Source organism: Salvelinus sp. IW2-2015, linkage group LG9 (assembly GCF_002910315.2).
Source record: "Salvelinus sp. IW2-2015 linkage group LG9, ASM291031v2, whole genome shotgun sequence".
Classification (NCBI taxonomy): Eukaryota; Metazoa; Chordata; class Actinopteri; order Salmoniformes; family Salmonidae; genus Salvelinus; species Salvelinus sp. IW2-2015.
The window spans coordinates 26891586-27035764 of record NC_036849.1 but is presented as its reverse complement, the minus strand read 5'-3'; the positions used below and the strand labels follow the sequence as shown (position 1 = coordinate 27035764).

Genomic DNA, 144179 nt, shown 5'->3' with positions numbered 1-144179 from the left:
AGAGAGAGAGAGAGAGAGAGAGAGAGGGGGGGGGCAGCAGTGGAGTGGTCATATAGCACGACGTGTACGTAGCCACACAGTGGATTTAATAGTGTTATTAGTACAGACAGGCTGGCACCAAACACTGCCATGACTGATGTCACCTTAGAATAGAACAAGTCCACTAAATAAAAGATCTGAAATGAAAACAGCACATCTCAGAAGGTAAAATGTATCTTAAGTGAGAAAGCTTTGGTCATGACGACACTCATAATGAACAAACAGGCATAAGCCTTTACTCCATTACCCCCCCACCCCCCAATGGTACTTAAATATCACTCTCTGAATGCTTTCATTTGCAGAGGAAAACCAAAAGGCTCATCTCTCTCATTGGCATACTGCAAAAACAAGGCATTTAGAATAGCCTTGACTATGAACTATACTATGAAATGTGAATGAACACAGAACTGTGGAAAGATACTGTAGGATATGAAGAGGTTCTTTTACAGTTATTAACCAGGTTAATGTACTCTAGACATCCAGAGCTCACGAAATGCAATTATTACAAAACGGAGGAGATCATACTGAAGCTAATGGAATCGTGTCCGAAGCTAATGGATGAATCACTACAAAGCAGGGCGTCATTGTAAATAAGAATTTGTTCTTAACTGACTCGCCTACATAAATAAAGGTTAAATACATTTTTAAAAAGCAGCCTGGAATGGATTGCAGTGACACATAAAAAAATAGAGGAAGAATGTGAAGAAACGAGTTCTACCATGTATGTCAGGTCTGGTAGTGTGACAGCAAAAAATAAAGAATATCCATGCAAATGGACCAATAAAGCAAGTATTGTACTGTATTGTTTTGTATTCTGCGGTTGTAACCAATCAGCATTAGACCCATCCATCATATAAATTGTATTGTATTCTAGCTCTCATACGGAATATCCTAAGGACACTATTAATGACAGATACACCGCTGTGCCAGAGTTGTAAGCTACATTCTTCACCCCAGAATGTTTTAGACATGAAAGCTTTTCAAAATACATTATTATCCAGAAAAAAAGGCCAGATCAAGCATAATCATCCTTTCATCTTTTTCTAAAGATGTTTTTCCTAGCTGTTTCAATCAAACTAGTTTTTCAAGAGAAATGTTACTGACAGGTTCAAAAGCTTTACTGTTTTCTTCAGAGTGCCCACTCTGCCAATGTCTCTTCCCAATACCCAGTACCCAGTGCCCTCCCCTCTCCTACCATGTCCCGGTGCTCCAGGCTGGCATTGTTGGCCAGCAGCTCCTTCACCACCTCCACATGGCCCTCCTTAGCCGCCGAGATCAGCGCCGTCCAGCAGTCCTGTTGACGGGCAGAACATACAGGGGTTATACTGGGTCGCCACGGAAACCCCAATCACGTCGTGGCTCCACAATGCTGTACCTACCAGCTGGTCGTACCAGGTGCTCATGGATGCAGGGTGGAGACAGTTAGTGTCAGACAGAGAAAAGAGATAGAAAGCGAGAGAAAGAGAGAAAAAGAGAGAGGGAGACGGTGCCCAGGTCTGGTCAGTCTCACTCAGTCTAGTGTAGTGAGAGTCTGAGTGTGTGGTTTAGTAAGAGGTTGATGTGTGTGTGTGTGTGTGTGTGTGTGTGTGTGTGCTGTTGTGTGTGTGTGTGTGTGTGGTGTGATGTGTTGTGTGTTTGTGTGTGTGGTGTGTGTGTGGTGTGTGTGTGTGTGGTGTGTGTGTGTGTGGTGTGTTGATGGAGACAGCAGCTCTAACACCCTGTCATTACCTAACTGAGGCCTGAGGCATTCTACAGGTGTTCATATGAGAGCTCTGTATGTAAAACCCAACCACAGTGTGGTGAGTTCTGCGCAGCCTGGACACTAAGAACCCCTGTGCCAGTCTGAATAATGTGGCACTAAAACTACACCAAACTCAAAGCCATGTCTAACTGACCATTTGGTTGTGTGGTTGCGTGTGGTTATGCGCGTTTGTGTGTTGTGTAATGCGTGGTCTGTTACCACGTCAATCCAGCGTTGACACTGGCTCCCCTCCTGATGGAGCGCTCGTGGGACCATCTGCTAGGGCTGCCCTGCGTCTGATGCCACCATCAGGAGTCTGACCATTCTGAGGAGACAGTCATACTATATATATATTGAGAGAGAGAGAGAGCAGATAGAGAAAGAGAGATAGAGCGAAAGAGAGAGAGGAGAGAGATAGAGAGAAGGAGAGATATGAGAGAAGAGAAGAGGAGATAGAGAAGAGAGATAGAGAGAAGAGAAGAGATAGAGAGAAGAGAGGATATAGAGAGAGAGAGAGAGAGAGAGAGAGAGAGAGAGAGAGAGAGAGAGAGAGAGAGAGAGAGAGAGAGAGACAGAGACAGAGACAGAGACAGAGAGAGACAAACAGTTATCAATCACACCAAAGTAGCCTAACAACTATTATAAACTGGTTAGCAATGTAATTAGAGCAGTTAAAATAAATGTTTTGTCATACCAGTGGTATACGGCTGTCAGCCAATCAGCATTCAGGGCTGGAACCACACAGTTTATAATGTGGTATGAAAGATTCAAAAATGGGTTTACACAGAATACTAATGGCTGTTTTAGTTGCTTATTCACCTGGTAAAGAGTTAAATATGTGGAGGTTGGATTATTTGGTAGATTTAAGCTGCGATCACACCAGGCAGCCCAATTCTGATATTTGTTCCACTAATCACATTGACTAATCACATCAGACCTTCTCACATCAATTCATTTTCAGAAAAGAATATCAGAATTGGGCTGCCTGTCTAAAAAACAATCAGCATACAGGATTTAAAATACCTGTTTTAAAATCTTAAATAAAATGTGTTCCCAACAACGGAGGGGTATCCTACGAAGCAAGCTAGATCTACTCAGGGTTTTCTAAAGCTAACCAGCTTCAGTTAGCTTCACATTCCATCTCAGGCATCATCCGTACTACAATGGCGGATATTGCTCTAGCATGCTTGTAACTGCGTGTGCATGTCACATATGGCTAGTGGCTGAACTCTTCATTGAGACAATGTTAAAGGGGAAGTTCACCCATTTTTACATATGGCCTTATTTTCATTCTTTCTGTGCTAGTAATTGATCCCCGAAAATGTTTTTTTTAAATATTTTGTTTCATTTCAGAGAATAAAAAAAATCTCACATTCTGCTGAGTCATCGCTTGCCATTGACTACAATGCATTATGTAAATGTGTCTAAAGCATGTTATGAAACACTCCAAACCAACTCCTATTACATCACAATCTCACTCTGGATAATATCTCTGCACTAAATGTTGTTGTTTTTCCCCACTGTGCCATAAATCCATGTTTGAATGATGCTGTTTACAATAACAAGAAAAAAGACGCAGACATGGATTTATGGGACAGTGGGGAAAAAAACTAAATTAAGTAGAGACATTATCCAGAATGAGATTGTGATGTAATATGAGGTGGTTGGAGCGTTTTATTAAGATGCTTAGAAACATTTTCATAATTCATTGTCGTCAACGGCTCAAAAATATTTAAAAAACAGTTTGGGTGATCAACTACAAGCACAGAAAGAATGAAAATAAGGCCACATGTAAAAATGGGTGAACTTCCCCTTTAATGTATACTTAGCAGTGCCTTCCACTCACCTCGCTCCTGCTGTCCACCTCCTTGAACTTGTCCAGGTGGGCTTTGATGGCCGGCACGTTGTCCTCCTCCACGTAGCTGAACAGGCTCTGGATGGCCAGAGAGGTGCTGGTGTCCATGGCTACGCCTCACCGCCACGACTGAAACACACAAAGAGAGAGGTTATTATGACACATAAGCCTGGCTGGCACAGTAGCTGGCTGGACATATTTGAAGCTCATGTTCATAAGAACATCATAACAAAACACATTCATAAGCCAGAAGGTAGTGCGTATGGCCCAGTACATCACTGGGTCCAAGTTTCCTGCCATCCAGGACCTCTATACCAGACGGTGTCAGAGGAAGGCCCTAAAAATTGTCAAAGACTCCAGCCACCCTAGTCATAGACTGTTCTCTCTGCTACCGCACGGCTTGCGGTACCGGAGCTCCAAGTCAACGTCCAAAAGGCTTCGTAACAGCTTCTACCCCCAAGCCATAAGAATCCTGAACAGCTAATCAAGGGCTACCCAGACCCCTCTTTTATGCTGCTGCTACTCTCTGTTTATAATCTATGACTAGTCACTTTAACTCTACCTACATGTACATATTACCTCAATTACCTCAACTAACCAGTGCCCCCGCACATTGACTCTGTACCGTTACCCCCTGAATATAGCCTCACTTGTTATTTTACTGCTGCTGTTTAATTATTTGTTACTTTTATTACTTATCTATTTTTTTTTACTTGACACTTATTTTTTTTATTTTTTTATTTACTTCTTAAGGCATCATTGGTTAAGGGCTTGTAAGTAAGCATTTCACTGTAAGGTCTACCTACACCTGTTGTATTCGGCGCTTGTGACAAATAACATTTGATTGTTGATCGCTTCTCACGTCATTTCCGGCCAAAACTTGCAGACTAGTTTACGTGCTGTACGCTGTGCGTTTTGTTGCCAACCTTACTTTGCTACCTGACTGTTTTTACTTTTAATTACCGTTTATATTTTTAGTTTTTCCCCTCGCTCAACTTTTTCACTCCGGACACTTTATCTGGACGTGGTTCGTCAGGACCTCCACCAGCCGAAGCTAAGTAATAACATTAACATGATGCCTTCTAATTGCAGTCGCTGTACTCATAATATACAGGAGAACGATCGCCTTACGGCGAGGATAGCTGTGCTGCAAGCCCAGCTTCAGACACAATCTTTAGGCAAGGGTAATTTCAGTGTAGAAAAGGATGAAACAGCGTCTGTGCCACCAGTAAGTACAGATAGTAGTATAAATGCTCTCATCTTATCTACGAACATAGACAGGGCTCTAACTCCCCTAGCTCCACAATGAAATAGGGTGCAGGCCAGGAAGCAGGCTGTTAGCCAGCCTGCCAGCTTAGTGGAGTCTGCCACTAGCACAGTCAGTGTAGTCAGCTCAGCTATCACCATTAAGACTGTGTCTGTGCCTCGACCTAGGTTGGGCAAAACTAAACATGGCGGTGTTCGCCTTGCTAATCTCACTGGAATAAAGACCTCCTCCATTCCTGAAATTATTGAAAGTAATTGTGATAAGGCACATCTCAAAATAGGGCTACTTAATGTTAGATCCCTCACTTCCAAGGCAGTTATAGTGAATGAACTAATCACTGATCATAATCTTGATTTGGCCTGACTGAAACATGGCTTAAGCCTGATGAATTTACTGCGTTAAATGAGGCCTCACCTCCTGGTTACACTAGTGACCATATCCCCAGCGCATCCCGCAAAGGCGGAGGTGTTGCTAATATTTATGATAGCAAATTTCAATTTACCAAAAAAAAAACGATGTTTCGTCTTTTGAGCTTCTAGTCATAATCTATGCAGCCTACTCAATCACTTTTTAGAGCTACTGTTTACAGGCCTCCTGGGCCATATACAGCGTTCCTCACTGAGTTCCCTGAATTTCTATCGGACCTTGTAGTCATGGCAGATAATATTCAAATTTTTGGTGACTTTAATATTCACATGGAAAAGTCCACAGACCCACTCCAAAAGGCTTTCGGAGCCATCATCAACTCAGTGAGTTTTGTCCAACATGTCTTCGGACCTACTCACTGCGTCAGTCATACTCTGGACCTAGTTTTGTCCCGTGGAATAAATGTTGTGGATCTTAATGTTTTTCCTCAAAATCCTGGACTATCGGACCATCATGTTATTACGTTTGCATTCGCAACAAATAATCTGCTCAGACCCCAACCAAGGATCATCAAAAGTCGTGCTATAAATTCTCGGACAACCCAAAGATTCCTAGATGCCCTTCCAGACTCCCTCCGCCTACCCAAGGACATCAGAGTACAAAAATCAGTTAACCACCTAACTGAGGAACTCAATTTAACCTTGCACAATACCCTAGATGCAGTCGCACCACTAAAAACAAAAAACATTTGTCATAAGAAACTAGCTCCCTGGTATACAGAAAATACCCGAGCTCTGAAGCAAGCTTCCAGAAAATTGGAATGGAAATGGCGCCACACCAAACTGGAAGTCTTCCGACTTGCTTGGAAAGACAGTACCGTGCAGTATCGAAGAGCCCTCACTGCTGCTCGATCATCCTATTTTTCAAACTTAATTTAGTGTTTTAGTACTATATCTCTTGACACAATGATGAAAATAATCATGGCTTCAAGCTCACATGGACCCTATTCCAACTAAACTACTGAAAGAGCTGCTTCCTGTGCTTGGCCCTCCTATGTTGAACATAATAAACGGCTCTCTATCGACCGGATGTGTACCAAACTCACTAAAAGTGGCAGTAATAAAGCCTCTCTTGAAAAAGCCAAACCTTGACCAAGAAAATATAAAAAACTATCGGTTGATATCGAATCTCCCATTCCTTTAAAAAAAAATTGAGAAAGCTGTTGCCAACTCACTGCCTTGCTGAAGACAAACAATGTATACGAAACACTTCAGTCTGGTTTTAGACCCCATCATAGCACTGAGACTGCACCTGTGAAGGTGGTAAATTACCTTTTAATGGCGTCAGACCGAGGCTCTGCATCTGTCCTCGTGCTCCTAGACCTTAGTGCTGCTTTTGATACCATCGATCACCACATTATTTTGGAGAGATTGGAAACCCAAATTGGTCTACACGGACAAGTTCTGGCCTGGTTTAGATCTTATCTGTCGGAAAGATATCAGTTTGTCTCTGTGGATGGTTTGTCCTCTGACAAATCAACTGTAAATGTTGGTGTTCCTCAAGGTTCCGTTTTAGGACCACTATTGTTTTCAGTATATATTTTACCTCTTGGTGATGTCATTCGGAAACATAATGTTAACTTTCACTGCTATGCGGATGACACACAGCTGTACATTTCGATGAAACATGGTGAAGCCTCAAAATTACCCTCCCTGGAAGCCTGTGTTTCAGACATAAGGAAGTGGACGGCTGCAAATCTTCTACTTTTAAACTCGGACAAAACAGAGATGCTTGTTCTAGGTCCCAAGAAACGAAGAGATCTTCTGTTGAATCTGACAATTAATCTTGATGGTTGTACAGTCGTCTCAACTAAAACTGTGAAGGACCTCGGCGTTACTCTGGACCCTGATCTCTCTTTTGACGAACATATCAAGACTGTTTCAAAGACAGCTTTTTCCATCTATGTAACATTGCAAAAATCAGAAACTTTCTGTCCAAAAATGATGCAGAAAAATTAATCCATGCTTTTGTCACTTCTAGGTTAGACTACTGCAATGCTCTACTTTCCGGCTACCCGGATAAAGCACTAAATAAACTAAAGTTAGTGCTAAACACGTCTGCTAGAATCTTGACTAGAACCAAAAAAATTGATCAAATTACTCCAGTGCTAGCCTCTCTGCACTGGCTTCCTGTTAAGGTAAGGGCTGATTTCAAGGTTTTACTGCTAACCTACAAWGCATTACATGGGCTTGCTCCTACCTATCTTTCCGATTTGGTCCTGCCGTACATACCTACACGTACGCTATGGTCACAAGAAGCAGGCCTCCTAACTGTCCCTAGAATTTCAAAGCAAACAGCTGGAGGCAGGGCTTTCTCCTATAGAGCTCAATTTTTATGGAATGGTCTGCCTACCCATGTGAGAGACGCAGACTCGGTCTCAACATTTGTCTTTATTAAAGACTCATCTCTTCAGTAGGTCCTATGATTGAGTGTAGTCTGGCCCAGGGGTGTGAAGGTGAATGGAAAGGCACTGGAGCAACGAACCGCCCTTGCTGTCTCTGCCTGGCCGGTTCCCCTCTCTCCACTGGGATTCTCTGCCTCTAACCCTATTACAGGGGCTGAGTCACTGGCTTACTGGTGCTCTTCCATGCCTTCCCTAGGAGGGGTGCGTCACTTGAGTGGGTTGAGTCACTGACGCGATCGTCCTGTCTGGGTTGGCGCCCCCCCTCGGGTTGTGCCGTGGCGGAGATCTTTGTCGGCTATACTCGGCCTCGTCTCAGGATGAGTTGGTGGTTGAAGAACTCCCTCTAGTGGTATGGGGGTTGTGCTTTGGCAAAGTGGGTGGGGTTATATCCTGCCTGTTTGGCCCTGTCCAGGGGTATTGTCGGATGTGTCCACAATGTCTCCCGACCCCTCCTGTCTCAGCCTCCAGTATTTATGCTGCAGTAGTTTGTGTCAGGGGGCTAGGGTCAGTCTGTTATATCTGGAGTATTTCTCCTGTGTGAATTTAAGTATGCTCTCTCTAATTCTCTCTCTCTCAGAGGACCTGAGCCCTAGGACCATGACTCAGGACTACCTGGCCTGATGACTCCTTGCTGTCCCCAGTCCACTTGGCTGTGCTGCTGCTCCAGTTTCAACTGTTCTGCCTGCGGCTATGGAACCCTGACCTGTTCACCGGACCTGCTACCTGTCCCAGACCTGCTGTTTTCAACTCTCTAGAGACAGCAGGAGCGGTAGAGATACTCTGAATGATCAGCTATGAAAAGCCAACTGACATTTACTCCTGAGGTGCTGACCTGTTGCACCCTCGACAACCACTGTGATTATTATTATTTGACCCTGCTGGTCATCTATGAACATTTGAACATCTTGGCCATGTTCTGTTATAATCTCCACCCGGCACAGCCAGAAGAGGACTATCCACCCCTCACAGCCTGGTTCCTCTCTAGGTTTCTTCCTAGGTTTTGGCCTTTCTAGGGAGTTTTTTTCTAGCCACCGTGCTTCTACACCTGCATGGCTTGCTGTTTGGGGTTTTAGGCTGGGTTTCTGTGCAGCACTTTGAAATATCAGCTGATGTAAGAAGGGCTTTAAAAATACATTTTATTTGATTTAGGTTTTAAAGCACATTCATACATGAGTCAACAATGGCAAGTTGATGTTTTGGTTAAATGTCAGTCAATATGCTTATGAATGTGTTATGGCTTGTACATACATAGGCTCTAAGCCAAGCAATGAAAAAAAGGGATGTCTGTTGTCCAATCGCTGCTTTTGGTTTTAAAGGATGGTATTTCTTTGAGTTTTGAGCTCAGAAATGTTATCAGTTGAAACAAAGATCTCACTTGGTGGCAGCAAACAGTAAGAAGTGCAGACTTTCACTTGCATTTCACACTGACCTAATAAGGAAGGCAAAGTTCATGAGACTGGGCAGCAGCTCATTATAACAGCAGGCTATGGAGGACATGAGACTGGGCAGCAACTCATAACAGCAGGCTATGGAGGACATGAGACTAGGCCGCAATTCATTATAACAGTAGGTTATGGAGGACATGAGACTGGGCAGCAACTCATTATAACAGCAGGCTATCGAGGACATGAGACTGGGCAGCAACTCATTATAACAGTAGGCTATGGAGGACATGAGACTGGGCAGCAACTCATTATAACACGTGTTATGGAGGACATGAGACTAGGCAGCAACTCATTATAACAGTAGGCTATGGAGGACATGAGACTGGGCAGCAACTCATAAACAGTAGGGTAGGAGGACATGAGACTAGGCAGCAACTCATTATAACAGTAGGTTATGGAGGACATGAGACTAGGCAGGAGCTCATTATAACAGTAGGCTATGGAGGACATGAGACTGGGCAGCAACTCATTATAACAGTAGGTTATGGAGGACATGAGACAGGCCGCAATTCATTATAACAGCAGGCTATGGAGGACAGAGACTGGCAGCAACTCATTATAACAGTAGGTTATGGAGGACATGAGACTAGGCAGCAACTCATTATAACAGTAGGTTATGGAGGACATGAGACTGGGCAGCAACTCATATAACAGTAGGTATGGAGACATGAGACTAGCAGGAGCTCATTATAACAGTAGGCTATGGAGGATGAGAACTAGGCAGGAGCTCATTATAACAGTAGGCTATGGAGACATGAGACTAGGCAGGAGCTCATTATAACAGTAGGCTATGGAGGACATGAGACTAGGCAGCAACTCATTATAACAGTAGGTTATGGAGGACATGAGACTGGGCAGCAACTCATTATAACATAGGTTATGGAGGACATGAGACTGGGCAGCAACTCATTATAACAGTAGGTTATGGAGGACATGAGACTAGGCAACAACTCATTATAACAGTAGGTTATGCCCCATCCTTGACCTGAACCAAAAACGTTGAACCCATTCATGCTTTTGACAATCTGAACTAATGAGGAATTAGGCCGACAGTAAGTTTTCCAGACCTAACGGAGGAACAACGAGAGCTAGACAGTCACCAAGGCTGGGTTCGTCTATAAGACAAAAAATACAGCCCAATACAATACTGAGATAAGCTTCATTGTTGAAGGCAAAGAATAGGCCTGAAGCCTGTTAAAAGAAAGATTAGCTAGCTACTTAATTGGCAGTCATGGACCTACTAGCCTATACAGTGTTCCAATGTCTGCTGCTTAGGCTAGGCTATGTCAAAATGTGCTGTCCGTTCTTAACTTTGAATTGTAGGTCTACTTTTCGATTCACTCGTAACCTATATGTATTAGTCTATTACACAAGGGCAAGGTCTAGGCCTAATATGCCAATTTCCTTTCACTTTCAGCAATTCTTATGGTCTAATGCTTAAGTCCGAGGCAATGGGACGGTAGGCGGTCATTAGGCCTTAGCCTACATAGCATGATTGAGTTGAAATAATACTCCAACAAATGAGATAGGGAAAACTTTTAAGGATTGACTTGGCTAAGTGGAGACTGAGTGTTGCAACGACTTGCAGAACTATGCGGTACACGCTTAGAAAAAAAGGTGCTATGTAGAACCTAAAAGGATTATTTGGCTGTCCCCATAAGAGAACCCTTTGAAGAACCCTTTTTGGTTCTAGATAAAAAAACTTTTTAGTTCCAGGTAGAACTCTTTTGAGTTCCATGTAAAGCCCTCTGGAAAAAATTCTACATGGGAACCCAAAAGGGTTCTACCTAGAACCAAAAGTGTTCTACCTTGAACCAAAAAGGGTTATCCTATGGGGACAGCCAAAGAACCCTTTTGGAACCTTTTTTTCTAAGAGTGTATGCTCAATTAAATAAATTCCCTAATTAGCATAATTTTAAGCAAAATTATGAATTTCAACCCAAGACAAAAAAAGCGACGAAAAGGTCTTCATTTGGCAATGCAGCCTGACAATCTATGCCTAAACCAAAAAATATTAATTTAAGACTTATATAATTAATTAGGACTATTTAGCCTACCTACTCTCAATATGAATGTCCGTAATAAGCTATTTGATCCTCAGATAGACCTCATTTGTTTTTCAATATCATAAAACATTTTGTTTTTTAAATGTACAGCAAAAATGTAAATACTGGTTGTAATACGATTGTAGAAAATAAGCATGTTTTGAGAACCAGTGACTGGCTATGTTGGTCTGCCACGAAAGAGCAGATGAAGAAATTGAATCAGTCAACACGTCTCTATTCAACCTCAATTATCTGCCCATACATAACTCTAAATAAAGTATGGCTAGGTTAACAGGCTTTGTTAAAAAAAAAGTCTATAATACATTTTCTCTCCAATCAGATCATTCTGTCATACACACAACTGAGTAGAGCCTTTGTTTACAGTTCAGTTGTTGAGGCAACAGGAACCTGCTGAGCTGACACACCCTCATGTGTCTCAGAGGCAGCACAGCTGCTATAAGCAGCGCCAAAGATTAGACAGAGTAACACCAGGCAACAATCAATGAACCTCAAGGATTCTCTGCACGTAGTATTGAGTGAGGAGGCTCACCACTTCACCTCATCCACTACCATTGCAAAACAGAAACCAACAAAAGACCAACAAAGAAACACCAAGAGGTAGCCTAAGACAAGTATACTAATAATCGTAGTAGTACACAGGCCTCAAACATAGCAATGAGCAAAGTCCAATAATTAACAAATAACTAAGTGGCTTACCTTTATGGAAAATGTCAGTTTGACTGCACTGAATGACAATGGTTGTTCTTCAATTACTGTCCCTCAGCCAAACTGACTGAGTATCAACAAGCGTTGCCTAGGCTCCACATCCCTCCCTGGCCCTGACTACCATGAATAATTGATGAGCAGGCAGAGCAACGCCCCAACCCCTCTCCAACACAATAGACACACGCCACCATTACCATACGTGACATGCTCTACTGTTCCAACAATAGAGTTGTATGGGTACAGGCTTTAGATGTGAATGTAGGTATATTTAACTGTTTAGGCTATGCATTCATGTAAAAAAAAACTAAACAGATTAACGTAGGAATCAACAAGAAAGTATAATGAGCATTCATTGTCACTGAATGCATATTTTCTCAGCTTAAAAAAAGTGATGTTTCAATAATGCAATGATCAAATACTAATTCATCAATACATATTACTTTCTCATGCACATTTAAAACCAAAAAAGTAAGCAAAAAAGTGTTAAAAATATATTTTCAGTTGTTTTAACACTTTTTTGGTTACTACATGATTCCATGTGTGTTATTTCATAGTTTTGACGTTTTCACTTTTATTCTACAATGTATAAAATAGTAAAAATAAAAGAAAACCCTGGAATGAGTAGGTGTGTCTAAACTTTTGACTGGTACTGTAGGTCTAGGTCCAAATTCCACAAGAAGGACAAGGTTAAAGGGATACTTTTGGATTTCTGTCAGACAAACTTGTGGATACCATTTTTATGTCTCTGTGTCCAGTATGAAGGAAGTTTGAAGTATACTAAACAAAAATAAACGCAACATGCAACAATTTCAAAGATTTTACTGAGTTACAGTTCATATAAGGAAATCAGTCAATTGAAATAAATAAATTAGGCCCTAATCTATGGATTTCACATGACTGGGAATACAGATATCTGTTGATCACAGATACCTTATAAGAAAGGTAGGGGTGTGGATCCGAAAACCACCACCATTTGACTCATGCAGCGCGACACATCAGCAGTTTTGCTTTGTAGAGGGACTATTGGTAAAGAAAGGCTGGTGGCCGATAGACTACAAAAAGCCAATTATCAACCCGATATATCGGCTCGGCCGATTATCCATCGTTCTCTACTAGCAATTTCCTTCAAACTGCACACAGAGACCTAGAAATGGTATCCACCAGTTCATCTGACCCTGGGGAAGTAGATAAGAGGCCTCATTGCCAACATCCTGAAGTATCCCTTTAGGACTATCTCCCGACATCAACCTCATACCTCTGTTATGTGTGCACTGCTCGCGGGAGAGATTAAGTTCCAAGATCTCTAAATGTAACCAGTAAGCTCGTTATAGCCTGTCTGTGGAGGGGAAACTGCTGAGGATACGTTTCCATGGGATGTGTTGCTCACAACAAGGTCTTATTTTTGGAACAGCAGAGGGACAAGGGTCAAACAGCTTAGAATAAAATGTATCTGAATGCAGCCTGTGTACAGAGAAATATAGCCTGAATACAGCCTTTGTACAGATAAATATTTCTTCATTGGGTCAAGGCGTAACATATAAATTAAGAATCATAGTAGACTAGGCTATATAATGGCAGGGCTCTACACTGAAATGTTTTACAAGGAGTACACGTGCTCCTAAGCTGAAAAATGTAGGAGCTAGAGGTCGACCGATTAATTAGGGACGATTTCAAGTTTTCATAACAATCGGTAATATGCATTTTTGGATGCCGATTATGGCCGATTATATTGCATCCACGAGGAGACTGCGTGGCAGGCTGAACACCTGTTACGCGAGTGCAGCAAGGAGCCATGGTAAGTTGCTAGCTAGCATTTAACTTATCGTATAAAAAACAATCAATCTTAACATAATCACTAGTTAACTACACATGGTTGATGATATTACTAGTTTAACTAGCTTGTCCTGCGTTGCATATAATCAATGCGGCGTCTGAAATTGTGTTACTTCTCTTGCGTTCAGTGTAAGCAGAGTCAGGAAATATGCAGCAGTTTGGGTCGCCTGGCTCGTTGCGAACTGTGTGAAGACCATTTCTTCCTAACAAAGACCGTAATTAATTTTCAAGAATTATGACATAACATTGAAGGTTGTGCAATGTAACAGGAATATTTAGACTTAGGGTTGCCACCCGTTCTAATGGTTCCCTATTTCACTGAAAGAATAAACGTTTTGTTTTCGAAATTATAGTTTCCAAATTTGACCCTATTAATGACCTAAGGCTCATATTTCTGTGTGTTTATTATATTATATTTAAGTCTATGATTTGATATTTGATAGAGCAGTCTGACTGAGCGGTGGTAGGCAGCAGCAGGCTCGTAAGCATTCATTCCAACTGCACTTTCCTCCATTTGCCAGCAGCTTTTCGCAATGCTTGAAGCACAGCGCTGTTTATGACTTCAAGCCTATCAATTCCCGAGATTAGGCTGGCAATACTATAGTGCCTATAAGAGCATCCAATAGTCAAAGGTCTATGAAATACAAATGGTATAGAGAGAAATAGTCCTATAATAACTACAACCTAAAACTTCCTAACTGGGAATATTGAAGACTCACGTTAAAAGGAACCACCAGCTTTCATATGTTCTCAAGTTCTGAGCAAGGAACTTAAACATGAGCTTTTTTACATGGCACATATTGCACTTTTACTTTATTCTCCAACACTGTGTTTTTGCATTATCAAATTTTTGGATTGTTTCATTATTTATTTGAAACTAAATTGATTTCATTCATGTATTATATTAAGTTAAAATAAAAGTGTTTATTGTTCATTCAATATTGTTGTAATTGTCATTATTACAAATATATATAAAAACCGTCCGATTAATCGGTATCGGCTTGTTTTTGGTCCTCCAATAATCGGTATCGGTGTTGAAAAATCATAATCCGTCGACCTCTAGTAGGAGCACATAAAGACATTTAAGAGCACAATGAAAAATATTTGAGGTATTAATGATGAGCATTGCCAGCAATTACAAAATACAGTTTTTTCCCCCTAGGGGCACTGGTGCACCCAAGTAAAAATTCCTGGTAGCACAGTAAAATATTTAGGAGCATATGCGGCCAAAATGGTAGCCCTGTATAGCCCTGAATTGCTGTTTTAATATGCCAATATACAGTAGCTCCTAGCTAGCAGATTGTAACAGGCTAATATAATGCTCCATTAGCCATTAGGGGAGAGTGGGGTAAGTTGAGCAATTTTTTACATTCAGCATCACTCAGTCAGGGGAAATATATTGTTCTTTCTAACGAAGATATCCACATATATTTCAGGATGTTATGTTTCCCTGGAAATAAATTTGTAAAAATTAAAGTTTTGATAACATAGCTTGTTTTGGCACAATTTACCACGGGTATAAGGTAATTTCAGCTGCTGGACAGGGTAAATTATGCCGTTTACACATTTCTGTACTGAATTAAATATTACCACAACCTTTTTAAAACCATAGCTCGGTTTCCATCCCAATTGGCAACAGATTTTCATGCAAATATTCTTACATCTGCATCAAAACAATATGCACATTTTCCCACCAGAGATGTGTCCATCAAATTGACTTTTTGCGGATAAAAAGCAGTGCGTGATTAAGTAGTGCACATAAAAATAACTTTTGCGGTTAAATTCCCATGTACCAAATAAAATATACTATTTAAAATGGGTTTCCATCGCATTTTCAACTCTACTGATGGTTTTGTCCCCCACAAAAATTGCACATTCACCACCCTGTGAAGTTCATCATTTATTTCATCTGTAGCCTAATAAATTGGATGGTTTCCCAAGTCTTAGTGGGAGAACCACAAAACAAGTCATCGCGTGACTCCAAGTTTACTTCGATATTGTCACGTTCCTGACCTGTTTTCCTTTGTTTTGTATTTGTTTTAGTTGGTCAGGGCGTGAGTTGGGTGGGTTGGTCTAGGTTTGATTTTCTATGTTGGGAKTTTGTGTTCGGCCTGGTATGATTCTCAATCAGAGACAGCTGTCAATCGTTGTCCCTGATTGAGAATCATACTWAGGCAGCCTGKGTTTCACTTGTGTTTTGTGGGTGTTTGTTCCTGTGTCAGCGTTTGGGCCACACAGGACTGTTTCGGGTTAGTCACGTTTGTTGGGTTTTGTATTTTGAAGTGTTTTGTTGTTTTTTCATTAAAATATGAACACTTACCACTCTGCTTCTTGGTCCGATCCTCGTCTGAGGAGGAGAACGACTACGACAGCCGTTACAGATATGATGGTTATTATATCTATATTTGCGCATAATGGCATTTCCACCGCCATTTCTAGCATAATTAATTATCAGACACAAAAACATGCCACCTTGTCTAGCGTATTTAGTTTTGTAGACATTTGGAAAGTTTACCGACAAATTTGCTGTTTCCATCTGGCCTGTCGAAACATTTTTTATCCAACATGTACTGTTACTTTACTAGCATAAAACGGTTGAATGGAAACCCGGTTAACTCTTAAATGTAACTAAATATAATCTCAAATGTAATCCATGTAATCCCCAAAACCAATTAAGGTTATTTATCATGAGAGGGCCATAAACAACTAGTAGCCATAAACAACTGCTTACTCCAAGAAAGGTTAAAATCTCACCATTCTGGTAAAACTTGCTAATGTGTAGTCACTTTTGAAGACACAAGCTCAAGAACACAGTACAAATATGATAAAAAATATGAAAATATGTCTGAATTATATTAGATTACTGGCTATAAATCAATCTCTAAACGTGCTACAGCGATGAAACCACTCTCTCCTTCTGCATTACAATGTTTTTTAAATTTACTTAACCTTTATTTAACTAGGCAAGTCAGTTAAGAACAAATTGTTATTTACCATGACGGCCTACCCAGGCAAAAGGCCTTCTGCGAGGACGGGGGCTGGGATTAAAAATAAATCAAATATAAATATAGGACAAAACACACATTACGATGACAAGAGAGACAACTCAACACTACATAAAGAGAGACCTAAGACAACAACACAGCATGGTAGCCACACAACATGACAACAACATGGTAGCAACACAACATCGTAGCAGCACAAAACATGTCACAAGGGCAGAAGGTAGAGACAACAATACATCACGCAAGCAGCCACAGCGGTCATTAAGAGTGTCCATGTCTTTGAATTCTTTGAATTAAGAGATTGAGATAAAACTGTCCAGTTTGAGTGTTTGTTGCAGCTCGTTCCAGTCGCTAGCTGCAGAGAACTGAAAGAGGAGCGACCCAGGGATGTGTGTGCTTTGGGGATCTTTAACAAAATGTGACTGGCAGAACAGGTGTTGTATGTGGAGGATGAGGGCTGCAGAAGATACAGCTGAAGTCAGAAGTTTACATACACCTTAGCCAAATACACTTAAACTCAGTTTTTCACAATTCCTGACATTAAATCCTAGTAAAAATTCCTTATCTTACGTCAGTTAGGATCACCACTTTATTTTAAGAATGTGAAATGTCAGAATAATAGTAGGGAGAATGATTTATTTCAGCTTTTATTTCTTTCATCACATTCCCAGTGGGCCAGAAGTTTACATACACTCAATTAGTATTTGGTAGCATTGCCTTTAAATTGTTTAACTTGGGTCAAATGTTTTGGGTAGCTTTCCACAAGCTTCACACAATAAGTTGGGTGAATTTTGGCCCATTCCTCCTGAGAGCTGGTGTAACTGAGTCGGGTTTGTAGGCCTCCTTGCTCACACACGCTTTTTCAGTTCTGCCCACAAAGTTTCTATAGGATTGAGGTCAGGGCTTTGTGATGGCCACTCCAATACCTTGACTTTGTTGTCCTTAAGCCATTTTGCAACAACTTTTGAAGTATGCTTGGGGTCATTGTCCATTTGGAAGACCCATTTGCGACCAAGCTTTTATTTTCCTGACTGATGTCTTGAGATGTTGCTTCAATATATCCACATAATTTTCCTGCCTCATGATGCCAGTCATCTCTAGGAGATAGAACGCATCTCCTTCTTGAGAGGTATGACGGCTGCGTGGTCCCATGGTGTTTATACTTGCGTACTATTGTTTATACAAATGAACGTGGTACCTTCAGGCATTTGGAAATTGCTCCCAAGGATGAACCAGACTTGTGGAGGTCTACAATTTGTTTCTGAGTTCTTGGCTGACTTCTTTTGATTTTCCCACGATGTCAAACAAAGAGGCACTGATGTAAATAAGGTATTTCTGTTTATTATTTGTAATAAATTTGCTACACAAAAAAAAACTGTTTTCACTTTGTTATTATGGGGTATTGTGTGTCGATTACGGAGGATTTTTTTTCCCATATAATCAATTTTAGAATACGGCAATAACGTCACAAAATGTGAAAAAGGTCAAGGGGTCTGAATACTTTCCGAAGGCACTGTATGCGTTGTCAGTGGCTGTGACGTAGGCTTCAGGAGTTGATGGACAGTCTGAAGAGTAGGTGGGACATCCCAGCTTCAGGTGGTGTCCGACTTCACATCCTGCTTCACACAGGCAGAATAAACATACTCCTGTGTCTGTATATATACAGTACCAGTCAAAGGTTTGGACACACCTACTCATTCAAGGGTGTTATCAAGGCAAAGGGTGGCTACTTTGAAGAATCTCAAAAACACATTCAAGTGTTTTTCTTTATTGTTACTATTTTCTATGTTGTAGAATAATAGTGAAGACATCAAAACTATGAAATAACACATATGGAATCATGTAGTAACCAAAAAAAGTGTTAAACAAATCAAATCAAATCAAAAGGCCACTCTTTGCAACGATGACAGCTTTGCAGTGTTGGCATTTTCTCAATCAGCTTCACCTGGAATGCTTTTCCAACAGTCTTGAAGGAGTTCCCACATATGCTGAGCACCTGTTGGATGCTTTTCCTTCACTCTCAATTGGGTTGAGGTCAGAAGATTGTGGAGGCCATGTCATCTGATGGAGCACTCCATCACTCTCCTTCTTGGTAAAATAGCCCTTACCCAGCCTGTAGGTGTGTTGGGTCATTGTCCTGTGGAAAAACAAATGACAGTCCCACTAAGCCCAAACCAGATGGGATGGCGTATCGATGCAGAATGCTGTGGTAGCCATGCTGGTTAAGTGTGCCTTGAATTCTAAATAAATCCCAGACAGTGTCATGAGCAAAGCACTCCCACACCATAACACCCCCTCCTCCATGCTTTACTGTGGGAACGACACATGCGGAGATCATCCGTTCACCCACACCGCGTCTCACAAAGACACAGCGGTTGGAACCAAAAATCTCAAATTTGGATTCCAGACCAAAGGACAAATTTCCACCGGTCTAATGTACATTGCTCATGTTTCTTGGTTCAAGCAAGTCTCTTCTTATTATTGGTGTCCTTTAGTAGTGGTTTCTTTGCAGCAATTTGGCCATGAAGGCCTGATTCACGCAGTCTCCTGTGAACAGTTGACGTTGAGATGTGTCTGTTACTTGAATTCTGTGAAGCATTTATTTGGGCTGCAATTTCTGAGGCTGGTAACTTTAATGAACTTATCCTCTGCAACAGAGGTAACTCTGGGTCTTCCTTTCCTGTGGCGGTCCACATGAGACAGTTTCATCACAGCGCTTGATGGTTTTTAAGACTGCACTTGAAGATACTTTCAAAGTTCTTGAACTGTTCCATATTGACGGACCTTCATGTATTCAAGGAATGATGGACTATCGTTTCTCTTTGCTTATTTGAGCTGTTCTTGCCATAATATGGACTTGGTCTTTTACCAAATAGGGGTATCTTCTGTATACCCCCCTACCTTGTCACAACACAACTGATTGGCTCAAACGCATTACGAAGGAAAGAAATTCCACAAATTAACAAGGCACACCTGTTAATTGAAATGCATTCTAGGTGACTTCCTCATGAAGCGGCTTGAGAGAATGCCAAGAGTGTGCAAAGCTGTCATCAAGGCAAAGGGCGGCTATTTGCAGAATCTCAAATATAAAATATATTTTGATTTGTTCAAAACTTTTTGGGTTACTACATGATTCTATGTGTTTTCAGTTTTGATGTCTTCACTATTGTTCTACAATGTAGAAAATAGTTAACATAAAGGGAAACCATGGGAATGAGTAGGTGAGTCCAAACGTTTGACTGGTTCTGTATATATATATATATACACTATATACTATTAATGTATGTGTGTGTGTGTATATATATATATATACACATGCTATATATATATATATATACACACACACACACATACATTAATAGTATGTCTTTACAGGGGACTCTTATTTTGAAGGGGAAAGAATCTGCGCTCGTGCTGCCAGCATCGCTAATATCATAGACAGAAGGTGTTCTAATATCCTGCTGAGGCTAACTAGCTACCATGCTTGCTAATCACAAAAACCCAGGTTGCTTCGAATCTTACCTTTTAGGAGTAATAAACAATACAGCGTCCTCTCGTCCAGGCTGTGTTACCCTGTGCTTCCTTTTTTATTTTCCAACGTTCAGTTTAACTGTTTTGACACCACAACCATCTTGTACTTTTCAGGCATGTTAAGCTAGCTATGAACATTTGACGATTTGAGTGGCTTGTCAAATCTCCGCCTACTATTACAGTGAAGGCGTGGCATGGAGAAAAGTTAGCAAAAAAAAAGTGTCAACAGCTGCACGGTGCACGCAGCCGCAGTAAGCGCTTACCTTACGGGTCAAAGTTTCACCGCCTCTATCATTGTTCAAGGCTAGAAGTGTGTTGTTCAACACTGGCCTGCCTTAACATGTAATCTAGTTAATTGATATGCCTACATTACATTGCATAACCACTAATAAAAATGACCACGAAACGTATATAATCAGCTGGTTTAATCAGTAGGCTACTGCCAAGAAACATACATCACCAACACAGTCAAGATATATAACTGAAACATTTAGACAAAACAAAAATACATAGGCCTATGTCCCAACAGCCACAGACGGTTACAAAAAAAGCATTATTACAAGAAAGTATAAAAGTGGTCAGTGCTTCACAGTGTTGACAAAAGTGACCAACTTGACACCACCCCACGTTTTTGTGAATAATAAATAAAAAAACTGCCATTTATTAAAAATGATACTCATTTAAACAAAGATAGCCTAAATAACAGCCAGGTGAATTCAGGAAAGGCAAATTTGGTATGACTGTTATTTTAATTTCACGCGTGGTATTGGAAGTGAACTAAAGCAAAACAATTTTTTTTTAAACAAATGGCAGAATACGAGACTGAATATTCCTCAACCTACTCAAAACCAGGTCAGTGTATAGTATATTAGAAAGATCCTCCAATAAACGTTTAATCCAAATGAACTAACTTCTAAGAATGCTAGCACAAACTGGAAAGCAAGCAGTGTAAACAGTAAAGGGTAGAAAGGTCACTCACAAATCTCCTCAGCTGCAGAAAGATGCACAGAAAGGCATTTTGGAAAAATACAATTGGTTATTCACTGTGCATTTATTTATTCCTTGTGTCACTATTTCTATTATTATATATATATATATTTTTTTTAATCTAATCTTTAACTCCGAATTGTTGGAAAAGGACCTGTAAGTAAACATTTCACTGTTAGTCTACACCTGTTGTCTATGAAGCGTGACAAATAAAATTTGATAAATACATCCCAATGTCTGGATTCTTGGAATAAGAGTCATTTGCATTATACAATCTACTGAATAATGATAGCTAATGCCGGAGAGAGGACTTGGTGGAAATATTCCAAATATGATCCAGAACTGATATAGCATTCAGAGCCATGTTTACTGACACTGATACGTAAGTATTATTAGCAGTCGTGTGGTCCTGTCCACTGATGGTGGCAGACGGTGGGATCAGACAAATGTGTTGAGTCTTACATGCATTTCCAATACTCCGCATTTTACCATAGACATGACTGTTCAAAACAAATGCTTCCAAGTTTAATAAAAGGGACAAATGTGACAAATACACACACAAATAAAGCAGAGGATTCTTCTTTGTTTTAGGTTGGGAAATGAGAGGGATCTCTTAGAACCAGATTTCAAGCTTTTTAATTTCCACTGTGCTTCTGATTAGGTGCAGGCCAGTGACTTTGTGCTCCTGAACCCGTCTCATTTTCCAAGCGCTCTTTCCAGAGACCTAGAGGGTCAGTCAGACACTTATGGTTTATCACAAATAGTCCAAAGTGGCGTAATCTTCTTTCCTCCATCTATACCAATTTAAAATAACTGGATTTGTGAAAGCTTGGCTGGTATCAATGGTCGAGATCTACCATAGTGCTTTCACCGGGCCTATACTATCAGACTAGTGAGGATGAAGGGAAGGAGACAAGGAATGGAAGCCATGTAGGACTATTGGGATGCACCCTAACACATCCCTATCAAATTATCCCATGAGGATAAAATATTTCTATCCACGCTGTGAATCCCCATCCCTTTTTTTTGCCTTCTTCCCCTTGCATTTCCCTGTGTAGCACTCCACACTCACATTCCTATCAAAAGTGCAAAAGAAGGAGAGCGAGAAGACTCTCTGGTTTTAAATCTCTGCATTAGTGTTAAAAAAAGTTTTTTTATTTTATTTGACGACATAAAATCAGTTGTTTTTTTTCCATAGGACTTATACAAATCTTTCATTAAGTTCTCTTTCTAGACACAAAAATAACAATATTTTCACATAGGTATATGGGCCGTTTATGACTTGGCACTTTGGACATATGGAGCAGTTTGGATTTATCTGCTGGTTTGGGGTAGCCTGGATAAACCACACGATGTTGCACAAACAATTGTGAGCATAGTGTTCAGTCTAGTTTAACCAGGCTAGATTTGGGTGGCCATGCAGTGCAATTTTCAACTAGTTGGTAAAGGTAGCATCCCTTTCCTTTCATCAGGCATTACGCCTTGGCTACAAATACACTCAGACCACATGAACATCTAAAAAAATCACATAAATACACTATTTATGGAAGGAGTATGCACATGTTAGAAAAACAAGATGAAGAAAGATTACATTGGAAAACCCAAATCTGCTGCATTGTTACTCATGATCACAAAAGAAAGCCCCCAAAACTGGTTCACTGGCTGCCATTTTGGTTGTACTACAGTACTAATCCAAGTATTACCATCTAATAAATGTTGTATGGTCAAAAAGATGTTAAATGGCTGCCTACACTGTATGAAATGGAATGTTCCATACCCAGGGGCCGACTGCCAGATGGGCTGGTCCATTTTAAGCCCAGTGGGCCTGTGTAACTTTTTTTTGTTGCACAAAATGGCAATTATCTGGCTAACAATGGGGACTTCAAGGAAAGAAATGGGCCGGAAAGAAATGGGCCTCGAGGAGTGTTAGAAATGCCATGGACGATTTCTCATCCCAGTACGCCCTTGTCCATACCTCTGCAGAAACAGGGCACTGTGGAACCTTAGCCTACACACGTTCTGGTTATGCTCATGGACTGTCCTCTGCACCACAATTAACACCCCCCTCGTAGAAGAGTTGGTTGGACCCACCAGATGTATCTCTTACCCCAGTGGTTCCCACATTACAGTAATGATGGAACCTCTTGGGTTGTGGCTTATGTCTGGGATATGGCTTGGAATATAATTTTGTTTACTAAGAGGGTCACAAAACAATTGAGCATACGAGTTATGCTTCATAATTGGAGCATAAGAATTAAGTAAGCAAGTAAGCATTTCATTGGATGGTGTATACCATGTGTATCCTGTACATATGATTAATAAAAACTTGAAACATAATAATAATGTTAATTTTTCCATTATTTCCAAATAATATTACATACAGTAGGTTTCCCAAACGTCAAACACATATTGCCCAACCTTTAGTGTTACTGAAAGGTAATTCAGACACATCCAAGTCAGCTTCATTTGGACTACAGTGTAGCTCTGTAGCTTTAGAAACATAAATTTACTTTACAGTTAAGCTTCAGTTAGTGTGATATTAATCATCACATCCTATATCTGATTACTCATACAGTATGGTCACAATACAGTTTGTTGCATTTCATTTAGAGGCTATGGATTCAAAAACAAAGAGAGATTTTTATTTAAGTAACTTTTCAGAAAGTAAATCTAACAGTCGTAGATTTCAAACCACTTTAACAGTACTGAACTTGTAACGGATGCTACAGAGCAAGACATCTGAACCTAGAGGAAACCTACAGTTTGTAATCAATTACAGTAGGAAATTAAACCCATGTCAAAAAAGCCCTTAAAAACAATTAATCTAAATCAACAGTCACCGTGAATACACTTATTTTGTAATGCACCCTCATTTCTATAGAAAGAGTATCATTCCAAAAAAGCAGCAGATATGAAAAAAAATAAAAGTGACAGTAATCAAACAATGCTTAGAAGATCCTAAGGCGGCCTGCTTGGAGTTGGCATCAGACAAAAGTTATATTTCTTTCATATATTTCTCTCACTTTTCTACAACGCCTCTTTTTCTAGTAGAGGTTACATCCTTTTCGGACACTGACAAAAACCCTCTAGATACATGTCTGACTAGCCTGTATAGCGCCCTCTACATGGCGGAGGTCCTACTACAACTGCTTCATTTCCCAACGTCACAAGATCTCCCCTCAACACAACCATTCTCACCCTGCAGAATATGCACCTAGCCTGGCCGCTAACCTGCTAGCAGTACATAGAGGGTTTAAGGCAACTTCAGAGTCTTCGGCATTCTGTCGATTAGCATTGCACCGTTAGCATCATCGCTAATGTCATTATTTTCGCTCATTAGATCCTAGCCATTTGGTGGCCCTCAGATACCACTCTCTCTATCCAGTCCTCACATTTCTTCTCATTTCTCCAAAGCATGATTTGCGGTCTTTCCTCGCTACTGGAAGGTTTGACAGGTTGTTGTTGTTGGTTGTTGTTATTTGTGTTTGTTATTGTCGGTTATGCCGGTGTTCTTGTCAATTTTTTGGGTTCTTTGTGGTCTCAAAGAATTGCCGCACTTTGTCTCAGTGTTCGAGCAGAGTTCTGTTCTCTCTGTGCCGGTTGTTTGAGCACTGAGGTGTGGGGGGGAGGGGCTTCCTCCTAGGTATCATGTGGCTTTGTGTTTCTGGTTGCAGTTGTTGTCTGTGATGGAGTGGCTGTTGTGGTCTTCGGTCAACCCCCCCTGTAGGCTGTTCTGCTGCTGTTGCTCCTCCTTGATGCGGAGGTGCCGGGGCTTCACTGGAAGGGCTAACACAAGCACCAGGCAGGCTATGTGTATGCAGTAGTACCATGACCTGGAAAGAGAGGATCAATCAATCAGTGAATCAATGAAGATATCATCCGCTCCGTATAGCACTGTTCACAAATGCATGTGTCACATTACCGAATCCAGGCCTAAGCCCCTGAAAGAACATGCCAAGGAGAGTTTTCTATGTAGCGTAAAGATTCCAGAAGAGTTCACAAAAAGTCACTGTGAATACAAATTACTTGTAATCATTATGGGTGAACTAGTCCTGACAAGTTATTCTAGCTAATCCTATTGGGAAAGAAAATCCTGCCCGCTATGTACCAACAGTCAGTGTATTTGTGACTGTTGGATTATTAAAGTCCACACCGGTCAGCAGCACAGTGAACCATTAAACCCTAAAACAGAAGACCATGTCCTCAAGGCACCTCATGGCTTCGGACTAGGTCTCACTCCCTCCCTCCATTCAAGCTGCCAGCCAGCCACTAAAACTCTCCTGTTTAATGACTGGGGTTTATATGCCTCTCAGCCTGGCAGATTTAACAACCTTCCGCAAAATGACACCGTAGATTTGCTTCTATTTCACTGGAGTGCCCTGATCACATATAGCGCCTGTTTATTTCTCCCCGTCAATCGTCCCGGTCTTCTAGTCGTTAAGCTGTCTCGTTAACAGTTTGACGCTGAGGGAGGCCACAAAGAAAGTGGAACGGAGGTTATTCTCTGTGCCGTGTCCCTGTCTGTGCCTTACTCATTTGCATATCATTGGCCTGCATTGTTAAACTGGCATTTGGAGAGAAGAAAAAAAATCACTAAGAATGACAGGGGTTTTGAACTTAGTGGTGCTTCCCACATTTCCTAGGACCTAGCCATGAACATTTGTACTCTACACAAGTATCAATAAAGTTACTGTTTTGAATATACATTGTTACATATAACATAACTTCTTACATATGTATTACATTTCAAAAGAGCTGGTAGAGCATGTGGAATATCAGTAATGCCACTCACCTGTAGAACTTGAGTGACGGCCCAACGGCCAATAGAACGAATGGCACCACCGTGTAGCAGATGGCGATCTGAGTCCCCGCCCAGGTGATGACATCGTAGATGCTCCTGTGTGTCGTTGAACCCAGGAAGTAGGGTCTGATGTTGTGTCTTAGCTGGAAGTGAGCCACAGGAAGAAATTGTGAATAAATCACAAAGTCAATGCAACATAATGTTTTAAGATACAGAAAGTAACAATAATTATTGCATAAATCAGAGAAGACGCAATGGAGGTTAGAGAAGATGGGCCCATTAGTGAAGGCACAGTTACATCTCCAGGAACAAGTCAACACAAATCAGCTTTCAGACTTAAATGGCCTCTTGTAGCCATTATAAACTAACTCCTAACAAGAAGTTGACTGACCCAGTTCTGTATACTACATGAACAGAAGCAATCAACTTGGACGGCCATCATTACTGCATAGCTCACCCATGACCAGTGTTTAGAATGCATTTTTAGTATCAATATGAATCTAGAGCTTTGTCTTTCTGAAATTCATTTTCAGGATATCGTGGCTGCGTTGCGATTCGCTACCGTTCTCACCAAGGTTTGCACTCACTTCACTACCGCCTTGTGGTTTGTAAAAAAAATGCACTGGTTTAACACACACGAAAACTCCCATAGGAGCCTGTGCTGACACCAATCCAATGCTTTCGTTAATCCATGAGGGAAAGTGAGCAAGTGAAAAGTGTATACTTCCGGATAGGGAATCGTAACATCTAGTTCCCTATCTAGTTGTTTATCATGACAGCTTATGACTGTGTTATTCCTAGATGTGATGGAGAGTGCAGCTGAGTGTCGAGGAGAAGGAGGTTATCTAGGGACACCATCCGTCTACCACGGGCCTCTCTGTCCTCTATGACTCTCCTACGGTCACAATGATGATCCCCTGTCCATCGCCCTGTCTCTATCATACTGCTACACACACCCTGTCCATCGCCCTGTCTCTATCATACTGCTACACACACCCTGTCCATCACCCTGTCTCTATCATACTGCCACACACACACACGTGTCCATTACCCTGTCTCTATCATACTGCTTACACACACTCTTGCTCACTATTGCCCATGTGTAACCAGACCCCACACACACACACAAACCCAGCCACCCACACGCACTCATTGACCCGTGCTAAGGGGTATGTGCTTTAAATCCTAGCGGCCAGTGCCCAAGATTCCTTTAAAAAAAAAATGAGAACAGGGTCACATCTAAGTTTCCCTGTGGTCTTCACATAAATATCCTCCCAGTCCACCACTTCACTTCTACTATATCAGAGGTCTACTCCAGGTCTAGTGGTGACTGACACATGCATTGACAAATGAGATGGGGCAACACCAGCTAAAGACATCAATGATGTGCTTTTGTAACCTTGCCTGAAACTTGAGGACTTGTGTTAGCTGCCAGAGTTAACACCTAGGCTTTAGCTCAGAGGGCTTATGCAGATTTTGAGTTGGTTTGATTCCTGGCTGGTAACACCAGCTGTGTTGACTGTGTACTCACTGCCCGTGCTGCCATGGTCATACTGATGCCGGTGAGGAAGGTGAGGTAGTACCCGGGGTACACTCCGTGCCACATGGCCGACAGTAGGAAGGTTGCCGCCGTGGGGTTGATGGGACAGCGCTCATAGCACACCCTGTAGAGAACAGACATGGTACAGGTAAAGTATTAGCATACCAGCTAATGCTAATCACAATACTAGCATCTCAGCCTGAGTGCACATGACACAGATTCGGTATTAGCACACTAGCTTATGCTAACTATAGCATTAGCATCCCAGTTTGTGTAGAGATGTGTTCTGTGCAGAGCTAATGGCAGCGCTAGCAGACCAGTGCACATTTGTTGTATACTATCAGCATGACTACTGATATATAGGCCTACTATCTGTGATAGTATATTGTAGATAAACTGTAGATAGTACAATCCACATGATAGTATATCTACATGACTACTGTATTAAGAAAGTACAGAGTAATCTGGTTTATGATGCATTTTACCTTTTGAGCCATAGTGCTGTCTGGATATTCCAGTTGTCGAGGAACATCTTGAAACTGGTGGCAAACTGAAAAGAGAGATGGTGCTGTTCTAGTAGTGAATGTAGCCAAACGAGGGAATACTAGCCTACACTACTACTACAGTACTAGTGAAAATGTGAATCATTTAAAAAAAGGCAGAGCCTAACCTCAATGTCCAGTATTCTCAAGTTGGATATCAAGTCCCATCTTGGGGTGCCATCTTTGTTGTAGCCATTGAAGCCAAAGCCTGCAGCGTTGTTGATGGCATCAGCTGTTCAATTGGAAAACACAAAAGGTTACCAGGCAGAATGTCAGTGGCCAAGACAGAATAACAACATCCCTTACCGTCAAGAAGACCATTCTGTTAGATGATAGTAGCCGTACTACTGAATGCACAGAGGCTCTGGAATATAGTGAGTTCTCCACCTTGACACTAGAGGGCAGTGTAACACCACAAGTAGCCCAACTTTTATGTGAGTTTAGAAGGGCCACTGTCAGAGCCAATATCACCCTGATTTGTTATAAGGTGTGGCTAGCACCCACATTATTCTCCCCCAGCAGCCTTCAAATCACAAATTCTTTACATATGCATTTTATTTAACTTCAGATTTAGTCACATGAATAATACTAAAGTGCACTCACACAGGGTCCAAATGAAGTAGTACTTGGGCCGGGTGGCCAACATGGAGAAGTACAGGTAGAGGATCTGGAGGATGAAGGGGGTAGAGGCGATGAACTTGTCGTCGATGGAGCGCTCCACCGGACAAAGCTTAGATACGGACAGGAAGATGGCCAGGGAGATGGCACAGGTACAAAGTTTGGAGATAATGTCATTCTGTGGGGGGAAAACAGATATGAGATGATTATAAGACATTATAAGGAGGTTATACATGTTTATGAGTCTTACGAAGCATTATAACCAGATAACGCATTACACCTGCAGGCTAGGGTTACCAAAAGGTAATTGCCTAATTCCGTTTGTAGTTTAGCAAATTTGTTCAATATGTGAAGATGTGAACTCGAAGTCGATAGAACAAAAAAAGTAAAGCGGTCTAAGGCACTGCATCACAGTGCTAGAGGCGTCACTACAGACCCTGGTTCGATTCCAGGCTTTATCACAACCGGCAGTGATTGGGAGTCCCATATGGTGGCGCACAAGTCGCCCAGCGTCATCCGGGTTAGGCCGTCATTGTAAATAAGAATTTGTTCTTAATTGACTTGTCTAGTTAAATAAAGGTTAACTAACGTCTGAAATATTAGCTTTGTGTTTTGCAAGAAACTTCAGAAACAGGTATAGGCCTATGCCATTGTGTACAACAGCAGGAGCTATTTGACAGCAGTAAATATTAGATGTGTTGTGTTGCAGCTTTTGAAGAGACAAAGAAGAAGCATGGATGCAGCTCTGTTCAGTAGCCTACAAGTTCCTTAAAACACTCTTTAGGCTGACAGACACTCCATATTTGACACGGCTTCACTGAATACCTTCGCCATAACAGTAGCTCACAGGATCAACTCAACACTCAAACTCCGGAATGGGATATCAATTATACAGTACACAAACATATACAGTGCCTTCGGAAAGTATTCAGACCGATTCACTTTTTCCATATTTTGTTACGTTACAGCCTTATTCTAAAAAAAATATTATTTTTTATAATAATAATCCTCAGCAATCTACACACACACACAATACCCCATAATGACAAAGGAAAAACGTTTTTTAGAATTTTTTGCAAATGTAGATTATTTTTACAGAAATACCTTATTTACATAAGTATTCAGACCCTTTGCTATGAGACTTGAAATTGAGCTCAGGTGCATCCTGTTTCCATTGATCATTCTTGAGATGTTTCTACAACTTTGAGTCCACCGGTGGTAAATTCAATTATTTGGACATGATTTGGAAAGGCACACACCTGTCTATATAAGGCCCCACATTTGACAGTGCATGTCAGAACAAAAACCAAGCCATGAGGTCAAAGGAATTGTCCAGAGAGTTCAGAAACAGGATTGTATCGAGGCACAGAACTGGGGAAGGGTACCAAAAAATGTCTGCAGGTCTCCAAGAAGACACTGGCCTCATTCTTAAACGGAAGAAGTTTAGAACCACCAAGACTCTTCCTAGAGTTGGCCGCCCGGCCAAACTGAGTAATTGGCGGAGAAGGGCCTTGGTCAGGGAGGTGACCAAGAACCCAATGGTCACTCTGACAGAGCTCCATAGTTCCTCTGTGGAGATGGTTGTCCTTCTGGAAGGTTCTCCCATCTCTGCAGCAGTCCACCAATCAGGCCTTTATGGTAGAATGGCCAGACAGAAGCCACCCCTCGGTAAAAGGCACATGACAGCTTGCTTGGAGTTTGCCAAAAGGTACCCAAATGACTCTAAGACCATGATAAACAAGAATCTCTGGTGAAAACCAAGATTGAACTCAATGGCCTGAATGCCAAGTGTCACGGATCGAGGGAAAGTTGAACAGCGCAAAGTACAGAGAGATCCTTGATGAAAACCTGCTCCAGAGCGCTCAGGACCTCAGACTGGGGCGAAGGTTCATCTTCCAACAGGACAACGACCCTAAGCACACAGCCAAGACAACGCAGGAGTGGCTTCGAGACAAGTCTCAGAATGTAGTTAAGCCCAGACATGAGCCTAATCGAACATCTCTGGAGAGACCTGAAAACAGCTGTGCAGCAACACTCCCCATCCAACCTGACAGAGCTTGAGAGGATCTGCAGAGAAGAATGGGAGAAACTCCCCAAATACAGGTATGCCAAGCTTGTATAGGCACACCCAAGAAGGACACGAGGCTGTAATCGTTTCAAGTTAACAGGTCTGAAAACTTGTGTAAATGTGATATTTCATTTATTTTTCGCAAACAAGTCTAAAAAAACGTTATTGTTTTGTCATTATGCGGCATTGTGTGTAGATTGATAGGTGAAAACAACAATTGAATCCATTTTATAATAAGGCTGTACAATACAATACAATACATACACACACGGTCATGACCCCGCCAGGCCCACCCCTAAGTACCATTTTCATCCAGAAAAAAAACTGTGGAATACTAAAATAAAAATTGCTGACACCATTCACACCAGTGAACTTTAAAGCCAATTATCTCCAAATCATCTTTTTGAAGGTAGAACCCTGTAGTTCCAAGCTCTCCACTCATGTTCACAGTCACTCTGTTGGTAAGGCTTATAAATTCTATCATAACACTAAAAGTAGCAGATACCCAAAATCATGGTCTTCTTTGTTCTAGTTTTGTGAGGAATCAGCCAATAATTCTATTCTACCAAGTTACTCCTGACCAGTCTAACAATGAGAGACAGGCAGTGTGGTACCTTGGGCGAGGGCTCTGTGTGCTTGTACTTCCCGTTCTCTTTTCCATTGGTCTCCAGGTGGCGAGGCTGGTAGGCCGTGCCCTCGATGAAGGCCATGTAGTCATTGTAGGAGCAGGTGGGCCCGGCCAGGATGCCCATGAAGTTACAGTTGTAGCTCAGGTACTCCAGCAGATTGGGCATCCTCCTGGGGGAAGAGGACAAGAACAGAAAGAGATGTGAGACAGAGATGCTGCTGTTAGCAACTAGAGGGTCAAGCCGAGGATCGTCTCTATTGAGTCACGCTAAAAAACATGGACGCACTGCATTCCGTTCTCTGAGCACAAAGGAGATTTAACTAAAAACGAACATACCTTACATATAACTTGACCCTTGTCTCATTCCTATCCATGAGCCTGTTAGCACAGTAAGTAGGGCTACATTACCCCTACACTGCCTTGACTAGGAACACGTAGCCCATGAGTCAGCACTTTTGTTGTAGCATTCTAGCATGGCCACACTAATTTTACAAGTAATTTTGGGCTTCCCGAGTGGCGCAGAGTCTGAGGCAGTGCATCGCAGCGCTAGAGGCATCACTACAGACCAGGGTTCGATCCTGGGCTGTTTCACAACCGGCCGTGATCGGGAGTCCCATAGAGCGGCGCACGATTGGCCCAGTGTCGTCCGGGTTAGGGGAGGGTTTGGCCGGGGGGGGCTTTACAATAATTTGTTCTTAACTGACTTGCCTAGTTAAATAAAAGGTTAAATAAAAATACTGAATGCCCACCCAAGTAGAGCAACAAGAGTCGAGACCTGTGTTCCAAAACGCATACTAACTGTGCTATTTGTGACGTAATTTGAGTATGTAGTATGCATATTGTTCATAGTATGGATATAGTTAGTATGCCAAAAATTCCTGGATGTCACTACTAGTAATTTGTATTGATGACAAGCTAGCAAGAAGTTGCATAGCAACAGCATCAACTTCCAGTAGACAAGCGAAGCGCTAGCACACTCAACTGATAGGATACCATTCGTTTACAGTATACCTAAATGAACTAATAGTATATACTCATTTTGTAGTATACAGGATGGGTATTCGAACTCAACTCTTCCCTCGGAGGACAAATTGTTGTGAATTCAGGCAGATTCAAAAAAAGTTAAGGAAAATGTCTGGAATGGGGGCTTGTGAGGAGCCGATTTGTAAAGAGGCTTTGTTACACTGGCAGCATTTACATCTGTGTTGCACTTTGGAGGGAGTGGGTGCAGCCTTTCCCTGCCAAGTGCAATCTGTTGAGTATGGTGGTGGAGGTACTGCAAGGTCAGGAGAACACACTGATTGCTAATTTCTCGCTTCCCTGGAGTTTCTCTCAAAGTGAGCAGCTAAGTCACAATGAGCAGCTAATGTCACATTTCTGTCCTTTGGCCAACGGGTTGGCTAGGTTAAATTGTAGTTGAGCTGTTATGGGTATATCAGCAGATTACAATATAACATATTTGTAACTGTGGCAATTTAACAACAAACAAAAAAAATCTCAAAGTAAAATGTAATTCCTTTCACAAGGTAGGTTGGCACGCCACTCGGTCACTGCCAGCTTCTTCCTGACTACCCTGGTCACATGACACGGGATATACGTGCGGTTGCCATGCAACCGCTGGGAACCCTTTGGAGCAGGATACAAACTCCTTCACAGCCTCTTTCACAGACTGTGAGAGGACTGGGGTGGTTAAGTCATAATAAATCTCTCTAACTGTTGTTGATACCAGGAACATTCTGTTCTCAGTAATTTAATGGGAAGAAAATGGAATAATATAAGATTCCTCCAGAGGCAATCATTTCCATCCTCTCGTCCTCTTTAGATGCAATTGTCCAGTTGGGGCCTACATTTTACAGGGTACCTACATGATCTTTCTTTGTGTTCATATCGTTATCAAATCGCAGTAGAAGTAGAAAAAAAGATATACATGTTTGACACAATGGGAAAGAAAGACAGGGAAGGAGATTGAGAGAGAACCAAAAAAAGAGGGGAACAGAAGAAATGTCACTGAACAACAGAAACTATACACGTGACATGAGTACTAGCTAGCAGCTACCATGGAGGCTTTCCCAGTGCCCACGTCACACAGTAATACCTTTAGTATGGCAGTAGAACTGTCTCTAGTCCAGCTGGGAGAATAAAAACATACCTGGGTCACATACCTTACAGCTAGGCATCTCTGACTGGGGGTCAGCTGCTCCTCCTTCCTCGCCAAACCTATGGGAACACAGAGTCTGGTCACATGACTATATACAACCCATCCCCACCCCCTCCCCTAAATACATTCAACTCCTAATACATTATGCAACGACCTGGGACTGGCATGAATGCATGCAGATATCCAGAGTAAGTATTAGAAGTGTGTGCATTTAAATTCTAAGAAAAATGTGCCAGGAAAAAACACCTTCCTAATATTGAGTTGACGCCATCTACCTCAGTCAGAGCTCCTTGCGGTAGTGAGAGGCAAAGGCAGGGGAAGAGATGGGAGTAATACTCTGTTTACCAGACTGTCATTCAGCTGATAACCAGATTCAACTCCTTATCAACCTCCAATGCACCGAACATACAGCCACAGTAAATCATGCCGACCACACAGCTGCACACACCAAAAACACACACGCAACCATTAAGGCCTGTACGAGCACACACTAAGACACTGTCACACAGGCCTACACCGCAGTTGACAACTAGGTCTAGTCTCAGCAGCTATCCTCTTCCATGTCAGTCGGCTCTAGAAGTGAGAGCCTACAGTTCAGTCAACATGTCATTGCATAATGAGGTTACACCATAATAGGCTATGCTTCCAGTACTTGTCCACTTCATAAGATACAGAAAAGCAGCCATAAACTCTTCCTTTTCATATGAATGCTGCAGACCGGAACAAACATACTATTCAACAGCAATAACTGACACTTTCCCAGTGGCCCCAAGGGCTGTGTGGCCTAATGGCCAGTCAAAACAGAGGTCAAAGGCCATCCCAGTGGTGATAGGCAGGGTCAGGGGTCGTGGGTGACCGACCCAGTGATAATGAAGCCCGGAGTCAGCGGAGGACAGGGGGAAGGAGGGGCTTATTACATAACCTCATTACCATGCTAATTAAACACTGTTTACCATCTGTGGGGCAGCATGGGAATTCCAGCAAACATTAAAGGGATATATTTCTCTCCAAAATATAACAGACGTTTCAAGACCTCAAAAGAGGTCAAATGTGGAGATGACTTCACACGACATATGTTGTGTAAGATCTGGCCAATCCCAAATGAATGGGAAAATGGGCACTGTCTAATTTCATCATTTTAAATGTTACTTATATCCTTCCATTTTACTTGGGTGTACACTTTTTCCAGTGGTTACACTTTGGTCACGTAATACATGACATATTTCCCTCTACAGAAGAACATGTAGCTCTTAATGTGACATCCCAACTAATCCCTTAATTAGTTACTGTGGCCTTTTGACTGCTTCTGGACATCTAACACTGGCGTTCTACTTTACAAGACTTCAAAAGGACAACAGCTATGTAATCCCAATTCACCGCGCACACCCAAACACACACACGTTGTACTGCACTGCTGAGGGAGCTTACAAGTAAGCATTTCGCTGCACCGTTTATACCTGCTATAAACTGTGTATGTGACGAATAAACAGGGATTTGATTTGACACACACAGTATCTGACATTATGGATGATTTGGTGTAGGGGAAAGGAAAAGGCTTACAGAGGAACTTGGGCGAGGGAGGGACAGAACATTTCTCGTTACATACACGTGTTTACAATGCCACCCCTGCCCCCTCATCTGACTTCACTGTCAAAATACCTCATCATACAAGCACTGAAGCATCAATTACTGTATTATGCAATCTGTCGACAGAGGTATTTATTGAGACCACTAGTTGAAATGGTATACGTTGCTTGTTTTTCAATTCAAAAGGAATAAAACCAGATGAACCGGATATAAAGGGGGACTATATGTTGTCTGCAAGGTGCCAAACGCATCAATCAAAAGTATGTATAAAGCCCTTTACATCAGCAGATGTCACAAAGTACTTATACAGAAACTCCGCCTAAAACACGTACGGAAACTTGCCTACGAAAAAGGCCTAGCAGCTGAAACCAATAATACAATTTGATGTCCATATCCCCTCTGATGTCGTGTTTCTGTTTTTGCTAAAAAGGGGACCGCAGATCTCTCACTATGCATAGAACATGGCAGAGTTCCTGACTTCCCATGCTAGTTGGAGCTTTAGCTGGCTGGAAAAGAGGAAATTGAGAGCAGTTCATAAAACCACTGTTATTGTCTCCCTCTCTGTTGCTGTTTTCAGGCAACTGTCATGACAGCCTTATTAATGATGTGTTCCATCACCATGATGACTGAGTTCCTTAGCTATAGAGACACACACAGGTGTCTCACCGTCATGTATCTCAAACGCAAGGCTGGTGATCTTCTGAGTGATGACCATCATTGGCCTATAGGAGAGAACACAGGAGAAGAGAGGAGAGTAACCAATCACATCAACTTATATCATCCCTGACTGCTTCTGCTCACCCACACTGTAGCTAACTTCTTCTCATTACATAATATATTAACATCCCATCAGGGATATATTATTAATTACTGGGTGGTTCGAGCCCTGAAAGCTGATTGGCTGACAGCCGTGTTATATCAGTATACCACTGGTATGACAAAACATTTATTTTTACTGCTCTAATTACATTGGTAACCAGTTTATAATAGCAATAAGGTACCACTGGGGTTTGGGGTATATGGCCAATATACCACAGCTAAGGGATGTGTCCAGCCACTCCATGTTGCGTTGTGCATAAGAACAGCCCTTAGCCGTGGTATTGGCCATAAACCACACCCCCTCGGGCCTTATTGACCATCATTCAGTGAAAGCACTGGGAGCACTACCTGACATACATAACCATATCCTGGTAATGGAAGACGTTCTTCCTGCTGCTATCAGCAACATCTGTTAAGTCGGTGTATGCTTTTCTATACGCACTGAAGACAACATGACAGTGTCAGGTACGTAATACCATATGACAGGAGAACTGTGGGTTGAAATCTTAAAGACTATCCTTATTAAATGGGAGTATTCATTAGCTGTAGGTTGAACAGAAATTCAGTTGTTCAAAATGATACAACACCCCAGGTTAAAGCTGGTAGCAGGTTAAAGCTGGTAGCAGGTTAAAGCTGGTAGCAGGTTAAAGCTGGTAGCAGGTTAAAGCTGGTAGCAGGTTAAAGNTGGTAGCAGGTTAAAGCTGGTAGCAGGTTAAAGCTGGTAGCAGGTTAAAGCTGGTAGCAGGTTAAAGCTGGTAGCAGGTTAAAGCAGGTAGCAGGTTAAAGCAGGTAGCAGGTTAAAGCTGGTAGCAGGTTAAAGCAGGTAACAGGTTAAAGCTGGTAGCAGGTTAAAGTAGGTAGCAGGTTAAAGCTGGTAGCAGGTTAAAGTAGGTAGGAGATTACTATATTGCATGGAATAGATTGTGCCCTGACCGTCTAACCAAGGGAGAAAGCACAAAAGAGCCTATTAGGTATGACTTGATGATAATCAAAGAGGCAAAGAGGGAGGTCTGCACTTGTGATGCTGTGGCTCTCCTAGTGGGGTTGCTTAGCAACTGGCCACCCCCTGCCCTAGCACACGTGTTTGGTTGTCTGGTTCACCAGCAACCCTGGAGGAGGTGGAACTGAAGTCTTGATCAATGCACCCCAATGTACATTACAGTTAAGTGCATTGTAGTTGCTGGACTTATGTATTTACTCCACAGCTGGTTAATGTGGTACTAACAATATTTGGATAGTCATAGTGCAGGGGCATTTGACTCCAATTCTTGACTGCCATGTCTGCTGGAATTCTCCGCTCCCTTCTCCCTGATTGATTCATACATGCAAATTAATGTCATTGATAGTCAACACAACACCCAGAAGTTACCCGGTGAAGTCTGCAGAGTACATGCCGTAGTCGAACACGTAAACCCGGGTGATCTGGCAGAAACTGAGGTAGCCCAGAGCCACTATGAAGCACAACCTGTAGAGAGAGAGAGAGAGAGGAGAGAGACAAGGTCAGTCACTTTCCAATGTCTATACTAGCATATATTCCCAATATATTATTTCATACTAGGTAGTGTGACGACCCTCCCACTCTGTCTGCCAAAGTCTTTCTCTTTGCTCTCGTTTTCCTTAATAGGATGTCGGTGGGCGGAGCCGGGAGGGTCGTCAGCGAAATGGGACACACCTGGGCTCGGTTGTGTCCCAGGATAAATGCACCTCTTCCCCATTCATTGAGGAGACTCTCTCCATGCAGACACAGATTTTGGTTGTGGAATTTTTGTGGCTGTTTTTAGTTGTTTGCATAGGCACCTTTCAACGCCCCTCATTATCACATTTATGCGCAACCACTCACTTACACTACTGATTACCGACTACACACACACCATTGTTAGTTATATTTAGTTTACTTTAGTTAAATAAATATATTTTGTTATTCCTCATTCAACGTTGTCTCATTTTTTGTTACGCACTTTGAGCCGGTTTGTGACAGTAGTATGTTAGTGCAGATTTACATCAGAACAGAGTCCGGTAGTCACTGGTCATTTTTTAAATTATCCACACTAGCCATCTATCACGTTGAACGCATCCAAGACATTGGGACACACAAAAAAGTATGCGAACCCTTTGGAATTACCTGGATTTCTGCATAGATGACGATTTGATGACCAGTTTAAGTCACAACAATAGACAGTGTGCTTAAACTAATAACACACAAATTATTGTATTTTTGTCTATCATTTAAACATTCACAGTAAAGGTTGGAAAAAGTATGTGAACCCCTAGGCTAAATTACTTTTCCAAAAGCTCATTTGAGTCAGCTAACCTGGAGTCCAATCAATGAGATGAGACTGAAGATGTTGGTTAGAGCTGCCTTGCCCTATTAAAAAAAAAACTCACAAAGTCTGAGTTTGCTATTCACAAGAAGCATTGCCTGATGTGAACCATGCCTCGAACAAAAGAGATCTCAGAAGACCTAAGATTAATTGCTGACTTGCATAAAGCTGGAAAGGGTTACAAAAGTATCTCTAAAAGCCTTGATGTTCATCAGTCCACGGTAAGACAAATTGTCTGTAAATGGAGAAAGTTCAGTACTGTTGCTACTCTACCTAAGAGTGGCCGCCCTGCAAAGATGACTGCAAGARCACCAGTGCAGAATGCTCAATGAGGTTAAGAAGAATCCTCGTGTCTCAGCTAAAGACTTACAGAAATCTCTGGAACATGCTAACATCTCTGACGAGTCTACAATACGTAAAACACTCAACAAGAATGGTGTTCATGGGAGGACACCACGGAAGATGCCACTGCGGTCCAAGAAAAACATTGCTGCACATCTGAAGTTTGCAAAAGTGAACCTGGATGTTCCAAAAAATTCTGTGGACAGATGAAACTACAGTTGAGTTGTTTGGAAGGAACACACAACACTGTGTGGAGAACAAAAAGGCACAGCACACCAATATCAAAACCTCATCCCAACTGTAAAGTATGGAGCATCATGGTTTGGGGCTGCTTTGCTGCCTCAGGGCCTGGACAGCTTGCTATCATCGACAGAAAAATGAATTCCCAAGTTTATCAAGACATTTTGCAAGATAATGCTTGGCTATCTGTCTGCCAATTGAAGCTCAGAAGTTGGGTGATGCAACAGGACAACGACCAAAGACAGAAGTAAAATCAACAACAGAATGGCTTCAACAGAAGAAAATACGCCGTCTGGAGTGGCCCAGTCAGAGTCCTGACCTCAACTTGATTGAGATGCTGTGGCATGACCTCGAGAGCGGTTCACACCAGACATCCTAAGAATATTGCTGAACTGAAACAGTTTTGTAAAGACGAATGTTCCAATATTCCTCCTAACCGCTGTGCAGGTCTGATCTGCAACTACAGAAAACGTTTGGTTGAGGTTATTGCTGCCAAAGGAGGGTCAACCAGTTATTAAATCCAAGGGTTCCCATTAATTTCCACCCTGCACTGTGAATGTTTACACAGTGTGTTCAATAGACATGAAAATGTATAACTGTGTGTGTGTTAGTTTAAGAAAACTGTGTCTATTGTTGTGACCTAGATGAAGATCAGATCAAATTTTATGCCCAATTGATGCAGAAATCAAGGTATTTCCAAAGGGTTCACATACTTTTTCTTGCCACTATGTGGAGTGAGTGAGTACTGAGAGCTGCTGGTACAAAGCAGACGCTGATTCAGCTAGCTGTAGCATCCATCTTGTTCTCCTCAACGGAAGGGATCATGGACATCATAAAGACTCAGCTAGCTGTAGCATCCATCTTGTTCTCCTAAGAAGGGATCATGGACATTATAAAGACTCAGCTAGCTGTAGCATCCATCTTGTTCTCCTCAACGGAAGGGATCATGGACATCATAAAGACTCAGCTAGCTGTAGCATCCATCTTGTTCTCCTCAACGGAAGGGATCATGGACATTATAAAGACTCAGCTAGCTGTAGCATCCATCTTGTTCTCCTCAACGGAAGGGATCTTGGACATCATAAAGACTCAGCTAGCTGTAGCATCCATCTTGTTCTCCTCAACGGAAGGGATCATGGACATCAGAAAGGCAGTCAGGCAAATCAACTAGTCTTTGTTGGAGATGAGGAAGAACGCTGGTGGTTTGTTTGCATCTTAGAATCAGTAAGATGGTCATCCATGGTTACATGGCCATGGTGCTATGGAATAGGATCAAGCCTAAGTGTCTATATGAATTGAATGCATTTCATGATGAAGGGCAATGGTGGCCGAAACGTCAAGCTTTTTTAACTTTGCTTAAATATTACAATGAGTTTTTAAATGTTGAGCGAGCATTACGCCTTTTGCTTCTCCCTTATGAAAACCAGACTGCCATTGTGCTTGAGATAAGCACTAAATCAGGACTAGTTTAAAATCAACCAGCTACGCCAAGTCAAATGCAGTGCTTCCATGCCAAGTATGTAATGTAGATAAGAAATCAGAATATGTGATCTATTAGAGGAACTTTTTATTTATCGCAATGTTTCAGATCGACCAAATGGAAACAATGAGCTGAAAGGAGTTACAAACATTTGCTGAGAAATAGAAACAAATGCCAGTGTTAATCCCACAGGACAGCAAACAGCTGAGTACACGTGTGTGTGTGTGTGTGTGTGTGTGTGTGTGTGTGTGCCTACAGTCTACCCCAAAGGTTAGCAATATATTGAGATTCCAAACAAGGCTCATGGTTATTGGTATTAGAAGAGGGGAGGGGCAAGAACAGGCAGTGGGCACAATGGGCATCTCAGTGCTGTGTGCCCACACTTGGCATGGCAGCCTGGTGAGAGGGTGGCAGGCAGCCTGGTCTGAACAGTGGACACTTATGCATTTCCTTGCATGGGAGAGTGAGAAGTTGAGGATACTACCATTGTCCTCACAGAAGTCTGAATCCTCCGAGCTCCCTTAATATCAAAGGCAGTCAGTCGGAAACACCCCCAGATGACGTTAAAGGCATTCTACCGTCACTCCCTAAATAAGCCCTCAGACAGGCAGACATGACTAACACCTGAAACTGATATCACCATTAAGCATCCTTTACGGTCCTATCCAACCATTTCCTGTTCTGACAAAACTATAAATCATATGTCAATTTCTATTTTCAGTAGCCCTACTTTTATAATTCATGGGATGTTATATTATTGACACAGTAGCAGCAGTATTACACTAACAGGAAATGAGCAACATGTAGCAGGGGTGGCAGGTAGCCTAGTTATTAGAGGTGGGCCAGTAACCGAAAGGTTGGTGGATCAAATCCCCGAGCTGACAAGCTAAAAATCAGTCGCTCTGTCCCTGAACAAGGCAGTTAAACCCACTGTTCCTAGACCGTCATTGTAAATAACAATGTGTTAACGGACTTGCCTAGTTAAATAAAAGGTAAAAAAATATGTAGCAGTGTATTTACAGTAGGCCCATACGGGACACTCTCTTCCTGATGTAATTTGCAGTAACTGAAGCGTGGGTCTAAAGTAGACTGCCTCCCCACTGAGGGACGGCCTCAGATGGGGCAACTTGACGACTTAACCCCCTGGGAGGCCCAGATAAGCGGCAAAAGACAAGCAGCAAGATAATGAAATGCACTAGAGGTGAATAAATACAGGAATTCTGACTACACTCACATAAGCACATAGTGGCATTAATGAGTTTGAGTGAGAATCACAAGCTCTCATCTGTCAGGCTGCCAACATCTGCCCACATATGTGACCACATGCTACTCTATGCCATATCTGTGACCACTATGCCATATCTGTGACCACATGCTACTCTATGCATTCAACTCTCTCTGCATGAGAGCGTAAACAATATTTGATGCTTGACACTCCTCACACACACACATAAAACTATACCAACTAAAATGACCCTGAATGACATGAACAAACACGCAGACCAGAGCACACGCGCAGTCACACACATGTAAATTCATACACGCATCCTGGATTAAAAAAAATAATCTGCTCAAAAAAGTGGTTCTTTAAACAAAACTCTGGTCTGAATCGTCCTACACGGTGACACATAGGACTGGGTACCGGAGACGGTGACTGATTGAATGTGTCAGCTGAGGACGGTGTGACCCCTCCTCCTCACGTCACAACTCAATCATACTGACAGCTAGCCTGGGTGGGACCTTTTAACCATCGACAGTGGAGTTAGAGTTTGTGTTGAGGTATATTGTTTGTTACATATTTGGTGTAAGATTGTATGGCCAGGCGGGGTATTAAGGATGGGTGTTTTGTGGTCAGATTTGGGATAGTGTTAAGGTTATGTCATGGGAACTGTCACTGCATTATCAGTGCTGTGCTCAGGTTTAGTCCGTTTATGGTTAGGCTAATGGAGGATACCATTGCGTGTTTAGGTTTGGTGTATTAAGGGTCAGCGTTATCATATTAGCATTCAGGTTTATTGTTAAGTTTCAGGTCCAAGGGCTTACTTCATTCCAGCAGCTCCAAGATGGGGGTTTCTAAAGACTATTGGGCTTATTTAGCATTTACTGTATTAGCCTACGTCTAGGCCCATGTACTTCAAACGATCATCACTGAATACAAAAACTCCACCCTATCTGCAATAACCATTCCACTCCCAATCTCCCATTACCCCTGTTTGTGTTGCTCTCCTGAGGAACATTTGCAAGACCAGAGTCATAGTCAAGTTTCCATTCGACGCATCCAACTACAGAACCAGCCAACTGTTCACTCAGTCACGGGGCAGACACGTCTCAGTCACGGGGCAGACACGTCTCAGTCACGGGGCAGACACGTCTCAGTCACGGGGCAGACACGTCTCAGTCACGGGGCCAGACACTTCAGTCACGGGGCAGACACGTCTCAGTCACAGGGCAGACACGTCTCAGTCACGGGGCAGACACGTCTCAGTCACGGGGCAGACACGTCTCAGTCACGGGGCAGACAACGTCTCAGTCACGGGGCAGACACGTCTCAGCTCACGGGCAGACACGTCTCAGTCACGGGGCAGACACGTCTCAGTCACGGGGCAGACACGTCTCAGTCACGGGGCAGACACGTCTCAGTCACGGGGCAGACACGTCTCAGTCACGGGGCAGACACGTCTCAGTCACGGGGCAGACACGTCTCAGTCACGGGGCAGACACGTCTCAGTCACGGGGCAGACACGTCTCAGTCACGGGGCAGACACGTCTCAGTCACGGGGCAGACACGTCTCAGTCACGGGGCAGACACGTCTCAGTCACGGGCAGACACGTCTCAGTCACAGGGGCAGACACGTCTCAGTCACGGGGCAGACACGGGCAGACACGTCTCAGTCACGGGGCAGACACGTCTCAGTCACGGGGCAGACACGTCTCAGTCACGGGGCAGACACGTCTCAGTCACGGGGCAGACACGTCTCGGAGGTGACGGTTTTATTAGTGCCATTTCAACCGGCGGGGAACAAAAAGCCAACCCGTTGCTCGTGTTTCCAGCCAATGAGCTGGCAGCGAACCTCGGCACAAAGCACTTAGCATTCCCGAGCAGTGTGGTACCTTGCCTGGACCTCCGCCGCCTCCCGATGCCCCAACCCACGATTAATCACGCCTCATAACCCCTCCAATTATCCTAATATAATAGGACAGAAATCAGGGCAATTTGCTGCAGAGTGCATAATATACCCATGTGTGGGAAAATGTGCCTTTTTCTGTTGCCTGCCAGGCAGCAGGTAGGTTGGTTATGTAATTTCTTTCACAGGCCTTGCCACACAAAGGGACGGTGGTTCAGGCTTCAATAGCAACATGGTATGAATAACACAGCCTTTCATGTGAGCACTCTTTATCACCGTGACCTTCACTCGCTTTGTCACCTCTCCCTCTCGATCACTTATACTCCCTCTATTGTCAGGTTTTCCATTTCAAAGTCTCTGTTATCTGAATGGAGGTTTGAATCAGTAGCTATCCAGACTTTCTGCATTCTACAATGTTTCGAGTTATAGACTTAAAGCATTATCAGCAAAACAGTTTTTGGGATTCATTAAATACATGTCACTCCTCAGCTAAAAATAAATGCAAAGTACATTCATACAAACGGTATGCCACCTCCCCTTCCACAAGTCAGTGTGTTATAACTGACTGCCTGCTAACTGCGCTAGTCCACTATTTCTCAAGTGTGTTGTGGATAGAAATGATGTCGTCTCATCCATCAAGCAGGTGGCGCTATTTGCACTGCAGGCAGAGAGAGCGGAGGACAACATCTCTAGAACATTCCCCGACCTTTCTCCAGGCACATTCAACAGGTGAATGAACAGACAAGTTGAACATTACCCAAGAGAAAATAGCGCTGCTGTCGCAACAGTAACTGAATGACAAGGCTATGTGTGTAGCCTAGCACTAAACAGAGTGTGTGTGAATAACAATACCCACATGCAGTCGACTTCTTCCTTCACCAAAACAGTCAATGAAACCATGGCATTTCTATCAAATTTCATTGGTCACATACTTAGCAGATGTTATTGGGGGTGTAGTGAAATGCTTGTTAAACAATGGCCATAACAATATGTATATGACAATAGTGTTGCACATTGAGGAGCTAGGCTACTCCACTAACAAGGTGGTTTTCAGATGAAGTGCAGTCTGGGGATTGGGGACGGTTGTATATGCATGTTTGTTCTGCTCCATTTGAAGTCTATAGGAGATGGATTTGCTCTCGTGGGGCTTGCTAGTGTTTCTAGCACCAGCCTCCACTGGGTTTAATGCTTCCCAGGAAATGCCATTATAATCTGTCTGGTGAGGTGTCTGGACATAGGCAGCAGGATGGACATGGAGAGGGAGAACAATATGAAGTAGGAAGGGATGAGTAAGCAGAGAGAGATGGAGGGAGGGATGACTGAGGAGAGCGATTGAGAAGGAGTTAGAGGAGAGATTTGATATTGTAAATAATGCAGTCTATTCTCTCTACATACTTTATTAGAAAAACTGTAACCGTGTCTATCCTCCTTGTCTTCTTTCCTCTCACCCCATCTTTAACTACTTCCAATTTTGCCCATCTCTTTTAGTCAACCAGACTTTGCGTTACCACTCCTTTCAGCCCTGAAGCAAACACTTAAGATGTTGATGAGAAAGATGGAGAGAAATGCCAGCCCTAGGAAGGGTGCATCACTTCTTGCCAGGCTTCGTTCCCTAGACTCGACTTGAGTGGGTTGAGTCACTGACGTTCTCTATTTATGTCTTTTTTATTTATTTAACTAGGCAAGTCAGTTAAGAACAAACTCTTATTTACAATGACGGCCTACAGGGGAACAGTGGGTTAACTACCTTGCCAGCGCGGGGATTCGATCTCGCAACCTTTCGGTTACTGGCCCAACGCTCTAACCACTAGGCTACCTGCCGCCCCTTCATTCATCTTCCTGCCCGGTCTAGCTCCCCCTCAGACTTGTGTGGTTGGGGAGATCTTCATAGGCTATACTCAGGGTAGGGGTACTCAGGGTATACTCAGCCTTGTCTCAGGGTAGTAAGTTGGCCATGTACTCTTGATATCCCTCTGGTGGTGTGGGAGCTGTGCTTTTGCAAAGTGGGTGGGGTTATATCCTGCCTGGTTGGTTGGCCCTTGGTTGGCCCAGGGTATTGTCGGACGGGGCCAATGACCCCCCCCCCCCCCCCYCTCAGCTAAAAATGTTCTCCGGCACGGTGTTCATTTTAGAGAAAAATAATTCACAGAGTGAAAGTGGTTATGGGGAGTAACTGGCTCAGTGGAGACCACCTAAGTAGGGCAGACTTCAAGCTGAAAATGTAGAGCTTGTCTCCGATTTCTGTGTATGACCTCAGCCATAGTAATCAAGCAGTAGTGATAGATGAAACTGTACACATACGGAAAGCTGTTCACGGACCTCTAAAATACCTATTATGGTAATGACGTGCTAAGTCAATTCAAAAGGTTTGTGGGTTCTAATAGACAAAAGCATCTGCAAGCTCAGCACCCACGTGACCAAGTTAAAGCTCAACCCACTCCACAAAAGGTTGAGTAAGGCAAATGCTGAGGCTGAACTTCACAACCAGGCCCTGCTTTGAGGTGTGGTCCAATCAATCTCAGCTCAGCTTGGATGAACGCCACATTCCTCAGCTTCCTAGTACCTCACAGCAACACTGACCTGGAACACCAGGAATTAAAAAGGAAGCAAATGTTTCCATGAAAAACACCTCAGTTGCTGTTAAATTGAGGGCTTTGTTTGTTTTGAAATGTCACCTCTGAATACGATTAAAGTGGACAGTTACCGAGTGCACAATTACGGAGTGGACACTTACTGAGCATATTACGATTAGGGCCCTCTATTATACTGTTGCGGTCATCGTGATGGATATTGAAGCTGGGGTATTTTTAAAACCTTCCCTTAGGAAAGAGCTTTCACTTCTTTCCACACCTGACCTCACAGCCTTGTCCCTCAGTAAAAATAACCACAGAAGCTGGCTGAATGGCTCAGACTGTTTGGAGGGAGGGGTGGGGGCATGGACACAGATGGGCGCCTGAGGGGTAGTGCCATCACCATCAGGAGTCTAGGCTCTTCAGCGCCAACAGAAGAACGCTCTGCAACCTGAACTAAAACAATCATGGTGAACCAAGGCCAGTCTCCTCCTTCATATATATTGATATTACACTTCATCAAAACCCTATGTTAAAGATTAATTGCAACAACTGGGCACAAGGCCAAGTCCTTCCTGTTGCTGGGTAAAACATCCTGGAACACCACTCTAAAAAGGCCAATAACCTTCCAAATGCAGTTCAATTCATCAGCCTTGTGACAAGACGGACTACGTCAGTATAGAGTGTTAATGATTTGTTTTCTGGAAGCAATGCTTTATGCAAAGCCACAACGTCATGTGTTGGCATCACGTGTTCACTGGAGACTTGATTCAGACAATCTTGGACTTGTTACTACAGCATGCAGCCAATGAATGAGTACTTTATTTCACATTAAATAGAAACATGACTCACTTGTGCATGTGCTCCAGCCCAGCGAACATCATGATACTGTAGGTCAGGCCACTCTGGACAAGGAAATGTAAGGCGTACCTGTTGAGAAAAAGAAACGACAAGGGGTCAGAACTTAACATTCACCACCGTCTCTCTCCTCCCCACCACCACTCTCTCCTTTTTCAGACACCACCACCACTCTCTCCTTTTTCAGACACCACCACCACTCTCTCCTTTTTCAGACACCACCACCACTCTTCCCTTTTTCAGGACACCACCACCACTCTCTCCTTTTTCAGACACCACCACCACTCTCTCCTTTTTCAGACACCACCACCACTCTCTCCTTTTTCAGACACCACCACTCTCTCCTTTTTCAGACACTACCTCTCTCCCTTCCCTTTTCATTCCATATTGAGGAAAAACACATTTCTGAAGGTGGCAAATACATCTCTAGTGACATGGAGAGGCAACGTACAGAGTGTTGGCATGAATCCAGGCAGAACAGCACTCTGGGACAGTGGGACAGTTTCTCACCAGAACTAGGACCATACATGAATAAGAAAGTTTAGCGTGACTATGACTATAGATAGTGGACAGTTACTCCTTAGACGGGTTGGTTGTTTAGCAACAAAAGCAATGCATGCGCAACTATGGGGCAAAACCGCCGTGGCTTAGATTGTTGACAACATGTAAACTATATTTAGTCTCCAATGTTCATTGAAAACATGAATACATTCGCACAATGAGCACTCGTCTCAAATACATCGTTAGATGTATGTTAGCTAGAAAATTTGAGCCATATTAGCATAGACATGACAGTCAAAACAAGATGCGGTTTCAAGATAAAACTTTCTGAAATTAGCCACCTACGATTCCCCACATGACAGTTTCTTGCCATTGTATCTATCGCTGCTAGCCATCTGGCCATCACAACAGACTTCTGCCCCATTGTATCCATCGCTGCTAGCCATCTGGCCATCACAACAGACTTCTGCCCCATTGTATCTATCGCTGCTAGCCATCACAACAGACTTCTGCCCCATTGTATCTATCGCTGCTAGCCATCTGGCCATCACAACAGACTTCTGGCCCATTGTGTACTGCCAAGGTGTACTGCCATTGGATAGCACCAACTACCATATATACACTGAAACAACTTCCGGCGCCGACAGAGATGGCCGCCTCGCTTCGTGTTCCTAGGAAACTATGCAGTATTTTGTTTTTTTTATGTGTTATTTCTTACATTGGTACCCCAGGTAATCTTAGGTTTCATTACATACAGTCGGGAGGAACTACTGAATATAAGAGCAACGTCAACTCACCATCATTACGAGCAGGAATATGACTCTCGAAGCGGATCCTGTGTTTTGCCTTCCACCCAGGACAATTGATCGGATCCCAACCGGCGACCCTAAACAACGACGCCGTAAAAGGGGCAAACGAAGCGGTCTTCTGGTCAGGCTTCGGAGACGGGCACATCGCGCTCCACTCCCTAGCATACTACTCGSCAATGTCCAGTCTCTTGACAACAAGGTTGATGAAATCCGAGCAAGGGTAACATTCCAGAGAGACAGAGACTGTAACGTTCTTTGCTTCACGGAAACATGGCTCACTCGAGAGACGCTAACGGAGTCGGTGCAGCCAGCTGGTTTCTTCACGCATCGCGCCGACAGAAACAAACATCTTACTGGTGTATGCCTTATGATTATGATTAACAAGACGTGGTGTGATCATAACAACATACAGGAACTCAAGTCATTCTGTTCACCTGATTTAGAATTCCTCACAATCAAATGTCGACCGCATTATCTACCAAGGGAATTATCTTTGATTATAATCACAGCCGTATATATTCCCCCCCAAGCAGACACATCGATGGCCCTGAACGAACTTTCTGACTATGTAAACTGGAAACCACACACCCTGAGKCTGCATTCATCGTAGCTGGGGATTTTAACAAGGCTAATCTGAAAAAAAAACTCCCTAAATTCTATCAGCATATCGATTGTGCTACCAGGGCTGGTAAAACCTTGGATCATTGTTATACTAACTTCCGCGACGCATATTAGGCCCTCCCCCGCCCTCCATTCGGAAAAGCTGACCACGACTCCATTTTGTTGCTTCCAGCCTACAAACAGAAACTAAAACATGAAGCTCCCGCGCTCAGGTCTGTTCAACGCTGGTCCGACCAATCTGATTCCACGCTTCAAGACTGCTTCGATCACGTGGATTGGGATATGTTCCGCATTGGGTCCAACAACAACATTGACGAATACGCTGATTCGGTGAGCGAGTTCATTAGAAAGTGCATTGACGATGTCGTACCCACAGCAACGATTAAAACATTCCCAAACCAGGAACCGTGGATTGATGGCAGCATTCGCGTGACACTGAAAGCGCGAACCACTGCTTTTAACCAGTGCAAGGTGACCGGAAACATGACCGAATACAAACAGTGTAGCTATTCTCTCCGCAAGGCAATCAAACAAGCTACGTGCCAGTATAGAGACAAAGTAGTCACAATTCAACAGCTCAGACACAAGAGGTATRTGGCAGGGTCTACAGTCAATCACGGATTACAAAAAGAAAACCAGCCCCGTCGCGGACCAGGATGTCTTGCTCCCAGACAGACTAAATAACTTTTTTGCTCGTTTTGAGGACAATACAGTGCCACTGACACGGCCCGCTACCAAAACCCTATCCACTCCTTCACTGCAGCCGAGGTGAGTAAAACATTTAAACGTGTTAACCCCCGTGTTAACCCTCGCAAGGCTGCAGGCCCAGACGGCATTCCCAGCCGCATCCTCAGAGCATGCCTGCGCAGCTGGCTGGTGTGTTTAAGGACATATTCAATCAATCCTTATCCCAGTCTGCTGTTCCCACATGCTTCAATAGGGCCACCATTGTTCCTGTTCCCAAGAAAGCTAAGGTAACTGAGCTAAACAACTACCGCCCCGTAGCACTCACTTCCGTCATCATGACTAGTCAAGGACCATATCACCTCCACCCTACCTGACACCCTAGACCCACTCCAATTTGCTTACCGACCCAATAGTCCACAGACGACGCAATCGCAACCACACTGCACACTGCCCTAACCCATCTGGACAAGAGGAATACCTATGTGAGAATGCTGTTCATCGATTACAGCTCAGCATTTAACACCATAGTACCCTCCAAACTCGTCATCAAGCTCGAGACCCTGGGTCTCGACCCCCGCCTGTGCAACTGGGTCCTGGACTTCCTGACGGGCCGCCCCCAGGTGGTGAGGGTAGGTAACAACATCTCCACCCCGCTGATCCTCAACACTGGGGCCCCACAAGGGTGCGTTCTGAGCCCTCTCCTGTACTCCCTGTTCACCCACGACTGCGTGGCCATGCACGCCTCCAACTCAATCATCAAGTTTGCGGAGACACTACAGTGGGAGGCTTGATTACCAACAACGTCGAGACGGCCTACAGGGAGGAGGTGAGGGCCCTCGGAGTGTGGTGTCAAGAAAATAACTCAACGTCAACAAAACAAAGGAGATGATTGTGGACTTCAGGAAACAGCAGAGGGAGCACCCCCCTATCCACAACGACGGGACAGTAGTGGAGAAGGTGGAAAGTTTTAAGTTCCTCGGTGTACACATCACGGACAAACTGAATTGGTCCACCCACACAGACAGTGTTGTGAAGAAGGTGCAGCAGCGCCTCTTCAACCTCAGGAGGCTGAAGAAATTCGGCTTGTCACCAAAAGCACTCACAAACTTCTACAGATGCACAATCGAGAGCATCCTGTCGGGCTGTATCACCGTCTGGTACGGCAACTGCTCCGCCCAAAACCGTAAGGCTCTCCAGAGGGTAGTGAGGTCTGCACAACGCATCACCGGGGGCAAACTACCTGCCCTCCAGGACACCTACACCACCCGATGTCACAGGAAGGCCATAAAGATCATCAAGGACAACAACCACACTGCCTGTTCACCCCGCTATCATCCAGAAGGCGAGGTCAGTACAGGTGCATCAAAGCAGGGACCGAGAGACTGAAAAACAGCTTCTATCTCAAGGCCATTAGACTTAAACAGCCACCACTAACATTTAGTGGCCGCTGCCAACATACTGACTCAACTCCAGCCACTTTAATAATGGGAATTGATGGAAATGTAAAAATGTATCACTAGCCACTTTAAACAATGCCACTTAATATAATGTTTACATACCCTACATTACTCATCTCATATGTATATGTATATACTGTACTCTATATCATCTACTGCATCTTGCCATCTTTATGTAATACATGTATCACTAGCCACTTTAAACTATGCCACTTTTATGTTAACATACCCTACAATACTCATCTCATATGTATATACTGTACTCTATACCATCTACTGCATCTTGCCTATGCCGTTCTGTACCATCACTCATTCATATATCTTTATGTACGTATTCTTTATCCCTTTACACTTGTGTGTATAAGGTAGTAGTTGTGGAATTGTTAGGTTAGATTACTCGTTGGGTATTACTGCATTGTCGGAACTAGAAGCACAAGCATTTCGCTACACTCGCATTAACATCTGCTAACCATGTGTAATAACAAATAAAATTTGATTTGATTCTTTTGCTGCTAGCCATCTGGCCATCACAACAGACTTCTGCCCCATTGAAGCATTGTTTTCATGACGTTATCAGCTAACCAGTCTATATCCGCAGCCCTGAGATCTCTGTACCATGTTATGTCTCCATCTCTGAGGACTGACTGACTCTGTGGGCTCTCAGACACATCATCATCATCATCATCATCACCGACAGACTGTGCACTTTCAAGGGCGTGATGAACCAACACGTTCCCGAAGGTGAGATGACACAATGTGTTAGTGTGTTACCAACACAACAGCAGGGGGCACCTCCAAAACTATCATGGGGACTGTCAATTTATCCAAGGTGTACCGATAGCACCAACTACCATATATACACTGTAGTATGGATGGTCAGGTCACATGGGAATTTAAGAGGGCTGGTAGTCCCAAAGAAAGATGGAGTACATTTTGATCTCCTGTGGTGGTTATCACTATAATACACAGGCCTGTTCATATGATAGTGTTGGGTTCTCTGGTATTCTGTCAACATGTCAGCCAGGAGTGGTGCAGGACAAAGGAAGGCCCTAAGGGCTGAATCTTGGGTCTGATATAGCCCCATGATAAAACGCATGATAACCACACAGCTAGAGGACGGGATTCCAAAAGGGCCTTTTTCTCCCCTCTATCTACGGACTGGTGGATGATTTGCGGGCAGATAACTAAGTGAAACCATGCTGTACTCAAGGACATGTCTACTTTGTTTCTGTCTCTAGGCTCCAACTAGCCTACAGCTATCCTCAGTCCCTTCTGCAACACTGGAGATGTACTTCACCTAAGCAACTCCAACTCTCCCGAAAGATATGGAAAAAAAGAGGGTATAATGCGATGGACAAATATATCTACAGTAGGGATGCACGATATAGCGGTAAGAATATCAGAATCGGCCGATATTAGCTAAAAATGCCAACATCGACCCAATGTCTAGTTTAACGCCGATGTGCAAAAGCTATGTCAAAGCAGACGTGCATACCTGTATAACGTAGGTAGATGACGTAATGACGCTACATGTAACGCTACACGTGCAACACAGCATTCCTAACCTAGACCACAATGTCTGCTGTGTGGATCGAGCAGTCATTTGAAAGAGTAAGACATTTTCAGCGAGACAACTCAAAGGCGCCAAGATAATGAATTCCATTGCCCTTGACCAATCTCTGTTGTGGGTGATGTTGGCTTTCGCCAACTGGTCGAACATCAGTGCACACTACCAAGTAGGCGCTATTTTTCAGATGTTGCCCTACTGGAGTTACAGTAATAGCGTCACTGCTAAAAAAAATAAAAATAATTAAATGTAAATACTATGTTACTGCTATTAGCTTCACGGCTGATATATTTGGACCAGCAATATCAGCCCCATGCGCATGCTGAGTCTGACAGCACAGTGGGTGAACGAGGATTTCATACTGAAGTCGTATTGCATGTTCATGAATGTGCTGGTTGTCATACCGCTGATGCCATTTGAGAACATGAACACACTAGCTAGCTCCATTCAAACATCTGACTGGAGAAATAAGCTCATCAACTGCGCCTGCAGCAGACGTGATACCCTCTGTCATGGCATTAAAACGCCTGCTCAACAAAGCGAGTCGGATGCATTCTCTTTACTGTGTCGCCACCATGCTCGATGCTATGTACAAGGACCTCTACTTCGATGCAGACAAGAAACAGGGTTTAAGTGAAATGTTACAGACACAGCTGGACAAGATGGAAACGGACACAGTGACAGTGCGCACCGACGAAGAGAGGCCACGGACAGCTGAAACTTCACTGCTTGACATGTGTGATGAAATCCTGGTTGAGAATGAAACAGCACAGCAAGTAAGTGAAAGAAATTGGTTTTGATTATGTTTTCCTGGTAATGGGGACATATGTGAATGCCCCAAACAAATATTTTTGGTCTGTGTGTAACTTTTATTTAACTAGGCAAGTCAGTTAAGAACAAATTCTTATTTACAATGACGGCCTACCCCGGCCAAACTCGGACGACACTGAGCCAATTGTGCGCAGCCCTATGGGACTCCCAATCACGGCCAGATGTGATACAGCCTGGATTCGAACCAGGGACTGTAATGTCGCCTCTTGAACTGAGATGCAGTGCCTTAAACCACTGCGTCCATGTGTGTTAACTACTTAACTGTACTAGAATGCTTAACAGTTAACGGTTATCGGTATCGTTTATTCAGTTTATGTCTCAGATGTTGAATCTTATGTTCATACAAATATTTACACGTTAAGTTTGCTGAAAATAAACGCAGTTGACAGTGAGAGGATGTTTATTTTTTCGCTGAGTTTATATCTACTGTACACAGTATGACGGTGACAACGATCCAAATACAGTACCAGTCAAAAGTTGACACCTACTCATTCAAGTACATTGTATATTAACAGTGAAGACATCAAAACTATGAAATAACACATACGGAATCATGTAGTGACCACAAGAAAGTGTTGAATCAAAATATATTTTACATTTCAGATTCTTCAAAGTAGCCACCACTCTTGACATTCTCTCAACTAGCTTCACCTGGAATGCTTTTCCAACAGTATGCTGTGGTAGCCATGCTGGTTAAGTGTGCCTTGAATTCTAAATAAATCAGTGTCACCAGCAAAGCATCCCCCCCCACCATCACACCTCCCTCCTCCATGCTTCACGGTGGGAACTACACATGGGGAGATCATCCATTCACTTACAGTAGTCTGCATCTCAAAGAAACGTAGTTGGACCCAAACATCAACATTTTGGACTCATCAGACCAAAAAGACAGATTTCCACCGGTCTAATGTACATTGCTCATGTTTCTTGGTTCAAGCAAGTCTCTTCTTATTATTGGTGTCCTTTAGTAGTGGTTTCTTTGCAGCAATTCGACCATGAAGGCCTGATTCACGCAGTCTCCTCTGAACAGTTGATGTTGAGATGTGTCTGTTACTTGAAGCATTTCTTTGGACTGCAATTTTTGGCTGGTAACTGATGAACTTATGCTCTGCAGCAGAGGTAACTCTGGGTCTTCCTTTCCTGTGGTGGTCCTCATGAGAGCCAGTTTCATCAGAGCTTTATGGTTTTTGCGACTGCACTTGAAGAAACTTTCAAAGTTCTTGACATTTTCCGCATTGACTGACCATGTATTAAAGGAATGATGGACTGTCGTTCCTCTTCGCTTATTTGAGCTGTTCTTGCCATAATATGGACTTGGTGTTTTACCAAATAGGGCTATCTTCTGTATACACCCCTACTATTAAGGAAAGAAATTCCACAAATTAACTTTTAACAAGGCACACCTGTTAATTGAAATGCATTCCAGGTGATTACCTCATGAAGTTCGTTGAGAGAATGCCAAGAGTGTGCAAAGCTGTCATCAATGCAAATGGTGGCTATTTGAAGAATCTCAAATATATTGATTTGTTTAACCCTTCATGATTCCAAATGTGTTATTTCATAGTTGAGTCTTCACTATTATTCTACAAGGGTAGAAAATAGTAAAAATAAAGAAAAACCCTGGACTGACTAGGTGTGTCCAAACTTTTGACTCGGACTGTATATCTACAGTACACAGCAGTATGATGGTGGTGATGTACAAAGATCCAAATAGTATAATGTGGCAAGTTCTTGGTAAGTCCCCTAGGGCGTTGTGTGTCCTCAGAGTCTGAAGTACAGTAGAGGAATGGAGTAAGTGTGCGTGCGTCATTCAGAGTCAATATGTCAGGCAGAATTGAGTGGTAGCAGGACCGTGGGAAGAGAAGGAGTTATAAAGTAAGTCAGTTCATGCCTTCTGGGAGTGCTATAAAGTCTGGAAGCTATGGGCAGAGTTAGAATGCTGGCTGTCAGAAGTTTTACAATGTCTGTTTACTTCTAATCCGTCTATCTGCATATCTCAAGACATGGCATACGAGGGTGCAGTGAGATACCCAATGGGTTGGACAATATTTATTTTCGTCACTTATATTGAAGAAGCTATTACTTAAATACTAGAGGTCAAATGACACTCCAATGTTAAGAGAATGGAAAAGTCTAATACTTTATTATTTAAATATAGGAATAAATCTGGCTACAGACAGAAACAACACAATGTGAAGTCATATGGGGGCAGAGTCTTAGCATTGGAAACAACATTGGGTGTGGAGACCGTGGGAACATGTGGGTCTGAGCAGGTGGGATGTCATTCATGTTTGTTGAAATGTAAATGTTAGTTGTTTTTGTCAAAGTATGTTTTTGTTTATTGAAAAAAATATAAATATATATAAAACCAAAAAGGAAATGGCTTGTCAGTGATTGTCAAACTAAAGTGATAGGAATGAATGCAGTTTATGGTACTACTGTCCTCTACATTCTAAAAGCGTGAAGGTGTGTTTCACAGATGACTAACAAGACATTAATTACACTAAAAGCAACACAAAATTTGATCTGACCACAACAGAATCACCTTACCATCAATATCATGTACCGATGGTGGCAGCACATGATCAAACATGCCATGGAGGAATGACGCAGTTAGCGTTTCACACACACTTAGGGTTCTCTCTCGGTGTGTACGGGAAAATGCTAAGGGGCCTACTGCCAAGGGACGGAAGGTTGTTTATAACGGGCCCAACGGCTTCCTAATTGGATATCAATTGCCTCTGCATCGACCAGTTTGCCTTGGCCCGTAAAGGATGGAGGGAGGGCGGCAGGAGAGATGGGTGGAGGGAGGGAGAGACGGATTGACGACAGGGGTGAGGGGGAGGCTCAGAGAGACAGGGGAAGAAAGGCGTGAAGGAGAGAGGGAAGAGTGCGAGAAGCAGGAACGGGTGAGGAAGGGAGAGACGGAGGGAACCAGGGACAAGAGAAAGAATTTCCGGAAGAGGTGAAAAGATGTGACAGGAATAGCACTCACCAGCCGAAGCAGAAGAGAGCCAGGTAGAAGCCCAGTAGCGTGGCCACCACATGTCTGATGAAGGGACTGGTCTTACTGGGGTGGAGATACAGACGGAACCAGAAGGCTGTCAACAGGGCAAACAGCTGACACACCACAAAGTTCACCTGGGAGAGGAGACAAGGAAATAATCAAAACTTTAGTGAGTTTTGTACAACAAAAACTGCTTCTATTACCAGGTCAGACTGTAAAAACCATCACTAGCCGTGTACCAGGATGTTGCACGCACGCACACACACACCATCCTAAAACCGACACCACTGCTGTCCCATGTCATACAGACATTGAACCACTAAACACTTAGTTTCCTACAGAATATTTAAGTACTTTATTCCTGACATACTTTTGAGCACCAGAATGAACTGTTTATTTATTACTGCAAATGACTGTCCTATCATTCTTAATTCTCATCAGGTGTTACCTTAATTAAATAACTAACGAGGATATATTTATTTTAACTAGGCAAGTCCGTTAAGAACAAATTCATATTTACAATGACGGCCTACTGGGGAACAGTAGGTTAACTGCCTTGGCCAGGGGCAGAACGACAGATGTTTACCTCGTGTGCTCGGGGATTCGATCCAGCAACCTTTCGTTACTGGCCCAACGCTCTAACCACTAGGCTACCTGCCGCCCCGATACAAGGAGTACCGGTACCGAGTCAATGTGCAGAGGTACAAGGTAGTTGAGATAATATGTACATGTAGGTAGGGGTAACTAGGCAATCAGCATAGATACAGGGCAGCAGCAGCGTATGTGAAGGGTGTGAAGCATCAATATGCATGTGTTTTGTGTGTGTGAGCGTATGTAGTGTGTATCTGTGTGTTGGAATGTCAGTGTAGTATGTGTGAGTGTGTGAGTAGAGTCAAGTGAGTGAGCCAGTGCAAGAGAGTCAGAGCAAATAAAATAAATAAAAAGGGGGGGGGCAATGAAAAGTCTGAGGGCCATTTGATCAACTGTTCAGCAGTCTTATGGCTTTGGGGTAGAAGCTGTTAAGAAGCCTTTTGGGCCCAGACTTGGCGCTCCGGTACCGCTTGTCATGAGGTAGCAGAGGTGACAGTCTATGACTTGGGTGGCTGTAGTCTAACACTTTTTGGGGCCTTCCTCTGACACCGCTTGGTATAGAGGTCCTGGATGGCAGGGAGCTCGGCCCCGTACGCACTACCTTCTGTAGTGCCTTGCAGTCGCATCCCAAGCAGTTGCCATACCAAGCGCGGTGATGCAGCCAGTCAAGACGCTCTCAATGGTGCAGCTGAATAAATTTGAGGATCGGAGGGCCCATGACAAATATTTTCAGGCTCCTGAGGGGGAAGAGGCCATGCAGTTGTGGGTGAACAGGGAGTACAGGAGGGGACTAAGCACGCACCCCTGAGGGGGCCCCGTGTTCAAAGGTCAGCGTGGCGGATGTGTTACCTACCCTCACCACCTGGGGGCAGCCCGTCAGAAAGTCCAGGATCCAGTTGCAGGTGTTCATTCTCCGTGTCCTTAGCTTAGTGATGAGCTTGCAGGGCACTATGAGCTGTAGTCAATGAACAGCAGTCTCACGTAAGGATTCGGTGTGGAGTGCAACAGAGATTGCGTCATCTGTGGATCTGTTGGGGCGGTATGCAAATTGGAGCGGGTCCAGGGTGTCTGGGTTGATGGTGTTCATGTGAGCCAACAGCCTTTCATGGCTACAGATAGTTAGACAGGTTACATTGGCGTTCTTGGGTGGTCTGCTTGAATGGTGGTCTGTGGTGGTCTGCTCGAAACATGTAGGTATTACAGACTGGGTCAGGGAGAGGTTGAAAATGTCAGTGAAGACACTTGCCACGTTTACATAGGTAACTAGTTTTGTACAAAGAAATGTAACATAAAAAACAGAACACTGATTGTATTGAAAAGTGCAACAGCAAACATATATACGGTAGGTGATTAAAAACAACCTTTATTGTATTTAATAGTAGAACTGCAAACAGTTATCCATTACTGCATTCAGCTAACAGATTATTATTATTCACTATGTAAGGCAACTTGGACTATGAACTGATACTTGGCTAATGAAATAAATGTTTAGTCTCCTCTCAACAATTTATTTGATCTCGCTAACAAATCAACTCGCTTTTAGGGTAAGGGTTTAGGGGTAGGAACATCCCAAAAAGCCCAGATAGCACTAACCCTCTTCCCGGATAGTGTCCGGGATGGTGTCAATAATATAGTTAGGGTTGATTTGTAAACCATTCTTTTTCTGGGTGAGTAACATGGTCCTGAATTTGGTAAAAGCCATCTTCTCTTTGACAATGCAGTAAGCGGTGTTACATTTCATCTCTAGCTCAGTTAGCTCTGCCTGTTGACCGGCTTGGGCTGCCTGCCACCTGTTGCCTGTCAAATTTGGCTGCCTGGTGATATAAATATTGATGTTGCTCCAGCTCCGATGCACTTGTCCTGGCATTTGATGTGCTTTTGGCTTAAGTTATGTTTTAGCAACGACTCGTGTTTTAGGTTGCAAGACCCAAATGAGTCTTCCTGCTGCTTTTACTCCACACGTTGGACAGTACGTTGGGATGCTGGATGTGCTCCACCTTAGGCACTAGAAGTCGCAAAAGCAACCCCTCTTGAAACACATAGATATTTCTTTGAGGTGGTGGATCAGTAGCAGCATCTCCGACATTGTCATCATCATCTTCTTCTGGTTGATCGTTTTTTGTTGAATTCCTGTGCATTTCATTGTTGTTCTTGCTAGCTAGCTTGCTATCGAATGCCATTACTTGGCTCAAAAAAATAAAAAAATAAACAGTTCTGAGGGAACGTTGGCGTGAAAAGGGATTGTTGTCCAGTTGTGCCCCGCGCATGATTAATTTAATTAGCTACATTGAAACATTTCTAGCATTATGATTGGTTTGTTAACAATTATCAGCCTGTGTTTGAGCAGTGAAAAGAAGTGCGTTGCGGCAAAATATCGTTACCATTGAGTTTATTGGATAATTGTTTTGTTGCACAGTGCCCCCAAAATGAAAGTAGTGGAGACAGACAGCTGCACTGAGTAGACGTGTAAATTCTTCCAGTGTACATATGTATAGATTCCATTTTGATAAACGGTTACAGGTATTAAAATCGGATTCATCCTTGATTCCTTGTTTTTATTTTGACTTTAATTATTTGTTTGACATTTTAATGCATTGTTAGAAGCTAGTAACATAAGCATTTCGCTGCGCCCGCTATAACATCTGCTAAACTGTGTATGTGACCAATTAACTTTTATTTGATTTACCATCCTAAATAAATCATATTTTTTAACTGGAAGAGAGCAGTGCCTTTGTCGATTCTGGAAAGAGACACAGTATTACAGCACTGTGGCAGCTGGCACTACTACACAGGAGAATACACTGTGGCAGCTGGCACTACTACACAGGAGAATACACTGTGGCAGCTGGCACTACTACACAGGAGAATACACTGTTCAGCTGGCACTACGACACAGGAGAATACACTGTTCATACTACACAGGAGAATACACTGTTCAGCTGGCACTACTACACAGGAGAATACACTGTTCAGCTGGCACTACGACACAGGAGAATACACTGTTATACTACACAGGAGAATACACTGTTCATACTAGACAGGAAATACACTGTTCGCTGCATACTACACAGGAGAATACACTGTTCAGCTGGCACTAACACAGGAGAATACACTGTTCAGTCTGGCACTACGACACAGGAGAATACACTGTTCATACTACACAGGAGAATACACTGTTCAGCTGGCACTACTACACAGGAGAATACACTGTTCAGCTGGACTACTAACAGGAGAATACTGTTCAGCTGGCACTACTTACATACAGGAGAATACACTGTTCATACTACACAGGAGAATACACTGTTCAGCTGGCACTACTACACAGGCGAATACACTGTTGATAGAACCCAAGCTCTTTGATGTTGGATAAAGCAGGCATAGAGGACACATTTTTGGTTCTTTGTGGAAACTGTTTGGTTTCCTCCTGTTTATTCTATGTTAACAAAGCCTGACATAAAAGCTACCAACATCAATGATCAACTCAACTTAAGACTGGTGACGCTTTGTCACACACACACAGTATAGCCCATCTTGTCAATTGTAGTAGGCACAATTATTTCAGAAGCCGGCGTGTTGCTAAAGTCAACAGTAGGACGTCAACTATCGGTTCCACCCAGTCTATCACCTTTGCCTTGCCGTGCATCATGGCACCCTGGAGACAGTAACAGTGTGCACAGTAACTGTGGTCACACCCAAGGCTGTGGCAGTCATGACATGTTGGCAGCCGATGATTGTCAAGCAAATAACTGCCGGTCTCACGGTAATTGACCTTAGTTAACGTAAACAGATTAAGCATCTCCTGGCTTCCACACACAGCCTACAAGCTACTGATGCAGACCTTTGGAACATCTACCTTTTAAAAAGTCTAATAAATCCATGAAATATAGCCTACACCTTCACAATAAATCAATTTGTAGACAGGTCTAAAGAAACATGATTTGAAGGAAATGTAGTCTATTTCAGAAGAACAGAATAGCATACGCTGAGTTGTCCTTATGTTAGGCCCTGATCTGGCTATGCCATATTGCTGTGGGCTACACTAGCTCATTTAGCAGAAAAGATTTGCTTAGAATTCCATGGGATTATTTTATAGTATGAAGAATACAATTGAACATAGCGGAACAAAATCTCCAAACACTTGAGTGCACACATGCGGATATTCTGTGTTGAGCAGTTAACAAAAGAAACAGGTACTCCTTTTGGCTTAATTTAGAGTTATTCATGTAACTTTAGTTGTGATACAAATGTTGAGCTATATGTTTAGATTTTTAATACATTCTAAGGCTGCATCATGCAACTCTAATGAGGACTTGAAAAAGAATCGCATGAGTTTTGTTTTTTGCGCAGGCTGTACACAGTTAAAATCAGTCATTAACAATTTGAAAAGCACTTGATAATGCCTCGAATTTCCAGGTGTCATCCCTTGTGTGGCCGTAATACGCCCTAAAGAAATCCATGCCTGTTGCAGCCAGTGGCCGTTGTGCCCTTGGGAATTATAATAATTATATTCATCCCTTCTCCCGGCTGCTTGATCCAAAGCACCTCTCACTCAAATAGCTCTCCATCATCTGACCGGGTCTCTCATCTGGGACGCAACTGTGCGCGTCCTTATCCAATTCCGAGGCGCATATTGTAGATATTGGAAGAGTAGGCCTAACGAACAGCAAAAGCACTAGCCTATGTCAATCTACTATCCACCATAGTACAAAAGTTGACCTATTCCATTGTGTGAGAAATAAATATCCCACACAGTCTGGGACAGTTGTGGGATGAGATAGATCCCAAATTAATACCACCACTAGCATCAAATAACCTTTTTTTACTCAATGCGGCTGACGCAACAGATCAGAACGTTTAGCTTAAAATGTTGCTAAACTTTTAGGCTATTTCTTCACATTATAAGCACATTAGTGGGAAGACACCATTCAAGTGACCGCAAATGCGATTATACATGTAATAAAAAGGTGTATTTAATGTAAAAATTATTGTGAAAATATAAACTCACGTGCTGTTTATGTACGCCAGTTAGGCTCTACACCCGTTGTAAAGCAGATTAATGTGCTTAATTTTAAGACGTTATTTGGCCACTTTAGTTGTGATACAAACTTCATCAAAACATATAGGCCTATGGGCTAGGCTACATGAGGTGTTGACTATGATTTGAAAAATCACGTGTGTCTCGCCTTAGCTGGGCATCACTCAAGTTATAGGCTAATATTGTCACCCATCGGACTATTCTTGATTTAATCTGGTCTTCACATTTACAATTATCATACACCCATCTCGATACAGTGGCAGCGGGAAAAATACATGTCATCTACGCACTTAAATAGGAGGATGCTTTTCCTGTGGTTATTTTTCATGCCAGCCAGGTAGGCTATACTCCTGTTGAAAACAGATAAGCAATGTGCTTAATATTAGCAAAGTTGATAAATAAATATAGTAGGCCTAGCCTATAGAAAGCCGATGGGATCATCTTTTTAATAGAGGCCATCACTGATTTCTCACGCAATTGCATACCCTATAGAAATGTTGTTTGATTAGATTTGTGAATACATTTGCATTGACGTCAGAGTGATTAGAGGGACAATAGAGTGCTGAGTACCAGGCAGTTAGCATGTATGGTAGGCTACTAATGACCATCAGCAGCATCAGAACTTGGAAAAGCCTAATTACCGTGACTAAATGTGCACGTGGAATTTGACTGCCATTATGACCGTCGGTGTGGCGGTAATATGGTAACCATAATAGCCCTAGTCACACATCCAATCTACAATGACAAATACTAGTTCTATTGTGAGTACCACACCCTTTCTATTCCTAATGGTATTTCACTGTGCCATTCTCCCTCCCTACCACAGAGTAGAGTATACCAAAAGGGCTGCTATAGTAGAGTACAATCACTCAGAGAAAAATCCACTAGGACTCAGACTAAGCTATTTAAGCTAATGTGGTGGGTGGGGATTGTGTGTGTATGCGTTTATCTTTGCCTCATCCATTGGTTCCTCTCACCCTCCAGTGGTCCCATAGTGAATCTCGTTCATTACGGGAGCAGATTAACACACGCCTCCATTTGGAAGGCAAGGACCAAATTACATTTGGAAGGCTTTTCAGATTGACTTCAGCTCAGGTCTGCACTTTCCCATCACCACCTGCTCCCAGGAGCCTGAGCCACTACATTTGATTGTTTGTTCCCCCCTCTAAGTACTGCGCTTCAGTGTGCACAGAGCTCAGGAGGAATTCTGCAAGACGGAGAGAAAAATCGACTGGAAGTGATACAGAGTACAGGACGACCGATTATGATTTTTCAACGCCGATACCGATTATTGGAGGACCAAAAAAAGCCGATACCGATTACGTCGGCCGTTTATTTATTTATTTGTAATAATGACAATTACAACAATACTGAATGAACACTTATTTGAAATTAATATAATACATCAATAAAATCAATTTAGCCTCAAATAAATAATGAAACATGTTCAATTTGGTTTAAATAATGCAAAAACAAAGTGATGGAAAAGAAAGTAAAAGTGCAATATGTGCCATGTAAAAAAGCTAACGTTTAAGTTCCTTACTCAGAACATGAGAAAGCTGGTGGTTCCTTTAAACATGAGACTTCAATATTCCAAGGTAAGAGGTTTAGGTTGTAGTTAATATAGTATTTATAGGACTCTCTCTCTATACCATTTGTATTCCATATACCTTTGACTATTGGATGTTCTTATAGGCACTTTAGTATTGCCAGTGTAACAGTATAGCTTCCGTCCCTCTCCTCGCTCCTACCTGGGCTCGAACCAGGAACACATCGACAACAGCCACCCTCGAAGCAGTGTTACCCATGCAGAGCAAGGGGAACAACTACTCCAAGTCTCAGAGCGAGTGACGTTTGAAACGCTATTAGCGCGCACAACGCTAACTAGCTAGCCATTTCACATCGGTTACACCAGCCTAATCTCGGGAGTTGATAGGTTTGAAGTCATAAACAGCTCAATGCTTGAAGCACAGTGAAGAGCTCCTGGCAAAACGCACGAAAGTGCTGTTTGAATGAATGCTTACGAGCCTGCTGCTGCCTACCGTTGTTCAGTCAGACTGCTCTATCAAACATTAAATCATAGACTTATTTATAACACACACAAATACGAGCCTTTGGTCATTAATATGGTTGAATCCGGAAACTATCATTTCGAAAACAAAACGTTTATTCTTTCAGTGAAATACGGAACCATTCTCCCCCCTAGACTCCGTGGCCGGCCGGGCCAGCCAGTCCCCCCCCCCCCCYCCAGACYCCGTGGCCGGCGCGGCAGGCCAGCCAGTCGCCTAATATATGCATATTATTATTACTATTGGATAGAAGACACTCTGAAGTTTCTAAAACTGTTTGAATTATGTCTGTGAGTATAACAGAACTCAAGGCAGGCAAACTTCCAAACAGGAAGTGGAAATTCTGAGGCTGGTTGATGTTAAAGTCATCGCCTATTCAATTCCCAGTAAGATATGGATCTGTTCGCACTTCCTACGCCTTCCACTAGATGTCAACAGTCAGTAGAATGAAGCCTCTAGTGTGATGTGGGGCCGGATGCCAGCTATTTGAGTCAGTGGTCTGGCAGAATGCTAGTTCCTGGTCATGCGCGCTAGTCATGATATGGCCATGTGTACCATTACTCTGTAGACAAAAACGTATGCTCCGGTTGGAAAGTTATTGGATATATATGATAACAACATCCTGAAGATTGTGTGTGAAAACCTTCTGAAGACTTACAGAAAACGTTTGACCTCTCATTGCCAACAAAGGGTATATAACAAAGTATTGAGATAAAGTTTTGTTATTGACCAAATACTTATTTTCCACCATAATTTGCTAATAAATTCATAAAAAAATCCTACAATGTGATTTTCTGGATTATTTTTCTCATTTTGTCTGTCATAGTTGAAGTGTACCTATGATGAAAATTACAGGCCTCTCTCATCTTTTTAAGTGGGAGAACTTGCACAATTGGTGGCTGACTAAATACTTTTTTGCCCCACTGTAAATATATGATGTGTTTTCGCTGTAAAACGTTTTTTTTATTTTTTAAATCGGACACGATGGGTAGATTAACAAGATCTTCATCTTTCATTTGCTGTATTGGACTTGTTGACGTGTGAAAGTTAAATATTGCTAAGAAATATTTTTGAATTTCCCGCGCTGCCTTTTCAGCGGAATGTTGTGGGGGGGGGGGGGGGGGGGGGGTTCCGCTAGCGGAACGTGTGTCCTAGAAAGGTTAACATAATCGAAAGGTGTGCTTTCGCCGTAAAGCCTTTTTGAAATCAGACACTGGCTGGATTAACAAGAAGTTTATCTTTAAAATGGTCTATAATACTTGTATGTTTGAAGAATTTTAATTATGAGATTTGTTGTTTTGAATTTGGTGCCCTGCAATTTCACTGACTGTCGGCGAGGTGGGACGCTACCGTCCCACATATCCCAGAGAAGTTAAGCCTTGAGACATGGATTGTGTATGTGTGCCATGCAGAGGGTGAACGGGCAAGACAAAAGATTTAAGTGCCTTTGAACGGGGTATGGTAGAACAGCAACACTGCTGGGTTTCCCGTTTCCCGTTTCAACAGTTTCCCGTGTTTTTCAAGAATGGACCACCACCCCAAGGATATCCAGCCAACTTGACACAATTGTGGGAAGCATTGGAGTCAACATAGGCCAGCATCCTTGTGGCGTGCTTTCGACACCTTATAGAATCAATGCCAACGAATTGAGTCGCTTCGGAGGGCAAAAAGCAAGGTGTTCCTAATGTTTTGTACACTCAATGTATGTATGTGTATATATATTTATATATATTTTTTTAAATAGCACCCCTTGTGTGCACTTCCGATAATACCGTATACCCCGGTATGGTACAGAAACAGTATGAAAATCTGGAAACCGGCAAAATCTAGAGTGAGCTTCTGTCTGGCTTGCAGATGTAGCGACAGTTGGCGGCTACTGGCGCTAATCACTCTTAGCAGAAAGCCTGTGTATCATATCAGGAGGTATTTACAGTGTATCATATCAGGAGGTATTTACAGTACACAGAGGTCCTTTTGTTTCTCTTCACACCCAAACAGTAGGAAGAGAAAAAAAAATGGTGACTCTGGCATCTTGTGTTCTTCCCACTTCTATTGTCATGAGTATCATTGTTTAGGGAATGAATGCTCCCAGGGGCTAACGAGTTGATAATGAATTAATTTGAGATAGTGAATGTAAGCTTATAAGGCAAAATGAGGGATGCATGGATAGGGTGGAGGGGAGGGATGTAAGGATAGGGGGGAGGTAGGGCTGGGCGATATGGCCCAAAAATATGTAGGCTTTATTTTTAAACAAATATTTCAATTGTGATTTGACTTGTGATTTTTATCAAACTTTGGTGAACTGTTGGAAAGGTGGCATCCTATGACGGTGCCACAGTGTATATGGAGTTTGCATGTCTGTGTGCTTGATTTTATACACCTGTCAGCAACGGGTGTGGCTAAAATAGCAGAATCCACTCATTTGAAGTGGTGTCCACATACTTTTGTGTATAGTAAATAGTGTATGATAACTTGTCATAATGTGTCAAACTGGCTTACATTTTGTTAGGTATTTTCCACAAGTTAGGCAAAAGCTTTTAGCATGTAGATAATGTTGCCTTGCCTATGGTTTTAGCTGTAACTGCCATTTGACAGTTACAGCTCATAACAGTTAAAACATTTTTAAAAAAACAGAAGTTGCATGTGTGCTGACTGTTGCTATAATAATAAAAAGTTGACTAGTTTTCCAAAAAGCACATGGATGATCATCAAGACTCTTGGAAGACTGTTCTATGGACAGATGAGTCAAAAGTATAACTTTTTGGATGACGTGTCACATTATACCTGGCGAAAACACTGCAGTCCACAGTACGAACCTCATACCAATGGTCAAACATGGTGGTGGTAGTGTGATCAAGTCTACATGAAAATGGCTCAAATGAAACAAATGTTAGTTTTTGAATGGCCTATTCAAAGTCCAGACCTAATTGAGATGTGGCAGGACTTGAAATTAGCAGTTCATGCTTGAAAACCCACAAATGTCGCTGAGTTATAGCAGTTCTGCATGCAATAGTGGGCCAAAATTCCTCCACGGCGACGTGAGAGACTGATCAACAACTACAGGAAGCTTTTGGTTGGAGTCATTGCAGCTAAAAGTGGCACGACCAGTTATTGAGTGTAACGGGGCAATTACTTTTTCACACAGGGGCACTGGGTGTTGCATAACTTCAATACAAATCTGAAAGGTGGCAAATACTTTAACGGCACTGTATGTAAAAACAACCGTTATGCTTTATGTATGACCTACATAGAAGACGAGTGTTCGCTAATTAACGATTTCACAAAATGAAACCAATACTTGATGCAGGCTATCCTCAATCCCCACTCAATGCCTGCTCATAAGTAACAACAAATCAAAAGTAAATAGAGTAGCAATGGCTTCCCATGACAGCCAACTTCAAAAAGTGTTTACCTGACTGACGGTTTTAGATGTAATTTCACACTTTGATTACTATAAGCTGTTCTCTTCGTGGAGTGGGTAATGGTGGCTGGCGACATAACATGCTTACATTTATCATTGACTAATCTGTGCCCCGCAGTGGCAAAAATAGCAACCCAGCAATCAGCACGGTCCAGAAAATTGCAGAGATGGAGACCACACAACAGTGAGAGAAAAAGCACTACAAATCTCATCCTATCTAGACTTACATGGGATAGCCTAAATTAAGACACTAATTCCAAAGAATCCCTGATATTAGCCTAAACTTCACATTTTGGTGACATTCATTGCTTGTTTAACCACACACACTGGTGTTGTCAGAAAACATCACATTTTTGTCTCAAAAGGTGATCTGAGTTGTGGCTATAGTGTTGAGACTGTTAGCCTGTGTGTTCCCCTGATCTTCTACAATCCATGTTCTCCTCCATTTCCTTCCTCTACTGAGCAGCTTGTTGCTATGGAGCGCTGTTTCATCGTTAATAAGCAGAAAGTAGTTATTGATCGGTGGATTGAATGACGTCCTTTTACAAGTGGTACCTGCTGAACAGACTGCACTTCACTACTGACGCGTGTGTGTTGTCATAGGAACAGTGATCGAACACTCCATCAAGCCAAGAAACAGTCACATTTTCAAGTCATTACCAATAAACATTGCGCTGCACAAACAGTGGTGTACTGGAGGGTAAACAGGTTAGCCCCCTCCCTCATTTTTTTGTATGACAATATATCCACCTTTTGCTAAAAAAAAAAAAAAACTGCAATGAAAGTAGGCTTGACTTTTTTCACAGGGACCGGTGATCATAGTTTATCACTACATCACTGTGTACCACACCACCATATTGCAAGCTAGCATAAACACCACTCCTGACCACTCCTCTGCATCGATTCCTCTCACTACAGGTCAAAGGTGCAGACTGCTCTCCAAAGGCAGTAGTTGACTTAAGTGACCTATATTAGATTACACTACCCTCTAATCATAATAAAACCAATACAATCATACTATTACAAAGCTGCTGAGCAATGACTGCATACAAATGAGGACAGGCTCTTAGCTGCCGGACATAGTGTCCTGACATGATGCTTGGTTCAGAGCTAATGGGGAGATAGGAGCGAGAGACAGGAGGAGAGCCAGGTGTCCAGAGGAGAGCTGACAGCTCTCTGCTCTCCTCCCGCTGCCAGCCCTCCACCACCCACTGCCATCAGGCTCCCATCTCCCACTACCAGCCCTACACCCCCCACAGCCATCAGGCTCCCTTCTCCCACTACCAGCCCTCCACCCCCCACTGACATCAGGCTCCCTTCTCCCACTGCCAGCCCTCCACAGGCATCAGGCTCCTTTCTCCCACTGCCAGCCCTCCACCCCCCACTGACATCAGGCTCCCTTCTCCCACTGCCAGCCCTCCACTGACATCAGGCTCCCTTCTCCCACTGCCAGCACTCCACAGCCATCAGGCTCCTTTCACCCACTGCCAGCCCTCCACCCCCCACAGCCATCAGGCTCCCTTCTCCCACCCCTCACTGCCATCAGGCTCCCTTCTCTCCTACATGACAACTCCAGCTGAACTGCTCAATTAAACCTGAGAGAAAAGGGAGTAAAGAGAAAGTAGAAAAAGGGAATTGGGAGAGAAATTCTGTGACAGAGGGAAGCGAAGAAAGAAAAGAGGAGGAAGTTTGAGATGAGTGAGTACAATACAGGGAGGCAGAAACAAGCGGGTCGGAAAAAAGCCTAAGTGTTGATGGAAGCACCAAGCATGCAGACTCATGAAGTGAAACAAAACTTGACAGAAATAAAGTTTGCTGGGTAGCGATAATTAATATTTTTTAAATGACGTAAAAATGGAGTGACAGTGGAACATGCACAGTAGTTCTAGCCCTAAGGGGTTGATAGAGAGACTGAACTGACTGGCTCCACTCCGGTGGTTTCCATAATGAGTTGCAGGAAGGCTGCTTATCTGAGCCTCCCACTCCATCCAGACACTCAGCTCCTCGGTGGCGTTTTACAGCGTCACCCTACTCCAGGATAAACAGAATGCCACAGCAATTCCTCGGCTTAACGCCAGTCGGTGCTAACTACCACTGCCTACTGTAGGCCAACATCTGCATGCCGTAGCCTCCATCTGTTTCCACTGAGAAGGGTTAGCTAGGGCCCTGCTCCTCACAGATGGAACCTTTACTAACAGACACCTAAAGTGAGAGGGTGAACGGAGTCAATCCCCAGTCTGGGTGGATCAGACTGAACCCAGGCGTGAGTGAGGAGTGTGAGGAATGGCGTCAGCTCCTTTAGAATGTACGCAAAAATGCACAGCCTCCCAACCATTTGCTTAGCATGCCAAGACTTGCAAGCGCACATACAAACTGACAAATTATAGATCTACACAAAAACACATAGGCTACACATACACAATATACACACAAAAGTATGTGGACACCCCTTCAAATTAGTGGATTCGGCTATTTCAACCACACCCGTTGCTGACAGGTGTATAATTTTTTATTTTTTTTAATGGTTTAAAAAAGGCACAGCCATTCAACTTCCGTTGACAAACATCGGCAGTAGAATGTCCTTACTGAAGAGCTCAGTGACTTTCAATGTGGCACCGCCATAGGATGCCACCTTTCTAGGTTCGTCAAATTTCACCAAGATAGTTAGTCAAATGTCTGTCCTGCAAAAGCTGCCCCGGTCAACTGTAAGTGCTGTTATTGGAAAGTGGAAACGTCTAGGAGCAACAATGGCTCAACCGCGAAGGTGGTAGCCACACAAGCTCACAGAACGGGACTGACGAGGTCTGAAGCGTGTAGTGGTCCATGGCCTAGCAGCCATGAGAAATGCCAAGTATCGGCTGGAGTGGATTCTGGAACAGTCCATTACACTCTGGAAAAGTAGAAACGCAGCAAAGGGAGGGACCAACTTCATATTAATGACCATGATTTTGGAACGAGATGTGTGACGAGCAGGTGTCCACATACTTTTGGTCATGTATTGTAAGCCTAATTATGCCACCAAGTATGGACAGTGCCAACATTGACATGCAGAGCATAGTCCTCCAAAAATATGCCTCGAGTTTTCCCCATTCAGACTAGACTGAGAAAACAAAGCCATACACATTCTACTCTACAAATGCAACAATTTCAAAACATTTTACTGACTTAGAGTTCATATAAAAAGGAAATCAATCAATTGAAACTAAAAAATATAAACACAACAGCTCTGGTGGACATTCCTGTAGTCAGCATGCCAATTGCACACTCCCTTCAAATGTGTGCACATCTTAGAGTGGCCTTTTGTTGTCCGCAGCACAAGGTGCAACTGTGTAATGATCCTGCTGTTTAATAAGGGGATTGATATGCCACACCTGTCAGGTGGATGGATTATCTTGGCAAAGGAGAAATGCTCACTAACATGGATGTAAACACATTTCTGCCCCCCAAAAATTGAGAGAAAGCTTTTTGTGCACATGACAAATTTCTGGTATCATTTATTTAAACTCACTTTACATGTTGCGTTTATATTTTTGTTCAAAATAGATTAAAGGAAAATCCTTGTTGTGTAGGAGAGAGGGTGTCTGTGCAAAGGGAGCATTGTTAACATTGAAGACATGAACGTTTCTCTTCAAACCTGCATCCTCTCTTTTAGGGAACTGAAACTAAGTGGTGGCTGTAGAGAGCTTCTGCTGCACTTCTGTCAGGGAACCAATCATAGCGCAGTGAGAAAGAGAGAAGGACGATGATTGGTTACTAGTGATGTAATGATGACAGCGCCAAGCATCATCAACAGAAGCAATGTCCGTCTAAATAACTGATATGAAAATACGTACTCTGGAATACCATAAGTGACCATGTAAAAACACATTCTAAAATTGGCTGTGTTATTCAGAGGGTGAAATCTATAAAGACGGCAACAGTAAAGGACAAGACACTGAATTATTCAGATGCACCAGTGTGTGTTTGTAAAGGGTCCTTCACTCCTCTGCACTGAAAACCTGGGATAGGTGAAAGCAAGATGGTAGATTGGGAATTTGCGTCACATAAAGGTCATTCCATCAAGAAAGGAGATGCAGAGAAAGCCATTCTAGACAACAGAAATGCACCCATGGACTTCCTGGCTCTGTAATGTCTATACAAGATGGCGGTGGTCTTGGGTATGGCTCCCACATGGACCAATGGATGGACTCCAGTAAAACGTGTGTATAAAAGGGTAAGAGAGTGATATATATTTTAACAATGCATGATACCCTTGGGTGATAATGTAAGAACAGATTAATCTATAATTCAATATACTGGCATCCAAGGTTGTAGCGTATGTTTATACAAAAATCTGAGGTCAAATTTCAATAAAAACACATAGCATTGAGTGTTCCATCACTGGTTGTAAAGTTAGTGATCAGAGCAAAAGTGATACATCCCCTCTGTATTCCTATACGGATTGCTGGTCATTGTACCCAATGCTAACCACGTAGAGGAACAATTACCCAACAACCTCTGAGTGACTGCTGAACTAGGGAAGGAGGGCACGGGGTGTTGCTGTCAACACAAACTGCTCAAGTGGCGTTCTGATGGCCATTTCAATTTAGCATGCAGGCTGTAATAAATCCAATTACACCAAATAAATAATCTGCTCTACCGCCAGCCTTGTTCAGATAGAGGTAGTTAAAGATGCCTATAGAAGCCGTGTGTGTGTGTGAGAGAGAGTGTATTTATTTTACACAGCTATTTTGGTTCTCAGGAACAGGTGATAACTGCCTCATTTACTGGTGTTCAGATATGTCACATTTCATTAATCACTTGTCATTCTTACTTTCTGGGCAGCCATGATTGAGAATTACCCTGTAATCAACAGGTATAATTACAACACCACTGAAAGGACTTGATTTGAAATTCCGTGCAGAGAGAATCATTTCCATGCATCTCATGAATGGAGAAGAGCTCTTTGAAGAAATGCTTCGCTAATCTTATGAAACGCTTCAGACTTATTTGAATATTGTTAAGTTTATTTATTTTGGGAGACGGAACAGACAGTCTGCTACGCAAATACAACCGGTCTGTCCTTCTTAGATTTCCCATGAATGTCAATAGCCCTGGTTACACTGCCTGAAAAGGCATCTGTAACTACTCCGTAACAGTAAAAAGGTCTGGCTGCTTCAACCTTCTGCAAAACAGACGAGATGAATTTGACAAAACATAGATGATTCAGCACCCTTAACTTCATTTCTTATGACAAATAGCGATTGAAGTTGTGTTTTCAAAGCGCACGTTACGCTTAGCGGTGTCTGAAAATGAAATGCACTATAAGGTCAAGATGCACTTAAAGAGAAGCTTATGTGGGGGTGGGACGCATGAGGCCTTTCCCCACAACTAGCCACCTGCTAACATCCTACGCATGCGGCTAAACAAGAGGCAGGATTATTTAAGCCTGAATAAAAGCCAAAGATAACTATGGCAGCGTTTATTCACTTCAACCTCACCTGGATCTCCTGTATGGCCTTTATCTGATGTTGTAGGCTTAACTGTCAAATTGGCAATCACAGTGCATTAAGAGGAAGCCATTTCATGGTTGTCATGCTAAAGATAACCTTTGGAACCAAGATAATTAGCCTATTCAAGGCTATTTCTCAATTAACCAGCATGCCAGGAAGGCATGGAGATGAGTGACAAATGAAAAGATAGATCTAGCTGGTGTGGACAGCAGAGAAGAAAGATGGCGAGGATAGTCATTGGTCTCACTAGAAGGTTCTTATGACAGGTTCTCAGAAGCTCCATTTCTTGGGCACAACAAGCAAGGAGCCAAGCAGCATCTTCAATCACTTGGAGTTCACTGTCAATTCACTTCCTGACAGACATACCCCATCTCTGTTTCTATGCACAACTTTGTCAGTGCTTTCACTTTAGTGTCAAGTGGAAGCATAGTCACAACACTGCTCGATGTTCGGGGAATTCCTTCAAAGAACAGCTTTGTCAACAGATTAAATTGTTAAATTGTGATGAATGACAAAGCATGGTGTACAAAGGATTTATGCCGGGGGGGGGGGGGGGGGGSTGAAGCATTTAACTTTGCGTCCTCTGCCATTACGAAACCTCTCGGTTTACTGAACCTTGAACAGTAGTGAGAAGAACACATCTCCCCGATCGCATTACAGTCAGCGAGACGGAATTCTTCTCTATAAGGAAACAATGTGTACTATGCAGGGTGGGCCCCAACAGGCTGCCAGTCAAACACAGAGGCCTGCAATTCTGGAATACAGCCATTCTCAGCCAAGCAGGGTAAAAGTAAATAGTATATTTCTGATTCCAGAATAAATTATCAAAACACAATCTTCTACAAATCTGTTTTGTCTTTATTATGAAGACCACCGTTGTAATTAGCCCTATAAACAGTAATGATCCAGGAAAGACCTGGCGCTGTTGAAATGCCCGAAAGTATAATAGCAAACAATGGCCACCACACAGCCTCACCCACATTCTGCATTCATAAGTCATTCGGTGGCCCAAGCCTCCACCGACGCCTTCTAGGGCATGATCTTATGACTTGGCAGCAGCTGCCCTTCTTGTTTAGGAATAGCAAACAATCCAAGCTTTTCTTTGCCCACCGCTCAGTGTAGGCCTATGTGGAGTTTAATTGTGCAAGGGAGGAGCTCATTTTGGATCTCATGGAGCTCTCATGGCAACTTGCATCTAATCAATCCATAGGGAAAGGAGCAGACACACTAAGAAAGAGATATGGTGGTGCCAAGAGGAGTGCTGAGTGCTCCCTTGGAACCAAAACAAATGTTTAATCGTTTCGTTTTGAACAGAAATTATATTTGTTTTATTTAACTGTTCCGACCAGCAAAAATAACTTTAAATCATTCCTTTGTTTACTTTAACCTGTGAACAGTTTTTTTTTTTACATTTAGCTTGACATTAAATTCACCAATGGATAGAGCAGCTTGCTATGGAGCGGTCAAGCAAACTAACGTGTGAGTGCAGAGCGGCACCAGAATCAAAATAAAAACAGTTTGCCTTTTTGTTGATAATAAATCCAATGTGAAATATGATAATAGTATCCTTAGCTAGCACTGAAAAAGTTAATCATTGTTCTCTAATTAAAAATCTCTTTCCCTAATTTCTGAATGACCCTGTAACGTCAGCTACAGTAGACAATGCATGCTTCAGAGGTAGGGGCAGGTAGCCTACACAGACAGACAAGCAAAGATTTTCAGTTGGCAGGCAGACACTGGAATACGTTTCTGAGTGACAGTGAGGGCTTTGCATAGGCACTTAGTTGGGTGTATTGTGGGATTGGGGGAAAAAATGCCTGGAGTGTAAAATAACGTTACTAACCAGTTCCCATGCTTTTAAAATGCGTTCTCGGTTCTGTTCCTTAAAAAATATTTTGGGGTTTTCGGTTCCTTAACCAGGGGTTGGAACCGGTTCAAGACAATCAGAAAATCAGACATCCCCAAATTGGCTCTTAACTACAATTCCGCACAGCAAGCGAGTTCAGGCACGTGCGTGTGCTCTCCGTCAACAGTAAGAACAGGCACGTGCTCATCACATGGAGCGCTCCAAACAAAATACAATGAAAACATTTACAAAACTCATAACGGTGTGAAATAAACCACAACTTGTTTCTCACAAGTGTAGCACGTTGTGATCTCACAAACAGCGTTCCCACTTTGAGAATGGTAAATGATCGTAGGACTAATTAGCCCATCTATTAACAGAAATTAATGTAACCAAATGGCGGGATGAATGGTAAATCTATTACTGGTGACATACACGTATAGAAAACATTAACACCTGCTCTTTCCATGACAGACTGACCAGGTGAAAGCTATGATCCTTTGACGCCACTTGTTAAATCCACTTCAAGTCAGTGTAGATGAAGGGGAGGAGACAAGTTAAAGAAGGATTTAAGACAATTGTGACATTGAATGGCACACATACAAATCGGAGTGTGAATGAGCAAGGTAAAAAAAAAAATGGAAGTGCCTTTGAGCAGGGTATGTTAGTAGGTGCCAGGTGCACCGGTTTGTGTCAAGAACTGCAACGCTACTGGGTTTCACACTCAACAGTTTCCCGTGTGTATCAAGAATGGTCCACCACCCAAAGGACATCCAGCCAACTTGACAACTGTAGGAAGCATTGGAGTCAACATGGGCCAGCATCCCTGTGGATGAGGGGGGTGAAACTCAATATTAGGAAGCTGTTCCTAAATGTTTGTTATACTCCGTGTATGTAAATGGAGAATTGATCAAAATAAACAAAAAAGTGTAAACAATTAACACAAAACAATGAATGCGCAAGAATTGGCGGGACACAGCTTAGCGCATTCTGGAGAGAGACAATATCTTCACCGCAAACCCATCCCCTTCTAGTCTCAACATTTCAAGTAATAATCAAGACATTATCTTTTCACTGACAGCCGCATCTCAATAATCAGCTAAGCCTATTGCCACGTGCGCTGCCCAGATTGAAGGGCTTTCCAACTAGGCACAGGCCTCCACACTTGTGATTTGAACCAATCCACAGCTATCGTTTTAAAAGAAACGAATGATCCTCTGTGGCTGAGTCATGCTCTCTGGTTAAGTACTTTGAATAATTAAATGTATTTCTGTATAGACAGGAGTAATTATATAAAACTTTGACAAATGTATTTAACATTTCCTACTGTTACTGAATCTTGTCCTTTGCTTAGGATACTCATCACATTAGGAATTGTATTTTATTGTTAGCCTGCAAATACTTTATTATAAAAAAAGGTGACTTTATACTCGGCACCCCCTACTCAAAACATCTTCCCGCAGCTATTGTAACGTGTTCTATCCTGTAAGGATATTGTGGCATTATTCAAGTGTGTTTAATTGAAGCCTGAGAGGGGAGCTGACAATGCAGCCCAGACAGCTCTAGCACCGAATGAGTAACTGGAGCAGGCACTAACTTCCCTCTTTGCGTTATAAACAGGCTGCAGTAAGACAGACGTGATCCTTTCAATCACGTGAGACACATTTCACAGCACTGAACGTAACAAAACTATAGTACTGAACGCCTTGAAGTATAATTGTATCAAAAGTTGAAGTGTCGGTATACCGTGCAACACTAGTGTTTATATACTGTACCATTCCCATGACTGTCTATGTAATGTACCCCCACAGTCCATAGCTCTTCAACATCTGACAAACAGCAACACATGACCGACTAGTCTGACTGAATAACGGCAGTCTCCTCACCTAATTATTACATCACCAAAAAAGTAGAATAATTTGTTGTCACACACACATTGTATAGGTCCAGTGAAATGTGTTGTTTTAAAATGGGTCAGTATTACACCACCCCTGGAGAAAATTAGGGTTATGTGCCTTGCTCAAGGGCACAGACAGATTTGTCACCTTTTCGGCTCGGCTATTCGTCCCAGCAACCTTTCGGTTACTGGCCCAACGCTCTAACCGCCAGGCTACCTGTCGCCCTACTAGCAGTATATCTTTAGAAACACTCCCATGTGGTTAAATTAAACCTAACCATGACATCACTACACACAGTATATCTTTAGAAACACACTACTATGTTAAATTAAACCTTAAATAGTGCTTCCTTCGCACACAATCCAAGATTAGAAGCCCTCAGCCCAGAAATAATCTCTTTGAAGAAGCACTACTTTCATTTTGGCCTAACTCCCTTCAGCGAGAGTCAGGGGATGATAAATATAGCCTCGTCACTCATTAGCATTTTGCAATTTTTCCGTGGAATACCGTTATGACATTTTCCCCAACTCTCATCTTATTTACATCTGCTCCGATACAGGACATTGGCGAACGGCTGCGAAAAAAAGCAAAGTTGGCAGATCCATAGATCCAAATGTAGAAGGACCACAGCTGATGAATGGGAGAGTGAATAAATGAAGGTCGTGAGATGGAGGGAGAAGAGAGGTTTGAATACTCATACATCTCCTTGTGCATCAGCAAAAAATAATCATAAATAAAGATATTTTATTGTCGCCATGTAGTATAGGATGCATTTTATGACTATATTAAAGTCACTGACATGAACAGGAGACCTGTTTAAATGTAACACTGAGGCCAAGGACGTAGGCTACCTCATCACTGAAGCAGAACAAACCTTGACAGTGTAAACATTTAATTAAGCAATAAGGCACGAGGGGGAGTGGTATATGGCCAATATACCACGGCTAAGGGCTGTTCTACACACGACGCAACGCGGAGTGCCTGGATACATCCCTTAGCCGTGGAATATTGGCCATATACCACAAAGCCGAGGTGCCTTATTGTTATTATAAACAGCAAATGTGCCTACTCTAGCCGGGTAGGGTAGGTAGGCTAGTCTGCCCGGGTAGGTAGGCTAGTCTTATTATGGATAAGAGCGAGGATATTTGTAGACACTCAATATTTATTGATAAGGCATACCTAGCTCATTACCGTGCACTTTCTCCACCCTGTGAAGTTCATCATAACCTATTTCAACTGTAGCCTAATAAACAACATGGTTTCCTGAGTCGTAGTGGGAAGACCACACACACAATATCTCATTCCTGCTTTTTTTATTTTACAGACAAAAGTATCCCACCATGTCGAACGAACACATCCTGTTATCACAGCTGTCGTGATTATATTTATAAAAAAATAAAATAATATACACAGCATATGGAAACGTGGTTATTGAGGGAGAAAAATCAACCAAAATACAATGCATAAATATCTCTTTTACTGCAGTTTTTGGACAAAGACAACAAGGCTGTGTTGGAATCAGCAGGAGCCACAGTAGTACTGTTCAGTAGGCCTACAAGATGAGGTACTGGTGCTGTGATGAAGCTGAAAGCCCCAAATTCTTATTTCAGTAACAGAAGACAAGGATAGGCCGCTCTTTCCACATTGTATTGCCCAGTCCAACTCTTAAACCTAATAACAGCAACATTCATGGCCAACACACCCACTGCAAGACAGCATGCTTTCAACGTTCATCCCCCCCCAAAGCAAAGGACAAAAAAAACTTTTAAAAAGACTGTCACAGAAAAGAGGGGAGGCAGGGGTTGCATGTCTGCTTAGGTTAAACATCAAACAGCATGCCACACACACCTGCAGCAAGACAGGGGCTTGGCCTATGCCATTGCTCTGCTTTGAGTCTGGGTAAGAGCAGAGAGAAGCAAAGTCTGTAGCGTCTATGAGGATTTCATTAGTCTGCCTCCCCAAGACAGACCCTGACGATCAGGATTTCATCAGCAATGAGAAAGGTACAGCCCCAGTCTGTATTCAATGCAACAAAAAATGTATTTTCTGTGAGGGTACAGTCAGGGTTTCCATTAGCCGGTCTATAGCAGGATTCTGGCCAATTAAAATAAATGAAAAGCTGATAAATAAAATTGCCGCCTGCAAATTGGCCTGGAGAAAAAGTTCACATTGCGAAATAATGCATTTTTGCCTATTGATTGATTAAAATATTAGTGGATGTAGCCAGAGAGCTGCTGATACAACTCAAACAGCTGTTTGTTGCTACTGGCGTGAAACGTGCTTTAATGAGCCCAATCATTGCCACGATTAAAAATTATTTATATTTCCCAATTGAAGCGCGCTTGCCATTCAAGTGACTATACAACTAGGCAGGCTTCAGTACATCACACACCACTTTGCAATGAGCTGGAGGCAGTATGCATTTTGAAAACATATACTTAATTGTTTGAAACCTGAAAGTTTTACTACATATTATTATGGAGGCAAGTCTTACCTTGCTTCAAAGTAGCCTGGCCAAAACCCAACAAAACTTGCAAGCATTTATTTTCTAAAAGACTTCCATATACCATTGAAACGAGTAACCTTTTTCTCTCATGTTCGATTGGGTTTCAATTAAATTTTCTTTCATTGTCTAGCTGCCAAAGGCACAATCTTATGCAAACTAAAAAACCAAATAACTTCAGATCTTCATTGTAAAGGGTTACAAAACTGTTTCCCATGCTTGTTCAATGAACCATAAACAATTAATGAACATGCACCTGTGGAACGGTCGTTTAGACACTAACAGCTTACGGACGGTAGGCAATTAAGGTCACAGTTATGAAAATTGAGGACACCAAAGAGGCCTTTCTACTGACTCTGAAAAACACCAAAAGAAAGATGCCCAGGGACCCTGCTCATCTGTGTGAACGTGCCTTAGGCATGCTGCAAGGAGGCATGAAGACTGCAGATGTGGCCAGGGCAATAAATTGCAATGTCCGTACTGTGAGACGACTAAGACAGCGCTACAGGGAGACAGGACGGACAGCTGATCATCCTCGCAGTGGCAGACCACGTGTAACAACACCTGTACAGGATTGGTACATCCGAACATCACACCTGCTGGACAGGTACAGGATGGCAACAACTGCCCGAGTTACACCAGGAACGCACAATCCCTCCATCAGTGCTCAGACTGTCCGCAATAGGCTGCGAGGGGCTGGAGTGAGGGCTTGTAGGCATGTTGTAAGGCAGGTGGTCACCAGCAACAACGTCGCCCATGGGATCAAACCAACCGTCGCTGGACCAGACAGGACTGGCAAAAAGTGCTCTTCACTGACGAGTTGCGGTTGTCTCACCAGGGGTGATTGTCGGATTCGCGTTTATCGTCGAAGGAATGGGCATTACACCGAGGCCTGTACTCTGGAGCGGGATCGATTTGGAGGTGGAGGGTCCTTCATGGTCTGGGGCGGTGTGTCACAGCATCATTGGACTGAGCTTGTTGTCATTGCAGGCAAACTCAACGCTGTGCTTACATAGAAGACATCCTCCTCCCTCATGTGGTACCCTTCCTGCAGCCTCATCCTGACATGACCCTCCAGCATGACATGCCACCAGCCATATTGCTCGTTCTGTGCGTGATTTCCTGCAAGACAGAAGGTCAGTGTTCTGCCATGGCCAGCGAAGAGCCCGGATCTGAATCCCATTGAGCACGTCTGGGACCTGTTGGATCGGAGGGTGAGGGCTAGGGCCATTCCGCCCAGAAACTTGCAGGTGCCTTGGTGGAATAGTGGGGTAACGTCGCACAGCAAGAACAGGCACATCTGGTGCAGTCCATGAGGAGGAGATGTACTGCAGTAATTTATGCAGCTGGTGGCCACACCAGATACTGATTGTTACTTTTGACCTCCCCATTATTCCATTTCTGTTAGTCACATGTCTGTGGAACTTGTTCATTTTATGTCTCAGTTGTTGAATCTTATGTTCATAGAAATATTTACACATGTTAAGTCTGCTGAAAAGAAACGCAGTTGACAGTGAGGGGATGTTTCTTTTTTTGCTGAGTTTATTAGCAACCCATGTTAGTTGTTGCATCTTAAGATCTCCTCTTTCTACATTTCTAATGAATATATACATCTCGGTCACATGAAACTGCTCACAATGGTGTTTTCCTGCTAATTGCATTATGGAATAAAAGTTCGTTCAAAGCCTACCTCCTACTGCTTTGCTTAAAAAAGTGAATAAATAGTTTATCAACATGTTATCTTAAATGTCCTGATCTGTTGCATGACCCCGATTGCTTTATAAAAATAAATAAAGAGGGATGTAGCCTAGGCATACTGGTTGTATGAATTTGAGATCATCGTTCCACAACTGTCCCAGAATCTGTTTGAAATAGGCTCTCTTTCTCGCACAGAACAACAATCTGACCAATAGAATAGGTAAATTGTTCTACTATGGGGGAAAGTGGATTGACAAGTTTGGGGAAGCCAATTTTCACCATAAAAAAAAAAAATGCACCTTCATGTAATGCTTTATTATGCATCCTCGCATTTGCAGACTTATGTAAGATAGCCTAGTATTCCTAATGTGATGGTTAGATTGGCTTAGTGTTAACGATAACAAAATGTTACAAACTATATGATACCAGGCCAAGTATCGCAATACAACTGTGGGAAAAAAATCTATGGCCTCTCATCCTGTTCGCCCCGTCCCCTAGACACTTGCTCACGTTTTCTAAAAGCTCTCCAAAAACCTAGCACTGAAATCCACACTTCTACTCAATACTGCATAGAATGGCTGATTTGCTCATATTTGCAAAGGCCTACCTGTGATTTGGCTGGAGGAAGATATATTGAACAAAAATATAAATGCAACATGTAAAGTGTTGGTCCTATGTTTCATGAGCTGAAATAAAAGTACCCATACATTTCCATATGCACTAAAACCTTATTTCTATCAAATGTTGTGCACAAATTTGTTTACATCCCTGTTAGTGAGCATTTCACATTTGCAAAGATAAATCAATCCATCTGAGAGTTGTGGCATATCAAGAAGCTGATTAAACAGCAAGATCGTTACATAAGTGGACCTTGTGCTGGGGACAATAAAATGTACAGTTGTCACTCAACAATGCCACAGATGTCTCAGGTGTCTCAGGTTGTGTGCAATTGGCATGCTTACTGCAGGAATGTCCACCAGAGCTGTTGCCAGATAATTGAATGTTCATTTCTCTACCATAAGCCACCTCCAATGTTTGTTTTGGAGAATTCGGCAGTACGTCCAACCAGTCTTACAACCGCAAACCATGTGCACGGCATCGTGTGGTCAAGTGGTTTGCTGATGTCAATGTTGTTTACAGAGTGCCCCATGGTGGCGGTAGGGTTATGTTATGGGCAGCCATAAGCTACGGACAACTAACAATTGCATTTTAAAGCGATGGAAATTTGAATGTACAGACACCTTGAAAAGATCCTGAAGCCCATTGTCGTGTCATTCATCCACCGCAATTACCTCATGTTTCAGCATGATAATGCACAGACCCATTTCTTGTCCCAGTTCTTCCATGGCCTGCATACTCAGACACATCACCCATTGAGCATGTTTGGAGTGCCCTGGAGCGACAGCGTGTTACAGTTCTCGCCAATATTCAGCAACTTCACACAACCACTTTAGTGGGACAACATTCCACAGGCCACAAGCAACAGCCTGATCAACTCTATGAGAAGGAGATGTGTCACGCTGCATGAGGGAAATGGTGGTCACACCAGATACTGACTGGTTCTCTGATCCACACCCCACCCCTTTTTTTAAGGTATCTGTGACCAATAGATGCATATCTGTATTCCCAGTGAAGTGAAATCCATAGATTAGGGCCTAATGAATTTATTGCAATGGACTGATTTCCTTATATGAACTGTAACTCAATACCTGGTTGTGCCACCTTCAGCTGGAACCAAATACTTCCTGTAGTTGTTGATCAGTCTTGCTGCATGACCCAGCGTGCAGTGTTCGTCAGGCGTAATGGTACCCATGTCATCCAGAAAGTTACACTTTTGAATCATCGGTCCATAGGAAATTCTTTCAAGAGTCTTGATGATCATCCAGGTGCTTTTTAGCAAACTTGAGTCAACTTTTTGGATAACATGGGTCCCATTATGCCAAGCGAAAACCAAACACTGCCTTCCTCAGTAAGAATCTCATACCAACGGTCTAGCATGGTGGTGGTAGTGTGATGGTTTGGGGATTCTTTGCTGCCTCAGGACCTGGACGACTTGCCTTAGAAGGAACCATGAATTCTGCTCTGTATCAGACAATTCTACAGGAGAATAATCAGGTCATCCGTCTATAAGTTGAAGAGCAGCGGAGTCATTCAATTCAACAAGACAAGGATTTAAAACACACAATCAAGTCTGCATTAAAAATTACGTTTTGGAAAGGCCTAGTCAAAGTACAGAATTAATCCCAGTTGAGATGTTGTGGCAGGATTTGAAACAAGCAATTCATGCTTGAAAACCCCAAAATGTTGTTGAGTTAAAGCAGTTCTCCATGGAAGTGGAACAAAATTCCTCCGCAGTAATGTGAGAGTGATCAACAACTAGAGGAAGCATGAATCCAAGATGGCGTAGCAGTCGGACGTGTGTTTGTCTTGTCCCGTGTAAATAGTCCTCGTATTTTTCGTATACATTTCGTATATATTTTAATTTCACTTTCCATCTAGGAACTGAATATACATTCCTACATTCCGCCTCACCCAATGTGGTACGGACCTGCTATTTTTTATACTTTAGAACCGTAACCCCAATCAGAAGCTAGCCAGAATAACTAGCTACTAGCTAGTAGTCAGTTAGCCACTGCTGCGGTCTTCACCCTTAACTCGGACACAGCCAGCTTCAGCTCGGGCCAATACCTGCCAGTCTGCAAGCGCGATATCAACCCAGAGCATATAGGACTGCTTTTCTCTACCACATCACCGGATTCCTGACGCAAGCTCTGGACAATTACACCGTATCATCACAGCTAGCTAGCTGCAACCGAGTGGCTACTACTGGCTAACACCTCTGTCCCGAAGCAAGCACCAGTTAGCCTTGAGCTAGCCTCGAGCTAGGCCCATCTGCCGGCTAGCCGAAGAGGTCTACCAGCGAATTTTGGGCTACAATACCTCTTTTGCCAATTGGACTGGACCTTTTTTTGCCGACACAGAGCCCTGCCAATCCATCACAACTGGTCTAAATCAGCTACAAGCTATTTAGCAATTTTTTGCCGCTGCTAGTAGCTTTTACCTTCTGCACAGACACCAGCCCTGTTATTAGCCTGGATATTACTCACCAATTTACCAGCATCGGACTGTCTCTCGACAACAACGCCGGATTCCTGCCGTAATCCCTGAGCCACTACTTCTGATCCTCACAGCTAACTTGCAGCTAGCGCAGCTAGCGCCACTGCCACGAAGCTAGCACCAGTTAGCAAACACAATTCTACAATTCACAACCTCTCTTTCGCCATCGCCATCCAGCTTGGATTCTCTGTCGACACGACCACGTCTGAGCAGACCCCTCCGCCTGAGCAGACCACCCCCCGGGCTACTAACTTTAAAGCCGCGTGCTAGCTTAGTGGGGCCTCCCTGCTCATCTACGGCTGCCCCTGGACTATGATCACTTGCTACATAGCTGATGCCTGCTTGATTGTCCATTAATTCACGGTACTCCATTCTGTTTATGTGTTTTTTCTGTCGGCTCTGTGCTTTAACTCAGGATCTGTGTGTAGTTAATCCGACCTCTCTGCCTAGTCGTCGCCATTTTACTGTTGTTGCTGTGTTAGACTAGCACCCTGTTATTGCTGCTGTTATCTTACCTGTTGTTTTAGCTAGCTCTCCAATCAAGACCTGCATCACTTTATGCCTTATTGTATGTCTTCTCTCAATATCAATATGCCTTGCATACTGTTTGTCAGGCTAGTTATCATTATCATTGTTTTGGTTTGCATTGGACCCGTAGTTCCACTCTCCGTACCTCTGATACCTCCTTTGTCCACCCCCCACATGCGTGACCTCACCCATTGAGACCAGCATGTCCAGAGATACAACCTCTCTTATCATCACCCAGTGCCTGGGCTTGCCTCCGCTGTACCCGCGTGCCCCACCATACTCCTGTCTGCACATTATGCCCAGAATCTATTCTACCACGCCATAATCTGCTCCTTTTATTCTTTGTCCCAACGCTCTAGGCGACCAGTTTTGATAGCCTTTAGCCGCACCCTCATCCTACTACTCCTCTGTTCCTCGGTGATGTGGAGGTAAACCAGGCCCTGCATGTCCCGTCACCCTCATTTGTTGACTTCTGTGATCGAAAAAGCCTTGGCTCATGCATGTCAACATCAGAAGCTCCTCCCTAAGTTTGCCTTACTCACCGCTTTAGCACACTCTGCCAACCTGATGTCCTTGCCGTGTCCGAATCCTGGCTTAGGAAGGCCACCAAAAATTCTGGGATTTCCATACCCAACTATAACACTTTCCGTCAAGATAGAACTGCCAAAGGGGAGGAGTTGCAATCTACTGCAGAGATAGCCTGCAAAGTACTGTCATACTTTCCAGGTCTATGCCCAAACAGTTCGAACTTCTAATTTAAAAATTAATCTCTCCAGAATAAGTCTCTCACTGTTGCCGCCTGCTACGACCCCCTCAGCTCCCAGCTGTGCCCTGGACACCATCTGTGAATTGATCGCTCCCCATTAGCTTCAGAGTTTGTTCTGTTAGGTGACCTAAACTGGGATATGCTTAACACCCCGGCAGTCCTACAATCAAGCTTGATGCCCTCATCTCACACAAATCATCAAGGAACCCACCAGGTACAACCCTAAATCCGTAAACATGGGACCCTAATAGACATTATCCTGACCAACCTGCCTCCAAATAACACTCTGCTGTCTTCAATCAAAATCTCAGCGATCACTGCTCATTGCCTGTATCCGCCACGGGTCCGCGGTCAAACGACCACCCTCATCACTGTCAAACGCTCCCTAAAACACTTCTGCGAGCAGGCCTTTCTAATCGACCTGGTCCGGGTACCCTGGAAGGATATTGACCTCATCCCGTCAGTTGAGGATGCCTGGTCATTCTTTAATGTTACTTCCTCACCATATTAGACAAGCATGCTCCGTTCAAAAAATGCAGAAACCAAGAACAGATATAGCCCTTGGTTCACTCCAGACCTGACTGCCCTCGACCAGCAACAAAAACATCCTGTGGCGAACCTGCAATAGCATCGAAGAGCCCCCGCGATATGCAACTGTTCAGGAAGTAGAACCAATACACGCAGTCAGTCATGAAAGCAAAGGCCAGCTTTTTCAAGCAGAATTTGCATCCTGTACTCTAACTCCAAAAAGTTCTGGGATCCTGTAAAGTCCATGGAAAACAAGAGCACCTCCTCCCAGCTGCCCACTGCACTGAGGCTAGGTAACACGGTCACCACTGATAAGTCCGTGATAATCGAAAACTTCAACAAACATTTCTCAATGGCTGGCCATGCCTTCCTCCTGCCGACTCCAACCTTGGCCAACAGCCCCGCCCCCCCGTTCTACTCGCCCAAGCTCCCCAGCTTCTCCTTTACCCAAATCCAGATAGCAGATGTTCTGAAGAGCTGGAAACCTGGACCCATACAAATCAGCTGGGCTTGACAATCTGGACCCCCTATTTCTGAAACTGTCCGCCGCCATTGTCGCACCCCCTATTACCAGCCTGTTCAACCTCTCCTTCGTATCATCTGAGATCCCCAAGGATTGGAAAGCTGCCGCGGTCATCCCCCTCTTCAAAGGGGGAGACCCCCTGGACCCAAACTGTTACAGACCTATATCCATCCTGCCCTGCCTATCTAAGGTCTTCGAAAGCCAAGTCAACAAACAGATCACTGACCATCTCGAATCCCACCGTACCTTCTCCGCTGTGCAATCCGGTTTCCGAGCCGGTCACGGGTGCACCTCAGCCACGCTCAAGGTACTAAACGACATCATAACCGCCATCGATAAAAGACATTACTGTGCAGCCGTCTTCATCGACCTGGCCAAGGCTTTCGACTCTGTCAATCACCATATTCTTATCGGCAGACTCAGTAGCCTCGGTTTTCTAATGACTGCCTTGCCTGGTTCACCAACTACTTTGCAGACAGAGTTCAGTGTGTCAAATCGGAGGGCATGTTGTCCGGTCTCTGGCAGTCTCTATGGGGTACCACAGGGTTCAATTCTCGGGCCGACTCTTTTCTCTGTATACATCAATGATGTTGCTCTTGCTCGCGGCGATTCCCTGATCCACCTCTACGCAGACGACACCATTCTATATACTTCCGGCCCTTCCTTGGACACTGTGCTATCTAACCTCCAAACGAGCTTCAATGCCATAACACACTCCTTCCGTGGCCTCCAACTGCTCTTAAACGCTAGTAAACCAAATGCTATGCTTTTCAACCGTTCGCTGCCTGCACCGCACGCCCGACTAGCATCACCACCCTGGACGGTTCCGACTAGAATATGTGGACATTCTATAAGTACTAGGTGTCTGGCTAGACTGCAAACTCTCCTTCCAGACTCATATCAAACATCTCCAATCCAAAATCAAATCAAGAATCGGCTTTCTATTCCGCAACAAAGCCTCCACTCACGCCGCAAACTTACCTAGTAAAACTGACTATCCTACCGATCCTCGACTTCGGCGATGTCATCTACAAAATAGCTTCCAATACTCTACTCAGCAAACTGGATGCAGTTATCACAGTGCCATTCGTTTTGTTACTAAAGACCTTATACGACCCACCACTGCGACCTGTTATGCCCTAGTCGGCTGGCCCTCGCTACATGTTCGTCTCAGACCCACTGGCTCCAGGTCATCTACAAGGCTATGCTAGGTAAAGTGCCGCCTTATCTCAGTTCACTGGTCACGATGGTACACCCACCCAGCAGCACGCGCTCCAGCAGGTGTATCTCACTGATCATCCTAAGCCCAAAACCTCATTTGGACCGCCTTTCCTTCCAGTTCTCTGCTGCCTGCGACTGGAACGAATTGCAAAATCTCTGAAGTTGGAGACTTTTATCTCCCTCAACAACTTTAAAAAATCTGCTATCCGAGCAGCTAACCGATCGTTGCAGCTGTACATAGTCCATCTGTAAACTACCCACCCAATTTACTTACCTCACCCCCATTTTGCTTTTATTTATTTACTTTTCTGCTCTTTTGCACACCAGTATCTCTTCTTGCACATGATCATCTGATGATTTATCACTCCAGTGTTTAATCTGCTAAATTGTAATTCATTCGATTTATTGCCTACCTCATGCCTTTTGCACACATTGTATATAGATTCTCTTTTTTTTCTACCATGTTATTGACTTGTTTATTGTTTACTCCAGGTGTAACTCTGTGTTGTCTGTTCACACTGCTATGCTTTATCTTGGCCAGGTCGCAGTTGCAAATGAGAACTTGTTCTCAACTAGCCTACCTGGTTAAATAAAGGTGAAATAAAATTAAAAAAATAATGAAAATAAAATAAAAATTTGGTTGGAGTCATTGCAGCTAAAGGTGGCACAACCTGTTCAGTGTAAGGGGGGACATTACTTTTTCACACAGGGGAATTGGGTGTTGCGTAACTTTGTTAATGAAATAAAATAAGTATATTTGTTTTGTTATTTGTAAACTCAGGTTCCGTTTATCTAATATTAGGTTTAGGTTGAAGAGCTGATAACATTCAGTATCAATAATATGCCAAAATAGAGAAAAATCAGACAGGGGCAAATACTTTGACGGCACTGTAAACAAAATGCATGTGAATCCCGATAGTAAGAAAAACCTCCGGGAATATGGGTCATATTTTTTTTAACCGTTTTGGCTAGAGACAAGTCGTTTTATTTGCTGTAAAGCTGCAAGCATGCCAGTCACGAAGCATTGCTCCATTTTCCCTCTGACACTCAGAGGCTGCATGACAGTGAACTTGCAGTCTACTCAGACTGTGCTCTCAGTTATAACAGGCCATGAAATGAGACAATGTATTAACATTGCTCGCTGCTCCAATTTAACAAAATGTACAAATCTAACAGAAGACTCATGAGGGTCTGGATCCCCGCTCGCCATAACAGCTAAATGATATAAAAATCTGACTGAGGAATAGACGTGCATGAAGAGCAGACGGAGAGAAGCAGGTGAGTGTGGGCTGGTAGGGGATGCTGTGGGAAGCAGGTGAGCGTGGGCTGGTGGGAGATGCTGAGAGCAGCAGGTGAGTGAGGGCTGGTTGATTACAGTTGCCACGTGATGTGCGCATGAAAGTGAAGTGGATATTATTAGACCTGCTCATACAACAGACTAGTGGCTGTTGCTTCAATTCAACTGAATCTATAAACAAGACTTTATAAAACATTTTCTAACAGGCGCCAGCAGATTCTTTAGATCGGTAGGCCAGAATAATAGGCTAACCACACCGCTCGCTTTGCAAAATAAATTTAGAAATCTATGTTATTCAATTATTGCACCCACACAGATCGCGCGCTCCAACGAGCGTCTGCGTTGCCGAGGGCTAAAATAGATGTCATTCCTATTTCTGACGCAGATCATGCTGCAAGTCCTGCCTCTCCCATCTCCTCATTGGTTTATAGAAGCAGGTACCCACATGCCATCTCCTCCTTGGTTATACCCACATGGGTGATTGAAAGACGAAATGTTTTGCCGGTTGTCGTGGTAATACTATGAAAGTGTAGATTCCAATCACCATATAAGTTCAAAGATGAAAACGCCTGGAAAGAGGAGAGATGACTAAAAACTATTAGGCTGGCCGTTGTGTGGATTAATTGTCGGAGTAGAGGACCTTGTGCATTTCAGGTAAAACAACAACTCAATGTTTATATTCCAGGACAAAATAGCTAGCAACAGCAAGCTAGCTAAATAGGACAAATTAGCTAGCAAGTGCAAGCTAACTAGCTAAATTGCCATACATGTTTAATGCTTTTCGACCTGTCCCCAAATTAATGTCATTGGTTCAGAGTTTGTTTTGATATTTTAACCTGCGTGTCGTGATCGCGTTTGGTGTAGGGGCACGATGGTTTGTCGGTAGTATCATATAAAACGGTACTACGGTTTTCTAAGATGTTGGTATCATAACGTACTGTGATATAAGCGCGGTACCGGTATACAGTGCAACACTAGATTGGATAGCCCTAATTTAGACTAATTTGAGTTATCTATCACAGTTGGCAAAAAAGACTGTTCAATGCAGTGCGTAGTGGATTAAAGTAGGCCTAGGCTATGTGCTATATCAGATAGCATACAAGAAATTCTACTACACTTTATAGGACTGGAGACATAAGCTAAATTATTTTAAAAACGACAAACGTTTGAGGGTAGCCTGCTCTGCTGCCACTGACAAAAGGATCAATAAAAGTGACGTTGTCTGATCCATATAATAGGCCTACTAAAAAAGGAGACAAATAGAATCACGTCCATCTAACCTGGACGAGGAAACGATTGTCCAAAAACAAAACGAGCGGCACTGACCCAATGATAAAGACAGTGAATATGCACACTCAACCCTGGGTACAATATACTCTTATCGAACATAAATCATTTTTCAGTTTAAATGCTAAAAGGTTGCAGAGGCACTGGCCAGACAGATGTAGAAAATGACTGTCAAAATGGAAGGCAAATGTCAGGTGAACAGCCTTCATTTGGATTCATTCAGTTTGCCATGCATGTGCTCCTGAAGAAAGGGATAGCTGGAGGCAGTAAAGCTGAATGGAGTTTAGAAATATGCTGTGTAGCATGATAGCTGGAGGCAATGTAAAGCTGAATGGAGTTTAGAAATATGCTGTGTAGCATGATAGCTGGAGGCAGTGTAAAGCTGAATGGAGAATTGTTTTTTGCTTTTGAGAATAGCTCAGAGCTCAATCCTTTCTTTTAACTTCTTACGGCTGAGATCCCGTTACCGGGATCGACTTGACAACAGCCAGTGAAAGTGCAGGGCGCCAAATTCAAACAGAAATCTCATAATTAAAATTCCTCAAAAATACAAGTATTTTACACCATTTTAAAAGATAAACTTGTTGTTAATCCCACCAGTGTCCGATTTCAAAAAGGCTTTACGACAAAAGCACACTATCGGATTATGTTAGGTCATTACCTAGTCACAAAAAAACAGCCATTTTTCCAGCCAAAGAGGAGTCACAAAAAGCAGAAATGGATAAAATGATTCACTAACCTTTGATGATCATCAGCTGACACTCATAGGACTTCATGTTACACAAAACATGTATGTTTTGTTCGATAAAGTTCATATTTATATCCAAAAATCTCAGTTTACATTGGCGCGTTATGTTCAGTAATGTTTTGCCTCCAAAACATCCGGTGTGCCAGTTCATAGCCAGTGTGTGTGTACCTGGAATATTGAAATGGCCTGAGGCCTAATAAAAATTCACATGCAATCCCCCATTAAACCTCTTAGCATAAACTGAAGCCAGCTTCTCTCACCGTATCCTTCCTCTTACCAAAAGGCAACGTTCTATACAAAGCGAACACATTCAAAACAATCTGTTCCCACTAAACACATCTTTTGTGTGGCAAGCTACCCAAATACAGGCAAACACATTATTTAACCCAGTCCAAACATTATATGGACTTAGATTTCTGACACGCCATATGTGCGTTACAGAGAGCTTCCTGTGTGGAGGTCTGGGATGTGGAAGTGGTTCATTAAGGCTGCTAGGAAATGTTATGATGATTACATTTGGGACTGAAATTTGTTTGACTTGATGTCACAAGCATTTCCATGCAGTAGCTATGTAACCATGTCAACAGAGTAAGCATAGCATCTAACAGAAATAGAAAGGAAGGGACAGAGAGGCAGATGGACAGAGAAAGGCAGGAGACAGAACGCCTGTGTGGGTTGTTTCACATTATATCCCACCACAAACGGACAGTGTGTGTGTGTTTGTGTAGGCTCACTGTACATTGATAAGCATCAAAGAAACACTGTGTAGAGCTGTGGCTTATGTCCTCAGTGAACGTCCCTTTGTTTTTCTCCTGTGAGCCCTCCATACCATTTTCCTTTCTCAACATTGACGCCTCCAAAGTTATGCGCATATCTCAGCTCAACTGGCTTACTTATGTAGGCAATATGACTTATTTGCATCGATGCAGTCCTCGCTCACTGGCTGTCAGCTAACGCAGGAGTGAGACTGAGGTGTTCTATTCTGTCAGGAGGCCTGTGACTCAGCCTAATAGGATCATGGATGGCTCTGGCATCAGTCCAAATAGCCAATAGTTTTGTCTGTTGTTCTGTTGCTTGGAGTGTGCTGCAGCAGTCCCAACCCAAGCAGTTCTGAGATGAAACCTAACTACAGTGTGAGTGAGTACATATAAAAATACTACTTACAAATGCTGTGCCAGGACAATGATGTCATCGTGTTTACATTGCCCGTTACAACGTACACAAAGGTTCAATTTACATGTCATGGAACCTCTTAGCCAGGAGGTCAGGAAGCAGTTGAAGTGTAGTATCCTCTGGAAATGTACAGTAGTCTAGGTACAGTAGGCTACATGTAACTCTACATCACATTTTGAGTGGTATGCTTCTAGTGGTGACTGCTTGGGTCTTTCCAGGACTGGTAACACACTTGTTAAAATATGTGTTTCCCTCAGAGCTCCATTTATCCTGGGTGAGGACAAGTTTGTCCAGGAATAGTCTAGAATCCACCCCTCTGGCTTTAGGAGAGACCCTGGAGACTGACTCACCTCAGCGGTGCCTGGGTGACAGCCAATGCCTGGGTTTGAGCCTAAGTCACTGACTACAGTAAAAAAAAAAAAAAAAAAAAAAAAAAAAACTTTTTTAAATCGATGGGCCCCCTCAGTGAGACCAACCTGGCTTTAGGAAACCAGCTGATTGCAACATATGGGAGCAATGCCAAAAGGCAAAGGGGTTTGTCTCTCGGAGATTGTAAGTCAGGGGTCCTGGTGTGGAGGAAGTGACTCGGAAAGGCTGGTAAGGCTTCATGCGTTCCCGTGCTAACGCTGGGAGACTGAGGAATAGGCTGGCCATCTCTCTTTTCCAATTCACATAAATTATCACATTACACAGCATGAAAAACAGCCTGCACTTCGCTGTTAATGTTTGAAATACGTAACCCAACTTTCACTGTTTCACCGTTCATTCAGACACACGGCCTTGGTCACAATCCTTTAGTAACCATTAAATCAGTACCGAAAGGTCAAAGACGTGCGTTTCGCAACACTGGCTCAGCAGTAGAAAATGGTTTTGAACTCCGTCACCACTGATGGTCTAGTGCAGCGTTTACACCCTACCGCCTCACTTCCTCATTTTCTCTTAAGATACAGAAACCAAAGTCCTTCCTCTCTTTAATTCATGCTCCTTGGTGCTTCTAACAGCTTTCTTTTACTCATTCTGTGACCTTGCAAGCAACCAAGTCAGACCGCTAGCCTGCTTTTGGCTATCGTCATGATGTTAGATATTCTGTTTGTACCTTTGAAACTATTTGCTTGTATCAGGGTATGCAAATATCTATTGTCCAAAGTGGTGTGGGGATTTGAAAATCTCATCTGTGAAGAGGCATTGGTGGGGCAATTTCCATAGGGTGACTTTGTTGTGTTGAAAGAAAGGACTCGGACTAGAAGAGACCTTTTCTGAGCAGCCAGCCACTTGTTTTTCCCTACCTCTACTAGGATAAATGATCCTTTAAAAATCAATGTGCATTGTCTCTGCAGGGGTTTAATTTTGGTTTGTGGTCACAACCAACGAGCGCCATGACAGACATTTTAAGCATCCTAAACGAACAGCTATTAGCCTCTGCCACACACTGGGATCAATTACCCTGGACACCTCTAAAGAGGCCTTGATGTTACTGGTCAGAGTGAATGCGTTCGCCATCTGTCCATTGGGAGTGTGTGTGGACTAGAGGTCTTCATGGATCCACCTGTACCCGAATACAGAGACCGATCCGGGATCCATAATTCTAAATAATGTCTGCTCTAGGATTGTCACAGGTATCAGGCATGTGTCATTTTAACTGACTTGTCCAGAAGAACCCGAACCCCTCTCCCGCTTTGGATAATAAAGTAGCTTTAGAAAATAAATTTTCTGCTGCTTCCCTCACTCGGTTTGAACCGGGTCCGATCAGGTCTATACAGAACGGGTCTAGATGTCATCGGGAATGGCTATATTATTATTTTTTATGAATATCAGGTCTGGGTGGGAAAGCCCCAGATCCTTTTCAGAACAGGTCCAACTTTTAGGACCTGTGAAGACTAGTGTGGACAGAGCAGCACCCCTGTGTCAGCTGCTCCCTCAGAGAATGTACGGTTGGGAAAATCTGCAACATCACTAGCAGTAAACCCACTCAATTAGCATCCACATCACACTAGCCTTCAGATGACATGTATCCAATGCAACACAATTACAGAAATGGAAGTACACAAGCCAAACAAAACACACATTAGACAGTCATACTTTACAAAGAAAGAGATAATCATGGTATATCTTAATGCAGTGATTTTATTTAACCAGGAAAAGCCCACTGAGACATTCTCTTTGGCAAAGGACACCTGGCCAAGAAGGCAATACATTACAAAATGTAAAACATACAATCCCAACACAGTCCACATTCACACTCCTGAAAAGTGTTTTGCACCAAAGTTGGCCACCTTCATCATAGCAAGCACAGCAGAGAAACCACTGACATCATAAACAAGGTGTAGGTCTAGACGGCTATGTGATGGGCAACTATTGAGGTTTGCTGAAGGTTATTCCACCGACAGGGAGTCTATCCCCAGTCAGCTGACAAATTAAACCCTTCAGTGTGTAAAATGAAACCTCAGGAGAAGTGGCAGTGATTGTTTAAGTGTTGTCTTGTTCATCAGTGGAGGAGAGCTCAATCCTACTGAATGGCTGTTTAACACAAAACCGCCTGTCCTTTCAGCTTATAAGTACCTGCTATGGAGCGTTGCCGGACGCCCATTTAGCATACACATCAGATGCATATCAACCCCCAAAAGTGCAGCAAACATAGGCACCAACAGCTTGATAAATAGTGCAGAAATTATAAAGGATTAAGATATACCTCAATAAAAAGAGTTTAGAATCAAGGATATGTTTTGTATAATTCTACAAAGTCCTAGAAAAAGCATAGGCTATTGCCTATTTTAGTTTCCCTTACAATAAAAACATTAGTGTAATCCATTTGATCAACTTCATTTGTAGATTTGATTAGTAATCGAGTTATATTAATTAATAAAGTCCAGTTACAGCTTCTTTCGACAAAGTAGAAACAAAAAAGATAACCAGCCAGGTGCACAGGTGAAATTATTTGCTGTATTCCTAAACAAAAGCACCAGTACATGAACAATTGTAAAGGACGAGTTGCAAAAATAAATAGTATATTTTAAATTAGGAGTTTATTATGCAAGTAGTTTTATGCAAATAACCAGCCTTCCTCTTTTTTTGCCCGAGCAGGGGGCGACCACCCGAAGGACTGGTCATGTGCTGAATGCATGGACAGCACAGATATTCTTGGAAAAAGTGACATTTGGAAATAGAGCTGCACCTCTTGAATTATGAGAGATATTTGACAAAGGGAAAATGTCCTAGAAACACCAGAACATGCTCTTTCTGATACTAGATAGAAATCAACATGTTTTACCTGCATGTGACTCTGAAGGAGGATTTGATAAAGTGATGATCCTTTTCCTGCATCTGTAAAATTACAAGATGCACCCATCTCTTCATGTACAATTTTGACAACTGATAGGCCTAATATTGTCACTCAGACTATTGTCAATGTAATCTTGTCTATAGGCTAACTCATGTGTGAAATTAGTTCCGATAGCCAGGCTGTTCAGGCTGACTGGCATTGTTTGTTTCCCGATTATGAAGTTGGATAGAGTCACAGATATGTATTGCAGTAGGCCTTTAGAATAATGCAAAACATACCATGTTTTTATTTCCCTAACAATACATTTGATTAGTAATAGAGTTACAGTAAATAAAACAGTCCTGTAACAGCTTCTTTTTACAAAGTAAAATGTTAAAGAGAATGATATCAACCCTCAAAGCGCACAGTGAAATGATTTGCTGCTGATAAATAGCGATAACAAACTCATCATTACACTATTGTTGTCTTCCTAATTTAAATCACTCTTCACCCTCTTATAATTCATTTAGGCCTAATTTAAAATTGTGAAGTAAGGTGCACAAATATCACCCATTCCATTAATTTGTCATTCATTCAGTGAGGAGAGAGAGACACATTAGTACCTGGCTGGGTACCAAAGTCATACAGCACATTGCCTTGGCGGGTTAAATTAGTAATGGGTGTGGGGGAATTATTTCTTTTAAAAATAGGTAAAAAGGCTAAATACTTTTGTTTGTGATTTCAAAATTCTGACAAATGAGCAGTGTAAAATACAAACATTTAGGAAAAGTCAGGGAAGGAGCAGAACATAGCTTTTTTAATTTATTTACCAAATCAAACTTCAGTGGCCGTTGGCGGTTAATGGCATGTTTGAGGGGAAAGGTTCCCAGAATGCTGTGCAAGCAAGATGACTTCATTGCTACGGTTAACCCATATTGTTTTTAACACTCAAAACATCAACATAGATCTCTCAATAGCCACAGGCAGAGTGAGATAGTATAAGGTAGAGACAGAGCAAGACCTGTACTCAACACCAACAGGTAGATTTAGGCCCATGTTATTTTAACTGGGCTAAAATAGGCTACTGTAACTCAATAGATTTGAGCTCTTGGCAACATTTGCTTTCAGTTTCCACAGTGGCAACATTCATGAGTCACAGTGGTTTACAGTGGAGTCTGATAACTAGTGTTGGTCATGAGAAGATATGGCCTTTTATAGCTGGGCTGAAAGTTGCAAAAGTATGCTTGGGAGGCAAGTCATACACAGGAGGATATTTTACTGTAAACCATACAGGTCACTTCAACCAATGTATGAGTGTTTCACTGGATTCCCTTTAAGTATTAGTGTAGCCCAATTAGCTCACTATGGATCAGTAAGCAGAACATTTGTATTTCGTAGCGTGCAGGTCGACTGGTCAGGGGTTCGATGGTTTCAACACCACACTACAGTTAACGTACATAACCCAACTCACGGGTTTCATGCAGAAAATTGAAATATAAATAGAGGAATAAACATTCTAAAACTGTACAACCTTGGTTGCCCCAGTAACACACCTAATCCAGAAAATAATATAGCTTGTTGCTAGGATACCCCTTGCCACGGGAAAGGGGTGGCTGAAGTGCATAGAAATGGGACAGAACCTTTCAGCACAGAGCCAGGGGCTGTGGAGAACAAACATTAAACCATTCATATCTGAGGCCCATACAACACCCCTTTTCGAGAAGCAGGCTAGTTCCTTTGAAGCCAACAGTGTATTCAAATGAATATCTATCATTTGAACTGGTTTACAATAGTGTTTAAATAACCCTTTTGATAATTGCTTGAAAATGGTAGGCTAGAACATAAAAACTAGGTATAATATAGGCTTAATAGTATTACAGGCTATGCTAATGTTACATAAGCACTTGGGGGCTCCCGAGAGGCGCAGCGGTCTAAGACACAGCATCTCAGAGCTAGAGGCGTCACCACAGACACCCTGGTTCGAATCCAGGCTGAATCACAACCGGACGTGATTGGGAGCCCCATAGGGTGGCGCACAATTGGCCCAGCGTCGTCCGGGTTGGGTCGGTGTACGCCGTCATAGTAAATAATAATTTGTTCTTAACTGACCTGCCTAGTTAAATTTTTAAAAGCCTGTTAATTAACTGATATTTGCTCTATGATTAGTGCTTCATGGTTTATCCAAAGATCTGCCGTCACTTCAGAGTCCCCATGTCTTTTCCTGGGCCATAACATTTAGTTCTGGCATTTTATTTCTCCATCGCCTTAAGCAACGAGAATGTTCCCCTTTACTACGGCAGTGATCATATTGAATGGAATCAATAAAAACTGAGGTAGAAGCACCTCGGATTAATTCTATAGCGCAAGCAAAAAGATCTAAAGTATTTTGATGCAAGTCGTAGGCTACTACTCAAGGTTGAGGCCATGATGCATCAAATCAAAGATTTCCTTATTAATTGGTGCATAGAGGGAAATCCAAAGCCAGGAAGAGATGGAAGACACCCTCACTGTGCCTGTCTTAAGCTTAACAATGACTAAATCTGCTAAATCTTAAACCATAGTTGTCGCCTATTTACCCCGATGGAAGTGTTGATGACAACACCAATAATATTTATATGGATTTAGCATAGTTTGCAGTTCCTTAAAATGCCAAAATTGTGGCAGGTGTCTCTCAATAAATAACACAGAAGATGATGTAATATCATTTTTTCCATATCAACTGTCTCGGAGAATCTGACAGTAGCTTGCTTGAGAAATGAAGGCTATTCCATGCGAGAAATTGCCAAGAAACTGAAGATCTCGTACAACGCTGTGTACTACTCCCTTCACAGAACAGCGCAAACTAGCTCTAACCAAAATAGAAAGAGTGGGAGGCCCAGGTGCACAACTGAGCAAGAGGACAAGTACATTAGAGTGTCTAGTTTGAGAAACAGACGCCTCACAAGTCCTCAACTATTACACACGTAATAATCCTGTTTACATGGACACATCTGAAATCAGGCTACTAAATGGCAATTTTCTGCATTTATCAAAAGGCCCATCAAAATAAACATTCAGTTTATCAAATTATTAGTGTGTATTTCTGAACGGTAGTGTATATATATATTTATTTTATTTTATTATTTCCCCATACGTAATAAGGCCAAATCTGATCAATACAGGTTATTTAACTTAATTCCCAATTGATTGCTCTGAGAGTGATTGGCCTTTGGAGTAATGACGAGTAAAACTGGGGGGGGGGGGGTGTCCTGGTCCTTATTGTAGTTTTATAAAAGTGTGTGTCAACTTACTGGGAATTCAAAAAAACAGTTGATAGTGTTCTGGTCAGTACTAATCCAATATGAGAACTGTAGCCAAATGAATGCAGGTCCTAGTGCAATAGTTACACCATGTTAAATTTGGGGCTATTAGTTTGCTCGTCAAGCTCCTTAGGACTCTGTAAAGCTCTTATATTATGACCAACACTAACCATATCCCTGGAGAAATCACACTGGCTCATCATCGTTCTTCAGTGCATCTGTAGCACTTCACATAAGTAAACAGCAAAAAAAAATCTATTGGAACAAATATACTCCCCTGAGGTGCACCAATTAGAGAGCAGGGAAGGGAATGAGCCTCCCTTGAGAAATCAGGGATTAGACTTTTAGTCCCGGAGCTATTACAACGGGGCTAGGGACTAGCAACCACAACAAGCATTCCTCCATTACTGAGCTATCACTAGGGGGCTAGCAACCAGCCTACCTCCATTACTGAGCCATCACTACAGGGCTAGCAACCAGCCTCCCTCCATTACTAAGCCATCACTAGGGGGCTAGGGACTAGCAACCAGGCTTCCTCCATTACTGAGCCATCACTAGGGGCTAGGGACTAGCAACTAGCCTTCCTCCATTACTGAGCCATCAATAGGGGTCTAGGGACCAGCCTTCCTCCATTACTGAGCCATCACTACAGGGCTAGCAACCAGCCTCCCTCCATTACTAAGCCATCACTAGGGGKCTAGGGACTAGCAACCAGGCTTCCTCCATTACTGAGCTATCACTAGGGGGCTAGGGACTAGCAACTAGCCTTCCTCCATTACTGAGCTATCACTAGGGGGCTAGGGACCAGCAACCAGGCTTCCTCCATTACTGAGCCATCACTAGGGGGCTAGGGACTAGCAACCAGCCTACCTCCATTACTGAGCTATCACTAGGCGGCTAGTGGCTCCATTACAGAGCCATCACAAGGGGGCTAGCAACCAGCCTTCCTCCATTATAAACCACACAGAGGGAGGTGACAACACAGCAGGCCCATAGAAAGCGCAGCAGCAACAAGAGAAGGCTTGTCTTACAGACATGGAGAAATAAAACCACATACTGACAACTTTTACATGCACACTAATAATTTGATAAACGGATTATGGCAGAAGGCCAAGTAAGGCATTAGTCATGTCAACACCTTGCTCTGCTGATCTTAAAATGGAAGTCATAATTGAAGTAAGCATACACCGATTAAAATACCTAGTTTTCTGAACAATCTTTCCAATGATTAGGACATGTAAACAGCTGAATAGGCATTTCAGCGGTGTATATGAGCTGCGTATGTGCCAGCACCAGGTAGCGCAAGCCTCCCTCTTATGCGCGAGTGAAGTGAGTTCGGAAAAACTATAAGTATGCATCTTATAGTTTTCACATATAAAAGTTTGTATGTCCGAACTCAGAATCAAAAAGTCTTCACAGAAATAACATGGTCACCGTGGTAGAATGTTTATTTTGATTGGCAATTTTTCTGCATTTATCAAAAGGCCCATCAGTAGCCTGATTTCAGATGTGTCCATGTAAACAGGATTATTACGGAAATCGTACTTCTTGCAAAGCATGAAAATGGTTTAAACAAACTATTATATTACCCTGACTATCCACAACAATCACATTATGTGCATGTAACAAACTGTATTCCAATAAAATCACAGAGCAGAGTAGTTCTTCATTAGTGAATGTTTTGAACATACAACGTAAAGCATCAGTGGTACATAGTATGCTTTTCTCCAGAGGAAAAGTCCCAGCACTGCAACAAGTTCAGGCTGAGCAGTGAGATATGAAGCGCTCTGAGTAAACCACTGCCTTAGAGCATTGGCGTTCTGCTGAGGCTTACAACCTCATTGTAACAGGCTGATCAGCGTCATATGAGAGTTGACAAAAGCCTTTAAGTCTGGCATTGTAGTGTGGTTAAGGGCCTCCGTGTCCACTACTTTCTCCTATCATGTTAACTTTCTCAAGGAGGGACATGGAAGGGTTAATAAAGAGGAAAAATAGAATTTCGTAATTTACTATTACCATAATTTATTATAAGAAATGCTGTTGAGTTACCAAATATAGTGTTCTTTGCTGTATGACATTGACACATTCAGTTCAGCTGTTGCTTAGAAAAGTGTCACGACACCAATGATTTTCACACGAAAAACAAAATATTACTCTGGGAGTGTTTCCTTCTCTGCCTCTCTAATTGGAACGTAGCCATGCTGATGTTTGACAACGATGAAGAGCGATTGGCCCGACTCAGCCAAGCAGTTTACTTTAACGTCATTCTAAAGAGAGTGCATTCACGACCAATCAGACACAGCTTTCTTTTAAATTTTTTAAAAAGATTTTAAACAATTCCACACTAATGCTATTTGCACCAGTTATTATTATAGCAGTTGAACTAATATGGAAAAAGATGAAACCACAACAATAATGACCCTATTAAGGAATGCAGGGTGTGGATTATAAACGCTATTTAAGTCACAGCAAGGGATTAGGCATGTGGTCAAATGACAGTGTTGCCAGAACATGTCATTATAGAGCAGCAATACCTGGTTGCAAATCTGGAATTCTAGTGACACTCACGGGCCACTCCTGGCCCCCAGGCAATGGTCAATGATATGTTACACAGAATGAACACTTGTGCAGTGACTCATACTAATGCCAATGGGCCTACGAGAAACCCCTAGGCTATTAGTTTGACTAACCATAGAACTAGGGTAATTATGTTGAACAACCTATCCTAATAAGAACTTCTCAGCATGACAAGCTAGACCAAAGACTTCCTTTAAAGCCAGACAGGTGATCACATTACCAAGAGTATGTCAACCTGCAGGCATGCTATAACAAGTCCCACCCACACAAGCTTGCCTCAGTGTGGGTAAAAGGGGTGTGGTACAGAAGTATAGAAGGGGCCAAAGCACTTCATGTGGAGAGCCAATTTCACAGTAGGCCTACACCAAGAAAGCAGGGAGGGGAGCTGGCTAGGGCCTGCTCAGATTACACTGCCCCCATTACAGAACTAAGACATTGGTAGCGAAGTTAGGGGTAGTGGGTGTGGCCAATGGCGCGGTTGTAGAGTTTGCCGTTTTAAAGTCAATTTCCTACAATGCTACACATTTTTCCATTGCTTATGCCTTGTTCTTGTGCTATCGGAGTTACTCAAACATAAAATCAATGGGGGCCCCCACGCAATGACAATTTGGAATTTTAGATTCTCCCTGACTGTCAACTTTTTATTTAGGTGATTGTCAATTATCAAAGATGATATTTTTAAAATATATATATAGCACCATTATCTTTTGTATACACTGAAAACGTTTTACCATCCAGAAAACGAACACTTATTCATCACGATAAGTAGCCTATACTAGAGAAATGTTACATTTGAAATGAAAATAAGTTTGCTAATATGAGTAATTGTTAAAGTTCAGTTGGCAAAGCAAAAGGCACTCGTAACCTTCAAACAACCGACCCCTTCATATTTTCATGCACACATAAAGAGTAAAGCGCATCTAACCTAAGTCTAATTTCCTGTACTTCCTGTATAGGGCGTTCTGAAACACGCCATCAATGAATGGCAGAAACTCATGAAACTCATGCAAGTGACGTAGAACCCATAGGACTGATAGTGCCTCCAGAAAGTACTCACACCCCTTGACTTATTCCACATTGTTGTGTTACAGCCTGAATTCTAAATGGATTAGCCTAGATAGATTTCCCCCACCCATCACAATACATAATGAGAAAGTGGAATTTCTCTCTCCAGAAATGTCACATTTATTTTAAATTAAAATACATAAATATCTAATTTATATAAGTACTCATACCCCTCGCCATGACACTCCAAATGGAGCTCAGGTACATTCAATGTCCTTGAGATGACACTACAACTTGATTGGAGTACACCTGTGGCCAATTCAATTGTTTGGACATGATTTAGAAAAACACACCAGTCTATATAAAAAAGTTCCCACAGTTGATAGTCCATGTCAGAAACTATACTACACTCAGGGCTCCAGAGTGGCGCAGTGGTCTAAGGCACTGCATCGCAGGCATCACCGGACGTGCTACCTGTCCCAGACTTGCTGTTTTCAACACTCTAGAGACAGCAGGAGTGGTAGAGGTGCTGACCTGTTGCACCCTCAACAACTACTGTGATTATTATTTGACCATGCTGGTCATTTATGAACATTTGAACATCTTGGCCATGTTCTGATATAATCTCCACCCGGCACAGCCAGAAGAGGACTGGCCACCACCCCTCATAGCCTGGTTCCTCTCTAGGTTTCTTCCTAGGTTTTGGCCTTTCTAGTGAGTTTTTCCTAGCCACCGTGCTTCTACACCTGCATTGCTTGCTGTTTGGGGTTTTAGACTGGGTTTCTGTACAGCACTTTGAGATATCAGCTGATCTAAGAAGGGCTATATAAATCAACTTGATTTGATCACTACAGACCCTGATTTGATCCTGGGCTGTATCACAACCGGCCGTGATCATGAGTCCCATAGGGCAGCGCACAATTGGCCCAGCGTCGTCCGGGTTAGGGGAGGGTTTGGCCGGGGTAGGCCGTCAATGGAAATAAGAATTTATTCTTAACTGACTTGCCTAGTTAAATAAAAAAATACCATTAAGTCCAAGGAACTGTCCATAGATCTCCAAGACAGAACTGTAATGAATTTAAAACAATTTCATGATTGTTTAAAGTTTCCAAGAGCAGTGGTCTCCATCATTGGGAAATATGGAACTACCCAGACTGCCTAGAGCTGGCCATCCAACCAAACTGAGCAAGCAGGCAAGCAGGACCTTGGTCAGGGAGGTGACCAAGAACCCAATGCCCACTATGAAAGAATGAGAGTTCATTGGCTGAGCTGGGAGAACCTTCCAGAAGGACAGTCTACAGCACTTCACCAATCTGGGCTTTATGGGAGAGTGGCCACTCCTGAGATGAAGAAAAAAAAAAGAAAAAAAAGCACATGACAGCACGCCTGGAGTTTGCAAAATGCACATGAAAGACTCAGAGCACAAGGCAAAAGATTCTGTGGTCTGATGAGATAAACATTTTACTCTTTGGCCTGAATGCAAAGCGCTGTCGTGAGAAAGCCAGGCACAGCTCATCACCCGTCTAACACCATCCCTACCGTGAAGCATCATGCTATGGGGATGCTTTTCAGCAGCAGAGACTAGTCACACACACCAGTGGTGGGTTTGTCATCAAAAGATGGATACATGTGCAGAAAATAACCTCATACCTACTGTAAAATATGGTGGGTGATATTTTATATTATGGGGTTGTTTTGCTTCCACTGGTCCTAGTGTTGTTAAGGACAACAGAGTCATGAACTCTACCAAGTACCATGACATTTTAGCCAAAAACCTGTGTGCCTCTGCCAGGAGGCTGAAACTTGGCCACAAGTGGATTTTCCAGCAAAACAATGACCCCAAGCACACATCAAATCCACAAAGAAATGGTTAAATGACCACAATATCAACATTTTGCAATGGACATCTCAGTCTCTGGACTTGAACCCCATTGAAAACATGTGGTTTGAATTGAAGAGGGCAGTCCATAAGCACAGACCGAAATATATGAAGGATCTGGAAAGATTCTGTATGGAGGAATGGTCTAAGAAAATGTCTTCCTCTGAGTAATTGTATCAGTATAAAATGTTTTGCTCATCTTTATTAAAAAGGGACAATCATTTTGGAGGTGACTGCATTTAATTTAGAGCTACTTGAGCCATAGACAGCTGAGGTAATATAGACCACCAGCCATTGGTTATGTAAAGAGTGAACAAGATGTATGTCCGGAAAAGTGCAGTATTATAAGGAGACGTATTTTTTATTTTATCTTTATTTAACTAGGCAAGTCAGTGAAGAACAAATTCTTATTTTCAATGACGGCCTAGGAACAGGGCCTTGTTCAGGGGCAGAATTACAGATTTGTACCTTGTCAGGTCGGGGATTCGAACTTGCAACCTTTCGGTTACTAGCCCAACGCTCTAACCACTAGGCTACCCTGCTGTATACTTGGAATACAGTGGAGGAATGGCGGGAAAAAGACAGAGGCCGAGGAGTTCGAAGAGAGAGGGGAGTAAGAGGGTGAACTTGAAATCGGTAAAAATGGGGGAGACAGGAGATCGTTTGTTAAAGAAGAATGGTAGAAAGTGTAAGCAGAGTGAGCTGTATGCCTGATCAAAGACAGGTGAATTGTGTGTAGATTGATAAGGGGGGGGAACAAATCAATTTTAGAATAAGGATACAAAATGTGGAAAAAGTCAGGGGGTATGAATACTTTCCGAATGCACTGTATATAAGTTATCCTGTATGAGCTTTTGTGCCAAATACATTACGTTGTTACAGGTGTCAAGCATATGGGCATTAGGCAGCAGTGTGTATGAGGTAGGTTCCTAGGTGTGAGAAGTGTGCAGAAGGGCATGAGACAAAGGAATGTGTAGCATTGAGAAGAGTAATGGTATGTGTTAATTGTAGGGATGCCGATGGGACTAGGGTTCAGAAATGTCCGGTGTGAGAGAAGCAGGTTGAGGTTTCCAGGGTTAGAGTAGTGCAGAAGTTGTCAGCGTTTATAGTAATGGTTATCAACTGTACTGCAGGGATGGAACCTAAATTCCAGAAAATGTAGGTTGCAGGGTGTGTTGAGTGGTGGTGTCCCATCCTTTCGGGTGGTTGGCCTGAGGTAGAACTAGATAGAGTTAAATAGTGGAGTAGGGTGGTGGGTTTAGGATTAGATGTAAGGGTATTTGTTTTTTTTAAGTATAAGGGAGTTATACTCCAGTCTAGTAGGTGGCGGTAAAACATTTATTTATTTTAAATGTAACCTTTAACTAGGCAAGTCAGTTAAGAACAAATTATTATTTACAATGACGGACTACTTATTGGATACCAACCACCGTTAAACCTCATCGAAGTAGTAACATATTCATGATTCACCCATTCCTCTCTTATTTAAGATAGCCTACCATTGCACAAACATGCACAAACATGCCTATCTAGGCCTACACCAGGCTGTTTTAGCCATCTACGTTTGCTCCGACTCTTATAACATTTAGAAAGCTAGCTAGCGATTAGCATTAGCGGCTAACAATATGCATTTTAGCCACAACTTGTTAAGAAAAGCCAAACTATCAGACAACAAGATACACAAACTAATAGTAATTATTGAACGCTTGTGGAAAGCAGCATCGTTGTCACCAACACAGTACTGCATCTGTCTGACCGTGGAGACTGCAGAGTGAACGGTAAGGAAGTGTTCGTGACTCCGTGGTCGAGCAACTGCTCGCTCCTTGAGGGACAGGGCAGGGTTTGGTGTGAGTATAGGCATGCAGCAGTTGGGAGAAATACGACTCAAGTAGCAAACGAGTTAACTATAAAAACGGACATTACACGCGCAGTAGTTGCGTATCCCATTTAAGAAACCAAACATATAAATACCATTATAGAAGGTAAAGTAAAAATCCAATCCTATCCATGCATCAATACTGGTATATAGTAAAATACGATATACCGCCCAGCCCTACTCTGTTGTAGGGGACAATTCAGTGATAACCTCGAGACCCGTTGCTGAGTGTTCATATTGAGGTTACTGTCCCCATCACATATTTGGAGGGACCAACTGTTTTTTCATATGCTGCTGTACACAACCCCTGGGGATCTCTGGAAGATACAATTTGATATGATTGCAGAGGGCTCACGGTGACAGCAGAGGATTAACAAAGACCGCTGTGTGTGTGTGTGATAAACGGAAATGTGATTAGAATGCAAGCATTAGTAGGCTAACGTCAAAACGGCCCCTCACCATATGCAATAGTTATCAATGGACCACACCTTGTTACACAACTGGTGGGCTACGTCACACACAGCAGGACACTGATTGTGGTAGGCTAGTCTAATCGCATTAAATAATAAGCGATTAGCTAGGAGAGACACTGGTATCAATTTAATTGATTAAAGGGATGACGAATTAATCGCTTGAGAAGATGTCAATGTAGACCGCTTTGTCTGTGGGGAAAAAACGATTGGTGGTAGTATAGGCCTATAAGTTTAGCAACAGTGGCGCAGCCTAAGTGGAAATAGTGTTGAATGAATGGAACTTTCAATAAGCAAGTGTTAGGCCTAATACATTCTACAGTTGACAATCCAAACAATTCAGTAATGCACGAGAAGCTGAAGTTAACAAATTCTACAACCGTTTCGAAAATGTAAAAATATTAGTATCTAGTAGGCCTAAAACATTTTTTACAATAATGCAACAATCTAGCGAATGACGTCTCTGACTTTCTGATTAAGACGGCATTCAATCAGGTTATTTTAGCCTGCACGCTACAATCTCTGCATCACTAATGAAACCAGTTAACCTACCGTAGTAAACCAAAGCCAAGGAGAAAATCAATTCAAAAATAAAATGTTTACCTGGTCTAGAGGAAGATTGATAATCTCGCTTATCGGCTGCAGTAAATTGGAGCCAGTACAGGACGATGTGGTTTCCGTAGCCATTATTGAGGCCGTGAATCCTTGCTCCCCTTCGCCGTCGCAGATACACTCTCCTCCGTTGAAAAACTGCTGTTGCCGCTGCGACGGGTTACCAGGCTAGATGGTTGTCATCCGTGTTACAGCGCCACCAAAATCTACAGCACATATCAAACAGCACCAACGACAACAAAGACAGTGTGGGCGGAGGGATATATTCCTAACACCCCCTCCATGATATTTCTCAGCCTATCGTATGGAGAAAGTGATTTCAATTGACCAATCAGATGTATGTGGATGACACAGAAATTATTATGTACATTTTCCCAAACGAATCAAATTTGAAGTCGACTCTGTCTCACGTGGACTCCTCCCATGTACATATGTGGCATTCCACTTGGAGAAGAAAAATGTCGCATTCAAAACAACTCGGAACTCGGAAATCTCCGAATTTAGTGCGTTCAAGACAACTGGGAACTTGGGGGAAAAAATCGTTTTGAACAGTCATCCAACCTGAAGGTCGCTGACCTGAAGATCACTGTCATGATTTGACCTCGTTCTTTTCGGAGTTCACGGTTGTCTTGAAAGCACAAATCACAAATCAACTAGGAACTCGGAAACAGGAACTCGGAAATCTCAGAATTCCCACTTCAATGTGTTCAAAACAACTGGGAACTCGGAAAAAATGAGCTCAGATTGGGAAATGTTTATTTGAATAGTCATCCAACTCAGAATTCCAACTCGGGAACTCTGGCCTTTTTCTAGAGCTCCAACTTTCCGACCTGAAGATCACTAAGGTCATGATTTGACCTTGTCATGATATGACCTCCCTGTTGTTTTGAACACGGCACGTTTTGAATGTGTTGCCAACCCGGGGCACCAGGCCATGCAAAATGTTGCTTAACGTTCACCCTTACGTCAGAACATGGGCTTATGTCATGTTCAAAACAACTGGGAACTGGCAAATCTCTGACTTCCAAGCATTCAAGACAACTGGGAACTCGAAAAATACTAACTCTGACAGGAAAATTTTTTTGAACGGTCAACCAACTTGGAATTCCAAGTCAGTAACTCTGGCATCTTTCTAGAGTTCTGACTTTCCAACCTAAAGATCACTGACGTCATAATTTGACCTAGTTTTTTACCGAGGTCCCTTGCCGCGTTCTAAACAACTGGGAACTCGAAAAAAAGTCAAATCATGACATTAGTGATCTTCAGGTCGGAAAGTCGGGGCTCTAGAAAAAAAACAGCGTTTACGACTTGGAATTTCGAGTTGAATGAACGTTCAAAACTATTTTTCCCACTCTGAGTTAGTTTTTTACAGAGTTCCCAGTTATCTTGAATGCTCGGAAATCAGAGATTTACAAGTTCCCAATTGATTTGAATGCGACATAAGCCCATGTTCTGACATAAGGATGAACGTTCAGCAACGTTTTGCATGGCATGGGGCCCAGGGTGGGTGGAGATTTTACTTAAAGCTACAATATTTAACTTTTTGGGCAACCCGATCAAATTCATAAACAAATGTGTGTTATAGATCTGTCATTCTCACTGAAAGCAAGTCTAAAAAGCGGTAGATCTGTTCTCTATAAGCTATTTCTATGCTTCCCGTTCTTAAGTTTTGTTTTTGCATCTTTCACTTTGATTTTGTACAAATACACCATTTTTGGCTATGGAAAATATATTTCACAGCAGTTTAGATGGTACAAGGATTCTCTACACAATGACTTATTTTTACATAAACTGAAATTGGGGCGAACTTTAAGAATTTTAGCAACCAGGAAATGGACACTAGGAAATGTCTCAAATGTGCAAACTCCACCCACCCGGGGCACCGGGCAGTGGTGGAAAAAGTACTCAATTCTCATACTTGAGTAAAAATAAAGATAACTTAATAGAAAATGACTCCAGTAAAATACTACTTGATTAAAAGTCTAAAAGTATTTGGTTTTAAATATACTTAAGTATCAAAAGTAAATGTAGTTGCTAAAATATACTTAAGTATCAAAAGTAAAAGTGCAAAGAATTTTAAATTCCATATATTAAGCAAACCAGACGACACTATTTTATTTTAATTTTATTTACGGATAGCCAGGCTCACACTCCAACATTCAGACATCATTTAAAAACAAAGCATTTGTGTTTAGTGATTCCGCCAGATGAGAGACAGTAGGGATGACCAGGGATGTTCTCTTGATAAATCTGCGAATTGGACCATTTTCTGTCCTGCTAAGCAGTCAAAATGTAACGAGTTCTTTTGGGTGTCAGGGAAAATGTATGGAGTAAAATGTACATAACTTTCATTGGGAATGTAGTGAAGTAAAAGTAAAAGTTGTCAAAAGTATAAATAGTAAAGTAAAGTACAGATACCCCCAAAAACTACTTAAGTAGTACTTCAAAGTATTTTTACTTAAGTACTTTACAACACTTGCACCGGGTCATGCAAAACGATCTGGCACAGTGTTACAAAAACTATTACAATGTTACAGTGTGCATTATATTTTACAATGTATACAGTGTTACAGTATGAGGGAAATATTGTTACAGTGTATCAGAAGTTGAAGCATTTGTAGTCCCATTGGGTTTGGTTGAACGAATTTGGATTACCATATGAAACTATTACCTGCCAAAACTGATTAAGAAAATGCTTTCATTTATCTCTTCGCAATCTGTTTTGGCTTTGGCATGCTTGCTGCGAGGTAAAGCATACATTTGTATTTCTGTGAGGTAAGGATATAATGAAAATAAATTGACCATTCACATTCATTGGCTAGGTCTCTGCCTATGTTCAGTGCAGTGTATTTGAGTGTCAGCTACAGACTAAGTGTGTGATTTGCATCTAGTGGCCTAAAACACACTGAAAAGAAGGAAGCTTGTACATAATAAAATATATTCCAAAACATGCATCCTGTTTGCAATAAGACACTAAAGAAAAACTGCAAAATATGTGGGAAAGGAATTAACTTTATGCCCTGAATACAAAGTGTTATGTTTGGGGCAAATCAAGCACAACACATCATTGAGTACCACATATTTTCAAGCATGGTGGTGGCTGCATCTAATGGGTATGCTTGTCATTGGAAAGGGAGTTTTTTAGGATATAAATAAACGGAATAGAGTTAAGCACAGGCAAAGTCCTAGAGGAAAACCTGTTTCAGTCTGCTTTCCAACAGACACTGGGAGACCAATTTACCTTTCAGCAGGACAATAACCTAAAACACAAGGCCAAATATACACTAGAGTTTCTTACCAAGATGACATTGAATGTTCCTGAGTGGCCTAGTTACAGTTTTGACTTAAATTGTCTTGAAAATCTATGGCAAGACTTGAAAATGGCTGTCTAGCAATGATCAACAACCAGCTTGACAGAGCTTGAAGAATTAAAAAATAATAATGTGCACATATTGTACAATCCAGGTGTGCAAAGCTCTTAGAGACATACCCCAAAATACTCACAGCTGTAATTGCTGTGAATACTTTCAGTACCAGTTAAAAGTTTGGACACACCTACTCATTCAAGGATTTTTCTTTATTTTTAGTATTTTCTACATTGTAGAATAATAGTGAAGACATCAAAACTATGAAATAACATACATGCAATCATGTAGTAACCAAAAAAGTGTTAAACAAGTCTAAATATATTTTATATTTGAGATTCTTCAAAGTAGCCACCGCTTGCCTTGATGACAGCTTTGCACACTCTTTGCGTTCTCTCCAGCAGCTTCACTTGGAATGCTTTTCCAATAGTCTTGAAGGAGTTCCCACATATGCTGAGCACTTGTTGGCTGCTTTTCCTTGACTCTGCAGTCTAACTCATCCCAAACCATCTCAATTGGGTTGAGGTCGGGTGATTGTGGAGGCCAGGTCATCTGATGCAGCATTCCATCACTCTCCTTGGTCAAATAGCCCTTACACAGCCTGGAGGTATGTTTTGGGTCGTTATCCTGTTGAAGAACAAATGTTAGTCCCACTAAGCGCAAACCAGATGGGATGGCTTATTGCTGCAGAATGCTGTGGTAGCCATGCTGGTTAAGTGTGCCTTGAATTCTAAAAAAATCACAGACAGTGTCACCAGCAAATCACCACCACACCTCCTCCTCCATGCTTCACGGTGGGAACCACACATACGGAGATCATCCGTTTTCCTACTCTGTGTCTCACAAAGACAGAGCGGTTGGAACCAAAAATCTCAAATTTGGAGTCATCAGAACAAAGGACAGATTTACACCAGTCTAATGTCCATTGCTCGTGTTTCTTGGCCCAAGCAAGTCTCTTCTTATTATTGGTGTCCTTTTGTTGTGGTTTCTTCGCAGCAATTCGACCATGAAGGCCTGATTCAGGCAGTCTCCTCTGAACAGTTGATGTTGAGATGTGTCTGTTACTTGAACTCTGTGAGGCATTTATTTGGGCTGTAATCCGAGGCTGCTAACTCTGAATGTATCCTCTGCAGCAGAGGTAACTCTGGGTCTTCCTTTCCTGTGGTGGTCCTCATGAGAGTCAGTTTCATCATAGCGCTTTATGGTTTTTGCGACGGCACTTGAAGAAACTTTCAAAGTTCTTGACATTTTCCGTATCGACTGAACTTCATGTCTTAAAGAACGATGGACTGTCGTTTCTCATTGTTTATTTGAGCTGTTCTTGCCATAATATGGACTTGGTCTTTTACCAAATAGGGCTATCTTCTGTATACCACCCCTACCTTGTCACAACACAAATGATTGGCTCAAACGCATTCAAAAGGAAAGAAATTCCACAAATTAACTTTTAACAAGGCACACCTGTTAATTGACATGCATTCCAGGTGACTACCTCATGAAGCTGATTGGGAGATTGCCAAGAGTGTGCAAAGCTGTCATCAAGGCAAAGGGTGGCAACTTTAAAGAATCTCAAATGTAAAATATTTTTTGATTTGTTTAACACTTTTTTTGTTTACTTCATGATTCCATATGTGTTATTTCATAGTTCTGATGTCTTCACTATTATTCTACAATGTAGAAATGGGTAAAAATAAAGGTGTGTCCAGACTTTTGACTGGTACTGTATGTATAATATATATATATATATATATATATATATATATATATATATATATATATATATATATATACAGTATATTGTCCCTTGACTGTGGATTTCTGACATGCATGACTGAAGTTGCATGCTGACTTTTTCCTAAATATCTTAACACATTTCAACTGAAATCTGTTTTGTTGAGAGATCGTCAGGTAGTATACAGGGATTTTCATTAAACATGTGCAGTTCCTTAACAATAATGCATATATTACTGTAGGTGGATGGAAATTATCCAACCATTATGTAGAAGTGTGGAAATTATGTTGAATATAATAATAAACGACATTTATCAATCTGACTCCAATATCTGCGTCTATAGGATCTAGTCAAGGTAGCGAGCCTTGCGTCACCACTTAGTAGGCTATGACTTTAATGAACATTGCACCGTTATGCAATTATTTAGATGCCAGATAATTGGGGCAGATAGCCTAGTGGTTAGAACGTTGGGCAAGTAACCGAAAGGTTGCTAAATGGAATCCCCGAGCTGACAAGGTAAAAATCTGTCGTTCTGTCCCTGACAAGGCAGTTAACCCACTAGACCGTCATTGTAAATAAGAATGTATTCTTAACTGACTTGCCTAGGTAAATAAATTAGATAATCCTGGCCACCAACGTTTGGAAGAGCTACCATAAAAACGAAATGCGATTTCTCAATTCAACTAATAGTATTACATGATACATTACATACTACTCAGAGAAAGACAACATGTCTTCAATTCAGAATAATATATAAGATAAAAAACAGTGAGATTTTGCAAACAAATTCTCAAAGAATGAACAAAAATGTATCGTCCTTTAAACCAAATTCAAGCAGAAACTCACGCCCAAACCGAATTAACATTTCTTTGCACTTTGCTAGTTAATAAAAGACAGGAAAACACACCCAGATTCTAATCAACTAAATGTAAATGATAGAAGCGCACCCTGTGTCGCTCCTCTTTGAACTATCTGCAGTCTGACGAACAAAATAAAAGTTCCCCTGTAACTAAATCCATAGCACTTACAGTACAATTAAAACGTTTAAAATGCGTAGTTCTTTATGAACTCATGAAACAATCCAAACATGACAATTTAATTCACACAGTAACAGATTTCACGATTTCCACTACATCTTGGGAGCTAAACAAATTCACAAAAAACTTCTCATATCTCCAAAGGGCCAGTTTGACGAGAATGTTCACTCTGACAGTGACGGGCGACTTGTGCCCTCTGCTGGCCAGAACTGGTAGCTAAATTTGAGTTCACAAACAGAATCAGGAAGCCACCGTTGACAGAACACAAGCCACTCCTACTCATTTGAAGAAACATTTGAAGGAAAACGAAACTTAAAGCTATCTGGTACTCTTGCTGTTTGTTGGTGTGTGTTTGAAAATGACAGAGGCTATGGACTCGATCAGTTGTTCTATCTGTCTGGATCTACTGAAGAATCCAGCGACTATTGCTTGTGGACACAGCTACTGTATGGGTTGTATTAACGGCTGCTTCGATCAGGATGGTTCGAAGGTGGTCTACAGCTGCCCCCAGTGTAAGGAAAGCTTAATCTCCAGGCCCGTTCTGTGGAAAAACACTCTTCTGGCTGAATTGGTGGAGAAACTAAAGAAGACAGAATAACCCCAAGCTTCCCCTCCTGCTCACTATTATGTTGGACCTGGAGATGTGGAGTGTGATTTCTGCACTAGGAGAGTGTGTCTGGCCTCTTACTGTGAGACTCACCTCCAGCCTCACTATGAAGTAGCTCCCTTAAAGAAACACAAGCTGGTCAAAGCCTCCACACAACTACAGGAGAAGATCTGTTCTCATCACGACAAAATACTGGAGGTTTACTGCCGTACAGATCAGCAGTGTATTTGTTGTTTTTGTATGATGGATAAACATAAAGGCCATGATACAGTGTCAACTGCAGCAGAGGACTGAGAAACAGGTAAGAATGGAACTCTGCTGTTAGATATTACATATTTGCATTTAAACATAGTCTAATAATAGTTAATCTTGTTACCCTTGCCTCATAATAACTATAAGGAAATGTTTTGTCTACTACTGTGACACAACTGAAATGTCAAAGTACATACAGTAGATAAACATTCAATCACTGTTGCTAGGACTAAATTTATCTTTGAGGAATACATTGCATCTCATTAAGTCCATGCAGGGCATAACATGTTTCAAACATGACATGCTTGAATACAAATAGTTGGAAAATTTAATTTTCAAGTTTTTTGTAGAAATACAGAGTAGAATGTAATAAATAGCTAAATGAATTTCATAGGATTTATTTTTCTGCAGAAACAGTTCGGGGAGAACATCAGGAATCCCAGAAGAAAATCCAGGATAGAGAGAAGGAGATACAGGAGCTGAGACAGGTTGTGGACTCTCTGAAGGTGAGTGTTGGAAGGTGTGTGTTGGGGTCATCTATATTTACATTATATATACATACATACAGTACACGCATGCATACATACATTTCCAGTCTGTCTGGGGTCCTGGTGAGAGCTAAGTGAATGGGCTGGTTGACATGGACCCCTCTACTCTCTTTTTGTGTGTCCAAACAGCGCTCTGCACTGGCAGCAGTGGAGGACAGTGAGAGGAGCTTTACTGAGCTGATCCGCTCCATTGAGAGAAGACGCTCTGAGGTAAAGGAGTTGATCAGAGCCCAGGAGAAGGCTGAAGTGAGTCGGGCTGAAGGACACCTGGAGCAGGAGGTCGCTGAGCTGAGGAGGAGCGATGCTGAGCTGCTGAGGAGGAGCGATGCTGAGCTGAGGAGGAGCGATGCTGAGCTGAGGAGGAGAGATGCTGAGCTGCTGAGGAGGAGAAATGCTGAGCTGCTGAGGAGGAGAGATGCTGAGCTGCTGAGGAGGAGAGATGCTGAGCTGCTGAGGAGGAGAGATGCTGAGCTGCTGAGGAGGAGAGATGCTGAGCTGCTGAGGAGGAGAGATGCTGAGCTGAAGTAGCTCTCACACACAGAGGATCACATCCATTTCCTCTAGGTGACGTCACTAACTTAGATATACCTCACAAAATCATTTCCAAATGTCTATTTAGATTAATTTACCAATTAAATGTACTTGAATTAAATTAAGATCTAACTTTCTCAATACTTTTCCTTCTCTCTGTAGAGTTTCCAGTCTCTCTGTGTCTCTCCTGGATCTCAGGCCGTATCTCCTTTAAGCATTTGAAGACATCAGTCTCTGAACTGAAAGATCCACAACAAGACAACAAGGAGGAAATGGACAAGATATCTGGGGACGGTTGGTAAAATGCATTTCAAGATTTTGCATAGAATAATACCTCAAACTAACTGCATTACATACTACTAGACATAAAATAACTGCATGACATGTATTTGTGATAGGACCAAATGAATGTATAGATATGGGTAAAGTTTATCTAATGGAATGGCTGGTCATTTCATCAACCAATCCCCATATCTTCTAATAGCCCATCTCCCCTCTAGTTACCTGTATAACGTTTGATAGTGGACATGAATAACGTGGACCTGTGATAGAGCATTTACTAGCCTATCTGTCTCCATGGTGATTCAAGTTCAGATTGACCACCCTGCTGAGCCCAAGACTAGAATGTGAGTAAACACGGACTTGCGTGAGCACACACACACACACACACACACACACACACACAGACTTTTAATCAAGTGATTTTAATCACTTTATTTTTCATCTTCTCAGACTCCTGCCAGCTGACGTTGGATCCCAATACAGCACAACAGTACCTGTGTCTGTCTGAGGAAAATAGAAAGGTGACCATTAGTTCTAAGGTCCAGTTATATCCTGATCATTCAGACATATTTACCTTCTTAAAGCAGGTGCTGTGTAGAGAGGCTCTGTCTGGAGCCTGCTACTGGGAGGTAGAGTGGAGCGGGAATTGGGTTCGTATAGCTGTCTCATATAAAGGAATCAGCAGGAAAGGAGATGGTAATGAGTGTTTGTTTGGGGGTAGTGATCAGTCTTGGAGGTTTGACTGCACTCCATCCAGCTGCTGTTTCATCCACAATGATCACAGTACTGATATCCCTGTCCCATGCTCTTCCAGAGTAGGAGTGCACCTAGACCACAATGCAGGAACTCTGTCCTTCTACAGCGCCTATGACAAAATGACCCTCCACAGAGTCCAGGCCACATTCACTCAGCCATTCTATCTTGGGTTCATTTGCTGGATCATCTGAAGATACTGACACCTATTCAGTGACAAAGCTATTAGTCTGCTGGCCTTGTTGATACATGTACAGTAGGACAAAGATTGACTCACTGTGGCCGAAGTTTGATGTAAGATTGCAGATATCATTGAGTACAGACAGCATAGTTGCTTAATTTGCATGTACTGAGGGGTGAACAAAACCAAGTGTATATGAACGCATAATGAGACATTCATGCACTGGAAGGAGTTCTTGACAGGTGAAAGAGTCCAATCATCATTGAGTTCAGTTTATTCAGTGTCTGGTGGCACAACACTGCTGAACTATTTCAGGGGAAGAGACATGTGTACTTGATCGGGATGAGGTCATTTGACTTGGTTGCTACGCAATAAATGAGAGGTTAATTGGCTCATTTCATGAAGTGGAGCTTTGGTTCATGTTCACTGTACATCTGTTGGTTATTATTATTTGCAAAAATGTGTAGCTACACTGTACTTGCCTATGTAACTGCTGTACCATGTTAATACACTGGTAACAGGGACACATTGTAAAGTGAGACCGTTGTTTTTGTTCTAGTCCAATAAAACTGAGCCGATGATTTGTTGTGTTTTCTGTGTTACTATCCTCAGTGCAGCCTCTTGTTTGGAGTGGTTCAAGACCGCACAGATAACAAACAACAGAGGAGAGAAACATAACATAAAAATGTCAAAGATAAAGGCAAATGTATGCAAAAAGTAAAGAATTGAATAAAGTAGCCAATTAGTGAAGCTGTGAAGAGTTGAGTTCTAGTACAACGCTTGAAGTACAACACTTAAAGCTGCTTCTTCATCAGTGCAGACACAGCAGCACACTGGCTTGAACATTCTTTTGAGAACCCAACGGACTGATCCTTTCTTGGGTCGGATGGCAACAACCTCTGTAAATACCAAGAAGGTGAAAGCCTTTGGTTTCAAACACTGACCAGTTAATGGGCTCTACTACACCAAGCTTTTAAGACTAAAGGCTTCGTTCTCTGTCAGTGTAACCCATCTGCTTTCACGTCCTCTCTGTCCTTCTCTTCCCCCCGAGGTTGTCATTGGTAACCTCTACTGCTAAAAGTTGAACCCAACACGCTTCAGCTTCAGTTTGCTCCTCAATTCATGCACCTTGGTAGGAAAGAGAGGTAGCAGCAGTGATCCCTTCCCTTTGCATTGGTTACCTCTACAACAGTCTGCAGACAGAGAACACACGTGACCCTCTCTACAAAAAACTGCACACCTTTATATGTTTAGGGTCAAAGGCCATTTGTGACGAAGTTATGGTGTGATTGTGCTGCATAGCACATTGGTCCTTGGAGCTGGAATGAATGTGCAGGTGTCCCTGCTGTCTACCTCTTCCTGTTTCTCTCTGCTCTGTTGTAGCCCAGAGGAGGCGTGGCCTGGTGTCATTGGGGTGGAGACTGGCATCACAGTAAACTCTGCGTAGGAGATGGGGCAAGTTTCTGCCACAGGGATGAGGATGGCCTCTGCGTTGGGGAGGAAACAAGCTTCTTTATTGAGAATGACGTGAGCCTCTGCATGAAGTGCAAGACTCACTGAGTGTGTGCGAGCGGAGGGGCAATGCGGGTCAGGTGGAGCCGATGGGCTGTGAAACCTACCAAAAGCTTGCCCAGAAGGTTTTCCACAGGGAGGGGCTTGGCGGCGTGGGCTTCGGAATTCTCTGCACCTCGTCCGTCACTGTAGAGCAGATTAATTCTGCACTTTGCATCTCCAGCAGTTCCTTCTCCCCAGAAGCGACTGGATGGCAGTGACGGCCGCAGCCCGGGAGAAGGGAGCCAAAAGGGGAGGGACCTTGAGACCGGCACCAGAGAGCTTCTGTCCTAGGGCCACCACCATGCCCATGGCTAGGTCTCTCAGCATGATGGAATGTGCCTCTGAGCAACCTTCCTCCGGCTGGGGCCACAGGGCCAGGAGCAGTCTGGGCTCCATGCCACCTGGGATTGACTAATCCAACTGGGGGACTATAGTGATGTGCAGTTAGCAAACAATTAGTTATTTTTTAACAACTCTTTTTACTGACTCGAGAGTCTGTTTAAAAATATAAAAAAATTCTGAGTGACTCGTTCATTTTAGTCATTCGCTAGTGCTGGCCGCAATGAGTCCAACGGCAGGATTATAGACGCTCCTCCGGCTCAGATGTGCTCCGACGACCAACTGTCTATCATATGCACTCAGGGAAATAGATCATGAGCATAGAGAAGAACTGATATTTGATCGCATGGTGCAAGAATGACTGCAATTAATTGATTGTTGAATGTTATGATGGACACAACAGCTTTGTAGAACCAAAACATACACAGCCTCTGTTCAACAAACTCGAAATCGAGAACAAATCGTTTGGGGGGCGCTGCAGTTTGCAAACAACTTTGTGCTGATGTATTTTATAAGAGGCTGTGACCAAAACCTGAACACTCGTAGTTGTACTAGCACCCCAGGGCTGTCAACCTCACACATCTCCACACATGTCTTTTGTCAGCAGCAAAGATAAATTACACATCATGTTATTTTGTCCACACCACAGTGCTACAGAACACCTGTTGTAGCCTCAGGCTAACAAACCAGACAGATTCACGCACACAGTCATCCTCACTGTCTGTGATTCTAATCTGTAGACCAATGAACTGAGAAACACACGGGGGTCAGTGATGTGTGGTTTTGTCATGGTCATGGAGGGAACTGTGAACCTACAAACACTTTGGATACAAACCACAACAGCTGTCTTCAAGATGACCAAGAATACGTCAAAGATGACTTCAAGAGGCAATAAGTCAAGAGGCATACTTCTTCCTTTAAGCAGATGACTGAGTAATTCTGTAGTCAAATGCAGCATATGTATTGTGATGTTATAATGGTCTGGAGCCCCCAATAGAAGCCCCATTTGGACAAACACACTTTTTCACCCATTGAAAGCTACTAAACTAGTGTATGTCTTCCTCAATGGAAGCAGAATACGGAATATTAAACACCCTGTAATCCACAGTATCATCTCCACAAGCTCAGCTCAAACAGCTTTGAACATCATTCCATACTGTATATTCTCATCGTTATACAGGTGAGCCAGACTGGCACAGCATGATTGGAATCCCTATGCCCATATTACTGTAATCATACCACATTGCATCTGGATGTGTTCCTGATGTATTCCACCCAGGACGGTACAAACTGATTTTTCAGTCATCCATGACATCAAGGAAGTTGTTATTCTAAGTAAATATAGGACTTGGTTGCTAGGGCCTACCACTGAATGAACACCTGCTTTGCACATGTACAGCACCACATAGGCAAACGCCTCTATAGCGCCTTGCGGTCAGATGCCGACCAGTTGCCATACCAAGCGCTGATGCAGCCAGTCAAGACACTCTCAATGGTGCAGCTGTAGATCTTTTTGAGGATCTGAGGGCCTATGCCAAATCTTTTCAGCCTGCTGAGGGGGAATAGGCGTTGTCATGCCCTCAGATCGCCATGATAGGTCCTTAGTAATGTGGGCATCAAGGAATTGAAGCTCTCAACCCGCTCCATTACAGGCCCGTCGATGTGAATGGGGGAGTTCGGCCCTCCGTTTCCTGTAGTCCACGATGAACTCCTTTGTCTTGCCCACGTTGAGGGAGAGGTTGTTGATCAGGGTCTATCTAGGAGTTTCACTGCAGGTCTGAGAGAAGTATATACAGTATGCAGTCAGAATGCAGTCAGGTCTATTATTCCTAATCCTAGCCTATATCTAACCTCATGTAACGATTCTCTAGCTCTTCCTCCTCCTCGGACGAGGAGAGGAGAAAGGGATCTGAAGACCAATGTGCAGCGAGGTATGATGCCATAATGAATTTATTAAATTAAAGACGAAACACGAAGAACACTTGAATAACTTACAAAATAACAAAACGAAGTCAACAGACCTGAACAAACGAACTTACATATACACGAAGAACGCATGAACAGGAACAGACTACATAAAACGAACGAACAAACCGAAACAGTCCCGTGGGGTGCACAGACACAGACACGGAAGACAATCACCCACAAACAAACAGTGTGAAACGCCTACCTTTATATGGTTCTCAATCAGAGGAAAACGTCAAACACCTGTCCCTGATTGAGAACCATATAAGGCTAATTACCAACAACCTAAACATAGAAACACAAAACATAGAAAGCCCACCCCAACTCACGCTCTGACCAACTAAACACATACAAAAATAACATAAAACAGGTCAGGAACGTGACACCTCATGTCTGAACCAAGTAGGACCAGTGTGGGCATATGAATGTTGTATTTTGACTTATGAAACATGATGTATTGTAATAGTTTTGAGGTGTCAACAGGAAGAGATCAGACCACTGTCTAGCAAACAGAGATATGGCTGACTATCTACTCTTTTTACCACAGCCCTTTCAACAATATTCCTGATTCAAGTCAGAGTCCTTGTGTTCTGAATATAAATTGTTAATTTGTACACAGAGATAATTTTTCAACACTCAATTTTCACATTCTCATTTGAATCCTCTGGGAACATCTGGGTGTAAATGATTTCCTACTCATTTTAGTGTAATTTTAGTGTCTTGATTATTTATTGATACAGAGAGTCCTGCTGGACTCCATCTTGTTTCTTCTCCCAGATGCCCACATCCCCTTCTGAATACTGTTTATGTACTACAGGCCTTACATAATCACTATTAAACATTTACTAAGAGATGTTTTCATGAAATACCCACCTTACACACTGAGGGAGAGAGAGCGAGAGAGAGAGAGAGCGAGCGAGAGAGAGAACACATTTCATTGCGTTCATTATTACTGCCCATTTTTGTTGTAATTTTGTCTGGTTCTATCTTGAGACCACTGGCTGCCAGTTATATCCTCCAACACAAATAGACACACAGAGTTGGCATCACCATGGCAACTTCCCCCAAGCTCCAGAACATAAACTTCCATCAATGCAGCAAAGTGTTACAGACTCCACGAGGGGTCTATAGTTTGAGTGTGTGGTAAGAGAGGAGAGTCCAATGAGAGCTTTAAAGGCCAGAGATGTACATGTCAGAGTGATGCATGGCATTTAGGAGGGCCCCACTCAGATGCCCATCCATACAATAGAGAGAGACACTGACGCACCGCCTGGGATCAACAGCCCTGACAATGACTGTGTGAGTGTGTGTTTGTGTGTGTGTATGTGTGGTAGGGGCGGTGCTGTGTGTTTATGTTTGTGTGTGTGGTGTGGTGTGTGGTGTTGTGTGTTTATGTTTGTTGTTTTGTGTGTGTGTGTGTGTGTGTGTGTGTGTGTGTGTGTGTTGTGTGTGTGTGTGTGTGTGTGTTGTGTGTGTGTGTGTGTGTGTGTGTGTGTGTGTGTGTGTGTGTGTGTGTGTGTGTGTGTGTGTGTGTGTGTGGTGTGTGTGTGTGTGTGTTGTTGTGTTAGTTCCGACTTGCAATAATTAACAATAGACCTTATCCTAATTCTACTATTACTATAGTGCAATAATGCCCCCAACACATTCCTTCATTCACTGTGAATTACATCTGTCAGGCAGCTAAAACTGCATTGACCCTGAAATGAAGGACAGGGTCATTCGGCTGGCATCCTTATATAGTAACTACAGAGTGAATAAGAGGCGAGAGATGAGGATGAGACAGGAAGTGTCTTTTTGTTGGACACAAATGTCGGCCAGAGGTCACTCAATGTATCGGGTCTCAGAATAGAACAGCACCTCACCCCAGAGATGTGTTTATTTTGCGTCTGTCTGCAACTCTTCATGTCTGAAAATCATGTTATGACTCTTTGGCCAATTTGCTCTTTCTCCATCCCTCATCCCCCATCCCTCATCCTCCATCCTCCAATCCCCTTCCCTCATCCTCCATCCTCCATCCCTCATCCCCCATCCTCCATCCCTCATCCCCATCCTCCATCCCTCATCCCCATCCTCCATCCCTCATCCCCCATCCTCCCATTTCCCACTAACGATGTCTATGTACAGTGCATTCAGAAAGTATTCAGACCACTTGACTTTTTAAACATTTTGTTACGTTACAGCCTTATTCTAAAATGGATGAAATAGTTTCCCCCCCTCATCAATCTACACACAATACGCCATAATGATAAAGCAAAAACAGTTTTTTATAAATTTTAGCAAATGTATAAAAAATTTAAAAAACAGAACTATATTTACATAAGTATTCAGACCCTTTACTCAGTATTTTGTTGAAGCACCTTTGGCGGCGATGACAGCCTTGAGTCTTTTTCGGTATGACGCTACAAGCTTGGGGAGTTTCCTATTCTTCTCTGCATATTCTCTCAAGCTCTGTCAGTTTGGATGGGGAGCATCAGCTATTTTCAGGTCTCTCCAGAGATGTTCAATTGGGTTCAAGTCCGGGCTCTGGCTTGGTCACTCAAGGACATTCAGAGACTTATCCCAAAGCCACTCCTGCTTGGCTGTGTGCTTAGGGTCATTGTCCTGTTGGAAGGTGAATATTCACCACGGTCTGAGGTCCTGAGTGCTCTGGAGCAGGTTTTCATTGGTCCTGACTAGTCTCACAGCCCCTGCCGCTGAAAAAAATCCCCACAGCATGATGCTGCCACCACCATGCTTCACCATAAGGATGGTATTGGCCAGGTGATAAGCGGTGTCTGGTTTCCTCTACACGTGATGCTTGACATTCAGGCCAAAGAGTTCAATCTTGGTTTCATCAGAACAGAGAATCTTGTTTATCACGGTCTGACCATCGGCCTTTTACTGAGGAGTGGCTTCTGTCTGGCCACTCTACCATAAAGGCCTGATTCGTGGAGTGCTGCAGAGATGGTTGTCCTTCTGGAAGGTTCTCCCATCTCCACAGAGGAACTCTGAAGCTCTGTCAGAGTGACCATCGGGTTCTTGGTCACCTCCCTGACCAAGGCCCTTCTCCCCCGATTGCTCAGTTTTGTCGGAAGAGTCTTGGTGGTTATAGGAAGAGTCTTGGTGGTTCCAAACTTCTTATATTTAAGAATGACGGATGCCACTGTGTTCTTGGGTACCTTCAATGCTGCAGAAATTTGTTGGTACCCTTCTCCATATCTGTGCCTAGACACAATCCTGTCTCGTAGCTCTATGGGAAATTCCTCTGACCTCATGGTTTTGGTTTTTGCTCTGACATGCACTGTCAACTGTGGGCCCTTAAATAGACAGGTGTGTGCCTTTCCAAATTTACATTTACATTTAAGTCATTTAGCAGACGCTCTTATCCAGAGCGACTTACAAGTTGGTGCATTCACCTTATGATGTCCAGTGGAACAACCACTTTACAATAGTGCATCTAACTACACATCTAGATGTGTATAAGAGACAGGAGGTAGGGAGGCGAGCAGGCCAGAGGTGGATGAACGCAGTGCCCTTGTTTGGGTGTAGGGCCTGATCAGAGCCTGAAGGTACGGAGGTGCCGTTCCCCTCACAGCTCCGTAGGCAAGCACCATGGTCTTGTAGCGGATGCGAGCTTCAACTGGAAGCCAGTGGAGAGAGCGGAGGAGCGGGGTGACGTGAGAGAACTTGGGAAGAACAAATCATGTCCAAGAACAAATCATGTCCAATCAATTTAATTATACCACAGGTGGACTCCAATCAAGTTGTAGAAACTTCTCAAGGATAATCAATGGAAACAGGATGCACCTGAGCTCAATTTGGAGTCTCATAGCAAAGAGTGAATACTTAGGTAAATAAGGTATTTAATTTTTTTAAATATTTAATACATTTGCAAAAATGTCTATAAAACCTGTTTTCGCATTGTCATTATTGGGTATTGTGTGTAGATTGATGAGTAAATTATTTTAAATAATCCATTTTAGAATACGGTTGTAATGTAACAAAATGTGAAAAAAGTGAAGGGGATACTTTCCGAATGCTCTGTATATCTACCGAGTGAACTGATCCTTCTAATAGTCCTTACATCTCCAGGAGGATCACTTTAATACAATCATTGGTTAGGCTATTTTGTGCGACCTGCTGGAGCCAATTAAGTGTCTCATCAGGCCGACATCGTCCAATCAACGAGGTCTTGTTCTCCGAAAGTCCTAGATTACATTGTCTGTTTTTTTAAGAGATTGGAACACGCTGCATGTTCAAATATCGATTCCAACATAACTCTATGAAATAGATGCAAATATAGTTTGCAAGCCTAGTAATATAGTGTAATATCAACTTTAATCTCCACTATATCAGGATAAGGTAAGACCCAGATGCAGACCGTGTCGAAGTAACAATGTTTATTATAGCAACAGAGGCAAGGTACAGGAGGGCAGGCAGGCTCAGGGTCGGGCAGGCAGAGTGGTCAGGCGGGCGGGTTCAGGATCAGGACAGGCAACGGTCAATAACCAGGGAGAGAAAAAGAGAGGCTGGGAAAAAACAGGAGCTGACATGACAAACAAGACGAACTGGCAACAGACAAACAGAGAACACAGGTATAAATACACAGGGGATAATGGGGAAGATGGGCGACACCTGGAGAGGGGTGGAGACAAGCAAAGACAGGTGAAACAGACCCCCCCCCCCCCCCCCTCTAGCCTCTAGGGGCGCCACCTGGCATCCTACCTGGAAGCATACCTGGTTGACCGGGGTGCCGGCAGTGGAAGTCGGCGATGAGGGCTGGGTCCAGGATGTCTCTAGCGGGGACCCAGCACCTCTCCTCCGGGCCATAACCCTCCCAGTCAACCAGGTAATGGAAACCCCTGCCCCGTGGTATGGAAGACAAAGGACTGTGAGACACGGGCTTAATATGGGACACATGAAAAGGTGGGGTGTATATGAAGGGCACGGGGCAACAGAAGACGAACAGCAGAGGGGCTAATGATCTTGGAGATGGGGAAAGGGCCGATGAACCAGGGGGACAGTTTGCGTGACTCCACCCGGAGGGGCAGATCCCAGGTGGAGAGCCATACCTTCTGCCCGAGATGATACCGAGGAGCCGGGGTCTGATGGCGATCCACTTGTCATCAATACCTGGAGGTGGTCTTGAGGAGGGCCGACCATGACAAAGTCCAGGGAGATGTGAGACTAGGGACGGTGGGGGACAAGCAGAGGTTGGAGGAGACCAGCCGAGGCTTGCCAAAGAGTCTTGTTCTGTGCACAAACGGTGACGAATGTGGACACGTCCGGGACCACGGTAGGCCACCAAAAGCACTGTCGCACAAAGGCCAGGGTCCGATGGGCACCCGGGTGGCAGGCCAGCCTGGAGGAGTGCGCCCACTCCAGGACTGCGGAGCGGACAGTGTCGAGAACGAACATCCGGTTATCAGGCCCCTCCCCCCCGCGGTTTTACTGGGAATGCTGCGCCTCACGGACCTGCTTCCATATTCCCCAGCTGAGTGCCGTCGCCAGGCATGAGGTGGGAAGGATGGTCTCGGGTTCCGGGGTAGTAGTCATGGGGTTATAGCGGCTGGACAGTGCATCCGGCTTGACCTTCTTAGATCCCGGCCGGTACGAGAGGGAGAAGTTTAACCTTGTAAACAGCAGGGCCCATCTAGCTTCCCTGGAGTTGAGGCGCTTGGCAGTGCGGAGATACTCCAGGTTCTTGTGGTCAGTCCACACGATGAACTGATGTTCCGCCACCTCCAGTTAGTGCCTCCATTCCTAACGCCATCTTCACCTAATGCCATCTATGACGTGATTCCCCACGTCATAGTTCCTTTCCGTGGTGTTGAGGCAATGGGAGAAGAAGGAGCAGGGATGTAGCTTGATGTCAAGGGCAGAACTCTTCGGACGTCGGAGTGGACAGCCCCCACTCTGATGTATCGGCCTCCATCACGAACTGATAGGATGTATCCGGATGAACCAGGATGGTAGCTGTGGTGAAGCGATGTTTGAGGTCCAGGAACACCCGGTCAGCAGCTGGGGACCACGTGAATGGTCCCCGGCGATAGAAATTGGCGAACCCCAGGAAACATTGCAGCTGCACCCTGGACGTAGGCTGAGGCCAATCCATCACTGCTCTCACCTTCCCAGGATCCATCTGGACACTCCCAGCAGAGATGATGTAACCCAGAAAGGGGATGTTGGAGCGATGTAACTCACTCTTCTCCGCCTTCACAAACAGCTGATTCTCCAGAAGGTGTTGAAGGACCTGCCTGACGTGGAGCACGGGTTCTTGAGGGGAGTGGGAGAAGACCAAGATGTCATCAATGTAGACAAAGACGAAACGGTTCAACATGTTGCGGAAAACATCATTCACCAGAGCCTGGAACACAGCAGGGGCGTTGGTGAGGCCAAAGGGCATGACCAGATACTCGTAGTGGCACCTGCCGTGTTGAAGGCGGTCTTCCACTCGTCCCCCTCTCGTATCCGCACCAGGTGGTAGGCGTTCCGTAGATCCAGCTTGGAAAACACAGTTGCCCCCTGGAGTGGTAGCGGGTAATGGTTCTTAACCGTAATGTCTTTGAGTCCCCGGTGGTCAATGCATGGGCGCAGGGTCTTGTCCTTTTTCTACACGAAGAAGAAGCCTGTGCGGGCGGGAGAGGGATGGATAAATCCATGAGCTAGGGAGTCGGTATCCTTAGCCTTGGTCTCCGGTCCCGACAGAGAGTACAGATCCCCGGGGCGGTGTGGTGCTAGGGAGAAGGTCAATCCCGCAATCCCGCAGTCATAGGGTCGGTGGGGTGGAAGCGACGTGGCCCTGACCTTGCTGAACACCCCCCGGAGGTCCTGGTACTCTGCGGGAATGGCGGAGAGGTCTGGGGCTCCTTCCGAGCCCCCAGGAAGACGTCCCGGGGCAGGTTGTGCTGACTTCAGTCAATGGGCGTGGCAGAACGGGCTCCAGCCCATGATGGCACCAGTAGACCAGTTAATGAGGAGATTGTGTCGTTGGAGCCAGGAGAATCCCAATACCACGGGAATCAGAGGGGACTTGATGAGCAGGAACTGGATAGCCTCGCTGTGGTTCCCAGACACCCGTAAGTGGATGGGAGTGGTGTTGTGGCTGTCCAGCACTCTAGGTCCATGGAAATGGAGAGGGGATGTTCAGCTCGGATGCCAGGGTAGCGTCCAAAAAACTCTCATCGGCCCCAGAGTCAAAGAGAACCCGAAGAGATTTGGACTGGTCTCCCCACAGAAGAATGGCATGAAAAGGGGTGCAAGCAGGGGAAGCAGGAACGTTCTCCATATGGCCCACCAGAGTCCTTTCCCCTACCGGTGAGCCTGGCTTCTTTAGAGGACAAAAGGACACGAAATTATGAAGTGTCCCGCAATATTGACAACTCTTTGTGTCGATGCTGTATTGCCATTCTGCTGGCGACAGCCCAGCTATGCCAAGTGGCATAGGCTCAGGAAGCGGTGACTCGGCCGTCTTCGGCATCCCTCAGGGCAAGTCGGGAAGCCTCGGGTCCTCTCGGCAATGAGAGGGTTGACTCGGAGGCAAGGAGGGATCCCTGGGCGTGCGAGCGAAATCTAATTATCTCCCTCCGTTGTTCCTGTAGTCGCCAATCGATTCGGATGGTCAAAGCGATGACGGAATCAAGATGGTAACTCCCGAGCAGCAAGCTCGTCCTTGACCTCCTCCGAGACGCCGTGCAGGAACATATCGAACAGTGCTTCCTGGTTCCTAGCACTCTCTCCGCTGCTAATGTGTGGAATCCACCACATAGTCAGCCACACTGCAGGGGCCCTGCCGAAGCTGGATTAGCCTCCGGGCAACTTCTCTCCCGAAGAACGGGGCGTAAAAAACCTTCACCTCTGCCACGAATCCCTCCAGACTAACGCATAGGGTCGGCTGCTGTTCCCATACAGCAGTAGCCCAGGTGAGAGCCCTCCCGGACATCAGTGTGATGAGATAGGCTATCTTGGAGCAATCTGAGGGGAAGGAGGAGGGCTGAAGTTTGAAAATGAGGGCACACTGAGCTAGAAACGCCCAACAGGTGCTTGACTCTCTATTGAAGCATTCGGGGGGGTGGGGGGGGGAGGGGGTAAACGGGGCTCCCGAGAAGGTGGAGTGGCTGATAAGACGCCGCTGCTAGCAGCTGGGTTACTGAGGGGCTGTGGGGTTACCACTGTGGTAGGCTGCCTTCCAGACAGCCCGTGGAATTGCTCCAGCAAACCGTCCAATGCCCAGTCATGGCGTTCAGCCAACATTTGGACCCCCTCCAATAAGGCCACAAAGCAGTTCCTCGTGGCTCCTTGGGAGGAGATGGCATCGCGCAGCTGGCCTGGGTCTGCTGGGTCAGTCATGGCTAGTTTGTACTATCAGGATAAGGTAAGACCCAGATACAGACCGTGTCAAAGTAACAATGTTTATTACAGCAACAGAGGCAAGGTACAGGATGGCAGACAGGCTCAGGTCAGGCAGAGGCCGGAAATACAGATAGGGGCAAAGGTACAGGATGGCAGGTAGGCTCTGGGTCAGGCAGCGTGGTCAGGCGGGCGGGTTCAGAACAGACAAGGGTCAAAAACCAGGAGGGCGAGAAAAAGAGAGGCTGGGAAAAAACTGGAACTGACAGGACAAACGCTGGTAAGCTTGACAAACAAGAACGAACTGGCAACAGACAAACAGAGAACACAGGTATAAGTACACAGGGGATAATGAGGAAGATGGGTGACACCTGGAGGGGTGTGGAGACAAGCACAAAGACAGGTGAAACAGATCAGAGCGTGACACACTATTCATTATGCTAGTATTGGTATTGGGACTCAGGAAGGCTTGTGAACTTTGCACTGTTTTATGCATTCATTGTGGTTTGATAAACCACAAGATACCACACACCACATGTTTTATTTTATTTCACCAGGTAGGCCAGTTGAGAACAAGTTCTCATTTACAACTGCGACCTGGCCAAGATAAAGCAAAGCAGTGCCGACAAAAAACAACAACACAGAGTTACACATGGGATAAACGAACATACAGTCAATAACACAATAGAAAATGATATGTACAGTGTGTGCAAATGTAGAAGATTAGAGAGGTAAGGCAATAAATAGGCCAAAGAGGCAAAATAACTACAATTTAGCATTAACACTGGAGTGATAGATGTGCAGATGATGTGCAAGTAGTGATACTGGGGTACAAAAGAGCAAAAAGATAAATAACAATATGGAGATGAGGTAGTTGGGTGTGCTATTTACAGATTGACTGTGTACAGGTACAGTGATCGGTAAGCTGCTCTGACAGCTGATGCTTAAAGTTAGAGAGGGATATAAGTGTCCAGCTTCAGTGATTTTTGCAGTTCATTCCAGTCATTGGCAGCAGAGAACTGGAAGGAAAGGCAGCCAAAGGAGTTGTTGGCTTTGGGGATGACCAGTGATATATACCTGCTGGAGCGCATGCTACAGGTCGGTTTTTCTATGGTGACCAGTGAGCTGAGATAAGGCGGGTGTAACGCTCGTCGTCGGTGGAAGGAAGAGTGGACCAAAGCGCAGCGTGGAAAGTGTTCATGATATTTATTTACAAGAAACACTCAAACAAAAATAACAAATCAAAACGAAAGCTAAAGTTCTCGTCAGGACAGACAACTAAAAAAACTACCCACAAAACTAAAGGAAATAACAACTTATATATGATCCTCAATCAGAGACAACTATAGACAGCTGCCTCTGAGTGGGACAACTCGGCAAAACAAAGAAATATATATGTGATCCCCAATCAGAGACAACGATAGAGCTGCCTCTGATTGGGAACCACACTCTGCAAACAAAAAGAATAGAAAGCATAGATTTTCCCACCCGAGTCACACCCTGACCCAACCAAACATAGAGAAATTAAGGATCTCTATAGGTCAGTTCGTGACAGTACCCCCCCCCAAAGTGTGGACTCCAGCCGAAACCTGAACCTATAGGGGTGTCCGGGTGGGCATCTACTCTCGGTGGGGGTCGTGCGGAGCAGACCGCTCTGCTTTAGAATCCCCCCACTTCGGTGGCGCCTCCGGTGAATGGATCGTCGCCGGGACTCCGGACCGTAGATGTCGCTGCAGCTCTTGACTGGGGACCGTCGCTGGAGGCTCCGGACCGTGCTGCAGGCTCCGGACCGTCGCTGGAGGTCCGTACTGGGGACCGTCGCTGGAGGCTCCGGACTGGGGACCGTCGTTGCAGGCTCCGGACTGAGGAACGTCGTTGCAGGCTCCGGACTGGGGACCGTCGCTGGATTTTCACTGCAGGCTCCGGGCATGGATCATCACTGGAGGCTTCGTGCCATGGATTATCACTGGAGGCTCCGACCAAAGGAGCCACATGGAAAGTGTTCATGATTTATTTTCAAGAAACACTCAAACAAAAAAAAATAACAAATCCAAATCCAAAAACGAAAGTGAACAGTTCCATCAGGCCAGACAGAGAAAATAACACCACAAAACTCAAACTTATTATATGATCCCAATCAGAGACAACGATAGAACAGTGTCTGATTGGGAACCACACTCTGCAAAACAACAAAGAAATAGAAAGCATAGATTTTCCCACCCGAGTCACACCCTGACCCAACCAAACATAGAGTATAAATAAGGATCTCTAAGGTCAGGATGTGACAGCGGGGCTTTACCTAGCAAAGACTTATAGATGACCTGGAGCCAGTGGGTTTGGCGACGAATATGTATCGAGGGCCAGCCAACGAGAGCATACAGGTCGCAGTGGTGGGTAGTATATGGGGCTTTGGTGACAAAACGGATGGCACTGTGATAGACTACATCCAGTTTGCTGAGCAGAGTGTTGGAGGCTATTTTGTAAATGACATCGCCGAAGTCAAGGATCGGTAGGATAGTCAGTTTTAATATGGTATGTTTAGCAGCATGAGTGAAGGAGGCTTTGTTGTGAAAGAGGAAGCCGATTCTGGATTTAATTTTGGATTGGAGATGCTTAATGTGAGTCTGGAAGGAGAGTTTACAGTCTAACCAGAAACTTAGATTTTTGTCGTTGTCCACATATTCTAAATCAGAACCGTCCAGAATAGTGATGCTAGTCAGGCGGGCGGGTGCGGGCAGCAATCGTTTGAAGAGCATGCATTTAGTTTTACTAGCATTTAAGAGCAGTTGGAGGCCATGGAAGGAGTGTTATATGGCATTGAAGCTCATTTGGAGGTTTGTTAACACAGTGTCCAAAGAAGGGCCAGATGTATACAGAATGGTGTCATCTGCGTAGAGGTGGATCAAAGAAAAGAGACAGCCCGAGAATTTAATCCTGTGGCACCCACATAGAGACTGCCAGAGGTTCGGACAACAGGCCCTCCGATTTGACACACTGAACTGTCTGAGAAGTAGTTGGTGAATCAGGCGAGGCAGTCGTTTGAGAAGCCAAGGCTGTTGAGTCTGCCGATAAGAATGTGTGTCACGTTCCTGACCTATTTTATGTTATTTTTATATGTTTAGTTGGTCAGGGCGTGAGTTGGGGTGGGCATTGTATGTTGTGTGTGTTTTGTTTTGTCTATGGGTGTTGTAGGTGTATGGGGTAGAGAAGAGTGAGGTTTTCTAGTTATGTCTATGGCTGCCTAGATTGGGTCTCAATCAGAGACAGCTGTCATTSATTTGTCTCTGATTGGGAGCCATATTTAAGGTAGCCATAGGCAGTAGGCTTTTGTGGGTAGTTGTCTTGTTGAACGTTTGTTGCTTGTATGTGCACTTACGTTATCTAGCTTCACGGTCGTTTGTTGTTTTTGTTAGTTTGTGTTTAGTGTTCGTTTTTGTGTTTTCTCTCTCTTCTCTAATAAAGAAGATGTATTTTGCACACGCTGCGCCTTGGTCGAATCACTACTCCTCCTCTTCGTATGAAGAGGAGGAGGAACAACCGTGACCAGAACTACCCCCAACCATGGATCAAGCAGTGTGAGCGGAACCAACAACAGTGGCAAAGTAACCAGGACTCGTGGACTTGGGAGGACGAGCTGGATGGTAAAGGACCTTGGGCTCAACCAGGGAGAGTATCGCGCCCCAGGGCGGAGCTGGAGGACAGCGAAAGCGGAGAGGCGGCGATATGAGGAGGCAGCAAGGAGACGTGGCTGGAAGCCTGAAAGAGCCCGTGAGTACTACACAAAATTTATTGGAGGGGGGCTAAGAGGTAGTGGGCCACGGGCAGGTAGGAGACCTAGCCCACTTCCCAGGCTAACCGTGGAGAGCGGGAGTACGGGCGGACACCGTGTTACGCAGTAGAGCGCACGGTGTCTCCTGTACGTGTTCATAGCCCGGTGCGGGTTTATTCCACCTCCCCGCACTGGTAGGGCTAGATTGGGCATTGAGCCAGGTGTCATGAGGCCGGCTCAACGCGTCTGGTTCCAGTGCGTCTCCTCGGCCGGCATCAGGCACCTGCCTTACACATGGTTTCCCGGTTCGCTACATAGCCCGGTGCGGGTGATTCCACCTCCCGCACTGGAGGGCGACGGGGACCATTCAACCAGGTAAGGTGGCAGGCTCAATGTCAAGAGAGCCAGTACGCCTGCACGGTCCGGTATTTCCGGCGCCACCTCCCCGCCCAGCTAGTACTACAGTGCCTACACCACGCACCAGGCTTCCAGTGCGTTTTCAGAGCCCTGTTCTCCTCCACGCACTCTGCCTATGGTGCGTGTCTCCAGCCCAGTGCCTCCAGTTCCGGCACCACGCACTAAGCCACCTGTGCGTCTCCAGAGCCCTGTACACTGTTTCTTCTCCCCGTACTAATCCTGATGTGCGTGCCCTCAGCCGGTGCCACCAGTTCGGTACCACGCACCAGCCTATAGTACGCCTTGAGAGTCCAGTGTGCCCTGTTGTTGTTCCCCGCACTAGCCTGAAGGTGCGTGTCCTTAGCCCGGTGCTCCAGTTCCGGCACCACGCACCAGGTCTACAGTGCGCCTTATCCGGCAGAGCCATCCGTCTCCCAGCGCCAACATGAGCCATCCGTCTCCCCAGCGCCATCTGAGCCATCCGTCTCCCCAGCGCCATCTGAGCCATCCGTCTCCCCAGCGCCATCTGAGCCATCCGTCTCCCAGCGCCATCTGGCCATCCGTCTCCCACGACCATCTGAGCCATCCGTCTCCCCAGCGCCATCTGAGCCATCCGTCTCCCCAGCGCGTCTGAGCCATCTTCTGTCCCGAGCCATAGAGCCGCCCGTCTGTCCCGAGCCGTCAGAGCCGATAGTCAGTCAGGAGCCGCTAGAGCCGCCAACCAGACAGGATCTGCCAGAGCCGCCAACCAAACAGGATCTGCAGAGCCTCCAACCAGACAGGATCTGCCAGAGCGCCAACCAGCACAGGACTGCCAGAGCCGCCAACCAGACAGGATCTGCCAGAGCCGCCAACCAGACAGGATCTGCAGAGCGCCAACCAGACGGATCTGCCAGAGCCGCCAACCAGAAGGATCTGCCAGAGCCGCCAACCAGACAGGATTGCAAGCGCCACCAGACAGGATCTCAGAGCCGCAACAGACAGGATGCCAGAGCCGCCAGTGGCATGACGTCCAGAACGCCAGTGAGCCATGAGCGTCCAGAGCCGTCAGCCTGCATGAGCGTCCAGAGCCGTCAGCCTGCCATGAGCGTCCAGAGCCGTCAGCCTGCCATGAGCGTCCAGAGCCGTCAGCCTGCCATGACCGTCCAGGCCGTCAGCGAGCCATGACCAGCCAGAGCCGTCAGCGAGCCATGACCAGCCAGAGCCGTCAGCGAGCCATGACCAGCCAGACCGTCATCCAGCCATGACCAGCAGAGCCGTCATCCAGCCATGACCAGCCAGAGCCGTCATCCAGCATGAAGCCATCATCCAGCCAGGATCCGCCAGGCCAGCCAGCCAGGATCCGCCAGTTATCCTGGTGCTGTCCCTTATCCTGGTGCTGCCCTTATCCTGGTGCTGCCCCTTATCCTGGTGCTGCCCTCAGTCCGGTGCTGCCCCTAGTCGGTGCTGCCCTCAGTCCGGTGCTGCCTCAGTCCGGTGCTGCCCCTCAGTCGGTGCTGCCCCTTAATCCAGTGGGTTTATTTGGAGGGTGGCCATTTGGAGGAGGCTACTTAAGCGGGTAGTGACTATGGTGGGGTGGGAACCACGCCCAGAGCCTAAGCCACACCGTGGTCAGATGCCCACCAGACCCTCCCTAGACTTTTGGTGGTGCGTTCGGAGTACGCACCTGGAGGGGGGGTTATGTCACGTTCCTGACCTATTTTATTGTTATTTTTATATGTTTAGTTGGTCAGGGCGTGAGTTGGGGTGGGCATTGTATGTTGTGTGTGTTTTGTTTTGTCTATGGGTGTTGTAGGTGTATGGGGTAGAGAAGAGTGAGGTTTTCTAGTTATGTCTATGGCTGCCTAGATTGGGTCTCAATCAGAGACGCTGTCATTCATTTGTCTCTGATTGGGAGCCATATTTAAGGTAGCCATAGGCAGTAGGCTTTTGTGGGTAGTTGTCTTGTTGAACGTTTGTTGCTTGTATGTGCACTTACGTTATCTAGCTTCACGGTCGTTTGTTGTTTTTTGTGTTTTCTCTCTCTTAATAAAGAAGATGTATTTTGCACACGCTGCGCCTTGGTCGAATCACTACTCCTCCTCTTCGTTAATGAAGAGGAGGAGGAACACCGTGACAATGTGGTGATTGACAGAGTCGAAAGCCTTGGACAGGTCAATGAAGACGGCTGCACAGTACTGTCTTTTATCGATGGCGGTTATGATATCGTTTAGGACCTTGAGCGTGGCTGAGGTGCACCCATGACCAGCTCGGAAACCAGATTGCATAGTGGAGAAGGTACGGTGGGATTCGAAATGGTTGCTGATCTGTTAACTTGGGATTCAAAGATTTTAGAAAGGCAGGGCAGGATGGATATAGGTCTATAACAGTTTGGGTCTAGAGTGTCTCCCCCTTTGAAGAGGGGGATGACCACGGCAGCTTTCCAACCTTTGGGGATCTCAGACGATACGAAAGAGAGGTTGAACAGGCTAGTTATAGGGGTTGCAACAATTTCGGCTGATAATTTTAGAAAGAGAGGGTCCAGATTGTCTAGCCCAGCTGATTTGTAGGGATCCAGATTTTGCAGCTCTTTCAGAACATCAGCTGTCTGGATTTGGGTTAAGCAGAGGGCTTGGGCAAGTTGCTGCAGGGGGTGCAGAGCTGTTGGCCAGGTTAGGGGTAGCCAGGTGGAAAGCATAGCCAGCCGTAAAAAAATTGCTTATTGAAAGGATCGATTATCGTAGATTTATCGGCGGTGACAGTGTTTCCTAGCCTCAGTGCAGTGGGCAGCTGGGTGGAGGTGCTCTTATTCTCCATGGGCTTTACAGTGTCCCAGAACTTTTTAGAATTAGTGCTACAGGATACAAATTGATGTTTGAAAAAGCTAGCCTTAGCTAATGCAGAATGCCACAGGATGTTTTTGTGCTGGTTAAGGGCAGTCAAGTCTGGGGTGAACCAAGGGCTATATTTTCTAAGTTCTACATTTTTTGAATGGGGCATGCTTATTTAAGATGGTGAGGGAAGCACTTTTAAAGAGCAACCAGACATCCTTTACTAACGGGATGAGGTTAATATCCTTCCAGGATACCTGGGCCAGGTCTATTAGAAAGGCCTGCTCACTGAAGTGTTTTAGGGAGCGTTTGACAGTGATGAGGGGTGGTCGTTTGACCGCGGACCCATTACGGATGCAGGCAATGAGGCAGTGATCGCTGAGATCCTGGTTGAAGACAGCAGAGGTGTATTTGGAGGTCAAGTTGGTCAGGATGATATCTAAGAGGGTGACCGTGGTTATGGATTTAGGGTTGTACCTGGTAGGTTCCTTGATAATGTGTGTGAGATTGAGGGCATCTAGTTTAGATTGTAGGACGGCCCGGGGTGTTAAAGCATGTCCCAGTTTAGGTCACCTAACAGTATGAACTCTGAAGATAGATGGGGGGCGATCAATTCACATATGGTGCCCAAGGCACAGCTGGGGGCTGAAGGAGGTCTATAACAAGCGGCAAAGGTGAGAGATTTGTTTCTGGAAAGATTATATCAGCCTCACACTGGCCCAGGCTACAGACAGACCTGAAATACACCCCCATCGATTTCCCACACGGACACCATATTTGAAGAAAATGGTTAAGTGCATGCATACACCTCCTATTTTTGTGAAGGAAAACAAAACCCTTTTAGCTCTTTGCTTCTTAGGCAGAAGGAAGGGACCGTCAGTATTCACTTTCCTTGAGCCTGACCTCATGTCCCCTCTCTCTCTCTCTCTATTTCTCTATCTCTCTGTCTTTCCCTCTCTCACCCCTTTCTCTATCCCTTCCCTCTCTCTCCCTTCCCCTTCTCCCTCCTTCTCTTCATCTCCCCCTCTCTCTCTCTCTCCCTTCTTCCCTCTTGCACCTTAGAAATAGCCTTGTTAATTCAATAACAAAACAAATGCCTGTACTCTAGCTCTTCCTGGAAGCCCGTTGCTCTCCCTGCCACAGCAGAGAAGCAGCATAATTTCAGATTCATTGCATTGCGGGTGCTGTTGCTGCCATGTGTGAATGTGAATTCATGCCCTGGAGGAATGGGAATAAGATAATGTGACTGCTGCTGAGGGGAAAACAGCGCATAATAATGGCCGGAACGGAGCACATGGAATGGCATCAAACACCTGGAAACCATGTGTTTGATGTATTTGAAACAATTCCACTGATTCCTCTCCAGTCATTAACACAAGCCCGTTCTACCCAATTAAGGTACCGCCAACCTCCTGTGATGCCAACCACCCCAGAAAACACGTTCCCTTATTATCCTGATACCCCAGAGTGGAGATAATGATCACCCCAGCAACTACTTAACCACTAGCAAGCACTGCAGTGGCAACACTATAGATGCAGGCTGGGTGGGAGGGGAGTGAATGTGAGTGAGCAGACCCAAATTTAAAGAGGCACCTTTACCTTCCCTAAAATCCCCAGTGATTGTCCTTAATTACTCAAAGTAGCATCTCCTGCTGACTCTTATGGACTGTTTTTCTGAGTTTTCTGACTATTTACTACAACATAACAAATGATGTGTATAGCTGGGTGGCCTGGGACTGTAAATACCAGTCTGCAGTTACGTGAACAGATTAGGATAAAACAACAAAGCAATACATTTTTTATTCAAGGTGACTTACAGAGCTTGGCTGGTGGCGAAGAGGTCGCTGGTTCGGGTCCCTGATTTGACTTGGTGGGAGATCTGTCGATGTGCCCTTGGGCGGGGATCTTGACCCATGGTTCCTCCTGTGGTTCTCTTTGGAAGGGAGTGTCTGCTAGATGACTGAATGTAATGTAAATGTTGAGCGGCTTCAATGCAGGTAGACTGTTTGAGTTAAAATTCAATAAAACAATAATAAAAAGTGACTTACAATAGGGTCAATATTACAATACTCCTGTGGCTTATTATACTGGATCTTTATCTTATCATCCTGGATCTTTATCTTATCATACTGGATCTTTATCTTATCATCCTGGATCTTTATCTTATCATCCTGGATATTTATCTTGCCTCTTGTGTGTTAATCCTTTCATTATAGCTTTAGCCTTATAAAGAATAGGTCTGGTAATGCAGGCCGTTGTGTTTTGTTGCTATAATAGATTATAGTGGACGCTACAATACTACTCTTTTAACCTTTTTTCTTTAATACATTGGCCTAATATTTCAGCTAATACAGTATCTATGGTATTCTGCAAAACACTGACATTTTGTCCAATGTTAAAAGAGCTACTATATCTAATCTTCTCTCTCTCCAAGAGGGATCGAGGTTTCAGCGCTGTCACACAATATCAATCATTGAAGACTTGCTTTTATGTGATTGACACAGCCATGAAGGCAATCATATTTTTTCATCAACATTACTGAGCATGAGGGCTTTCTTTTACCAACACTCTGAACCGCTCAGTCTGATTGAACTCACCCTTCTACATCTATGAAATCTCCACTGAGGATAGACTTTGAGTTCATATGCTGGGTTAGCATCCTCAGGCAATGCTAGTGATGGGAGGATTGTGGCTAACGGTTAATTGAAGCAATACCCAGCAGCAGGACCACCACTGTCCTCCCGATTCAAATGAATGAAAAACATGCCCCAGAGATACACTTTTTTCTTCCACATCCATCCATCTCAGCAGATCTCTCTCTTTTGTACACCAGTTCAAATGCATCTCAGTCTTCTTCTACTTTTGTAGTGGCAGTAGTGAGGCTTTCTGGGAAGTTCACTATGACAGGTTGTCACTTAGGGGGGGTTTACAGAACTGTCAGTGTTCTGACATGGGTTTATAGTTCTTGAGAGACACTGATTCAGTCCAGGCTTAAAATGCAATTCGCTCACAAACGGTTACCCAGGGTTATATTCAATTAAGGTGATAGGAGTCGGCAGCCGTGGTTGTAGCCGGCTAGCCCTCTCCAAAGTCTTATCCATTTCAGCCAGCTAAGAGCATATGAAAAGGTCTGCCCTCTGGGACCCATGTACTTCTACTGAAATACAGCATATGCTCTAAATGGTTTTGATATTGAAAGTGGGACAGAGGAATGTGCTATATTGCATCCTCTGCTACATGAGCAGACTAGAGTGCTCTGGCACAACGTGCCTGTCACCACTGCCTGTCATCTCTGATATATTACTCAGTGAGTAAAAGTGCCCCCATCTAAATGACAACAAAGGGACTAATACGAGAGAGAACGGAGGTACCTTCCACCTCCCTCCGCCTCCATTTATTAATCTCATAAAGAGACGGGTCTCGTCTGTCAAGAATGTTGAGTTGCAGCTTATAAAATGCAACCTCAGAATGAAAAATGTGTTCCCAAGCGAGACAGGAAGGTGTCAATCATCAAATAACTCTATATGAGATTTCCATAAATGACAAATAAAATTACTCTTTGTTTGTGTTTTACAACCATAAAGCAACAGCAAATAATGGTTCAGAGACATACGCAAGGTTATATGAATCCTTTTCAGCTTCATAATTCTGTGTATTATTGATAATACTCTCAGCATTTCAGATGCGTTACAATTACCAAATCTATTGCCGAAACACTACCAGTATACCAAATATATATCACTGTTCCAAATGTGTTTCTATATTATTTAGTGTATTGTAGCTAAGGAACAGGTGCTACTTAGTTGATTGCATTCCAGGGTTTGCGATTGAGTGAGAGGATTCCCTGGGTGGGGGTTTGGACTTGATGAGGTGTGGTGTGGGGGTGGGGTGTGGAGACCAGGAGATGATGAGGAGGGTTGACATGTTCCCTGTAAGAGAAAATGAAAGGACTGAGACACCCTATATGTCTGGGCAGGGTTGGGGAGTATCTGATTACATGTAATAGCTTAAATGTAATCATATTACCAAAAAAGTGTGCCCATGAGCAGTTACATTTCCAGCAAAAATAATATAATCAGATTACAGATACTTTAGAAAAACTTGATGATTACTTTTAAATTCAGAAAGGATGTTTGCGAAAAAATAAATAACTTTCTTTTTCTTAATGACATTCAGTTCAGCATTGAAAAAAGTCTAAAGTTTAAGATTGTTCCACCTGAAAGTGTGACCACAAGTCTGACCACAAGTCAGAGACCACTATGATGACACACCAAATGCCGCTTAAGGGGAAAGTAATTCAAAAGTAACTGAAAGTCATCAGATTACATTATTAAGTTTAGGTAATCCAAAAGTTGCATTACTGATTACAATTTTGGACGGGTAACTAGTAACTGTAACGGATGACATTTAGAAAGTAGCCTACCCAAGTCTGTGTCTGTGCTTGTGGGAACTAATCCTTCAGGAAATCATAATGACTATACCATTTAGACATTACTCCAGGAAGATGTCATTGGTAGTCTATTGCACACTTCCTGATGTTCAGGTCTTTAGAGATGCCTTTAATTAGGTGGTTTTAAGCGGTAAATCAATAGCTTGATGTCCTTGATCTTTTCAAGGTTGGGGGACACAGAGTCATCAGTCAGAAGCTTTCATTTTTACACACAGGAGTGCACGGGATTAGGCTTAGAGGTTAAACGGACAAAAGCTATCATATAAAAGATGAATCAAGTCGATTCACTCTTTAGAAGTGGTACAAATGTGAGAGAATGTATGGTACATTTGCATATCCCTCTGAACTGCTGTATAAAACCTCTCAAAAACAGCAAAACCAACTGACATCATAGATCATCGTATGCAACAGACTGAGACTTTATGAATTGCAGTTAGCTTCGGAGAGTGCGAGAAACAATCTATCTTTACCCGCAAATTGAATTCCCATTGATTTGGTAAGCTGTAATCGAAACTGACTTACTATGCCCTAATTGACATTTTCACCTTGCCAAAAAATAGAATCCCTTAATCGTACATTGAGTTGAGGAAAGCAAAGCAGTCAGTGTCGGATCAATGTGACGGACAGGGACAGACAATATTAGATCAGAGATGTTGTAACCTTTTTACAAACCACAAAGTTGACTCATTCAACTTCAGCCTGAGGATTGTGGAGCTTTGTTTTTAACAACAAAAGAGTCCTACTGCACCTCACTTTTCAAAATATCAATCTCTGTTTATTTACTTATCGTCACAGTTAGTGTAATGACAATATTGACAATGATAAGAAGAGGTATTGGGGATGAATAATTATGTTATAAGTATGAGTAAGAAGATGCAAGCTGGTCTGTTGATGAAACTAGCAGGCAAGAGTGAAAGGTGCAAAGTATTTGACAGTGATGAGCTGATGAGCCGATGACATCACATTTCATGCACCACCATCTGTGAGTTATAAAAAGCTCATAGTCAAACTAGCCCGCTGTTCCTTCAGTCTTTTCTCTGCAAGGCATCTGAAACCATAGAGAGAGAGAGACTTATGTGCAGTGCACAGGTGGGGGGAAAGTACGAGAAAGTAGCTTTGGGTTAAAAATAGGTTTCCTCTCAGATTACAGTGGTTTTCAGAAGAGGATTTGTTACTATTGTGAGAGAGGAATTGGCTTGTTACAGAGAACCACTCCCGTCCGCCATCTTCCATTTCCCTCAGTATAGTTCCATTGTCCTACTGTAGACCAAAAAGAGCCTGAGAGACCATTCAATTCATGCCTGCATTCAGTCCATTTGTCTAACAAGCATTGGTTTAGCGTGCACACAAAACAACATCTTTCGGAAAGGCCAACACAATTGACTGTGCCAGACCCTTTTAGAGTAGCTAGGCATTCTTATTTATGGCAATTGCGCCCTCTTCATGTTAATCCACAAGAGACAATACCAAATCAGAGCACGTACTGGAATGTTATATTCTTCAGATCGAACATCAACTTGTTCAAATCCTGTTTGAAAGTGGATAAATGATTTGCGTGGTTCTTCCACCTGTTACTTACACAACCCTACGAAGGAATAAAGCCCCGGCAGTGGAATTAGGAAAAAGTGCCATTACAACCATCTAGATCATTGCTTTGGCATGATGTTAGTTTCCCATAACAAGGAAGTGCCAAGTCAATGAAACTTCATTGGATGTGTGGTGTTTCTCTGACCAGAATCAGAAGACGGAATGTACCAGAACCCCACCCCATGGGTCGGCCTTTTCAATGTAGGACATAATGGTAATCATGAACATCCAAGAGACCTTTAATACAGAATTATGTCTGCTTTGGGCTACTGTCCTCTGTGTCTGCAACTGTCTTTGGATCCTGGCTCCTGTGTAAGTAATACTCCATATTGTATGAACGTGAATTATGTATCTCTACACTGTAGTATGATTATTCTGAAAGAAGAGAGCCGCTTGGCATACACTACGTCAAATGAAATGCAGAATCAAGGGATTGTTGGACTTGTGTTAAGTGCATTTGAAATTCTAATTTCAAAGAAGTTCTCCAGCAGTGCCAATACCTTTATGTCATGCATTGATATCTGCAGTAATAAACACAGTTGGCTTTCCGAGTTGATATTCACTGCGTCTGATATTTTGATTATTCTCTGTCCGGCAGAGGATGTCCACTGACTAATAAACAAGCTTGTTTTCAGTTTATTAGGCAGACTGACAGTTTCTGATTTCGAAGCACTTCAATTTAAAAGTTTTTTTAATTTAACTTTTATTTATACAGTGTTTTCTCATTGAGATAAAATGTGTTTTTCAAGGGAGACCTGGTCCAACAGCAGCAGGGGGAACAAAGTTTCAGACAAAACAACTTACATACACTAACACAACATTGAACAAAACTAGACACACATACAGTACAACATTTCCATATAACGTAAAGAAACACAAACTAAAAAACAGCTGTCCTAAAGACAATTACACTCTTCTATGATATTTACACCAACTGTTTAATTAAACTCCACCAACGTGACTAGATCATCAAATTGGCAACAACTCGGCTGTAAAAACCAACAACAAAACATTGAGGCATCACAATATGGATACTGGTTTTAATCCAAGACTATATGTACATCCCACTGGGCACACACTGGTCGAATCAACGTTGTTTCTATGTCATTTCAATGAAATTACATTGAACCAACTTGGAATAGACGTTGAATTGACGTCTGTGCCTAGTGGAATGTTATGTTGGCTAAAAGAAAAGTCTGTCCTTGAGTTTCATTTTCAAACTTTCGATGGGCACAGGATAATCATCCAGGGCCCAGAGTTTTCCAGTCAGGTCATGTGGTCAGGAGAACCCCGAGCCCATACAGAGAGGAGTGAATGATGATCCTTTCAACCACATCCCAGTGTGCAACAATGTGAAAACATGTTAATAATCAAGGTGGGATTTGGCCTCAGTGCTGTAACTCTGGCTGGCAGATGTTCATTGGGAGTGAGGGTCAGCCCGAGCCTCCACACTATCAACTAGTTCATTTAGCAGCATGTTGAGAGGCGTTGCCCAGCTAAAATAATGTGTTGGGGGTACTGAACACAGCCCAGTGTTGTGATTTAAAAGCTGCCCAGGGTTCCAGCCTGCCACTGGGTCTCTATTTATAAATGGTGGCGGCCCCGCCGAGGTTGAATGAACCAGGGAACGTCAGCAGATTCTTCATCACAAAGCCCAGGAAAAACACAAGCCTACTGGGAGCTGAGTGAATCGCTCCTTCAAGCTCCCTCTGAAATCTACAGCGTGGGAGAGACTTTTTTAAATTATTTTGTTTACTTCTCAACAATGTTTTGGAAGCAATATGAAAGTTTAATATCTTTTTCTGGCTGTACTTTCTAAAAAACAAGTGAGTGTTTCCTCCCATGAGGATACTCTGCTCACTGTATCATGGCAGTACTAATATGACTAGATATAATTGGTGCATGCTTTTCTAGTAGAGTGCACAGAGATAGAGATAGTAATCCTCCACTAAATTATCATTTTAATTAGTCTTTTGTTCCGACACAGCAGGGTGCAACGCTACCATCGCCATAGTAGAAACTTCTTGTCAGTGTTAACATTAGTTGTATGAATGCTTCTTAAAATGGGAGCCTGCCTTCCCTCCATGACCAAAGGTGGACAGAGAGAGGAGGCAGTAAACTGGAAGTGATCATCGTGTCATAAGAACCAAGTGTTCAGGTCTCTGTCTCGGTCTGCCTGCCTGCCTGCCTATCTGTCTGTCTCTCTATTGGTCTTTCCATCTCTCTACATCTCTCTCAATCCGTCTCCTTCTCCTCTTGGTGAATTAGGCCTACTGAAATGACAGAAGGAGTCAATCAGGATTAAGGATTTTACATTACAAAGTCTACCTGCTCTCTGGAGCCCTACAGGAAGAAAGCAAGTGCTACAGGAAGTTAGTGTTATCATACATTCTACAATAAAATAATAATGAAACGAGAGAGAAATAGACATATTTTTAAACTACTGTTTTCTCATATGACAGGCAGGATTGTTTGATATAGCAACGTCAAAAGA

At 43.4% G+C, this 144179-nt stretch overlaps 2 protein-coding genes and 1 pseudogene across 2 annotated transcripts in view; 1 reads left to right on the top strand and 2 right to left on the bottom strand.

Annotated features, from left to right (window-relative positions):
* The window catches only part of LOC111968377 (kinase D-interacting substrate of 220 kDa B), a 114014-nt gene extending 93534 nt beyond the window's left edge, over window positions 1-20480 (bottom strand). Inside the window, 4 exon segments of the mRNA XM_070445061.1 lie at window positions 1235-1333; window positions 2022-2105; window positions 3627-3764; window positions 20309-20480. Coding sequence (XP_070301162.1) covers window positions 1235-1333; window positions 2022-2105; window positions 3627-3743 — 300 coding nt within the window. The 5' untranslated portion in view covers window positions 3744-3764; window positions 20309-20480.
* A 4412-nt stretch (window positions 20481-24892) lies between these two features.
* Window positions 24893-107432, bottom strand: LOC111968891 (lysophospholipid acyltransferase 2). Its single transcript, XM_023994836.3, has 13 exons — window positions 107191-107432; window positions 56470-56615; window positions 46996-47073; window positions 37435-37530; window positions 35913-35968; window positions 33664-33718; window positions 31488-31671; window positions 28791-28983; window positions 28316-28419; window positions 28131-28195; window positions 27637-27769; window positions 26097-26248; window positions 24893-25137 (listed from the first exon to the last, which is right to left on the bottom strand). Exons 1-13 carry the CDS (start codon window positions 107272-107274, stop codon window positions 24951-24953), a joined length of 1533 nt encoding a protein of 510 aa, XP_023850604.1. The 5' UTR covers window positions 107275-107432; the 3' UTR covers window positions 24893-24950.
* Window positions 107433-112657: 5225 nt separating this feature from the next.
* Window positions 112658-117068, top strand: LOC111968376 (E3 ubiquitin/ISG15 ligase TRIM25-like; annotated as a pseudogene).
* Window positions 117069-144179: the final 27111 nt, after the last annotated feature.

Excerpts from the sequence above, each read along its gene's own strand:
- LOC111968891 (XM_023994836.3), bottom strand. The coding sequence starts at position 107,274 with ATGGCTACGGAAACCACATCGTCCTGTACTGGCTCCAATTTACTGCAG. Across the intron at positions 27,770-28,130 it reads ACAGCACTATGGCTCAAAAG|GGTGTGCTATGAGCGCTGTC; the intron begins GTAAAATGCATC and ends TGTTCTCTACAG. Across the intron at positions 26,249-27,636 it reads TGACCATGGCAGCACGGGCA|CTAAGACACAACATCAGACC; the intron begins GTGAGTACACAG and ends GCTCACTTCCAG.